Below are 103,704 nucleotides of genomic sequence, written 5' to 3' on the forward strand. Positions count from 1 at the left end.
AATACCAATTCTGGCTGGGGTGGCTCCTTCAGAAAAGGCCGAAACAAAGATTAATTTAGTCTCTCTGAATGTTCATTTTGTTCCTTGATGATCTAACAACCCAACTAACTGGTACAAGCTTCCTGTTTCTAAAATCCCTGAAAAAGATTTTGCTGTGAATGTTCCCCTCCTCAAAGGCCAGATTCTTTTCAAAATCTCTTTTAACCTTCTTTAGCAATGCTTTCCATCTAACTGCTGATGCTTATTCTGCTTCCTGGGATTTTTTTTCCATTGGCTCCTTTTCCTCTTTCACCTCACCTTTTAACTATAATGGCTGTTGTATGGCTTTTCTCCTACCTTTTTTGACATGTTGAATAAATGTGGTCTGGGCTTCTAAGATAGTATCTTTAAACAATGTCCCTGCCAGATTTTTTTGAAGGGGGAGGGTAATTATGAGATGTATTAAAGTTGGGATTTTACTGTACCTTAATTTACCATGGGAGTGTCCACCCTGCAATATCGCAGTGCACAAAGTTTCTGGCTCCTGTGTTCTCTGTTTATGAAGATGCAGCATGAGACTCTGCTCAGCAACATTCATATCAGTTGACCACTTTCCTCCTCTAAGCACAAACTCCCTACTGAGGACCCCCCAATTAAAGGCCTTTGATATAATCCTCATCAACCTGAAGAGTCCCTCAAGTCCTAATATTAGAGCCATCAACTTGTGTTCCAAAGAAGATCCAGATATTTTAAAAGAAGAAGTCATAGCAGCAATTAAAGCTTTTTTGAAAAATAAGTCACTTGGTTATCAATGGTATTCCAGTTGAATTAATCAAAGGCTCAGAAGGTGCTAGCTATTATGGCCCTCGCTCGACTGTGTTAACAGATTTGGAAGGAAAAAACATGGCAAACCAATTGGAGATCGCTGTTCTTACCTATACTGAAGAAACGTGACTCTAAGGCCTGTAACAACTACAGAATGACTGCATTAATTCCACATGTCAGCAAATATTGCTGAAACTAATACAACAAAGGCTACAATCATAGTGGAAAATATAGTTCAAGTTGGTTTCAGAAAATGTTGAGGAACAAGAGACATTACTGCCAATGTTAGATGGATATTGAAGAAGAGCAAAGAATACCAAAAGCCCCTATATTTCATTGATCACGGCAAAGCTTTGATTGTGGGGATCATGATAAACTATGGAGAACTCTGGCGCAAATGCGAATACCCAAACCCATAACTTGGCTGATAAAGTCTAGTATACCCTCTGGAATTTTCCCACTCCACTGGAAGACCTCCTCTTCCACCAAAGGCACTCTGTGTGTGCCTGTCAAAGTCCTTTGTCCCTAAAGGGGTTGGTAGGAGTGATCCTATGCTGCTCCTGTCCTTGCCAATGCCAGTATTCCCTAATGATAATCTTGAGGTACTTCTTTTAGGGGTCAGGTTTTCATATACTATTTTTCAATACTTGAAAGCTTATTACCATTTACACTTCCACCTCCGTATTCGTGGTGGTTAGGGGTAGAACGGCCCGCGAATATGAAAAAACCATGAATAATATTCGGGCCGATTCTGCTCCTAACCCCTGCTTCCCCCGGCTGTTTTAAGTTTTCAGGCATGAGCGATCTTCCCACGCTCCTGCCTCGTACAGATCGCTCACAGGAAATGGATGCCTTGAGCTCCCGTAGTCTCTCGAGCCATTTCCTGTGAACGATCTGCACGGAGCAGGAGCGTGGGAAGATTGCTCCTGCCCTGAAAACCCGCCAGACCACAAGGTAAGGCTTAAGGGGGGGGGGGACCTTCAGGGCTTAAATTAGCCCGAAAAAAAGAAAAAGGAATTTTAGGCTTAAAATTGCGAATAAGTGAATCTGTAGATACAGAAACTGCAAATATGGAGGGGGAAGTGTACTTCATGTTGAGTTCTGTAACACTTAAATTATTCTAGCACTGACCTATTCCTCCCAAACTGGGGTGAAAGTCAAGCAAAAGTGGAGCAGTAGGTTATTCCACATTTTGAAAGTTATCATCCCAGTGCATGAAGCAACAACAACAACAAAAAAATGTTGAAAGCAAGCCTGCTGAATAATTAAAGTTATGCATCTTGCCTGAATTATCCACTGAAACTACTGAGCCAAATTACAGGTTCTCCTCCCATTATTAAATAATCTTTCACCATGTATTGTGTAAGACAAAGAGTTTCTCAACTTCTTCAAGCCAAGAACCCCCTAAATCTAACAAATATCAAACTGAGAACCCTGCCCAAAGCTCTGCCCCAGACCCCACCCCCATAATAAAAGTACTAATTGTAATGCAATCTCTTCCATTCATTTTTCATATACACACAATATAAGAACATAAGAATTGCTGCTGCTGGGTCAGACCAGTGGTCCATCATGCCCAGCAGTCTGCTCACACGGCGGCCCTTAGGTCAAAGACCAGTGCTCTAAATGAGTCCAGCCTCACCTGTTTACGTTCCGGTTCAGCAGAACTTGTCTAACTTTGTCTTGAATCCCTGGAGGGTATTTTCCCCTACAACAGACTCCGGAAGAGCATTCCAGTTTTCCACCACTCTCTGAGTGAAGAAGAACTTCCTTACGTTTGTACAGAATATATCCCCTTTTAACTTTAGAGAGTGCCCTCTCGTTCTCCCTATCTTGGAGAGGGTGAACAACCTGTCTTTATCTATTAAGTGTATTCCCTTTAGTATCTTGAACCCTCTCAGTCTCCTCTTTTCAAGGGAGAAGAGGCCGTTTCTCTAATATCTCACTGTACGGCAACTCCTCCAGCCCCTTAACCATTTTAGTCGCTTCTCTCTGGACCCTTTCGAGTAGTACCGTGTCCTCCTTCATGTATGGTGACCAGTTCTGGATGCAGTACTCCAGTAGAGAGTTGCGCAGGGACAGAAATCCCCTCCGTCCCCATAAACTTCAGAAATAGTTATTTCATTTAATTATGCTACTGAATTAATGGCTCTGATAGAAACCCATATACAAATAAGCAAGGAGACTTTATTAATTTGGAAATATTAATTGGGAAGAATACATACTTTGTAACTGGGTTTCTACCAGAGCCTCTAATGTTTATAAATTTTTATCAACACAAATAATATACTACTTTATGCTGAAACAAAAAAAAGATATATAATTTTTTTCCTGCCTTTGTTGCCTGGTTTCTGCTTTCCTCATGTTCTCATTCAATTCCTTCCATCCACTATCTCTCTTCTCTCTGTGTCTTCTATTTGCTCTGTTACTGTGCCTCTCCCCCCTTCCAAATTGGTCTGGCACCCATCTTCCCTCCGCCCTCCGCTCCCCCATAGTCTGACATCTCTATCTTCTTCCCTGCCAGCGTCTTTGTCCCACTCTCTCTTCCCCATTTCCCTTCAGCATCTTCTCCCAACTCTCTTCCCCATTTCCTTTCAACGTCCTTCTCCCCCCATCTTCCCCATGTCCTGTCAGCGTCCTTCTCCTCCCTCTGTCTTCCCCATGTGCTTTCAGTATCCTTCTCCCCCCTCTGTCTTATTTATTTATTTATTTATTTATTTATTTATTTATTTAGATTTATATCCCGTTCTCCCAGTAGCTCAGAACGGTCTACAAGTAAACATACACAGTAGAAGTAGTTAGGCAAATAAATGTGCAATAGGTTTAGATGCTTGGACATACAAGATTGAGCAGTATTTATCAGGCTACAGACAATTTTTCAGAGTATAGACAATTTATCAGAGTACAGACTAAGAGAGGACTATACTGAAATTTAGGAGAAGTTAAATAGGGGAGAGAAGAGAGAGGTGGGGTTTAAGGGGGGGTGTAGACTGAGGGAGACCTTTAGTTGAAGAGGAGGGTCTTTACCATTTTACGGAATGTCAATAAAGAGTTCTGTTGCCTGAGTTGGGGGGGGAGTTTATTCCAGAGATGTGGGATGAAGTGGCTGTAGGATCGTTTGCGGGCAGTTTCTGAGAGGAGGGACCTTCCAGGGGGAATGCATAGGCGTATTTCCGATTTTGAGCGGAGGGTCTTCCCCATGTCCTTTCAGTGTCCTTCTCCCCCTCTGTCTTCCCCATGTCTTTCAGTGACCTTCTCTCCCCCCGTCTTCCCCATGTCCTTTCAGCATCCTTCTCCCCCATGTCCTTTCAGCGTCCTTCTCCACCCCTTTGTCTTCCCCATGTGCTTTCAGGCTGATGCATTATTGCAGGCGTATGTCAGCGAAATCCACAAGCCAGTTTTAATTTAAAAAAAACTTCTACCTACGTGGGTGTAGTCTACAGACCTCCGACTCAATCGCAGCAAATTGATAAGGATCTGATTGTGGATATCCAAAAGTTTGGAAGGAAAGAGGAGGTTCTGCTGTTGGGAGATTTCAACCTGCCGGATGCGGACTGGAATGTTCCGTCTGCGGAATCGGAAAGAAGTAGGGAGATTGTGGATGCCTTTCAAGAGGCTCTGCTCAGACAAATGGTGACGGAACCCACAAGGGAAAAAGCGATATTGGATCTGGTCCTCACAAATGGAGAGAGTATCTCTAATGTTCGAGTGGGTGCTCACCTGGGTAGTAGCGATCATCAAACGGTTTGGTTTGATATAATGGCTAAAGTGGAGAGCGGCCGCACGATACTTAAAGTCCTAGATTTCAAACGTACGGACTTTAATGCAATGGGAAAGTACCTGAAGAAAGAGCTGTTAGGATGGGAGGACATAAGAGAAGTGGAAAGACAGTGGTCTAAGCTGAAAGGAGCGATAAAAATGGCTACGGACCTTTATGTGAAGAAAATCAATAAAAACAAAAGAAAAAGGAAGCCGATATGGTTCTCCAACCTAGTGGCTGAGAAAATAAAGGCGAAAGAGTTGGCGTTCATGAAATATAAAAAAACCCAAGAAGAGGAGAGCAGAAAGGACTACAGGGTGAAACTGAAAGAAGCCAAGAGAGAGATACGTTTGGCGAAGGCACAGGCGGAAGAACAAATGGCTAAAAATGTAAAAAAGGGAGATAAAAATTTTTTCAGATATATTAGTGAAAGGAGGAAGATAAAAAATGGAATTGCTAGGCTAAAAGATGCTGGGAACAAATATGTGGAGAGTGATGAGGAGAAAGCAAATGTGCTAAACAAATACTTCTGTTCTGTGTTCACAGAAGAAAATCCTGGAGAAGGACCGAGATTGTCCGGCAAAGTTACACGAGAAAATGGAGTAGATTCTGCGCCGTTCACGGAGGAGGGTGTTTATGAGCAACTTGAAAAACTGAAGGTGGACAAAGCGATGGGACCAGACGGGATCCATCCCAGGATACTAAGGGAACTCAGAGAGGTTCTGGCGAGTCCTATTAAAGACTTGTTCAACAAATCTCTGGAGACGGGAGTGATTCCTGGGGATTGGAGGAGAGCGGATGTGGTCCCTATTCATAAAAGTGGTCACAGGGATGAAGCAGGAAACTACAGGCCGGTGAGCCTCACTTCAGTTGTTGGAAAAATAATGGAAGTGTTGCTGAAAGAAAGGATAGTGTATTTCCTTGAATCTAATGGGTTACAGGATCCGAGGCAACATGGCTTTACAAAAGGTAAATCGTGCCAAACGAACCTGATTGAATTTTTTGATTGGGTGACCAGAGAGCTGGATCGAGGACATATGCTAGATGTAATTTACTTGGATTTCAGCAAAGCCTTTGATACAGTTCCTCATAGGAGGCTGTTGAACAAACTTGAAGGGCTGAAGTTAGGACCCAAAGTGGTGAACTGGGTCAGAAACTGGCTGTCGGACAGACGCCAGAGGGTGGTGGTTAATGGAAGTCGCTCGAAGGAAGGAAAGGTGACTAGTGGAGTCCCTCAGGGTTCGGTGCTGGGGCCAATCCTGTTCAATATGTATGTAAGTGACATTGCTGAAGGGTTAGAAGGAAAAGTGTGCCTTTTTGCAGATGATACCAAGATTTGTAACAGAGTAGACACCGAAGAGGGAGTGGAAAATATGAAAAAGGATCTGCAAAAGTTAGAGGAATGGTCTAATGCCTGGCAACTAAAATTCAATGCAAAGAAATGCAGAGTAATGCATTTGGGGATTAATAATAGGAAGGAACCGTATATGCTGGGAGGAGAGAAGCTGATATGCACGGACGGGGAGAGGGACCTTGGGGTGATAGTGTCCGAAGATCTAAAGGCGAAAAAACAATGCGACAAAGCAGTGGCTGCTGCCAGAAGGATGCTGGGCTGTATAAAGAGAGGCGTAGTCAGTAGAAGAAAGAAGGTGTTGATGCCCCTGTACAGGTCATTGGTGAGGCCCCACTTGGAGTATTGTGTTCAGTTTTGGAGACCATATCTGGCGAAAGACGTAAGAAGACTTGAGGCGGTCCAGAGGAGGGCGACGAAAATGATAGGAGGCTTGCGCCAGAAGACGTATGAGGAGAGACTGGAAGCCCTGAATATGTATACCCTAGAGGAAAGGAGAGGCAGGGGAGATATGATTCAGACGTTCAAATACTTAAAGGGTATTAACGTAGAACAAAATCTTTTCCAGAGAAAGGAAAATGGTAAAACCAGAGGACATAATTTGAGGTTGAGGGGTGATAGATTCAGGGGCAATGTTAGGAAATTCTACTTTACGGATGCCTGGAATGCGCTCCCGAGAGAGGTGGTGGAGAGTAAAACTGTGACTGAGTTCAAAGAAGCGTGGGATGAACACAGAAGATTTAGAATCAGAAAATAATATTAAAGATTGAACTAGGCCAATTACTGGGCAGACTTGTACAGTCTGTGTCTGTGTATGGCCGTTTGGAGGAGGATGGGCAGGGAAGGGCTTCAATGGCTGGGAGGGTGTAGATGGGCTGGAGTAAGTCTTAACAGAGATTTCGGCAGTTGGAACCCAAGCACAGTACCGGGTAAAGCTTTGGATTCTCGCCCAGAAATAGCTAAGAAGAAGAAAAAAAAAAAAAAAAAAAAATTTAAATTGAATCAGGTTGGGCAGACTGGATGGACCATTCGGGTCTTTATCTGCCGTCATCTACTATGTTACTATGTAAAAGAAAAAAAATCAAATCGAAAGAGAAAGCATTTCCTAATTACCTGCGTTCTGCACCGTCCCGGGGTCGCAGGGTACCTCCACAACACTGCATCCCCACCCTCCTACCCCCTGCAATTCCCTGGCTACAAGTACAGCACAAGACAAGAAGAATCCAGATGTGTTTTCAGCCAGACTCGGCTGCTGCTCCCTAGAAAACAAAAAGCCATGCCAAGCAGCCCTGCAAGAAAAGGAAGAACTGGAGGTGTCCACTTACGCCCGAGCTTTAGGGAACCCCATAGATAACAGAATGTCCAGTGACGATCCATGTTTGACTGTCCCAGCCTTGTGCTGTCTGTGCCTTCTTGGGTTGACTTTGCTGTATAGGTCTTCTCTGGTGGCCATGGTTAGTGTGCAAGTCACTGTGCCATCGTGACAGTGTTCTCAGCCATCAGACACACACGCACGCATACACCACATACAAAAACCTCCCCGAGCTGATAAAAGGAAAGCAGCTGGTGTGTGTGTGTGTTATTTTACAGCAGCTCAGCATGTACGAGGCAGCTTCCTGGTGCAACACCAGCAGCTACTTATAAAGTCATCCTCGGGCTAGGAAGTGACTTTTCAAAATCTGCACCATTGCACTGAACTTGCTCCCGAGATTCGGGCTTTGCCACCCTTCTTTATCCCTGGCAGCGTGGGTGCCACACAAGCCAGGCCATAGCAACTTCCTCTGCTTTAAGTTTCAGCGTCCTTCTCCCCCCTCTGTTTTACCCATTTCCCTTAAGCGTCTTTTCCTCTCCACTCCACCTTTCCTCCCTTTCTCCCTCCCTGCCCCTTACCTTCGTGGCGCTTCCCTGCCTGCCCGACAACAGAACAGGCTCGGTCCGACAAACCTCCCTGCCCCGAATCCAGCTGCTGTAAGAAGGTAATTTAGATTCGTGGCTACAGGGCAGGGAGGTTTGTCAGACCGGGCCTGTTGTCGGTCAGTCGGGGGGAAGCGCCACGAAGGTAAGGGGATCTGGCCGGCTCTGCACCCCACCTAAGGCTTCCCCGGGGCGGACCGCTAACTTGAATTTTCCTTACATGCCCTGCCGCAGCACACAGCTGACCGGAAGTCTTCCCGATGTCAGCGCTGACGTCGGAGGGAGGGAGGGCTTTGCTTAAGCCCTCCCTCCGACGTCAGCACTGACATCATGGAAGACTTCTGGGTCGGCTGTGTGCTGCGGCAGGACAGGTAGGGAAAAGAAGACGAGCCACGTGGCTCGAGTGCATCCAACCCCGCAGGAACCCCGTGACCCTAGGGGCATCCCCATGGGATCCCCGCGACCCTAGGGGGTGTCCCCATGGGATCCCTGCAACCCTAGGGGGCGTCCAAGACCAGAGGAGGGCGGTCCAGAGGAGGGCGACGAAAATGATAGGAGGCTTGCGCCAGAAGACGTATGAGGAGAGACTGGAAGCCCTGAATATGTATACCCTGGAGGAAAGGAGAGACAGGGGCGATATGATTCAGATGTTCAAATACTTGAAGGGTATTAACGTAGAACAAAATATTTTCCAGAGAAAGGAAAATGGTAAAACCAGAGGGCATAATTTGAGGTTGAGGGGTGGTAGATTCAGGGGCAATGTTAGGAAATTTTACTTTACGGAGAGGGTGGTGGATGCCTGGAATGCGCTCCCGAGAGAGGTGGTGGAGAGTAAAACTGTGACTGAGTTCAAAGAAGCGTGGGATGAACACAGAGGATTAAGAATCAGAAAATAATATTAAATATTGAACTAAGGCCAGTACTGGGCAGACTTGCACGGTCTGTGTCTGTATATGGCCGTTTGGTGGAGGGTGGGCTGGGGAGGGCTTCAATGGCTGGGAGGGTGTAGATGGGCTGGAGTAAGTCTTAACAGAGATTTCGGCAGTAGGAACCCAAGCACAGTATCGGGTAAAGCTTTGGATTCTTGCCCAGAAATAGCTAAGAAGAAAAAATTTAAAAAATTTAAATTGAATCAGGTTGGGCAGACTGGATGGACCATTCGGGTCTTTATCTGCCGTCATCTACTATGTTACTATGTCCCCACGGGATCCCCGTGACCCGAAGCGGGAACCTCCGGGATCCCGCGGGATTCCCATCGTCCCCGTTCCCATTCCGCTCTCTATACTCCAGGTGAGGGGGCACCATGGCCCGGTACAGTGGCATGATAACCTTCTCCGATCTGTTCATGATCCCCTTCTTAATCATTCCTAGCATTCTGTTCACCCTTTTTGCTGCCGCCGGCTTCAACTTGTTGATCAGAACTCCCAAGTCTCTTTCCTGGGAGGTCTCTCCAAGTACCGCCACAGACATCCTGTATTCGTACGAGATTTTTGTTACCGACATGCATCACTTTACACTTATCCACGTTAAACCGCATTTACCATGTCGATGCTGATTTATCGAGCTTGATTATGTCACGTTGCAGATCTTTGCAATCCCCCTGTGTCTTCACTACTCTGAATAACTTCGTATCGTCCACAAATTTAATCACCTCGCTCGTCGTACCAATTTCCAGATCGTTTATAAAGATGTTGAAGAACACGTGTCTAAGCACCGAGCCCTGTGGTACCCCACTGGTGACGGTCTACCAGTTTGAGTATTGTCCATTTACCCCCACTCTCTGTTTCCTATCTGCCAGCCAGTTTTTAATCCATGTGAGTATTTCACCTGCGATTCTATGGCTCGCAATTTTCCAAAGTAGTTGTTCATATGGAACCTTATGGAACGCCTTCTAAAAATCCAGACATACAATGTCGACTAGGTTACCCTTGTCTATCCGCCTGTTTACTCTCTCGAAGAAGTACAGCAAGTTCGTGAAGCAATATCTTCCTTTGCTGAAGCCGTGCTGGCTGGTCCTCATCAGATTGTATCCGTCAAGGTGATCAATGATGTGGTCCTTTATCAATGCCTTTACCATCTTTCCCGATACCGAGGTCAGAGTCGCCAGGCTATAGTTTCCTGGATCTCCCCTCGAACCTTTTTTGAAGATCGGCGTAACATTCTCCACCTTCAAGTCTTCCGGAATCTTTCCTGATTTGATTGACAGATTATTAGTAGAAGCAGTTCAGCTATAGTCCCTTTCACTGTACGCATTTATATATATATTTTTTTTGGTGGGGGGGTCACAGAGGTCAAGGCAAATGACTTTAAAATATGCAATGTCACCTTACTAACAACTGTAGAAAAATAGACAAATATAGTGCAAAATATAGACAGCAGATATAAATTCTCAAAACTGATACATTTCAATCACGAAATTTAAAATAAAGTCATTTTTCCTACCTCTGTGTCTGGTGATTTCATGAGTGTCTGGTTGCATTTCCATCTGACTGTGCAACCAAAATTTATTTATTTCTGCCTCCTGCAAGCTTCCTCTCCACTGGACCTCGTTCCCTTCCCCAACCAACATCTCTCTCTGCCTGTCCATGAGTCCAATTTTTCTTCCTCTCTCCTCCAGCTCTTTTGGCAACATGTCTCCTTATCTTTCTCTCTCACTGTCCTCCTCTCATTCCCTCCCTTGCTGCAAAGGGAGTGGGGAGAGAAATTCAGGGTGCATCTCTCGCACTCCCTCTACTGCCACATCCAACATTTCTCCCTCTCTCATCCCCCGTGTGCAGCATTTTTCACCACTGCCCACTAGCCCTGTGCCTATTTCTCCTATCACCCCCCCCCTTCAGCACAATGCCATATCTCTCCCTCCAACATTATGTCCAACATTCATCCCCTTTGCATCCCCTTCAATCTGTCCCTCTGTTCTTTCTCCACCACCATATCCAACATTTCCCCCTCTCATCCTTCTATTCCCTATGCATCTCTACCTCAATGCTCTCTCTGCCCAATTTCCTCGTTCTTCCTTTCCCCACGTGCACAATCTTTCCCTCTCACTCACACACTCATGCCCAATAATTCTCCCTTTCTATTCCCTCCCTCCTGCCTATGCCACTGTCCTCCCTCCCTTGTGTCCCAAGTTCATGCCCCCTTCCTTCCTCCTGTGTCCCGAGTTCATGCTCCCTTTCTGCCTTTGTCCCAAATTTGTGCCCCTCCCATGTCCTAATGCCCTCCTTTCTCCCACTCTCATGTACCCTTACTTGCTCGCTCCAGGGCCATCCAGCTGGTCTGCTTCCTCCAGCCTTCAGCCGCATGCAGGCAGCGGCTCTTACATGCTGCACGTGGCTGACCCACAAGTGTTCTCTCTGACAGCAGTAGCTTCTGGGTCAGCCATGTACAGCAAGAGCTGCTGCCCGTGTGCGGCTGAAGGCTGGAAGAAGCCTTCATAAATGATCTAGAAACAGGGACGAAGTGTGAGATAATAAAATTTGCAGACGACACCAAACTATTTAGTGGAGCTCGGACAAAGGAGGACTGCGAAGAATTGCAAAGGGACTTGGACAAACTAGGGGAATGGGCAGAGAGATGGCAGATGAAATTCAATGTTGAGAAGTGTAAAGTATTGCATGTGGGAAGCAAAAACCCGAGGTATAATTATGCGATGGGAGGGATGTTTTTGAATGAGAGTACCCAAGAAAGGGACTTGGGGGTGATGGTGGACATGACAATGAAGCCGACAGCACAGTGCGCAGCTGCCGCTAAGAGAGCGAATAGAATGCTAGGTATAATCAAGAAAGGTATTACAACCAGAACGAAAGAAGTTATCCTGCCGCTGTATCGGGCAATGGTGCATCCACATCTTGAGTACTGCGTCCAGTATTGGTCACCGTACCTTAAGAAGGATATGGCATTACTCGAGAGAGTTCAGAGGAGAGCGACACGACTGATTAAGGGGATGGAAAGCCTTTCATACGCTGAGAGATTGGAAAAACTGGGACTCTTTTCCCTGGAAAAGAGAAGATTAAGAGGGGATATGATAGAGACTTACAAGATCATGAAGGGCATAGAGAGAGTAGAGGACAGATTCTTCAAACTTTCAGAAAATAAAAAAACAAGAGGGCATTCGGAAAAGTTGAAAGGGGGCAAATTCAAAACAAATGCTAGGAAGTTCTTCTTTACACAACGTGTGGTGGACACCTGGAATACAATTCCAGAGGACGTTATAGGGCAGAGTACGGTACTGGGGTTCAAGAAAGGATTAGACAAATTCCTGCTGGAAAAGGGGATAGAGGGGTATAGATAGAAATTTACTGCACAGGTCCTGGACCTGTTGGGCCGCCGCGTGAGCGGACTGCTGGGCGCGATGGACCTCAGGTCTGACCCAGCAGAGGCATTTCTTATGTTCTTATGGACAGCCCTGAAGGAGGTACCCCGCTGCCATGGAAGGCTTCCTTCTGACGTCAGATCTGACATTGGCGGGAAGCCTTCTGGGTCAGCTTGAGAGGGGAATGCTGGCAGGGGGCATGGGATCCCCTGTAGTGGTGGCAATGGCTCTTATACGCTGCATGTGGCTGACCCACAAGTCTACCCTCTGACATCAGCTGCTTCCAGGTTAGCCATGTGTAGCATGTAAGAGATGCTGCCAGTGTGCGGCTGAAGGCTGGATGGGGAAGCCCAGCTGGATGGTTCTGAAGGAGGTAACTGGGATGCCCAGCTGCCTTGGAAAGCTTCCCTCTGATGTCATTGGAGGGAAGCCTTCTGGTGTTCCGCAGGGGTCGGTGCTTGGACCGCTGCTATTCAATATATTTATAAATGATATAGAAACAGGGATAAAGTGTGAAATAATAAAATTTGCACACGATACCAAACTATTTAGTGCTGCTCGGATTAAAGAGGACTGCGAGGAATTACAAAGGGACCTGAATAAGCTGGGGGAGTGGGCGACGAGATGGCAGATGAAGTTCAATGTAGAGAAATGTAAAGTATTGCATGTAGGAAGCAGAAATCCGAGGTACAACTATACGATGGGCTGAAAAGTACCCAAGAAAGGGACTTGGGGGTAATAGTGGACAAGACAATGAAGCCGTCGACACAATGCGCAGCGGCCGCTAAGAAAGCGAATAGGATGCTAGGAATAATCAAGAAGGGTATTACAATCAGAACGAAATTATCCTGCCGTTGTATTGGGCGATGGTGCGCCCACATCTGGAGTACTGCGTTCAATATTGGTCGCCATACCTTAAGAAGGATATGGCGATACTCGAGAAGGTTCAAAGGAGAGCGACGCGTTTGATAAAAGGTATGGAAAACCTTTCATACACAGAGAGATTGGAGAAACTGGGGCTCTTTTCCCTGGAGAAGAGGAGGATTAGAAGGGATATGATAGAGACCTACAAGATCATGAAAGCCATAGAGAAAGTGGAGAGGGACAGATTCTTCAAATTTTCGAAAACTACAAAAACGAGAGGGCATTTGGAAAAGTTGAAAGGGGACAGATTCAAAACCCAATGCTAGGAAGTTTTTCTTTATCCAGCGGGTGGTGGACACCTAGAATGCGCTTCCAGAGGGCGTGATAGGACAGAGTACGGTATTAGGGTTTAAGAAGGAATTGGATAATTTTATGAAGGAAAAGGGGATATAGATAGAGGACTACTACACAGGTCCTGGACCTGTTGGGTCGCTGCGTGAGTGTACTGCTGGGCACGATGGACCTCTGGTCTGACCCAGCAGAGGCACTTCTTATGTTCTTATGGGTCAGCTTCTGCTGGACGCGGCCATTAAGGGGAGGGGGGGAAGGAGGACCCGTGAGGGGTGTTGAGAAACTTTGGTGTAAGACTGGTACATTTTGACCCCTGTCATTACAGTCACTCCAATCTTTACAGCAGGGCTGAATTTACAGATCAAAAGTGGAGCTGAGAAAGGTTTGGGTTGTCCACAAAGAGGATGCTAGGAACTGTTCTTTGCTTTGCTCCAGGGAAGGGTGAGAGCAGAATCTCCTTGTTGCGTTGGAATTGCGTTCCATTGGTGGGGGGGGGGGGGTTTCTTCTTATTAGTATTTCATTTCCCTTTATAAATGTTTAAACTTTTGCAAGCAAAGAGGAGGCTGAAGTGGCAGCCCTGGGCCTCAGCGCGCCCTCGACGCAATTTCCGGATCCCACTTGTGTGGGGGCGGGGTGACGTGTCCTCGGTCAGACTGACGTCCCTTTGGGCCGCTCCTGAAGCGACTTTCGCGGGAGACACAAGGAAGAGCCCGCACGCGGGTTGACCCCCCGCTACGCCCCCTGAGCCCCCTTGCGCCAACCCCAAACGACGCCCGCACGCGCTCTGGCGTCGCTTCCGGGAGTTGGGGGCGGAAGCGGAAGCGGCGCGTGAGCGCCGCCTAAGCTCACAGATGCTGCGCTCCGTGAGCCTGGCGCGAGGCCTTCTGCGGCCACAGGTCAGCTCCCGCCCTTTCCTTTCTCGCCCTAGCGAAGAGGCTCTTCGCGCCTTTCCTGAAGAGAACGGCTGAGCGCGCGCAAGAGCCAAGCCAAAGTGGCGCGCGGGGGTCCGAGCGGGAGCCTCAGCACCCTCACGTTGTGGCTTCCTCAACTCGGTCCAGCTTTTCCACGTCTCTGCAATGAAAAGACATTTGCATAGCATGCAGATTTATGCAAATTGAATGGATATGCTGAAAACCTGAGTCCAAGAGCGAGCCCCCCCCCCCCCCAGGACACACAGCACCTGCAGTGGCAGATAAATGCTAACCCTAAAACAGGGGTTGGGAACTCCGGGCTCGAGAGCCGTATTCTCAGGATTTCCCCACTGAATATGCATTGAAAGCAGTGCATGCAAATAGATCTCATGCATATTCAGTAGGGAAATCCTGAAAACCCGACTGGAATAGGGCTCTCGAGGACTGGAGTTCCCTACCCCTGCCCTAAAAGCTTCTCTGGACACAGAGCGTTGCTGAGCCACTTCTGCTGCTTCTGGATTAGGGATCTCAAAGTCCCTCCTTGAGGGCCGCAATCCAGTCTGGTTTTCAGGATTTCCCCAATGAATATGCATTGAAAACAGTGCATGCACATAGATCTCATGCATATTCATTGGGGAAATCCTGAAAACCCGACTGGATTGCGGCCCTCAAGGAGGGACTTTGAGACCCCCTGTAATCTAGACTATCTCTGCCCCTCCCCCCTTCCTTTGTTGGTTTATGGAGCTGCATGGATTACTTAATTTGCTTGTCTAGAAAGGGAAGGCCATAGGGAGTGGGGCATAGATGGCTGGGTTGTTCCAGGGGTGATAATAATAACAGTTTATGTACCGCAGGACTGTGAAGTTCTATGCGGTTTACAATGATTAAAAATGTTACAGATTGAGTAATACTAACAGAGTTGAAGTTTAGCGATCAGTTATTGTGGGGAGAGATTGTGCAGTGTCCGGGTTATTTGATGACTTGATGTGTTTTTGTGGATTGTGTTTCGCAAGGCAGGAGGAAAGTTTTAAACTATGGCCAGGAGGCGGCTGAGCGTTTCTAATCATACCTAGACAGGCTCAAGGCGACTTACAAAGAAAAGGGAGAGAAAGGGGGAATATTTGGGTAGGGGGTGGAGATCTGAGAAGTTCAAGTGTCAAAGAGGTTGACTTCACTTTTAGTTATTGAGATTTATTTTTTATTGAAGTGTTTGAAATACTATGATAATAACAAAACCCCCCAGTAACAAATGAAAATGCAAAAGGTGAAGAAACTAATATTTTGTAATATTCCACTGGACAGCATGGTATATAACCCAGGTACTGAAAAAACTCAAAAATTAAATTGCGGATCTTCTATTGGTAATCTTTAACCTCTCATCTATGGTTCCTGCCCAACATAATGCCAGTTTAAAAAAAAAAAAAGTTCTGGGATGATATAAGTCTGATGGTCCCAAAAAATGCCACAATGGTTCTAGCAAATTTTCAGCGGCAGTATGTAGTTAAATTCCACTGAAAATCTGAAGATGTGGTCTGCTCCACCATAAATGAGCAATACAGGAGACTCCTGCCCCGTTAAATCCTTCTTTTCATTGTTCAATATTATGCAAATATTGACCAGAAAAGAAAGTACAGTAAACTCCCTCAAATTCGCACATCGCGGACTCAGTAATTTGCGGTATTTTCCAACCACCACTTCCTTATACTAAAGTCATGGTTACACCAATCAGGAGCTGCTTTGACATTCTATCTGGCATGTCAAAGCAGCTCCTGATTGGTGTAGCCTATCTTTAGTAACAGGAAGAGGCGGTCAGAGCATACCGCAAGTGATTTTCTGTACCCACCGGCACCCTTTTGACAGGTGCAAAACGGAACCCCCGTGAATTTCGTGGGAGTACTGTACTGCTTAATTAGAGTTGAAGGATAAATAATTTAGCTTTTTTCCCTTTCCTATTGCATTGAATTTTCTTTACTTCCTTTAATACTGTTGCCACTTTGTCATTTGTAGCTGGCTATCTTGTAGCTGCGAATAGCTGTATGATGTGGTCAGGTTGAAGGATGCTCAAAATCAAATCCAGTGCACAGTGGATAATGGTAATCCATGAAATGATATCTAAGCATTATTTTTTTTACAACACTTTCTATAAAGTGGTATGGTTGCTGTCAGTCCTACAAAGTGACTTGGCCACAATTTTGAATGAATATCTGATTTTCATGTTCTGAAGGGTGAGGGCATCTAGGACTCTGATTCTAGAAGGCTTTGTTTTGACTTTCTAGAATCAGGAGGTCAAAATTTCACATATCATTGACGTTCTTTGGTGATATTGGTAATGGCCAAGTCACTTTGTAGGACTAATACAGCGGAGCCACTACTTTTTGTAAAGAAAGTAGAAATACTGCAGTTGTGAAGCACTACTGCCTACATCAGATTTCATGATCACCAGTCAAAAGCAACATTGGTTTTGGATTGAGTTACTTCTGTGTGCAGAATTATTGGGTTGGTTGTCGGGTAGAACATGTCTTGGATAATTTATTGTCTTAGCATATATAGTTATAGGCCTGTTAGATATTAAAATATAGATGAGTCCTTTCCTCGCAGTGTCTTCTGGTGGGGTAAGAAGGAAAGCTGGAACTCCATTCAAGCCTAAGATGTGAATTAGCGACACAAGCTTAACCAGAAAAATGCAGGGAGGTAGTTTTTTAAGTGCTGTAAAATGGTTGAGGACTAGCGCATATACAGTCATGTGGAAAAATTAGGACACCCCATGAAATATTCAGTTCTTTCTTAAGAAATTTTGACATATTAATGTCAAATCTTTTTCTTTTTTAATCTTTGGAAAAGAAAGTGATGTAATTGCAGGTAAACAACAAAACGTTTCCTTGATTTACTCATGAAACAAAAGATATCCACAAAAATTGGTATTCAAACTGAGGGATAAATGAAAACAACCCCACATATCCTCCCACTTAAAGTGGCTCAAATCACACACAGGTGTATCATATCAGATGCACACGATTAGAACATCGTTACTTAGCATTTTGAAGGCGGTTTGCCCTACTTAAACCTCAGACATTTAGTTTGGTGTGCGCTGCGGTGAGAGTGAATACCATGGTAAGATCAAAAGAGCTGTCTGAGGCCTTCAGAAAGAAGATTATAGCGGCTTATAAGTCTCGAAAGGGATTTAAAAAGATCTCGAAATAATTTGATATTAGCTATTCCATGGTCTGGAAAATAGTGTACAAATGGAGGACTTTCCAAACAACTGCCAACATGCCCAGGTCCCGTCCAAGCAAGTTGATCACAGAGCAGACTGCAAGATGCTAAAAGAATTCTCCAAAATCCCTAAAATGTCATCACGGGACCTACAGCAGGGTCTTGCTACTGTTGATGTGAAAGTGCATGCCTCTACAATCAGAGACTGCACAAATTTAACTTACTTGCATGGGAGGTGTGCAAGGAGGGAACCTCAAGGTCAGACTGAAGTTTGCCAGAGAGAACATATAGATGCACCAGGACTTCTGGAATAGTGTTTTATGGACAGGAGTCTAAAATTTAATTATTTGGACACCAGAAAAAAGGTCATGTTTGGCGTACACCAAATACAGCATTCCAGGAAAAGAACCTCATACCAACTGAAGCATGGAGGTGGAAGTGTTGTGGTTTGGGAGTGCTTTGCTGCAGCAGGACCTGGCCAGCTCACCATCATAGAATCCACCATGTGAGACCATCTGTAAGAAAATTAAAGCAGAAACGAAACTGGACCCTGCAACACAATAATGACCCAAAACATACCAGTAAATCCATCAAGGACTAGCTGAAAACTAAGAAATGGAGAGTCATGGAGTGGCCGAGTCAAAGCCTCGATTTTAATCCCATTGAGATGATATGGGGTGATTTGAACGGGCTGTAGATGCCAGAAACCCCTCAAACATCTCAAAGCTGAAAGAATTCTGCATTGAGGAGTGGGCCAAACTTTCCTCAGACTGATGTCAGAGACAGGTAGATGGCTACAAGAAGTGACTCACTGCAGTTATTTTAGCCAAAGGGGGTAACACTAGCTATTAGAGTATAGGGTGTCCTAAATTATTCCTTAGTTAGAATGCATATTTTTGTGGATATCCTTTTTTTTTCATGAGTAAATCAAGGAAAGTGTGTGTTGTTTACCTACAATTACATTCCTTTCTTTTCCAGAGAAATAAAAAAAAAAAGGATTTGGCATCGATATGTGAACATTTCTTAAGAACTGAATATTTCATGGGGTGTTCAAATTTTTTCACATGATTGTATTTACAAGATGCAGACTAAGGGCTACTTTTAGAAAGCTGCAGTAGTGATTCCCTGGCAGAGTTCCTATGAGTATCTGGAGCAGCGTGGGCATTCAGCGCGGCTCTCTGTACTAAAAACTGCTAGCACAGTTTAATAGAAGAGGGGGTAAAATTATTTCCATATGTTGCTGTCCGTTGAGCCTCTATCTGGCCCAAATTTTAGCTGTGTTTTTTGACCACACTCCTTGTGAAATATCTTGTCAGGGCAGTTGCTGTCTGCAGTGTCTTGGATGTGTCCTATGGAACAGAGTATGGGGAAGAGAGCTTGTGCTGTCCCCAAGGACGTCCTGTGGAGCAGTGTGTGAGGGAGAGAGCATTTGCTCTCCATGTATGTGTGTGTGTATGTGGAGTAGTACTGTCCGATTTGCCCTGGTGTAGACGAGGGAAGGGGGGACCAAAGACACATGCATATGCTGGACTGGGGGGAGAGAGAGGGTGGGAAGAAATAATGGGTCTATAAATAGAGAAGAGAGAGATGGGGAACAATGGGATTTAGGGAGGGAAGGAACAGAAAGAGAGAGAAGTTGGACACAAGGGATGGTTGGGGAGGCACAGAGATACTGGATAGGAGGATAGTTGGGAAGAGAAAGGGAAAGCTGGTGGCCCCTGGGGTGGTAGGGAAGGAGGACGAGATGCTAGATGAAAGGTTGATGAGATTGAGAGATGGGTGGATCTGGGGATTGTGGGGTCCTTCGCTGCAGCTGTGGGAATGGAGATGAAAAAAAGGAAAGATGCCAGACCTCTGGGGGGGAGGGAAGGGAAATGGAAGGGGAGGAAAGAGATGGAAGATGGGTGGTTAGCATGGAGAAAGAAGAAAACGACATAGAACATAGAAAACATAGAAAGATGACGGCAGAAAAGGGCTACAGCCCACCAAGTCTGCCCACTCTACTGACCCACCCCATTAAGTCTGAGTGCTAATGACCCAGCTCCTTAACTCGACCCTCGCAGGGATCCCACGTGGATGTCCCATTTATTCTTAAAGTCGAGCACGCTGGTGGCTCTGATCACCTGCTCCGGAAGTTTGTTCCACTGATCCACCACCCTCTCTGAAGAAATACTTCCTGGTGTCACCACTAAATTTCCCTCCTCTGAGTTTGAGCGGGTGCCCCCTTGTGACCGAGGGTCCCTTGGGAAAGAATATGTCATTTTCCACCTCGACACGACCTGTGACGTACTTAAATGTCTCTATCATGTCACCCCTTTCCCTGCGCTCTTCTAGAGTATAGAGCTGCAATTTGCCCAGTCTTTCTTCGTATGAGAGACCCTTGAGTCCGGAGACCATCCTAGTGGCCATCCGCTGGACTGACTCAGCTCGAAGCACATCTTTACGGTAATGTGGCCTCCAGAATTGCACACAGTATTCCAGATGAGGTCTCACCATGGTTCTGTAAAGTGGTATTATGACTTCAGGTTTGCGGCTAACGAAGCTTCTATTGATACATCCCATCATTTGCCTTGCCTTGGATGAGGCCTTTTCTACCTGTTTGGCAGCCTTCATGTCTGCACTGATGATTACTCCCAAGTCCCGTTCTTCTGAAGTCCTAGCTAGTGTTTCTCCATTCAAGGTGTATGTTCTGCATGGATTTCTGCTGCCGAGATGCATGACCTTACACTTCTTAGCATTGAAGCCCAGCTGCCATATCGAGGACCAGTTTTCCAACGTGATCAGATCATGCGTCATGCTATCCTTGAGATTGCTTTCGCTTACTGTATTACACAGTTTGGCATCGTCGGCAAACAGTGCTACTTTACCCTGAAGCCCTCGGGTCAAGTCCCTTATGAATATGTTGAAAAGGGATGGTCCCAGGACTGAGCCCTGCGGCACTCCGCTGGTCACCTCCGAAGTCTCAGAGAGGGTGCCGTTGACCATCACCCTCTGAAGTCTTCCACTCAGCCAATCATTGACCCATGCAGTTAGTTTCTCACCTAACCCCATCGATTTCATCTTGTTTAATAGTCTACGGTGTGGGACACTGTCAAAAGCTTTACTGAAATCCAAGTACACTACGTCCAGACAACTCGCTTGCCAAGGTCTCCTGCCCGTTTATCTGATGATGTCTCTGGGACCAACATGATTTGAATAATGACCAGACAAAAGGTAGAAAAAAAAATTTATTTCTGTTTTGTGATTACAATATATAAGATTTGAAATGTGTATCCTGCCAGAGCTGGTGTTAAACAAACAAAAAAGACTTTTCCTCTCTCTGTTAAATCCTAGCTCACGTTTGAGGTCTATTTTGTTTACACCACAGCGCCAGTGTGGGTAGGAGGGGGTGAAGAGGCTATAAAATAAACCCACCAGGATGTTTGAAAAAAAACAAACCAAAAAAACCCACCCAATTGGGTAGGAAAATCTAATTGAAAAATCGATTCAATAGGCTGAATAGAATCAAAATTTTTTTCCCCGAATTGGGCAAAATTAGTGGGGATGGAGGGAGGAATTCTATGCAGGCAGAGATTGCATGTGTCTGTAGAGCACAGCATGAGGAAGCATGAATTTTGTTCCAGGGTGTGAGGGTGCATGTTGTTTTCTGAGATGTGATGGATAATGTGGTTCTTCTGGGTATATGCTAAATAATGTGAGAGAGAGAGAGTGCATTTCTTGTCCTGGCGTATGACAGGTGTTTCCTTTTAGTTCCCAGCGGTGTGAGGGACTGTGATAGAGGATTCTCTTGTTTTTACACTCTCTTCTTCCTTCCTAGAGTTGCAGACGTCGCTTGCCAGTGCAGTGGATGACCGCAGCCCAGCAGCGATGCTTGTCCAGCTTGCCTATGAACACCATAGTGCTCTTTGTGCCCCAGCAGGAGGCCTGGGTAGTGGAGCGAATGGGCAGGTTTCATAGGATACTGGAACCGGTAAAGCACACCTTTAACACTTTGCATAATCATTTACAGGCTTCTTTTTTGGGGAGAGTGGTTTACCTTGGAGTTGCTCAGCTTTTGAGCAGAGTGGTTGGAGAAGAGTTGTAAAAACCTTGGTGAGGGAGAGGAGAGAGAGAAACTCTAGCTTTCGAATGGGAAGTTAGGGGACAAGAACACATACGAGGAGATGGTAAAAAGTTCTCAGCCTAACCAACTTTCTATTTTGCCACTGTAGCTGAAAAGAGTGTTATTTTATTTTGCAAAGTGCCAATTTACAGAATCATAAGAACATAAGAAGTTGCCTCCACTGGGTCAGACCAGAGGTCCATCTCGCCCAGCGGTCCGCTCCCGCGGCGGCCCATCAGGTCCATGACCTGTGAAGTGGTTTCTGACCCCTTCTATGACCTACCTCTAGTTCTATCTGTACCCCTCAATCCCCTTATGCTCCAGGAACCTATCCAAACCTTCCTTGAACTCCTGTAAAGTGCTCTGGCCTATCACATCGTAATGCTGTTTTGACATTGTTTCAGATCATGGATTGAACCATGTCAACTAAAAGTGTGGAATTATCAAGTGTGGAGCTCCGAGCCATCATGACATTCCTATTCCTGCAGAAGAAAAGTCCAAAGAAACCCCCATGAATGTATGATGCAAACACTGAGTGACAAATGCCCACAGTGAAGAAGTGGTGTGCAAATTTTCAGCATGGGGATATTGAGACCGAAGATGCAGCAAGGTCTGGGAGATCTCAAAACAGGGTCAACTGAAATTGTTGTCCATGTCCATTACTTGATTTTGGCAGATCGGTGAATATTGGCTAAAACAATTGCTGAGACACTACGGATATCCAGGGAACGTGTTGGGTGTTTAATCCACGAGCAGCTGGGTATGCAGAAACTGTCAGCCAAGTGGGTGCCCAAATCAAATTTCAGGTTTATTAAAAAATGTATTATACCGCCTAATCAGGCTTCTAGGCGGTGTACATCAATCAATAAAAACAGTCAAGTTAATAAAATAGACATAGTTGGGGGGAACAATTAACCAAACGGACAGATTTGAACAAAAGGAAAAGGGGTAGAACTACAAAATTATAAAGGAAAGAACAAGAGGTGGGGAAAAAGCCCAAGAGAAGGGATGTCGAAAGGAGAAATTAGGTTCTTACCTGCTAATTTACTTTCTTTTAGCTTCTCCAGACCAGTAGAGGTTAACTTTACGAATGAGTATATATCTAATCATGACCAGCAGGTGGAGACTGAAAACAAAACTTTGGGACAGTATATACTATCCTCCCTTCTCTATTTCCCTCAGTCTGCCGAATAGCCAAGCAGAACCAAGAACTGGAAAACAGGAAGAAAACAATACTCCGAACAGGAGTAACAAATAACATACCCAAATGCTGTTGGAAAATGCAGAGGAGAAATACCCGAAGGAAAATGTCCCCACAGCTCGCCAGCTAAGCCAGCCGAGCCACAGCCGCTGTTCTTTAATTCTCCCCGGCCCTAGAAAAATACTAGAACCCGCAGCAAAAAACAAAAACTGCCCGCGAAAACAGCCCCAACAACAACAACAGACAGGGTGGGGACCTCTACTGGTCTGGAGAAGCTAAAAGAAAGTAAATTAGCAGGTAAGAACCTAATTTCTCCTTCTTTAGCACTCTCCAGACCAGTAGAGGTTAACTTTACGAATGGGACGTACCAAAGCAGTCCCTCTCACGGGCGGGACCCCCGAAGGGCCGATACCAGAACACGCTCACCGAACACCGCGTCCCGACGCGCCTGAACATCTACCCGATAATGTCTAACAAAAGAATACAAGGAGGACCAAACCGCAGCCTTACAAATATCCACCGGAGGCACGAGCGACGACTCAGCCCAAGAAGCCGCCTGACCCCGAGTGGAATGAGCCTTGAGAAACTCCGGAACAGGCTGCTGTTTCAGAAGATAAGCGGAAGCAATCGTCTCCTTGATCCAGCGCGCAATAGTAGCCTTAGAAGCGCCAGCTCCCCGACGAGGACCAGCCAGGAGGACAAAGAGATGATCGGACTTCCGGAATTCCTGGGTCCGCTGCACATCAGAGCGAAGGACCCGACCGACATCCAACTTGCGCAGCTGCCGTTGCTCAGAAGAGCCCTCCCGACCACCCAAGACCGGGAGAACCACCGATTGATTGACATGAAAAGGAGAAACAACCTTCGGCAGAAAGGAAGGAACAGGCCGCAAGACGACCCGCTCCCTAGACAACTCCAAGAAGGGAGCCCTACAAGAGAAAGCCTGCAGCTCAGAAATACGCCTAGCAGAAGTAATGGCCACCAAAAAGACCGCCTTCAAAGTAAGGTCCTTCAAAGAACAGTCGTCCAAGGGCTCGAAAGGCGGGCGCACCAAAACAGAGAGAACCAGATTAAGATCCCAAGAGGGAACCGAGGGCCGTAGGGGAGGCCTAAGCAACTTGGCCGCCCGCAGAAACCGAATCACATCAGGAAGAGCCGATAAACGCTGACCTGACACCAACCCTCGAAAGGTCGACAGGGCCGCAAGATGAACCCGGAGAGAAGACCAAGCCAGGCCTCAATCCAGGCCATCCTGCAAGAACTCTAGAATGTTAGGCAGAGAAGCGCGAAAAGAGGTCACTCCCCGCGCCCGACACCATTCCTCAAAGAGACGCCAAACCCGCACATAAGCCCGAGAGGTAGAAAGCCTCCGGGACCCCAACAGTGTAGCGATCACCTTGTCTGAATATCCCTTCTTGCTAAGGCGACCCCTTTCAAGAGCCACGCCGTAAGACAGAAGAGAGACGGGTCGAACAAGGGAATGGGACCCTGCATCAGAAGGTCGTCCGAGAGAGGCAGAGGAAGAGGAACCGCCACCAGGTGCCTCACCAGATCCACATACCACGGACGTCGAGGCCAATCCGGAGCCACCAGCACCACCAAACCCGGATGGTGAACAATGCGAAGAAGCACTCTGCCCACCAGCGGCCAAGGAGGGAACACATACAACAGCCCCTCCGTTGGCCACGGCTGGACCAGAGCATCCAGACCCTCGGCCAGCCCTTCCCTGCGACGACTGAAGAAGCGGGGCACTGTGGCGTTGCCACTCGTGGCCATCAGGTCCATCAGGGGCTGCCCCCAATCTTGCACTATCAACCGAAACGCTCCGGCGCCGAGAAACCACTCTCCTGGATCCAGGAAGTGACGACTGAGGAAGTCTGCCTGAACATTTTCTACCCCGGCTATATGAGAAGCCGAGAGGTCCAGAAGATGGGACTCCGCCCAAACCATGAGCCGAGCCGCCTCCTGCGCCACAGGAGTGCTCTTGGTGCCCCCCTGACGATTGACATAAGCCACCGCCGTGGCATTGTCCGACAGGACTCTGACCGACTTGCCCAGCAAAAGGGAGTGGAAAGCTAACAGCGCCAGCCTGACCGCTCTGGTCTCCAACCCGTTGATCGACCAGGAGGCCTCCTCCGCGGACCAGGTGCCCCGAGCTGAGTGGCCCATAAACTGAGCCCCCCAACCGAGGAGACTCGCATCCGTAAGGAGCACCGTCCACTGCGGGAGATCCAGACCCACCCCCTGAACCAGGTGAGGGGTCCGGAGCCACCAGCGCAGACTGCAGCGCGCCAAGCCTCGCAGGGGAACCGGAACATCCAAATCTTGCCTCCGGGGAGACCACCTCCGGAGCAGAGCATACTGAAGAGGACGCATGTGGGCCCGCGCCCACCTCACCACGTCCAGGGACGCCGCCATTGACCCCAGGACTTGGAGGAAATCTCGCGCCCGAGGACCCCGGGACGCCAAAAGCAGGCGAATCTGAGATTGCAATTTGCTCACCCGGGCCTCTGGAAGGAAGACCTTCCCCAAGGAGATGTCGAACATAACCCCAAGGCACTCCAGACGCTGAGCCGGGACCAACCGACTCTTGGAAAGGTTGACCACCCAGCCCAGCGACCGGAGAAACTCCACCACCCGAGCCGTAACCCGGGAGCTCTCCTGCAACGACTTTGCCCGAATCAACCAGTCGTCCAGGTAGGGGTGAACCAGGATGCCCACCGACCGCAAGGCTGCCGCGACGACCACCATTACCGTGGTGAACGTCCGAGGAGCCGTGGCCAGACCAAAGGGAAGCGCACAGAACTGAAAGTGCCGCCCCAAGATCGCAAAGCGAAGGAAGTGCTGATGAGAGGCCCGAATTGGAACCTGCAAGTAGGCCTCCGTCAGATCGAGAGACGAAAGAAACTCCCCCGGCTGAACCGCCAGAATGACCGACCGCAGCGTTTCCATGCGGAAAGACGGAATCTTGAGAGCTCTGTTGACCCCTTTCAAATCCAGGATGGGCCGAAAGGTCCCCTCCTTTATGGCCACCACAAAGTAAATGGAGTACCTGCCGGTGCCCCACTCCGTAGGGGACACCGGCACCACTGCCTCGAGATCTAGCAAACGCTGAAGGGTCTGACGAAAAGCCTGCGTCTTCCATGGAGTCTGACATGGAGAAGCGAGGAAAAGGTCCGGCAGAGAGCGGGTAAACTCCAGAGCGTAACCGTCCCGCCCCACCTCAAGGACCCACTGATCGGACGCGATCTCGGCCCATTTGGGGAAAAATTTGCGCAGCCGGGCCCCCACCGGAACCAAAGGGGGCGCCGGCAAGGAGTCATTGCGCAGGACGGGAAGCGGGGGAACCGGCGGAGGGATTCCCTGCCCCCCGACGGGCCCCCCGAAAGGGCTGCATGCGCTGGAAGAACCGACCCCGGGAAAAACCCTGAGCCGGGAAAGAAGCAGCCCCACGCCCCGGGCGATACTTGCGAAATTCCCGCAAACGCCCCCGGGCAGCCCCACACCTAGACGCAGGGCGGGCACGGTCCTCAGGCAGACGGGGCACCTTCGAGTCCGTCAGAGTCTGAATCAACTCATCTAATTCCTCTCCAAACAAAAAGACCCCCTAAAGGGAACTTTAGTAAACTTAGCTTTGGACGCAGAATCCGCCGCCCAAGCGCGCAGCCACAAAATACGCCGCGCGGCCATGCCATAGACTTAGCCGAAATCCGCACCAAGTCATAAAGAGCATCTGAGAGGAACGAGGCAGCCATCGCAATCTTCGCTACCTCCTGATCCACTAGAGACCAGTCATCAGACTCCCGATCCAGGACACGCTCAGCCCACCGAAACACGGCGCGAGCGACTAGCTCCCCACAAACAGCCGCCTGGACCCCAAAGGCAGAGACATCAAAATCATACTTAAGAAGAGTCTCTAACGCACGCGTCTCCGAGACCCTAAGAGCAGAACCGTCCATAACAGGCACGGTATGCCGCTTAGGAAGTGCCGAGACCACCGCGTTCCCCATTGGCGAAATTAAGGTAGCCCTACCTCCCTCCGGGACGGGATACCCAAGAGCCAAGGCGCACACCAAACGAAACTGCGCCCATAGGCCACTGCGCCAACACAAAATCCCGCAAATCCTGACGCACAGGAAAAGAGCGGGAACCAGGACAGACCCCTTGAAGCAGAGGGGCCCCCATACGCGGGGTCTCCGGCGGCGCCACTGCAAAAATGCAGCACCAAGGAGACCTGCTACACAGGTCTAAAAGCTCATCCCTCTGAATAAAAAAGCGCACCACGGACGCATCTGCTCTGGAAGACGGGAAACCCGCCGCCCCGCTGCCAACAGGCGTCCCCTCTAGAGGATCCTGGAAGCCCGCCAAAGCAGCCAGGTCCTCAACCAGGCCAACACGCTCCTCCGCCCACCAATTCGCAATCCAAGCCCCCCCGCGGGCGCTTGGATGAGGGAGGAGGAAGAGGGGACGCCAAACGAAAAGAGGGAGGCAAAGCCATAGGGGGCGCGGAGGGAAACCCCCCCCCGAAACCCCCCAGGCGCACGTGGGACCCCCAAAAGTCCGCACAAAGAAAGAAAATAAATTGGGGGCAAAAAACCCCTGGGGGTCCCCAGGGACTCCCTGCCCCAGCAGGGGTCCATGCTGAAACCTGCCCCTGTGTTCGCCATACAGGGGGAAGGTCACCTGAGGTTGCAGACAAAATGGAGGGGCCAGACAAAGAAAATGGCGAAGTTCCCGCCAAAAATGCTCCCTCCATAGCCTGAAGCGGCTGAGAAACCTGAATAGTCTCAGCCGCTAAAGCAGGCAAGCCGGCATCAGCTGTCAAAAAATCAGCTGAGAGGGAACCCTTCGGGGAATCCCTCCGTGGGCGGTTGTGGAAGACCGGGCTTCCCCACTGCTCCAAGCCGACTCGCGAGGCACCATCGGCGGGGAGCTCTGGGCGCCTGCAGCCGCTGCCGACGGAGCTCCACCACCTCACCGACCCAAACCGCCGAGTTCAGGCCGGCCGCGAGTGCCTCGCGGCTGGACTAAAATTGTGGCCTACTCCCCCGGAGAAGGGCACAATTGCTCCATACGCGACCTAGCTATAAAAAAGTGCTGGTTACATGAAAAAATACAGTAAAATACAGTTTTCTTAAAGGGAAACAACCCTTCAGACCAGCACTACCTCAGGATTTTTTTTTTTTTTTTTTTTACAGAACAGACTCCACAGGCTCTCGAAGCAATATGCCTTGCTTGACTTAGGGGGCAAGGCTTACTGCTGAGGCTCCTCTAAAAAAATGTGGGGAGGTGGAGGAAGTGGGGGGAGGGACCCCGCTCGTGACCCGCCGGGTTTGACACCCCCGAGGTCGGACGGACCCCCAAACAGGGCCCGACCAAGCTCCGTCCGGCCAAAAACAGGGACAATAAACCCCTAAACAAATTCCAACAGCCCTACCAAGAGAGATGGGTACAGATCACTCAACACCTGCTGGAGACTGAAAGAAGACTGAGGGAAATAGAGAAGGGAGGATAGTATATACTGTCCCAAAGTTTTGTTTTCAGTCTCCACCTGCTGGTCATGATTAGATATATACTCATTCGTAAAGTTAACCTCTACTGGTCTGGAGAGTGCTAAAGAATGTCCTATTTAACAGCATCTTTAAGAGAGCAATTGCTAATCAAAGGCGTCTTTAAACAAAAAGGTTTTTAATTTTGATTTTTAATGGTTTAAATTTGTTTCTTCTCTCATATAATTGGGTATAGAGTTCCAGAAGGAAGGTGCAATAACCGAAAAAATATTTAAGCGCATGGTATTAATATTTTTAAAAGAGGGGATATTGAGAAGATGTTGTGTAGCGGAACGGAGTGATCTGAGGGGGCCTTAGGGTATGAGAAGTCTATTGATGAATTCTGGTTGATTACTAGTTCTAGTTTTACATGTAAGTAGAAGGATTTTATAAGTAATTCTATGTTCGATGGGGAGCCAATGTGCTTTGATTGAATTTCCTTGCCTGGAAGATAACTTTAACAGAAGTATTTTGAATGATCTGCAGACGTCGGATTTCTTTCTGGGTGATCCCTTTGTATAAGGCATTACAATAGTCAATATAGGAGATTGCCAAAGAGTGAATTAAAGTGTTGATGGATGAAGGTTCGAGTATTTTGGAGAGAGAGAGCGGATCATTTGCAAGCAGTAAGAACATTTTTTCATCACAGCACTGATTTGATCATGGTTTGAATGCTGTCGAGAAACGTCGTCGAATGGACACTTCCAAGTTGATTTTGCAGTATTTTTAGCAAGTTGGTGCCAATATTTTGTAATGACTAGTTACTGTTGAAACATGGTTAAACCACTATGATCCTGAGACAAAATAACAGTCGGCACTCAGGTTCTCCAAGGCCAAGGAAATTCAAGACCCAAAATTCAGCAGGAAAGGTCATGGCCACAGTGCTTTGGGATCAGGGAGGTGTTGTAATGACAGTGACTATCTTCGAAGGGGCCAAACATTTAATGCAGAATACTGTAACTTGCTGTGCCAATTAAAGGAGGCATTGAAAGAAAAAAGGAGAGGGAAGGAGTTCTCTTTTTTTCAAGACAATGTACCTGCTCCCAAGACTGGCAAAACGATGGATGTTTTGCCACAGTTGGGGTTTCAGTGCATAGACCATCTGCCCTACTTACCAGATCTTGCGCCATTTGACTATTTTCTGTTTCCAAACCTTAAAAAGAGTTTGAAAGGGTGGCAATTTTCAAGTGATTTTCGGAGGTGATTGGAGTAGTATTTCAGTGACTGGACATCAGAGTATTTTGGGGGTTACAGAAACTTCAGACATGATGTGCCAAATGTGTTGAACTTAGAGGTGATTATGTTGAATAACTTATAAGTTTCATGGCTTCACATCATTCCCTTCTTGGTTGGGCTGAGGTCTTTTCAGCACCCCCTCGTAAACTTGTTGGCTCCCCTCTTGGAGGGGAGAATAACATGCCATTGATGGTGCTTGAGTTTGGAGAAAGTAGTGGCCATCTGGTGTCGAGGCAGGTAGGACATAAAAATATCCTTAATGAGTCAGACCAATGGTCCATCTAGCCCAATATACCATCTTCACACACAGTGGGGGCAGTCAGTGCTGGTGGGTAGGAACAATGCTTGCTTTAGAGAGAGAGGAGAGTACTGCATACGTGGCGAGGCTTCTAGCTCAGGAGAGAGTACTTTTGTCACTTTTAGAATGAGGATATTGTGTCCCTCCATTTCTGAGTTAATAAATCAGAAACAGCCTCTGGGTGTTTGTGTTTTTTGGAAGGAGAAAGTCTAATACTGTGTCTTCTCTCACTACACCGCTGTCCAGGCTGTTTAATTTCTACGAATGTTAGATACAGGCTATGAGGCATTGGGTCTTCGGTCTGCTTCTAATCCATGACGTTCTTCCTGGTCACTTTTTCTTTCTAGGGTTTAAACATCCTGATCCCTTTCTTGGATCGGATCAGATATGTACAAAGCCTGAAGGAGATTGTGATCAACGTTCCTGAGCAGTCTGCTGTCTCATTGGGTATGAACATGTTTCTTCTGTCTTAATCCGTCTCTGGATTCCAGTTCTGCAAGCCCTTGCTTGGGTCTAGCATGCCACATCACTTTCTTGCTTTCTCTTTGGGGTGCCACACACTGGTAAAAGGGGGGTTGGCTTTCATGCCGTTTCATTGTCTTATCATCCAGCTAGACCAAGGGGTATGTTGATATTCCTCTCATCAACAGATTGAGGCAGACTTGAAAATTATGTATAACAGGTGCTGCAGCCAGGAACATTCACTGCCTCCAACAGGGGGTGCAGTAGGATACTTTTTCTGAGTAGGTTTGTCTCCCCAGGGTGCAATCCATGGCTTTAAGTCCTTGAGGTTGAGCCTTGATCTAGGTGTAATTCCCAGGGGCTGGTCCATGGACTGACCTTCCAGCCAAGTTTGTAGGTGTCTGTCCCTCTGAAAATGTGCTAATGGTTCAGAGCAGTGACCCTTTGAGCTCTGAAGATCTCTTTTACCCCTTTCCCATGGCTAAAGGTACACGTTGTTGATCCTTGTGCATACTTTTACCCATGTATAGGGTTAACAGTTTTTCAGAAGCCGAATATTCAGGTATATGGCTTCTGGAAACTGCTCTTCTCAATGATAAACCTGGAGGCCTAGGTACCTTCTCCATAGGGCTTAATTTTCAGACAAAATGAAAGTGGAACTAAGGAAGGGCCAGGAGACATAGGAAAGAGGGGCTGGATAAGGCTCTGTTCTAGGCTCCTTTCACTCCTTGCTGGCTTCCTGGATGGGAGGGGCTGGGGCAGAGCATGCCTGATACTCTGGAGTAGGATTAGCAGTCCATTAAAAAGAGGACTTGTGGGGTTTTCCCAGACGTATGATAACCTTACCCACTTTCTCTTATATTACTTAATAGCTTTGTACATTCATTGGGGCAGTTGCTGGAAAAAGTGAATTTTTTTTTTCCTTTTATATTTGCTGATATAAAAGTTCTGGTCCTTCACCTCTTTGGAGGCAGCTAAGACTAGGGACTCCTTTTACTAAGGTGCGCTAGCGTTTTTAGCGCACGCAGGATATTATCGCACGCTACGCGGCTAGAACAAACGCCAGCTCAGTGCTGGCGTTAAGGTCTAGCGCGCGCTATTCTATGCCCTAACGCAGCTTAGTAAAAGGAGCCCTAGAATTACTTATTGTATAGATTTGATTGAAGAGTAGATGATTCAATATTAGCTAAAACTGAATAAAGAAAGAAAAAATAATTGTAGTTAGTGGGTGGTCAGTAGGATACCAGATTAAATCAGACTAACTCTGTTAAGAACATGAAATATAAACCTGTATTTACTGTTGAACCCTGGGTATAATGTTTAAGAATAAGCTTTCTCTTGATCCTTCCTTATTAAGAAATATTTTCATATAATGCAAAAATTGAGACAAATTCATAAATTCTTTATTAAAGAATATAATTATCAGCTTTTGATTTGAGCTTTAATGTCACAAATTATTACAGTGATACCATTTATTTGGAATGCCCTAAGGCAGAGGCATCCAACCTCGCCAGATCAGGTTTCCAAGATTTCCCCAATGAATATGCATGAAATCGATTTGTGTAAATGGAAGCAGTGCATGCAAATAGATCTCATGCCGATTCATTGGGGAAATCCGGAAAACCTGACTGGATTGCAGCCCTCGAGGACCGATGTTGGGCAACCCTGCCCTAAGGCAATGTTTATTAAAAAAAAAAAAAAAAAGCTGCAAACCATTCAAAATACAGCTTATACGCTTAATCTTCTTTTTAGTTAAGCCAGAAAGAATTACTCCTTATTTGATTTGCCTTCATTGATTAGCAGTTGATTCAAATTTTATTGTGTCTTCCTGTAAGATTGTACCTGGTGTTGCAATGCAGTATATCCTCCATATTTTCAGAGGCAAACCTTGTTGTCAAGGATAGTATTTGTCTGTTTCCCCCCTCTCCCCTCCTCCTATCTAGTCCATGGGACTAGAAGGAAACGTTACCCTACAACTAAACCATGTTACTTCAGTGGAGAAATGTTGCTCCTAGCCTGCTTCTGAGTGGTCAAAGACGCTGGTGTCCAATTGGTTTTTCTGTGCTTTAGGCATGGACTAGATTCTCGCAAGCATCCAGTCTTTCTCTAGTGGACCTGGGCTTGCTTAAGCTCTTTATCAGTTCTCTTATTTGCTGGGCTCTTCACTCATGGTAATTCAAGCTGAAGTCCAGCGCTTCTGTTTCTATTTTTCGGATTCTTACGCTCAGGAATATCCACCAGGTACTAGACGTCTGCATAAACATTATTTGTGACTATCTGCTGCTCTTGTATAACCAGATCTCAAATGTTAAGATTACAGTTTTTAGCAGAAGCTTAACCCCCCCCCCCATGCAGATAATCCTCATAACTTCTGAGATTATGCTTTATCTCAGAGAATAGATGGATAGATCCCCTCTGGGTCCAGCTTCCTTATTCCAGTATGATTTATTTATTTTTATTTTTTTCAAGTTTATTTAAAAATTTGATTTGTTCGCAATATCATAATCCAATGCGATTTACAAATCAGGGTAAGAAAAGAAAAACAAACAAAAATCACACATCTGTTAAAAATTAAGACATTACAGGACACAATAGGAGGGTGAGTTTAAATACGATTCAAAAACAAAAATGAACAAGGGGTTAAAACTATAGGTTGGGAAAGAGTTACCCACTTAATTTTCCTTTAAAGGAGTTTTAGTCCGCTATAGGATGTTTGAGTTATAAAGAATTCAAGTAGCTCACTAAAAAGCATCCTTAAAATGCCAGATTTGTCTTCCCTTAAATAAATTGGAAGTGAGTTCCAAGTTTGAGGTGCCGTAGAGAAGATCGTGTCTCCTTGAGTAAATGAATCTTAGTGAGGGGACGATGTATCCTCAGATCTTAAAGACCTTGTTGGAACGTAAGGGATTAGAAGCCTTTCTAAGAATGCAGGAGCTTTATTCATTAACGTTTTGTGTGTAAGTAACGCTATTTTGTATGTAATTCTATAATTTACGGATAACCAATGTTTTTCCTTTAATAGGGGAGTTACATGATCAATTTTTTCCTTTCTGTAATTATTTTTATTGCAGTATTTTGTAGGATTTGTAATCTACGTAATTATTTTAAGGTTATTCCTTTGTACAAGGCGTTACAGTAGTCTATTTTTGATATGATTAACGAGTGTATTAAGATATTCAGTGATGATTCGTCAAGGAATGAGGATAATGATCTAATCATCCGTAGCCTATAAAAACAGCTTCTAACCAGAGAGTTTATTTGCTTGTGATAATTCAATTTCTGGTCCAAAATGACCCCTAATATCTTAACCTTTAGAACTTCCTTTATGTTTATGTAGGATCCTAATGTAAGTCCTTCCCTATATGACGTAGAAGTAGTGAGGTTTGGAGAGCAGGGGGGGAAGGGGAGAGGCAAAGGCAGATACTGAAAGATTCGGGTGCCAGAGAGGATAGCAGGGTGAAAACAAATGGTCCTCAAACCAAAGAGGGACAGCAGTGAGGCCAGAAAGCATGTGGCCAGGAGTGTCTTCCAGCAGAGCTACAGCATGACTGCCACCAGAATAAAAGGTCTGTTGGGAACCCACCCAGGTAAGGGGAGGTGGTGCAAGAGAGAGGCCAAGGATGCACCTTGAATTACCTTATCAGGCAGAGGTCAGAAATGGACAGGAAGTGAGAAGAGGCAAAAGAATCAAGCTTAGCCGAGAGAGAGAGGAGAAGTCTTGCAGAATAGAAATATAGTTTATACAGTCTCTCGGACTACATTGCCCATAATGCTTATCTCGCATGTCCTAGCAAGAAATGACTATAGCAGTAAGCAAAACTGAATTACGTAAGGCATATCTCACAACTCTGTTACAACCAGGGCTTAACAGTCTGTATCTTGGAATTATATCCTGATTCAGTGGGGGAGGAAAGCAAAGACAAAAAAGGCAAGTCCTCTATTCGGTAGTCATTGCCAGTCTCTCCTCTTAACTCCTCTCAGTAGCAAGGCTATTCATGTCCTATGAATTGACAGTTGATCTGTGAGGTTTGGCTGCTGACCGTTCTCTTGGCAGCAAGTCAGATCTGCATGGTCCTTCTCTCAGCTACTGTGTGTCCCTATGGCCTGCTTAGTTATCAAGCAGAAACTGGTTTGCATGTTCTACCTCTCCTTGCCAATGAAACAAATTGCAGAAGGTGCTGTTTTTGGACTACTTCAAGCCTTTTGCGGAAGATGTAACATCCACTCCCCAGCTATCCCAGGTACTCCTCTTAACACCTCTCCTCCACTCCATCCAGCAAGCCAGCTCTAGTCACCTCTAATTTCTTAGGCTTCAGCTAGCTATCCTTTGCCCTCATCATGCTCTATGTTACTGTGGCTTCTGTCAGTGTTACCCCCTGGGCATCTCTGCTATTCTAGTGCTGAGACAGTGACTTGACTGAGTCAGAACTGGAACCTGGTCTCCAAACCCTAAACATTGAGCAGTTATTCCAGTTTTATACCCGGAGCAGTGGAGGGTTAAGTGACTTGCCCAGAGTCACAAGTTGCTGCAGTGGGAGTTGAACTCAGAACCTCAGGGTGCTGAGGCAGCTGCTTTAACCGTTAGGCTACTCCTCCATCCAGACAACTAGAGGATTCGTTGTTGGTATGTTTTTCTGCATACCCTGTTTCCCCGAAGATAAGCCCACTGGAATAACATATCCATCACCTACAAAGCTGCCATCCTAGAAGCAAAAAAGACCTACTACTCTCACCTCCTACAACTTGCCCCGTCTAGATCCAAACAATTGTTCACCCTCACAAACCAACTCTTCACCAGCGCCCAAAGAAAAAGTCACAACAACCAAACAGAACTTGATAGCGAGACTCTCTCGGACTTCTTCCAGTCCAAAGTACAAACCATCCGAGATAATCTTGACACCAACACCAAACCCACTCCTATTCAGCCCCAACTGATTCCAAATACCCCACCCTCCGCCGCTCTCTCCCAATTTCATATGGCCACTCATGCCGAGGTTCTCGAAACCCTGAGAGAACTCAAACCCTCCAACACCATCCTCGATCCCTGCCCATCCAGCCTCCTACTGTCCACAGAAGACGCCATGGCAGAATCCATCCTCCCCATCATTAACACCTCTCTAACCACTGGGATTGTGCCCCTCAGCTGGAAGTCAGCTATTATCAAGCCCACTCTCAAAAAACCCACCCTTGATCCTAACAAACCCGGCAACTATCGCCCAGTCTCCAACCTCCCATTTGTCTCCAAACTCCTTGAACGAATTGTGCTCCACCGACTTCACCCCTTCATTGAAGAACAAGCTGCTCTATCCCCTGTCCAGTCCGGCTTCCGAAAAGGCCACAGCACAGAGTCAGTACTCCTTGACATCATTGATGACAGCTGGGCAATACTCGACAAAGGCAGTGATGCCCTACTAGTCCTACTTGACCTCAGCGCTGCCTTTGACACAGTTGACCACCACCTCCTCACATCCAGACTCTATGACCTCGGAATCAAGGACACAGCCCTCCAATGGATCACCTCCTTCCTCCATCAAAGGACCCAGACTGTCCTACTAGGAACACACAAATCTCACCCCAAGCCTATCAAATATGGTGTTCCTCAAGGCGCCCTTCTATCCCCCCTCCTATTCAACCTCTACATCAGACCTGTCATTGATATAGCGCAAAAATATAGCATTAAAATCCACTCTTATGCAGATGACATCCAGCTGCTCCTCCCACTAGGCGAGAACCGATCGTCCCAAATTACTAACCTCCAACATTGCCTCTCTGATATGAAAACTTGGATGTCAAACAACAAACTTCAACTAAACGCCACTAAAACAGAACTCTTATGGATCAGGAAAAAAAGCACCAAATTCACACGTCCTACCCTAGCATGGGACTCCACTCTACTAACGGCAACAGATCAGGTACGCAGCCTAGGAGTAACTTTAGATGGACACTTATCCCTATCTGCCCACATATCCCAAGTAATCTCCACCTCCTTCTACTACCTCCGCCAACTGAAAAGGATCAAACCCTACATCTCCACACCTGACCTCGCCCAACTCCTCTACGCATATGTCCTCTCCAGAATGGATTACTGTAACTCCCTATTTAATGGACTAACCAAAAATAATCTCAAACGCCTCCAACGTGTCCAAAATGCAGCTATCCGCCTCCTACACAACCTCAACTACCATGATCCCGTCTCCCCAGCACTCCGCGCTGAACACTGGCTCCCAATTAGCCAGCGCTGTGCTTTCAAGGCCCTAGCAGTAGCCCACAAGAGAATTTATGCCACCACCCCCTCCTACATAAAATCTAAGCTTCCCATCTACACCCCCACTCGCTCCCTCCGCTCAAAATCAGAAATACGCCTATGCATTCCCCCTGGAAGGTCCCTCCTCTCAGAAACTGCCCGCAAACGATCCTACAGCCACTTCATCCCACATCTCTGGAATAAACTCCCCCCCCAACTCAGGCAACAGAACTCTTTATTGACATTCCGTAAAATGGTAAAGACCCTCCTCTTCAACTAAAGATCTCCCTCAGTCTACACCCCCCCTTAAACCCCACCTCTCTCTTCTCTCCCCTTTAACTTCTCCTAAATTTCAGTATAGTCCTCTCTTAGTCTGTACTCTGATAAATTGTCTGTACTCTGAAAAATTGTTTGTACCCTGATAAATATTGCACAATTTTGTATGTCCAAGCACCTAAACCTATTGTACATCTTATTTGCCTAATTACTTCTACTGTGTATGTTTACTTGTAGACCGTTCTGAGCTACTGGGAGAACGGGATATAAATCTAAATAAAATAAATAAATAAAAAAAAATTTTTAAAGATGCACCTAATATAAGCCCTACCCCGAAAATAAACCCTAGTTAAGATTGACCCCCAAAGACCCCCCCCCCACGAATGTCCCCAACACTCCCTGACTCCATTCTTGACACTAGTGCTGCTTGATTTGTTGAAAAAAATTGGATTTGTCAATTTAGCAACCCCCACCCCTGCTGCTTTAGGAGGCCTTGGAGCAGAGGTATGTCAGTCTCACGGGGTTCTGCTGCACAGGGGGATGAGAAGGAGGGAGGGATAGAAAGATGCTGCACAAAGGGATGGGGGGAGGGGAGAAAGGAAAGAGGAAGAATTGGGAAGGAGGAGAGGAAGGGAGAGATGATTGTTGTACATGAAAAAAAATAAGACATCCCCGAAAGTACATAAGCACATAAGCATTGCCTCTGCAAGGTCAGACCAGGGGTCCATCGTGCCCAGCAGTCCGCTCCCGCGGCGGCCCCTCAGGTCCCACTAGACCTGCAAGTGATCGTTCACCCAAATCGTTTATTCCCTATTCATTTACTATCCTGTATAGTTACCCTCTGTCTGTACCCTTCAATCCCTTTCTCCTTCAGGAAGTCATCCAATCCCTTTTTGAAACCCAATATTGTACTCTGTCCTATCATCTCCTCTGGGAGCGCATTCCAGATGTCCACCACCCTCTGAGTAAAGAAGAACTAGCATTCGTTTTGAATCTGTCTCCTTTCAATTTTTCTGAATGCCCTCTTGTTTTTGTAGTCCCCACTAGTCTGAAGAATCTGTTTTTTGGACCCAAAATGAATATGAGACTAGAAAGCCATGTAGCATTATCATGATACAATTCTGTTCGGTATGTCAATGAGAACAAGAAGTCAAATTTCATCTAGCAATAATAAACTTTTACTGATTATGACAGGAGTCGCCATACAACATATCACCAGTAATTGGAAAAATTACAGTAGGCTTAATTATACTTTCTGGTGGAATTCGTTATGCCACATTTACAAAATGGAAAGAACAATTGTCATACAAAAAGGGAATTATAATAATTTTCATAAGATTTGGGGACCATTGACAAATTATTGTAATGATTAGACATCATCTTACACTGAAAGTAATATTTATACATGGGGAGGGGGGATGGTATAAAGTTTTATTTAAAGATTTAATCAATAGATAAGAATATAATATTTATAAGATATTTTTGATTAAAATATTTGTGGGTAAGGTGGGTGGGGAGGGAATTAATTTATGTATTTAAGATGATAAAGAAATTCAAGTAATTTGTACAAGTTTTTAATGATGTAATATTGTGTACTTGATGTAAGATGGAAAAATGAATAAAGAATTTGAAAAAAAAAACCTATGAGACTGTTATTTTTGGGGAAACACTGTAGTACAGCCATAGAAAGCATTGTGAGACTTACTTTATGCTGCTGCAGCCAGAGACCTAGCCAGGGGTTTTAACATGCAAGAACTCTTAGCTCTAATATTGTCTAATAAAATGATATTTCCAAATTTCCTCTTCATGTTTTGCAGATAATGTTACGTTACAGATTGATGGCGTGCTCTACCTTCGGATCCTGGACCCCTACAAGGTACCTAAGCCTATGGGACACTCCTGCCACCACCTTGGTTGCAGCATATTTAGGCATTCTTGACTCCTCAGTGTAGTACAGAGACAGTTTTAGCCTCAATCCTTGACCACCTTCATGGTCTTTTCAGTGCCTTGATTCTGCAATTGGATTTCAGTAGCGCTTTTGGTAGATCATGAAATATTGTTGAGATGCTTGGATACGATAGGGATTTCTGGAAGAGTTAGGAACTAGTTTTATGGTGTATTTCGTAAAGAAATTAAGTCAGCACTGTTTGACAAATTTATTTCTTAAATGTGAGTACTATTGTTAGCAAAACTCTACTTTCAGTATATTTAAGTAACTGTTGTATTTTTAACTATTTGTATTTCGCTGATTGTCTAGCCTTTTCTGTGTAAACCACCTAGAAATTGTTTGGTTATGGCGGTATCGAAGAATAAAGTTTTGTTATGTTATGTAGTATGTCAAAAGCTGCCCAAGCTTGACAACGAATGGGGAGCAGGAGCTGCCTTATACTGAATGGGAAGAAGGCCCTTTCTCTATGAATAAGGATCCTGGTGTCCCCTCCAGGTGGGGGAGAGGCCCTGTTCATTGGTTGGAAGGTTTTAATAGTTTTCAGGCATAATGATTTGAGTATAATCATTTTCTTATAGCACCTTACATCCAACCGAGTCACAAGATTACTAACATTTTCAGCTCACGGAGCAAGCAAAGAACATTTTGAACTGCACAGTGTATGATGGGGTGAGCCTTTCCAGATTCATCTTGAGTTTAGCCATGTCTGAACACATTGTACATGTTCAATCATTTCTCTTCTGGCAGAGGGGAATGTCAGCTCTGTTTAAAAATCTTCAAGGTAGTGCCACAATCTGTGTTAAGAGGAATACACTGTACCCTTGGCCTGATTTCTTCAATGTATGAAAATACCAGGAGACACTGGTTCCTGGTTAGACCGTAGGTAAGATTTCTAATGAACTTGGGCTGTACAAATTATCCTTCTCTGGACAATAGTGAAGGAGCTCGCTCAGTATGCACTGCACCTAAGAGCTGGCATCTATGCATTGGCATTTTGGTGGGAGGGGGGGGGACACCAGTACTGGGCAAAAGGCTGAGTTGGTTGTCAGGCAGGTGGAGGCTATGTAGATCTGTGCCAAAATTGAATAATCTGTCAGCTTCCGCTAAGAAGACGTTCTCTTTCTGGCATCAAGAGGGTATAGTGTGTTAAAGCACTGTGAAGGTTTTCACTGATATTTCAGAAAGAAAACATATGCATTTATTCTTTCTGGGTTTCGGGGCGCACCTCTATTTATTCATCCTTTGTAATGGAACTTTTTATGCTGGAACCCCAATCGGAGAGTCTCGATTTGCTCCTTCTTCATCTTTCCCTCAGGCAAGTTATGGTGTAGAGGATCCTGAATATGCAGTCACACAGTTGGCACAGACCACTATGAGATCCGAATTGGGGAAACTCACGCTGGACAAGGTCTTTCGGGTAAGTCTCTTTGCAGCGTCTGCTTTCTTTGCTGCTCTCATTTCTGCCATGTTTCAAATTCTTGTGCAGTAATCTGGATATCTGAGCTCTAGATCTGACACGAGCGCCTTCCTTCTCCCGTGCTTTTAGATTACAGGTGCAGCACCCTGCCACCGCCCTGTTTCCCCAAACCATTTCCTTTTCAGCCTTTGTTACAAGTTCTGCTGGCATGTCCCTTCTTTGGAGTTTGTTTGTTATGAGATTGTTATAGGCTTCGTTAGTATAATTTAAAAAAAAAAAAATCAAAATCAAAAACGTGTTTGGTTCAAAGTAATGGATTTCACTGCTTTTAGATGATGGGACCTTCACAATTAAAACCTGGTAAAATCATATAATGTTTTGAAACACTGAAAAGTTTAAGGGAAATCTCTCAGAGGGTGAACATTTAGAAAAACTATGGGGGACATTGCAGAAAGTACCCCGGCCCATATTGGTTATATACCAATATCTGAAGGGTCGTGTGGTACCATAGTGTGTTTTTCGCAGACATTGGGAAAAGGACTTGTACTGTATCTTTACCACCAAAGAGTGGGATACTATTTGTGAGGAGATGGGACAGGCAGCCAAATGTGCTTTGATTCAGGAAAATGGTCATTGGTATTATACCCCTGAGAGACTCCACAAGATGTATCCACAGTCCTCCGATCAGTGTTGGCACTGCCATAGGGTCATTTCTCCATATCTGGTGGGAGTGTGTGGACTTGGTCCCCTTTTGTACTCATGTGATTCAAACTTTGTCCCACATGTTGGGGGTTGCTGTCCCTCTTGCTCCTCAAAGTTGTTTATTGGGGTTGACCAACATTTGTGTGACCAAATGGCAGACCAAATTATTGAGGTTGGGTTTGGCAGCAGTCAAATGTCTTATTGCGGCTCATTGGAAACAGATACTGGTGCCTTCTGTGAATGACTGGAGAGTGAAATTATCCCTGATGGGGAAAATGGAATTGTTTGAGGCCAAGCGCAGAGGTTATTATATGTCTTCGTTGAATACCTGGACTGTTCTTTCCCAGAAACTGGATCTTTAATGAGAGGGAGCAGGGGGTACCGGAATTCTGTGACTTGTTTTCTGCATTGTGGGTGGAGAGGTAGTTATATTGTTGTCTGGGGGAGCAGCAGAGCTTGGTGGGTGGCGGGAGCTATTGATGTATATGGCAGATGGAGGGAGCCGTCTGAGTGCGAAGGCCCCTGGCACTCGGGAGCACGGCTGGATGGGTCTTTCTATCAGCTGGTTATGGGCTTCATTGGTATTCTTTGTCATTTTGCCTTTGCTGGAGTATTATGTAGTGTTGTACCCATTTCTGACTTGTTCTATGACGTGTTCTGAGCTGTTTATTTGTTTCAAAACTCAATAAAAATTTAAAAAAAGAAAAGTTTAAGGGAAGGTGTTTACATTACTTTACATTGGTGTCTTCTTTCCCACCAATACCTTTCAGTTCTAGACGGTTTACAACAAGAGTTGGCCTGGGCATTTCCAGGGAGGATACATGGTTAATAGATGTAGTATGCTTCGGGGGTCTGTGGAGGGTCGATCAGGTTTAGTTAGATCATTTGACAAATTTCTTGAATAGAAAGGTTTTAAGTTCTTTCCTGAATGTTTTATAGTTGGGCATCATAGTCAGCAGATTGGAGAGGTGGCAGTCTAGTTTTGCTGCTCTGGTGGCTAATAGTCCGTTGTATATTTTTTTGCTTTGATTGGGGGGTGGGTAATAGTCCATCGTATACCTTTGATTGGGGGGTGGGTAAAGTGTGCATGAGTTGGGTTTAGGATGGGAAAGAACTGCTTACATGCTTTTTCTTGGCTTCTTTTATAGAGGAAGCTCTTAGGCGGTTTCATTTCATACCAGGTGTTCCTTAGTTCATTGTTTCCTAATCATCCCCTGAAGGCACACCTAGCCAGTTAGGTTTTCAAGGCTGATACAATCGGCATTCATGGGCTGAATGTGTGCTAATTTCTCATGTATACTCATTGTGGCAGTCTTGAAACCCCAACTGTCTAGATGTACTTCAAGTTTCAAGTTTATTTAAAATTTTTATATACCGCCCAATTGGCCTTCTAGGCGGTGAACATTGTCTTAAAAACATATATGGAATAACAATGCATCCTTTAAAACAATAACCATTATTAAAAACATTTAAAAACAATACTTCCATGGGAGGGCTGGGTAACGCAGCCCTCCCATGGAAGGCTAGTTGGTTAAGTTGAAGATCAAAGAGAAGAGAGAGGGAAGGAGAGAGGATGATTGAGAGCGTGGGGTGAGTGAAGAGGGAAAAGGATTGTGACAGTGGATGGGGGAGTCTGGATGGTTGGAAAAAGCCAGACTTTTTGAGTCCCCATAGAAAGAACTTAAGAATAGCCTTACTGGGTCAAACCAATGGTCCATCAAGCCTAGTAGCCCATTCTCACGGTGACCGATCCAGGTCAAAACCCTAAGAGTAGCAACATTCCATGCTATCGATCCAGGGCAAGCAGTGGCTTCCCCCATGTCTTTCTCAGTAACAGATTATGGACTTTTCCTCCAGGAAATTGTCCAAACTTTTCTAAAAACCAGCTACACTAGCCGCTCTTACCAGTATTGTGATTTATTATAGAAATGAAGTTCCACATAATGCTCATTGTTTTGGATTTCAGCATAACCTGATTCAAGCATATTTCTGGAAGAATGGGAAGTGATAATTGCATTCCCTAATTGATATTTAATTACCGTCTGGTAAATGTGGCAATGCTACAGCTACATGTTACAGGATTCTTCTATCCCTTTCCTCTGCGCTTTTCCCCTTTAGGAGCGAGAATCTCTGAACGCCAACATCGTGGATGCCATCAATCAGGCCTCTGATTTTTGGGGGATCCGCTGCCTGCGCTATGAGATCAAAGATATCCATGTGCCCCCACGAGTGAAGGAATCCATGCAGATGCAGGTATGCACAGCTTTTTTGCAGGGAAGGATCCTGGAACACAAGCCTTGTGCTGGCAGATGAAATGAAGATCCGGTTAATGGGGAGGTGAATCGGCAGTGTTCTCATGCTCTCCATAGAACCAGTAAAGTCCAGCCTGCCACACACACACACATGGGTCTGATGAGGATTCCTTTTCCTCTTCCTGAGATAATGAAACTTTTTCTACCCCTGATGTAGGGAATGTCATGACAGCAGAGAAATGGTTGAGGACTCTTTAGCCGTCTAGTGCCTGTCCCTTGGGAGCGAGGCTACAGCGAGAGCCACCAGTCCAGACCAAATTGGCTCTTTAATATGGCCTCATGAGAGATCAGCATACCGGTTTTACGTTTCCCTTTTGTCTTCATCTAAACATAAATAACCATGTACTGTATCACACAGTTCCTGTGTGTACAATAATACTGTAAAGTTTTGAACATAAGAATTGCTGCTGCTGGATCACACCAGTGGTCCATCGTGCCCAGCAGTCTGCTCCCGCGGCAGCCCTAGGTCAAAGACCAGTGCCCTAACAGACTAGCTTTACCTGCTTACGTTCCAGTTTAGCAGGAACTTGTCCAACTTTGTCTTGAATCCCTGGAGGGTGTTTTCCCCTACGACAGACTCCGGAAGAGCGTTCCAGTTTTCTACCACTCTCTGGGTGAAGAAGAACTTCCTTACGTTTGTACGGAATCTACCCCTTTTAACTTTAGAGAGTGCCCTCTCATCCTCCCTACCTTGGAGAGGGTGAACAACCCATATCCCAAATGGCCCTCAAGGCCCCCAACTACCTCGGCTTTAGAAAACTACTCAAAATCCGCCTCTTCCAAGACCAGGATCCCAACGCCCCTTCTATCTAAACAACCCCTCTCCCCTCTACTTCCTTCCCTCACCCCCCCTGGCAACTTTGATCAATTTGATATTGAACCGCTTGTAACCCCGCTCAATTGATGTAAACCACTTGTAACCTTGTTTAATTGATGTGAACTGCCTAGAACTCTTCCGGGTATGGCGGTATACAAAAATAAAGTTATTATTATTATTTATCTACTAAGTCTATTCCCTTCAGTATTTTGAGCGTTTCGATCAAGTCCCCTCTTAATCTCCTTTTTTCAAGGGAGAAGAAGTCCAGTTTCTCCAATTGCTCATTGTATGGCAACTCCTCCAGCCCCTTAACCATTTTAGTTGCTCTTCTCTGGACCCTTTCGAGTATTACCTTGTCCGTCTTTATGTTGGTGAACACAGAAACCTCTCTGCGGTCCAGGGCCCTGATTCTGCTTTAAGGCAATTTCTGTGCCTTGCTACTGGCAGTGCTGCCAAGCTTACAGAAACGCAGCATCTGGAGATGCAGGTTCAAATCCCACCAAGTTTATTTAAAAATTTGATTAAACGCCTATCAAATACTAAGCGTTTTACAACAATAAAAAAGGGTAAAATTAATCAAAGCATGTTAATTATCACACAGAATAATGTTAATAACAAGAACGTATACCTGGACACATAACAATGATACTTATATGAAACAAAAGGAGAGTGGGTAGAACTACAATTAATTACAGAAAAGAAAACATAAATGGAAAAACAATGGGATTAGGGGAGAGTTTAGAAGAACTCGCTGAAAATGAAAGAGGAGAATGTAATAGTCAAATATACCTTTACTGTGTAAATAGATCAGCTCACATTGCCAGCTCTTCTTTGACCTCAGGAATAACACTGGAAATGGAAAGAGTACATCCAAGCCACTATAGGAAAGAGGATGTGGGAGAGGTTGAGAGATTCAATTTATTATTAGATTCTGGCTGTCAGCTCCCGGCTTTGGGCTAATGAAGCCAACAGTTTATCAGAAAGTGGACATGTAGCATGACGGGGCCAGCAGTTCATTGTCAGTGTTGTTTCACAGGTGGAGGCTGAACGGAAGAAAAGAGCCATGGTCCTGGAGTCAGAGGGTACGAGGGAGTCTGCCATTAATGTGGCTGAGGGAAATAAGCAGGCTCAGATCTTGGCATCTGAGGCCGAGAAAGCTGAACAGATCAACAAAGCTGCAGGTAGGCCTTCTGGGGCGCCAATCTTAACCTTACTATCATCTGTTTACTTATGGTTAGATTTGGCAGAGGATGTGAAAGGCACTGGATTAGGGCTGCTTTGAAGTAAAATCTTCTCTTCTCCATTACCCTATCCCAGCGCAATGGGAGCAGAGATCTAGGCAAGTGGGTAGTCGCCCTGAAACCGCTGCCAATTGTTTTCTTGCACAGCTCTGCCTCTTCTCCCAGAGGGCAGTGCTGCAGCCCCCTCAGTTTTCACTTCTGCAAGCGAGTTGAGAAGTTGTCTTTTGATCTGCTCTGATTTATTGCTTTATTTTCTGGTACTTTCTTCCCAAATTAGGCTTTTGTGCTGCAGAGGTTTCCAATGTTCTGGAACAGCTCTGACTGCGAGAAGACAGACTCTCTCAGTGAAGAAGTCTAAGAGTAACTAACTACCTAGCCTGCCTGCTTTACTAGTTAAGAAGGCTCGGGGACTGTTCCCCTGGGAGCGTGGCTGCCCTTTGTGCACAGGCTGTGTGAGCCCCAGGTTGGTCCAGAGGGCTGGAGTAGGGTTGGCTGCATTTCTTTCTCCCTCCCTCTGGTTAAGCAAGTAGATCAGTGGGGATTGAGGTCTCTGCCCACCTTCTTAAGGTTCAGCTGGCAGCCCGAAGAATCTTTGCTTGCCTAAGGAAGAAAGTCTTCATGGCTGAAAAAGCAGTTCCCAGCACAGCAGACACCTAAGTATTGGCTATTGCAGCCTAAGGAGAAACTTGGTTTTGGGGGTTCCAGAGAATTGCATTTTTGAGGATTCCTGTAGCCAGATAGCACAGTTACTTACCGTAACAGGTGTTATCCAGGGACAGCAGGCAGATATTCTTAACGTATGGGTGACGTCACCGACGGAGCCCCGGTACGGACCTTTTTAACTAGAAAGTTCTAGTTGGCCGCACCGCGCATGCGCTGGTGCCTTCCCGCCCGACGGAGGAGTGCGTGGTCTCCAGTTAAGATAAGCCAGCTAAGAAGCCAACCCGGGGAGGTGGGTGGGTCGTAAGAATATCTGCCTGCTGTCCCTGGATAACACCTGTTACGGTAAGTAACTGTGCTTTATCCCAGGACAAGCAGGCAGCATATTCTTAACGTATGGGTGACCTCCAAGCTAACAGAGAGGGAGGGGGGATGGTTGGCCATTAGGAAAATAAATTTTGTAACACAGATTGGCCGAAGTGTCCATCCCGCCTGGAGAAGGCATCCAGGCAGTAGTGAGTAGTGAATGTGTGAACTGAAGACCAAGTGGCCGCCTTGCAGATTTCCTCAATAGGCGTAGAGCGGAGGAAAGCCACAGAAGCAGCCATAGCTCGGACCCTGTGGGCCGTGACAGCTCCTTCCAGCGACAGGCCAGCTCGAGCATAACAGAACGCAATACAGGCAGCAAGCCAATTGGACAGCGTCCGTTTAGATACAGGGTGACCCAGACGGTTAGGATCGAAGGTCAGAAAGAGTTGAGGAGAGGAGCGGTGAGCCCTGGTACGGTCAAGGTAGTACGCCAGGGCACGCTTACAATCCAGCGTGTGAAGAGCCTGTTCCCCAGGATGAGAATGGGGTTTAGGGAAGAAGACAGGCAGTACGATGGACTGGTTGAGGTGAAAGGCTGAAACCACCTTAGGAAGGAATTTAGGATGGGTACGCAGAACCACCTTGTCATGGTGAAAAACAGTGAACGGTGGATCGGCGACCAGTGCATGTAGCTCACTAACCCTCCTGGCAGAGGTGATGGCAATGAGGAAAAGCACCTTCCATGTGAGAAGTTTGAGCGAGGTAGTAGCAAGAGGCTCAAAAGGAGGTTTCATGAGGGCTGACAAAACCACATTGAGGTCCCAGACGACGGGGGGAGGCTGAAGAGGTGGTTTGATATTGAAGAGGCCTCTCATGAACCGGGAAACCAGAGGATGAGCCGTGAGGGGTTTTCCAAGAATAGGCTCATGAAACGCAGTGATGGCACAGAGGTGCACTCTGATTGAGGTCGACTTGAGGCCAGCGTCGGAGAGAGAGAGCAAATAGTCCAGTACAGTTTCCACCGCCAGGGAGGTGGGATTGTGATGATGAAGGAGACACCAAGCGGAGAACCGGGTCCACTTCTGATGGTAACATTGGAGTGTGGAGGGTTTCCTGGAGGCATCCAAAATGCGACGGACCGGCTGAGACAGGTTTGCTGGAGAGGTCAGCCCGAGAGAAACCAAGCTGTCAGGTGGAGGGAAGACAGATTGGGATGTAGCAGAGACTGATGTTGCTGCGTAAGCAGAGAAGGAAATACAGGAAGAGGAATGGGCTCCCTGGCGCTGAGTTGAAGCAGGAGGGAGAACCAGTGTTGTCTGGGCCACCGAGGAGCGATGAGAATCATGGTGGCCCTGTCCTTGCGGAGCTTGAACAGGGTCCGCAACATCAGAGGAAGTGGAGGGAAGGCATAGAGGAACCGATCCGTCCAGTCGAGTAGGAAAGCATCCGGGGCCAGACGATGTGGAGAGAAGAGTCTGGAGCAGAACTGGGGCAGCTGATGGTTGTGAGGAGCTGCAAAGAGGTCCACCTGTGGAGTGCCCCATCGAGCAAAGATGGAGTGGAGAGTGGGAGGATCCAGGGTCCACTCGTGAGGTTGAAGGATGCGGCTGAGCCGGTCGGCCAGGGAGTTCTGTTCGCCCTGGATATAGACGGCTTTGAGATACAGATTGTGGGCTGTGGCCCAGGTCCAAATTCGGAGGGCCTCCTGACAAAGGAGACGAGATCCGGTGCCTCCTTGCTTGTTGATGTAGTACATGGCGACTTGGTTGTCCGTGCATAGGAGAAGAACTTGAGGATAGAGAAGGTGCTGGAAGGCCTTGAGAGCATAAAACATGGCTCTGAGTTCCAGGAAATTGATGTGATGTTGACGCTCCTGAGGGGTCCAGAGTCCCTGGGTGCGTAGATCCCCCATGTGAGCTCCCCATGCATAGGGGGAGGCATCTGTGGTGATGATCATGGAATGAGGGGGCGGATGAAGAAGGAGGCCCCTGGAAAGATTTGAGGAGTTCAACCACCATTGAAGAGATTGCTGAAGAGACGATGTTACAGAGATGGGATGAGAAAGAGGATCCCTGGTCTGTGACCATTGGTTGGCGAGGGTCCAATGTGGTATTCTCAGATGGAGTCGCGCCAGAGGAACCACATGGACTGTCGAGGCCATGTGACCCAGAAGAATCATCATCTTGCGAGCAGGGATGGATGGTTGGAGGAGTACCTGTCGACAGAGGTGAAGCAGTGTCCGGTGCCGGTCGGCAGGAAGGAACGCTCTCATGGAGTTGGTATCGAGAAGAGCTCCGATGAACTGAAGGCGCTGCGTGGGAAGCAGATGCGACTTGGGATAATTGATCTCGAACCCCAGGAGATGGAGGAAAGAGATGGTGTGGTGAGTGGATTGCAGCACAAGTGGAGCGGTTGTTGCTTTCACCAACCAATCGTCCAAGTAGGGGAACACTTGTAGGTTGTGGGACCTGAGAAAGGCCGCTACCACAATCAGGCATTTGGTGAACACCCTGGGCGATGATGCGAGACCAAAGGGCAGCACCTTGTATTGATAGTGGTGATTCTGAACCTGGAATCGGAGGTAGCGACGTGAAGCCTGATGGATTGGAATGTGGGTGTAGGCCTCCTTGAGGTCCAGGGAACATAGCCAGTCGTGTTGAGAGAGAAGAGGATAAAGTGTGGCAAGGGAGAGCATTCTGAACTTCTCCTTGACCAAACACTTGTTGAGGTTCCTGAGGTCGAGGATAGGACGAAGATCTCCCGTTTTCTTGGGTACCAGGAAGTAGCGGGAGTAAAAACCTTGACCCCTCTGGTCTTGCGGAACTTCTTCGATGGCATTGAGGAGGAGAAGGGATTGGACCTCCCGAAGGAGGAGAGGAATTTGGGAGGAGTGAGAAGCAGACTCTACGGGAGGATGATCTATGGGTAGAGTTTGGAACCTTAGTGAGTATCCGTGACGGATGATGTTGAGAACCCACAGGTCTGACGTGATGGCCTCCCAGCGGTGGAGGAAGATGGTGAGGCGGCCTCCGATAGGCTGAGGAAGAGGCATGGAAGGTTGGAGACTGGCTATGCCCTGGAGAAAGGAGTCAAAAGGGCTGAGGGTTTTTAGTCGAAGGGAGAGGCTTGGTCGCCTGGTGGGACTGAGAACGAGCCTGAGTGTGTTGCTGTTGTTGGTGGCGAGGCCGGCGGGATTGTTGCTGAGGAGGATTCAGCGGCCTGGCAGAGAATCGACGTTGATAAGAGGACTGAGGCCTGTATGGTCGTGCCGGTGGAGTCTTCTTCTTCGGCTTAATGAGGGTGTCCCATCTGGTCTCATGAGCCGAAAGTTTTTGTGTTGTGGTATCAAGAGATTCCCCAAAAAGTTCATCACCAAGGCAGGGCGCGTTGGCGAGACGGTCCTGGTGGTTCACATCAAGGTCAGACACCCTCAACCAGGCTAGGCGTCGCATGGCTACAGCTAGTGCAGAGGCTCGTGAAGTAAGCTCGAAGGAGTCGTAAATCGAGCGCACCATAAATTTTCTGAGCTGAAGGAGGCTGGAAATCTGCTGTTGGAAAAGTGGGATTTTACGCTCGGGTACATACTTTTCCAAAGCAGAAAGTTGTTGGACCAGGTGTTTCATATAAAATGAAAAATGAAACGAGTAATTGTTGGCTCTGTTAGCCAGCATGGCATTCTGGTACAGGCGCTTTCCAAATTTGTCCATAGTTTTTCCCTCTCTGCCAGGAGGGGTGGAGGCATACACACTAGATCCCTGAGATTTCTTTAGAGTGGACTCTACGAGGAGGCTCTCATGGGGCAATTGGGTTTTATCAAATCCCGGGATCGGGATGACCCGGTATAAACTGTCCAGTTTTTTAGGGGCACCTGGGACAGTCAGTGGGGTTTCCAAATTTTTATAAAATGTTTCCCGTAGGATATCATGTACGGGGAGTTTAAGAAATTCCTTGGGAGGTTGGTCGAAGTCCAAGGCTTCTAAAAATGCCTGGGACTTCTTGGAGTCGGACTCAAGTGGGATGGAGAGAGCCGCAGACATCTCCCGAAGGAATTTCGTGAATGAGGATTGCTCGGGCTTGGAAGTGGTTTCAGCCATAGAGGGTTCCTCATCGGTAGAAGAGGCATCCTCTTCGGTACCGAGTGGGGATTGCTCCCACAGGTCTGGGTCCCTGACAGCCGGTTCAGTATGGCGTGTTTTAGAAAGGGACTTGCCAGATCGCATGGATACGGTGCCGGGGGATGAAGACCGGCGTCGATCCCTGTCCCTGGAGGAATGGTGCCCATCCCGGTCCCGAGATGACCGGCGTCGATCTGGGGCCTGGGTCGGGTCCTCTGCCGAGCAAGTCTGAAGTACAGGCTGAGCAGATAAGACCGGCATGGATGTGTTCAGCGGTACCGAAGGGGTGGATACCGGTGGGGCGGTACCAGGCTCGGTCTGGACTGGTACCGGAAGGAGCGGTGCCAGTATGGTTGGAAGGAGCTGTTGGAGTTGCTTCTGTAGCTGCTCCTGAAGTTTGTCCTGGAGGATGGCCGAGATCCGGTCCTCCAATGGGGGCACCGGTACCGCTTTAGATTTCTTCGGTACCATAGGTGCTGCTCGACGCTCCGGCGATGAGGAGGCCGATGACGAGGCACTCACCGTGATCGGAGCGGAGCGTTTACGGGATCGGCGGGACGTCGGAAGAACCGGTGTCACCGCTGTAACAGGAGGTCGCTCAAGGGAAGTGGAAGGCTTCTTAGCCGGCTTACCTGGCGCTATCGACCCCGAAGGAGGATCAGGCGGTGTCGATGTGGCCGGTGCCGATTTAGGCGGTGCCGTCGACGTCGGGGCCTGCTCCATGGTAGAACCGGCACCGAAAAGAATATTTTGCTGTATTTGCCGGTTCTTAAGTGTGCGTTTCTTGAGAGTTGCACAGCGGGTGCAGGTGTCAGCCCGATGCTCTGGACCCAAACACTGAAGGCACCAGTTGTGTGGGTCAGTCAGAGATCGGGCGTGCACACCGCTGGCACTTCTTGAAGCCCGGTTGCGGGGGCATGAAGGGAAACACGGCCTCCGCGAAATCAAACCCGGAGGCTTGTATGATTACAACAGGCCCCGCCGGGGCCGGCTGCAAAAAAGCAAAGAAAAGACACGAGTTTTTTTTTTTTTTTTTTTTTGAAAAGGAAAGTAAAGTCAAAAGACAAAATATAGAACAAAAAGGATCAAAAAATCGCGAGCGGGAAGGCAAAATAGAGTTTTCAACGGCTGTTGAAAGCACATGCGTCTTCTTCGCTCCGCGGAAACGAAGAAACTGGAGACCACGCACTCCTCCGTCGGGCGGGAAGGCACCAGCGCATGCGCGGTGCGGCCAACTAGAACTTTCTAGTTAAAAAGGTCCGTACCGGGGCTCCGTCGGTGACGTCACCCATACGTTAAGAATATGCTGCCTGCTTGTCCTGGGATAATAGGGGTATCCTACCTCTAGAACCCCCTTCCCTGAATTTTGGGAGGTTTTTTGTGCTCCCATGGGCTGTTTTTAGTGCCAAAATCTCTCTTTCTGCAGGATTTCTAGATTTGTTTTAAAAAGCTTCTATCTGCCTTAATATCCCATGAATTTTCAATAATTCGCAACAGATGGACTCCTCAGGTTCTGATACAATGGATTCATGCCAGATTGGCACTAGATGGCCAGCCAAGGAGCTTCCAGGTTCCACATGAGGGAGTGGCGGGGGCCTCAGGCTCAGCCTCCTCAGATTCCTTGAGAGACCTAGGACTACAGATAGGCCGCTCTGGAGTGTCTAGATCTCTTCCTGAAGCGGCAAAGGCCAAATCTGCTTCTGCAGCAAAATGGCACCACAGAGAGGACGCTGGATCCTTAAGGCGAAAAGTGAGCACACAAAGGACTCATCTGGCCCTTCTGTTCTGATTTTGTAAGCAAACTATAAAAGTCAGTCCACCAGTTATCCCAGGACAAGCAGGCATGATATTCTCACATGTGGGGTGACGTCATCTACGGAGCCCCGATGCGGAAGCATTTTCAAGCAAACTTGATTGAAGATTTAAGTTTGCTCTGCTGCTCCACGCATGCGTGCCTTCCTGCTCCACTAGGGGGTGCATCCCCTCGTGGTCTCCAGTTCAAAATTTTCCGTGAGCCTAGAAGTCGTGTTTTTCAGGCTCTGCCCCAACTGCCTTCTAGCACCGCGATTTTTTTCTTGTTTTTTCACGATTAAGTCGCTGTGCGCGAATTCTTTACCTTTTAACTTGATTCCTGCTTCGTTTTTGACGACCCGGAGGCTTCCGGGTCCCCGTGGCCAATCGAGCCGCGGCTACTTTCAATTTAATGTCCCGGCCTTTGACCGGCTTTAAAAAGTGCACCCGGTGTGAGCGGCTTCTTTCACTCACAGATCCGCATCGCCGGTGCATCCTCTGCCTGGGGGCGACTCATCCAACCGACTCCTGCCCCCAGTGCGCTACTTTTCAGAACCGGGCCCTCCGTCGAAGAAAAGCCCGCATGGCGGACCTCTTCACCCCGGACCAACCCTCCACCTCGGCCTCGAGGTCGGCCCCGGCTTCGGCCCCAGCCTTGACCTCGGCCCCGGATATCTCGGCATCGCCTCGAGACTCAACTCCGAAGTCCTTGGGACAACAGAAAGCCTCGGCCCAGGGTAAGTCCCCTCTTCCCTCTTCAGGTTCCGTAACATCGAAGAAGCCAGCCTCGGGGACAACGTCGACGCATGGCGGAAACCCCATGCTTACAGCCCCGATTAAGCCCTCCAAGCCTTCGGGCCGTGCCTCCACCACACGGGAATACTCTGATACGAGGTCGCCCCCGGTGGAGTGCACCGAGGCAGTGGACATGCCTTCGATGCTGTCCGTGCCCGTCTTCCAGGACCTACCCCGAGCGATGATCACGTCGGAGCTGTCCGCTGCAATGGCCCAGTTTCAATCGGCCTCGACCTCGACCCCGAATGTGCCAGACCAGCCTGAGCCTCACATCGAGCAACCTCGAGGAGATGTGCGCAATCCTCGCCGCATCCCATCCTCCTCGGACTCCTCGCCGAGTCGCCCGAGACGTTCCCCCTCCGCAAACCGCCGAGGGGCAAAACGTCGGGCTAAAACGATAGAAACCTTGAACCGCCGTACCTCCAAGAAGGCCCGAGGTTCACCTACTCTACGAGGCCGTTCTCCCACACCTCGTACGGGACCACTAAGGGTGGCTGAGTTATCACTCTCCAACCCGCGCATCCTCCGAACCCCCCCTCGGACCGGGACCCCCACCCGAGGTCGTAGGTATTCTCCGAGGGAGTCCGGATCGAGGTCACCGATTCGACATCGATCGGTACCCCGAACCCCGGCATCGTCTCCAAGGGGCTCCTCGAGACGCCGAAGATCGACAACCCCGGAACATTCTCGCAGCGCTTCCCCGGCCTCGGAGCATGGATCGGAGCAGGAACCTCGATACTCGAGGGAAGCCTCCCCATCCTTCTCCACCCGACGAAGGTCTCGTTCACCGACCCCGCACGGGGCCCCAGGAACATCTCACCCATCCTTCACTCGCTTTGTCCAGGACATGGGCCATGCCTTGGACTTAGACCTCCAGTCCGACTCCAGATACTCTAAGGAGTACCTGGCGGAGCTGGATATGCCATCACTGCCCAGAGAGTCCCTTCGCTTACCACCTAACCCGGTACTCCAACAGGCCTTCTTCAGGAACCTGGAGACCCCCTACATGGTCACAGCCGTACCCTCCAAAATGGAGGCCAAGTACCGCACAGTACCCTACCCGGGATTCGAGCAACCACAGCTCTCCCACCAATCGTTGCTAGTAGAATCCTCCTTGAAAAAGGCCCACCCATCCCGGACCTCAGCAGCGGTCCCCCCAGGCCGAGAAGGCCGAACCCTGGACAAGTTCGGCAGGAGACTATATCAAAACGCAATGATGGCCTCTAGGGTGCAAAGCTACACTTTCACCTTCACATCCTATCTCAAACACCTCATTGGACTATTGAGAACCTTTGAGACTGACCTACCGGCCTCCCGGCAAGGAACGTTCGGCCTGCTTTTAGAGTCCCTCTCCAACCTGCGCCTTCATCTATTCCACGCTTCCTACGATGGTTTCGAACTCTCCTCCAGAGAGGCAGCCTTTGCTATCGCCATGCGCCGACTAGCTTGGCTGCGCCTGGTCGACATGGACCCTAACTTACAGGACCGGTTGGCTAACCTCCCCTGCGTGGGAAAAGAACTGTTCGATGACACTATCGAGGCGGCTACAAAACGCCTCTCCGAACACGAACGCTCGTTTGCCTCCCTGGTCCGACAAAAGCCCAAAACGCCCACGTCCAGGCCATATAGGGCCCCCCCGCGCCGCTACCCACAAAAGTCCACCCCTGTCTTCTCGTGGCCCCCACCCAGGCGTCCACAAGCCCACCACCGGGCCATGCCCAAGTCCTTTTGACGGGACACGCGGAAGGGGACGGGCCCCCTCCGCCATAATCCCAGGCCTCCTCCCCATCGGGGGTCGGCTCAAAGCCTTTTACCCTCGCTGGGAACAAGTCACGTCGGACGCATGGGTCCTTGGCGTGATCTCATCAGGATACTCTCTCAACTTTCGAGCAATTCCTCCGGACAACCCCCAAGGAATTGCCCTCCCAACCGGACTCAGCTATCCCTACTCCTCTCCGAAGCTCGAGACCTGCTCCGCCTGAGAGCAGTGGAGGAGGTTCCCCTCAACCAACGGGGGAAGGGCTTCTACTCCCGTTACTTCCTGGTACCGAAAAAAACGGGAGACCTACGCCCAATACTAGACTTGAGACGCCTCAACAAATTTTTGGTACGGGAAAAATTCCGGATGCTCTCCCTACCGACACTCTACCCCCTGATTGACGAGGGCGACTGGCTCTGCTCCCTCGATCTCAAGGAGGCATACACACATGTCCCACCCCGCCCCACCGCAAGTTCTTGCGTTTTCAGGTGGGGGACTGGCACCTACAATACCGATTCCTCCCCTTCGGCCTTGCATCATCACCTCGGGTCTTCACCAAGTGCCTCGTGGTGGTCGCAGCAACCTTACGCTCCCAGGGCCTCCAGGTATTCCCCTACCTGGACAACTGGCTAATCAAAGCCCCGTCCAGGGAAGGGGTTATCTCAGCGACCCAACAGACTATTACCTACCTACAAAGTCTGGGGTTCGAAATAAACTTCCCAAAATCCCAACTACGCCCCTCGAAGTCCCTACAGTTCATCGGGGCCAAGCTGGACACGGTTCGCCTCTGTTCCTTCCTCCCCCCTCCGCGCCTAGAGGCGTTAGTAAGTCTGAGTTGAAGGATCTCCCTGCTGACCTCGGTATCAGCTCGACAGATGATAACTCTCCTGGGCCACATGGCCTCCACCATCCATGTCACACCCTTCGCCCGCCTCCATTTGAGAATCCCTCAATGGACCCTGGCGTCTCAATGGCGTCAAGACCGGGACCCGATCGACCATCCCGTGACAGTGACTCCTTCATTGCAACGATCGCTCCGCTGGTGGGCCGACTCTTCAAATCTTTCCAAAGGTTTGCTCTTCCGCACCCCACCCCACAGCAAGGTACTCACCACGGACTCGTCGGAGTACGCTTGGGGAGCCCATCTGGACAGCCTACGCACCCAAGGGTTGTGGTCAGCACAAGACCGTCGCTGCCACATCAACGTGCTAGAGCTTCGGGCCATCTATCTCGCAGCTGTAGCCTTCCAACATCTGCTCCACGACCGAGTGGTTCTCATCAGAACCGACAACCAGGTAGCGATGTACTACGTAAACAAACAGGGGGGGACAGGGTCTTGGTCCCTTTGTCGGGAAGCCCTGCGCCTCTGGAAATGGGCAATCTCCAACAACACCTTCCTTCGAGCGGTGTACATACAAGGAGAACAAAACTGTCTGGCGGACAGACTCAGCCGCCTCCTCTAGCCACACGAGTGGTCACTACACTCGCAGACCCTACGAAGGGTGTTCGAACAGTGGGGGACGCCTCAAATAGATCTGTTCGCATCCCCTCACAACCACAAGCTACCTCTCTTCTGCTCCCGGATATACTCCCGGGACCGGCTCGAGGCCGACGCCTTCCTCCTCGACTGGGAGGGAAGGTTCCTGTACGCGTTCCCGCCGTTTCCTCTGATACTGCGGACGCTTGTCCACCTGAAAACAGTACAAGCCACCCTGATCCTGATTGCCCCTCGCTGGCCACGCCAGCCGTGGTTTTCCCTGCTACTTCAACTCAGTGTCAGAGATCCACTGCCTCTGCCTCTGTTTCCCTCTCTACTGTCACAGGGTCAGGGTTCACTGTTACATCCCAATCTTCAGTCTCTTCATCTGAATGCTTGGTTTCTCTCCCCCTGACTGCTCTCCCCGTGTCTCAATCAGTCAAGGAGATATTGGAGGCCTCCAGAAAAACCTCGACGAGAACCTGCTACTCCCAAAAGTGGACCAGATTCTCAACCTGGTGCTCCTCCCACAGCCAGGACCCGGTGTCGGTCCCCGTCCCTCTGGTCCTTGACTATTTACTTCAATTATCTCATTCCGGCCTAAAGACCAACTCCATTCGAGTACACCTCAGTGCGATTGCGGCCTTTCATCAGCCCCTGGAAGGGAAAGCCCTCTCGCTCCATCCCTTAGTCTCTCGCTTCATGAAGGGTCTGCTGAACGTCCATCCCCCTCTCAATCCTCCCCCGGTGGTTTGGGACCTTAACGTGGTTCTGGCTCAACTAATGAAACCTCCATTTGAGCCCCTAGACAAATGCCATCCAAAATTCCTCACTTGGAAGGTAATTTTCCTACTCGCGCTCACGTCCGCCCGGCGGGTTAGTGAGCTACAAGCTCTGGTAGCGGACCCACCCTTCACGGTATTCCATCACGACAAGGTGGTACTCCGCACCCATCCAAAGTTCTTACCTAAAGTAGTGTCTGATTTCCATCTCAATCAGTCCATTGTCTTACCTGTGTTTTTTCCCAAGCCCCACTCTCACCCCGGAGAAGTGGCGCTCCACACTCTTGACTGCAAGAGAGCGTTGGCCTTTTACCTCCAACGCACTCAGTCACACCGGAAAGTCCCACAACTGTTTTTGTCCTTCGACCCAAACCGGTTAGGTCACCCAGTTTCCAAACGCACCTTGTCCAACTGGTTGGCCGATTGCATCTCCTTTTGCTACGCTCAGGCTGGTCTCGCGCTGCATGGTCGAGTAACGGGACACAAAGTCCGAGCGATGGCAGCCTCCATAGCGTTCCTCAGGTCCACACCTATTGAGGAAATCTGCAAGGCTGCCACGTGGTCTTCGGTTCATACCTTCACCTCCCACTACTGTCTGGACTCACTGTCCAGAAGCGATGGCCGGTTCGGCCAATCGGTACTGCGAAATCTATTTGCTTAAATTGCCAACTTCCCTCCATCCCTTTTCAGTTAGCTTGGAGGTCACCCACATGTGAGAATATCATGCCTGCTTGTCCTGGGATAAAGCACAGTTACTTACCGTAACAGGTGTTATCCAGGGACAGCAGGCATATATTCTCACAACCCGCCCACCTCCCCGAGGTTGGCTTCTTGGCTAGTTAAGTGAACTGGAGACCACGAGGGGATGCACCCCCTAGTGGAGCAGGAAGGCACGCATGCGTGGAGCAGCAGAGCAAACTTAAATCTTCAATCAAGTTTGCTTGAAAATGCTTCCGCATCGGGGCTCCGTAGATGACGTCACCCCACATGTGAGAATATATGCCTGCTGTCCCTGGATAACACCTGTTACGGTAAGTAACTGTGCTTTCTGTGCTGCCTTCAACGGTAACGCAGGGGGGAGGAACGTCCCTCAGGAGCACAGGGTCTGCTAAGCAGATGTCAGCCAAAAAACGGGGGAAAAAGTCCAACAACAACGTAGAAGAGGGAATGCACCAAAAACCAAATATACTTCCCTCAAACATGTACTTAAATATAGAAAGATTTCAACAGATTTAAAACTTTTTATGTGTATTTAAGTACATGTTTGAGGGAAGTATATTTGGGTTTGAAGCAGATGTTAGACCTGGAAAGTGACTCAGAAAAGGACTGGGATCTTGGGATGCAGTGGGAGGGGTTGAAGGCCCTGATTGGCTCAAAATCGCCATTTACTATGTCTGTTATTATATTGTGAACTGCTTAGCTGTAAGCAGGGTATAAATTCTATAAATAAATAATTATTACCAATTCTGTATATTCAGTGGTGCTAATCTTTTTCAGTACTGGAACCACCACTTAGCTTTATGCATGGGCCCAAATGGCTAAGAGAGGGTTATTCCAGTGGCAATGCCTGACTCTGCAATGACTGCCTGCAAGTATGAACACACTGTCAGCTTCTCATCGGTCCTGAACTAGTTAGCACTCGGCAACAGCTGCTAAACCTCTATTAGAGAATGACACGGTGACAAAATTCATCACCGTTCCCATCCCCGCGGATAACCGCGGGAAACCATCTTCATGACATTCTTTAAGGACAGAGGGAAGAATCAGAGTATGAATGGCCACAACCACTGACCCGCAAGCTTTGCTTTGAAGAATGCTGGTGTAGAAGGACTGAGGTTGAGATAGACACTAGAAAATGACATGGGATTATTTCCCACGGTTATCCGCGGGGACGGGAACGGTGATGAATTTTGTCACCGTGTCATTCTCTAACCTCTATCCCCAGCCTAGATGGGAAATGTTGTGGCTGACTGCAAAGCAATTCCCAGCACCTTGCTCTACTTCTGAACTGCAAGTTTGGCCTACTACCAGGCAGAGTCCTTGTTGTGCTGTCTCTGCTGTCGCCCCTGTGATTTCTCTAACCCTTCCTCAGACCCCATGTATCTTCTTGCAGGTGAAGCCAACGCCATCTTAGCCAAAGCCAAGGCAAGAGGAGAGGCCCTTCGAGTCCTTTCTGAGGCACTAATGGAGCAGGTAAGTGGGAGCCTGACCTTTTCACCACTAAGGAAAGCAAATATTAACGTGGGTTGCTGAGGCCCCACCTGGAGTACTGTTGTGTGACCATATAGCAGAGCCCTGCAACTAAGGCCTTGATACCTGAAGAGATGAACTTTGATACTTTCCTAGTAGTGAACAAATGGGTTCAGGATTAGAGGAAGAGGTGAAAAGAAAGATCAGAAATCTAGAAACATGATGGCAGATAAAAGCCAAATGGCCCATCTAGTCTGCCCATCCACAGTAACCATTATCTCTTTCTCCGAGAGATCCCACGTACCTATCCCAGGCCCTTTAGAATTCAGACACAGTCTCTGTCTCCACCACCTCCTCTGGGAGACTGTTCCACGCATCTACCACCCTTTCCATAAAAAATATTTCCTTAGATTACTTCGGACCATATCACCTCTTAACTTCATCCTATGCCCTCTCATTCCAGAGTTTCCTTTCAAATGAAAGAGACTCAAGTGCATTTACATTACATAGGTATTTAAACGTCTCTATCATATCTCCCCTCTCCCACCTTTCCTCCAAAGTATACAGATTGAGATCTTTTAGTCTGTCCCCATATGCCTTAGGATGAAGACCACACACCATTTTAGTAGCCTTCCTCTGGACCAACTCCATCTTTTTTATATCTTTTTTTGTGGCCTCCAGAATTGTACACAATATTCTAAATGAGGTCTCACCAGAGTCTTATACAGGGGCATCAATACCTCCTTTTTCCTACTGGCCATACCTCTCCCTATGCAACTTAGCATCCTTCTAGCTTTCGCTGCCTTTTCAACCTATTTGGCCACATTAAGATCATCACATACAATCACACCCAAGTCCCGCTCTTCTGTCGTGCACATAAGTTCTTCACCCCCTAAACTGTACCGGTCCCTGTACCGGTACAGACCTTCATTATCAACGGACACCTACAGAACAAGTGTGAGACTCTGTGTTATATGGATGGGGCCGGATTAAAGCATTGGCAAACTAGGCACCTGCCGAGGTCCAAATATTTAGGTGGACCATGCTATATGTGCTCAGGGCTCAGGAATGCCCTCCCGAGGAAAATGGTGATAGAATTCAAAAAAGCGTGGGATAAACGTAGAGGATCTCTAATTAGAAAATGAAGGATGTAAATTAAAGAGCTAAGGCCGGTATTGGAGAGACCTGCATGGTGATTCGGTGTAGGATGGGCTTCAATGTGAACTCCAGTAATATGGAACATGAGGATGTTGCTGGCAAGACTTTACGGTAGATGAACTGCAAACAACGGGATGGATGGATAGGCTGGAGTGAGCTTGGACGGCAACTTTACAATCTATGGCCCAAAAATATCAAGGAAGAGACAAGTTAATGTATTTTTAAATGGTATAACTTATGGACAGACTGGATGGACCGTTCGGGTCTTTATCTGCCATCATTTACTATGTTACCTGGCAGAAACCCAAAGACTAGCAACATTCCAGAGCTGAGATTGTGATGTCATAATGCCTAATTCCACCAATGCCTAAGAGCCAACCTCAGCAGTGATGTCACAATGGCTTGATTAGATGGAACTTCAGCATTTGGAACCCAGGACAATCCCAAGTGGACTTTACAGTCTATGACCCAGAAATATCAAGGAAGAGACAAGTTAATTTAATCATGATTTTTTAATGGATATAACTAATGGGCAGACTGGATGGACCATTCAGGTCTTTATCTGCCGTCATTTACTATGTTACTATGTTGCCAATTAACTGGCCTTTAGGACTATATTGCGTTTTACATATGTCCAGAAACCAGAAGGATGGTAAAAATCAGGATATTTTTCTGAGCTCAGGCATCTGCCTATTTAGTTCAGAAGGCTTTTCCATGGCTGTGTTTATCATCCTTTGGTACCTGAACTTGAGTACCCTGGTAGATTTTCATTTAATTGCTTTATAGCCTTATAATGTAAATGGTTTGTTTCGCATTGCCTTTTTACCGTATTTCTTTTGCAAGTCTGTGATCTGCTGTGAACTTTGGAATGTGCAAAATGGAACTATTTCAACTAAGTAAATGGGATCTAGCCAAGGCACTGGGGACGGGGGAGCACAGTAAGACAGATCCAGTCACAGGAAGAAAGGGACTGAGGCAAGTGTGTGGGGCAAATGAGGTGAGATGGGGTGCACATACCATACCATAACAGAGTCCCCAGATAGTTTAATGTTTGTTCCTACTACTGAAAGAAGATCAGACCAACGCTCAGTTCAAAAAATGTTTTATCCCAGGACAAGCAGGCATGATATTCTCACATGTGGGTGACGTCATCTACGGAGCCCCAGCGCGGACAGCTTTTCAAGCAAACTTGCTAGAAGTTTCAAGTTTGCACACTGCACCACGCATGTGTCTGCTTCCTCGCCCACTAGAGGGCGCGTTCCACCTCGTGGTCCTCAGTTCATTTTTTTCCGCGGAGCCAGTAAGCCCTGTGGATTGTGAGCTCCTAATCTTTTTTGTGTCGCTGCTTCCTGACACCGCGTCTGATTATTTCGGTCGCTGTGCTTTTCGATTTTCTGTGTCGTTTTTATTCTGTTCTTTTCTTTTCAAAAAAAAAAAAAAAAAATTTTTTTCTTCTCGTTGGGCTCCGGGGGCTCCCGGCAGCCGTGGCCGCGGGACGTCGATCGTTCCCGGCCAGTTTCGTCGTTGATGTCCCGTCCTGTAACGGGTTTCAAAAAGTGCAGCCGGTGCGAGAGGCTGCTCTCTATTACAGACCCCCACCGGTGGTGCATCATTTGTCTGGGCCCGGAACACCCTACCACCTCGTGCGATCGCTGTTCCACCTTTCAGCCCAGGGCTCTCCGTCGCAGGAGGGCCAGAATGGCAGAGTTGTTTACGGCGGACCCCGTGGTGAAGGCCTCGACGTCGGCCTCGGCTTCGGCCCCGGCCTCGACCTCGGCCTCGACAACCTCGGGGCCCTCGGCCTCTCCTCGCCCTTCGACTTCCAAGTCGACCTCGGGAACGAAGACTACCTCGGGTAAGTCCTCCTTTCCATCCCCTACAGGGTCTGCAAAGAAGCCGTCCTCTGCTTCGACCAAGGCGGGTGGGTCGTCCTCGGCCCCGCCTCGGGCCCCGCCCGTGCAAGCCCCGAGGGAACACTCGAGACCGAGGTCGCCCTCCAGGGAGCATGCCCCGGATTCGGACCTCCCGACTTTCGTCGGGATCCCGGCTTTCCAGGAGCTCCTCAGAGCGCTCATATCAACGGAGCTGTCGGGGGCCCTGGAACAGCTGCAACGGGCTTCGACCCCGGCGGCTGTTGCCTCGGTGGCCTCGGCCTCGGCGACCTCGGCCTCGGGTGCCGGGGCTCCCTCGACCTCGGAGACCGGGGCTCCTCCGACCTCGGTCTCGGCTGTCGAGGCTCCGCCCGCCTCGGCCTCGGCTTCGGTCTTACCATCGACCGCGGGGGATCAGCCGGAGCGTAGCGTGCGGCCCCGGGACAAGATGCGTCGGGTCCGCCGCATTTCCTCGTCGTCGTCCTCGAGGTCCTCCCGGGGGTCTTCGCCCTCGCCTCGGACTCGGTCGAGGCGCCGGCCGAGGAAGCCGAAGCGCTCACGGGGTTCGCCTCGAGGGCGCGGTCGGTCTTCCCCGATCGGGGGCGAGGCGTTGCGGGTGTCGGAGTTGCGCATTGACAATCCGAAGCTTCTCCGCTCCCCGGCGCGTCGGGTGTCCCGTTCTTCCTCGCCGAGGAAACGGGAGGGGGCTCTCGTCCCCCGGACCCCGGGGTCCTCGCCCCGGGCCTCGTCGAGGCGGACTCATTCTCCTACCCCCTCGAGGCCTGTGGAGAGGACATCGTGGGGCTCGGGGTCAGGGAGAGATCCCTTGTATTATTCGCACGAGGCCTCTCCGGTTTCCTCGGCGAGAAAGTCGAGATCTCCTTCCCCGCCTGCTAAACCGTCCTCATTTTCGGTTTTTGTGCAGGACATGGCCAAGGCCCTCGGGTTGGACCTCTCGGTCGGATCCCAATATTCTAAGGAGTTCCTTGAGGAGCAGGACCTTCCAACTCCACCTAGGGAGGCTCCTCGGCTCCCATACAATAAGGTCCTCCTGCAGACTTGGTTAAAAAATTTGTCAAACCCTCTTACAGTCACGTCAGTCCCGTCCAAGATGGAGGGCAAATACAGGACGGTGCCGGCTAAGGGGTTCGACAAGGCGCAGCTCTCCCACCAGTCTTTGCTGGTGGAATCTGCCCTTAAGAAGTCTCAGCCTTCCCGGGTTTCTGCGGCGGTTCCACCTGGTAGGGAGGGCTGAACCCTGGACAAGTTTGGCCGTCGCCTTTATTCCAATTCCCTGATGGCCACCAGGGTGCTAAATTATGCCTTCACTTTTTCCTCCTATCTTCGGGGTATGGTGAAGGACCTCCCTCAGTTTCGTGACTCCCTACCGGACTCCCAGAAGGCAGGTTTTGATACATTCATGTCCAACCTGTCTCAACTGCGGTTGTACCTGTTTCACGCCTTGTACGACGCTTTTGAGCTGGTTTCGAGGGTGTCGGCCTTCGCGGTGGCCATGCGCCGTCTGGCCTGGCTTCGCACCCTCGACATGGACCCAAACCTGCAGGATCGCCTTGCAGATTTGCCTTGTGTGGGGTCCGAACTGTTTGACGAGTCATTAGAGGCGGCGACCAAGCGGTTGTCTGAGCAGGAGCGCTCGTTGGCCTCCTTGGTCCGGCCCAAGCCTAGACCCCCGCAGCAGAAACCCTTCCGCCCTCCCCCGAGGCGGTACCCCCAAAAATCTACTCCCGCCTTTTCCAGACCGCCACCTAGACGCCAGGCTCAGAGGGGCAGAGGGGGACAAACGCAAGCCCCGGCGCAGGGCCCTTCCAAGCCCGCGCCTTCTTTTTGACGGGCTGAGCGGATGGGGCAGGTTCCCCTCCGCGACCGCTCAGAAATCCCTGCCTATAGGGGGGCGTCTTCGGTCCTTTTATCCAGCCTGGACCGAAATTACATCAGACGCCTGGGTGCTCCGGACCGTCTCCGAGGGCTACTCTCTCAATTTCTTGTCTGTGCCACCGGATATGCCTCCGGGACCTTCCACTTTCAATCGGAGCCAGCTTCCCATCCTGCTGGCCGAGGCCCGGGCCCTATTGAAGCTTCGGGCGGTCGAACCGGTTCCCGCAGATCAGCGGGGGACCGGGTTTTACTCCCGCTACTTTCTGGTCCCGAAAAAGACCGGGGACCTACGCCCTATATTGGACCTCAGGAAGCTCAACAAATTCCTGGTCCGGGAGAAGTTTCGAATGCTGTCTCTCCCGGTTCTATACCCTCTCTTGGAGGAAGGGGACTGGATGTGCTCCCTCGATCTGAAGGAGGCATATACTCATGTTCCGGTGCATCCTGCCTTCCGGAAGTTCTTGAGGTTCCAGGTGGGGGACTTGCACCTTCAGTACAGGGTCCTGCCTTTTGGCCTAGCTTCGTCCCCTCGAGTCTTCACGAAGTGCATGGTCGTGGTCGCGGCGGCCCTGAGAAATCGGGGCCTTCAGGTTTTCCCCTACCTGGACGATTGGCTGATCAAAAGCACGACCAGGGAGGGGGTTATCTCAGCGACCCGACAGTCTATCGCCTTCCTTCAACGACTGGGGTTCGAGGTGAATTTCCCCAAGTCGCAGTTACAGCCGGCCCGGTCCCTTCAATTTATAGGCGCAGTGCTGGACACTGTGCGCCGACGTGCGTACCTCCCGCAGCCTCGCTTGGCGGCCTTGGTTCGGCTGGGGCGGTGGGTCTCGCAGCTGCAGGTGGTATCGGCCCAGCGCATGATGATGCTTCTGGGCCACATGGCATCGACGGTCCACGTCACCCCATTTGCCAGACTGCACCTGAGAATCTCTCAGTGGACCCTGGCCTCCCAGTGGCGTCAGGATTGCGATCCGGTGTCCCGTCTCATTACGGTCACTCCTTCTTTGAAACGGTCGCTCCGTTGGTGGACCGACTGTTCCAATCTTTCCGGGGGGTTGCTGTTTCTGGCCCCTCCCTTTCGCAAGGTCCTGACCACGGACTCTTCGGAGTATGCGTGGGGGGCCCATCTAGACGGGCTGCGGACCCAGGGTCTGTGGTCGTCGGAGGACCGTCGATGTCACATCAATGTGCTGGAACTTCGAGCCATTTACATGGCGGTTCGGGCGTTCGACCACCTTCTTCGCGATCAGGTAGTCCTAGTTCGCACGGACAACCAGGTAGCGATGTACTATGTCAACAAGCAAGGTGGGACGGGCTCTTGGCCCCTCTGCAGGGAGGCGCTTCGCCTTTGGGAGTGGGCAATCTCCCGAAACATCTTCCTACAGGCGGTCTATATTCAGGGAGACCAAAACTGCTTGGCAGACAAGCTCAGTCGGCTTCTTCAGCCGCACGAGTGGTCTCTCCACTCCAGAGTCCTGCGCGAGGTCTTCGACCGCTGGGGGACTCCGCAAGTGGACCTGTTTGCCTCCTCGGAGACTCGCAAACTGCCCCTATATTGTTCGAGGATGTACTCCCCGGACCGTCTGGAGGCGGATGCCTTCCTTCTGGACTGGGAGGGGAGGTTCCTGTATGCGTTTCCTCCTTTTCCCTTGATCATGAGAACGTTGGTACGTCTCAAGTCATCCACGGCCACGATGATTCTCATTGCGCCTCGGTGGCCTCGTCAGCATTGGTTCTCCCTGCTTCTTCAACTAAGTGTCAGGGAACCTCTGCTTCTGCCTGTGTTTCCCTCTCTGCTATCTCAGAGTCAGGGTTCGCTGTTGCATCCCAATCTTCAGTCCTTGCACCTGACTGCTTGGTTCCTTTCCCCTTCACTTCAATCCAGGTTTCTCAGTCAGTGAGGGAGGTTTTGGAAGCCTCACGCAAGGTCTCGACCAGGCTTTGTTATTCACAGAAGTGGACCAGATTTTCATCTTGGTGTTCCTCGCGTCATCTGAATCCTGATTCTGTCCCGGTGGCTTCGGTTTTAGACTACTTGTTACATTTGTCTAAATCAGGCCTGAAGACGACATCTGTCCGGGTACATCTCAGTGCCATTTCAGCTTTTCACCGGCACTTAGATGGTCGTGCTCTTTCGCTTCACCCTATGGTGCAACGGTTCATGAAGGGGCTAATCAATGTTTGTCCCCCTCTGAAGCCTCCTCCTGTTGTTTGGGATTTGAATGTTGTCCTGGCTCAACTGATGAAACCTCCCTTTGAGCCTATGGACGTATCCCTTCTCAAATTCCTTACTTGGAAGGTGGTTTTTCTGATTGCTCTCACATCGGCTCGAAGAGTTAGTGAGTTGCAAGCTTTGGTTGCGGATCCACCTTTCACGGTGTTCCATCATGACAAGGTGGTTTTGCGCACACATCCGAAATTTTTGCCAAAGATTGTATCGGATTTCCACTTGAATCAGTCCGTTGTCCTTCCTGTGTTTTTTCCTAAGCCCCACTCCCATCCTGGCGAGACGGCGCTCCATTCTCTTGACTGTAAGAGGGCGTTGGCATTTTATCTCCAACGTACCAAGTCTCATCGGAAGGTTCCTCAATTGTTTTTGTCCTTTGATCCTAATCGTCTAGGACATCCGGTTTCCAAGCGCACCTTGTCCAACTGGTTGGCTGCTTGCATTTCTTTTTGCTACGCTCAGGCTGGTCTCCCGCTCTCGGGGCATGTCACGGGGCATAAGGTCCGAGCGATGGCAGCTTCGGTTGCTTTCCTCCGATCTACTCCCATGGAGGACATTTGTAAAGCTGCCACTTGGTCTTCGGTTCATACGTTCACCTCCCACTATTGCCTGGACACTTTGTCCAGAAGCGATGGCCGGTTTGGCCAGTCGGTGTTACGTAATCTGTTTTCATAAATTGCCATCCTCCCACCTGCCCTTTTTTGGTTGGCTTGGAGGTCACCCACATGTGAGAATATCATGCCTGCTTGTCCTGGGATAAAGCACAGTTACTTACCGTAACAGGTGTTATCCAGGGACAGCAGGCATATATTCTCACAACCCACCCGCCTCCCCGGGGATGGCTTCTTTGCTAGTGATGGAACTGAGGACCACGAGGTGGAACGCGCCCTCTAGTGGGCGAGGAAGCAGACACATGCGTGGTGCAGTGTGCAAACTTGAAACTTCTAGCAAGTTTGCTTGAAAAGCTGTCCGCGCTGGGGCTCCGTAGATGACGTCACCCACATGTGAGAATATATGCCTGCTGTCCCTGGATAACACCTGTTACGGTAAGTAACTGTGCTTTTTCACTCTATGGTAACTTCGTACCATTAAACATTATTTCAATATCTTCTCCTTTCGACTGCTGGTTCAATCTTTGATCTTAAGTACCTTAGACCACAGTTCTTCAACCGCCGGTCCGTGGACCGGTGTCGGTCCGCAGAAAATTTCTGCCGGTCCGCGCAGGGCCGGCGAGATCAAGACGGCAGTTAAATTTCCTGCTGACTGCGGTTTCTCCCGACTAATGTTCCTCCCAGCCTCAGGCGATCAAGATAGGCTGCCAACGTCGGGGCCTTCCCTCTATGAGTCTCGCCTGTTCGGAAACAGGAAGTTGAAACAAAATAGGCGGGACTCAGAGAGTGAAGGTCCCGACGTCGGCAGCGTGTCTTGATCGCCACCCCTGCCTAGTTGCTGAAGAGGGCCGCGGGGAAGTTGCGATTAGACCGGAGAGAGCTGCAGATTCAGGTGCAGGTGGAGGGAGATGGTCAGCGTGTGCGAACAAGATCCTGGAGAGCCTTCACAGTGGCTGTCTCCCCTCCCACCAGCTCTCCAATTTGCCAGGGAAGTGATTTACCGGCAACTTCCTGCAGGCAAGTACCGAGAGCTGCTGGAAGGGGAGGAAGCCACTGTAGGAGGCTGGGAAGGTCTGGAAAAGGGAGAGCTGTTACTGGACTTGAAGGGAGTTAGAAGGAGAGATGCTGCTGGGAGGGGAGGAGGGAAAGGTATGGGAAGAGAGTTAATGTTGGATAGAGGGAAGGGAGAAGAAGGAGAGATGCTGGGAGGGGAGGAGTGAAAGAGATGGGAAGAGAGTTACTGTTGGATAGAGGGAGGAGGGAAGGGAGAAGGAAAAAAAGGAAGGAAACAGCTGGCAGGGAGATTACAGGAGGGGAAGGGGGTCAGGGTGGAATGGAGAGATCAGATGAGAGAAAGGGGAGAGGAATGAGAAAGTAGAGAGACATTGATGCTGGAAAGGGGGTCAGCAGAGAAATGAGAGAGGGATAAAGATGCTAGATCTGGTGTAGGAGAGATAAAAATGAAGAAGGCAGTGAAGCTGGAATGAATGATGTAAAAAGGAGAGAGGAGGATGGACAAGGAAAAGGGGCATAGAAAGAAGTCAGATACATATGGAAGGGGGAGAGGGCAGACATTGGATGGAACGGGCAGATGCTGGAAGGAAAAGAGTGAAAAGAAGATGAAAGCAGAAACCAGAGACAACAAAAGGTAGAAAAAAATAATTTTATTTCTATTTTGTCATTAGAATATATCAGATTTGAATTATATATCCTGCTAGAGACATAACTGGGGACTGCAGTATTCTGTTAGCATGATATTTCTATGTAGCATTCTATAATAACTTGGCTTGTTCAGTTTTCTTGATAGTAGAGGGGATATATGTGAAGGGGAGGGGAGATAGGGGTTTTGTTGGTCCGTGCTCTGTATATTTGTATTTATAAAATCACAATTGTTCAGAATATTGTTTCTTTTTATACTTTAATAAAATATGTTCAATATAAAATCATAATTGCGGCTTGTGCAGATGGAATCAGATGGTTTGCGGGGACCGAGCTCGCGGAGATGGGGCGTAAACGGGGTTTTAAAATTTTAGTCCTAGTAGTTTGCCGGTCCACAAAATAATTCTTTTATTTCTGCCGGTCCACGGGTGTAAAAAGGTTGAAGAACACTGCCTTAGACTATTGCAATATCATATACTTGGGATCTTTTAAGAAAACCATCAAACAACTGAGAATCGTCCAGAACGCCACAGTCTGTCTCATTTTTGGCCTCAAGAAATCGGATCATGTAAGCTCATATTACAAAAGACTACACTGGCTGCCTGCTCTGAATACTTTTCATGCATATTCGGCACGCTCCCCCTTACTCATTCCTCGCACATGAACTGCTCCTCACCGGTCTCAGGTCTTCCTCTGTGTTGTTCTGGAGGAAGCATTCAGCTTGACAGGCTATGCATCTGCTTCCATTCACATGCTCCTGCACATCCCTTCAAGGAGTAAATTAGACATAACAATCAGCTGTTATGTCCCCTGCCAGCTGCCTCAAGGAAAGGATGTCCCCCTATCTCCTTCCTGCAAAGAGGTAGGGTCTGTGCATTTCCATGCAGAAAGTTCCCGGTTCAGTTCATGGGTTAAAGCAGTGTTTCTCGACTCAGTCCTGGAGTGCCCCTTTGCCAGTCAGGTTTTTGGGATATCCACGATGAATGTGCATGAAAGAAATTTGCATATAATGGAAGCAATGTATGCAAATCAAGTTTATGTTCATTGTGGATATCCTGGAGGCCTGGCTGGCGGGCGGTGTTCTCCTGGACCGAGTTGAGAAACATTGGGTTAGAGCTTCTGGTTCCATGGGTCAGCCTTGACGGGATATAGTGAGTGCAATGTTGGAGGATGGAGGGGGGAGGTAGGTAGGTGTGCCCATTACATAGAATGACACTTGAATGGTAGATCAGGGGCTAATGGCAGAAATTTTTTTTACTCAGAGAATAGTTGGGCTCTGGAACGCATTGCCAGAAGATGTGGTAAGAGCAGATAGAGTAAGAAAAGTTTGGACAAGTTCCTGGAGGAAAAGTCCATAGTCTGTTATTGAGAAAGACATTTGGGAAGCCACTGCTTGCCCTGGATCGGTAGCATGGAATATTGCTACTCCTTGAGTTTTGGCCAGGTGCTGGTGACCTGGATTGGCCACCGTGAGAACGGACTACTGGGCTTGATGGACCATTGGTCTGACCAAGTAAGACTATTCTTTTATGTCATGTTCAAGTTTGCCTGCCTTTGCTTCAAAACCATGACAGGTTCATCATCCCCAATCTATCTGTCTCACCATTTCGAATTTCCAGGCACAACTTGTACACGCAGTGCTTACTTGTTCGCCTTTCCATCCTTGAAGGGCTGCATCTACAAGAGAATCCTTGATAGAACATTATCATTCCAAGCAGGCAAATGGAATAAATGTTTAACCAACTTTATTTCAAATGCACTTTCTTATCAAACTTTCAGGAAATCAATCAAAACGTATCTCTTTGACAAATTTCTCTGACTCCACTTCTGCCTTGATGCATTCCTAAAACAATCCCAGTTAGCATGCTGATGTAATTTTGAAAGGTTTTTTTGTATTATTGCTGTCTGTATACAGTCTCTTCCTCTCTAAACCGCTCTGAGCTATTTGTGGTATTGCGGTATATAAAAATAGTTATCCCAGGACAAGCAGGCAGCATATTCTCAACAGTGGGTGACGTCACCGACGAAGCCCCGCAGTGGACAGCCTCGAAAGCAGACTTGCTTGAAGATCTTTATAAGAGCTTCCAAATGCTGCACTGCGCAAGCGCGAGTGCCTTCCTGCCCGAGTTAGGGCGTGCGTCTCCTGTGAGGATCCTCAGTTCAACGTATTCCGCGAAGCCGAAAAGTCCTCTTTCAGCTCTGCAGCCTTCGTTGCCTTCTCTCACTGCGGCTTTTGTTATTTTATTAGTCGCTGTGCTCGCGTTTCATTATTACTTTCTTTCTTCTACAATATTTTTTTTTAAAAACACAAAAAACTTTTATTTTTTATTTTTCTTCCGGCAGCGGCATTATGGTCTAGGCCTGGCTGCTTACCTCATTCGGTATGTTGGGCTTCGTTTTTTCTATGTCTCAGCCTCTAACCGGGTTCAAAAAGTGTAGCCAGTGCAACAAGATCCTTTCAGTCACCGATCCTCATAGTCGGTGTATTGTTTGTCTGGGTCCTGAACATTGTCCCGACGCTTGTTCGCGCTGTGCTACCCTCCAACCTCGGGTCCTTTGTCGGCGCCATGCCAAGCTCCTTCAACTTTTTGGCATGATGGACCAGCCGAATGACAAGGTCTCCACCTCGACTTATGGGACGGCCTCAACCACTAAGTCCTTGACCTCAACTCCAGCTGCCTCAACCAAGGCCTCGACCTCGACTCCTTTGGCCTCGAAGGCCTCGGCGGCAGCTCCTCTGAAGACCTCGACGGGTAAGTCTCTTGTCTCTCCTTCAGGTACTACTCCTAAGAAGCCTCCAGAGTCACAGGCATCCTAGGCCATATCTGCCAGCCTATTTGCATCGACTAGACCTCCAGCTAAGCGTTCCTCCAAGCATCGGGAATACTCAATCTCGAGGTCACCCTCCTTGGAGCGCACTGCTGCAGCTTCGAGACCTGATCCTTTTGTCTCGGTGCCCATGTTCGAGGACATGTTAAAAGCCATTCTGACCACGCAGATTTCATCGGTCATGGCTCAACTCCTCCCGTCCTCAACCCAGCTTTCTGTGAGCCAGCCTGAGCAGCAGTCTGAGACCCCGGTGGAAGCACCTAGAGGCAAGCCTCGGAAGTCTCGCCGATTCTCATCCAGTGACTCTTCACCTACTCCTCGGACACAGTCTCCTCCACCTCGACCGAAGCATCGCTCGAGGCATTCGAGGCATCTCGCTTCCAAGCTTCCTCAGGAGACATCTCTACAACAGAAACCTTTGCCTTCTTTGGATACTGAGACTTCTATGCCTCATTTATCCAAGGCTACTGAGACTTCTTCCAAATCTAAACATAAGTCTCGCAAAGCTATTACACCGGCTGCTTCTCCTCGAAGTCCATCGAGGTCGAGGACTCCTCCATCGAGACTGCCTCTGAGGGAGCCTTTTCCTCCTGCCTCGACCCAGTTTGTTCCTCGAACCCCGGGAACTTCACCATCGAGGGTTTTGAAGCGCAAACACTACTGACTCCTCCTCATGCAGGTAGTGTAGCTTCTTCAATCACTATGCGCCTGGACTCTGAGCCTCTGTCTCAGTATTCCAGAGAGGCTTCTCCCTCCTACTCAGTAGTTCCTCGGTCTCGCACTCCTCCTCCGGAAGATGCCTCTCGAAGTCTGCCTCTTTTGCCAGGTTCGTCTTCAACATGGGAAAAGCTCTTCAACTGGATCTCCACTCTGATTCCAAGTATACACCTGAATACTTGGCCGACATGGAGTTGCCTCATCCACCCAAGGAGATCTTGAGGCTTCCTATGACTCGAGTATTGAAGCAAACTTTCTTAAGGAATATGGAAACTCCTTATTCCATCACAGCCATTCCATCTAAGCTGGAATCTTGGTATCGCACAGTACCCTACAAAGGCTTCGAGAAATCTCAATTATCCCATCAGTCTTTGGTGGTGGAATCTTCCTTAAAGAAAGCTCATCCATCTAAGCTTTACGCTGCGGTCCCTCCACGCAGGGAGGGCCATACCATGGACAAGTTTGGCCACAGATTATACCAGAATTCCATGATGGCTAACAGAATTCTCAATTTATAATTACATTTTCACTGCTTATTTCAACCATTTCCTCAAATTGCTGCCTAAATTTTACCTGGCTCTTGAGGAACAAAGTCTTCCAGAATTCAAACAGATCATCAGAACTCTGTCTCAACTTCGCCTCTTCATGTTGCAAGCCACATACGATGCTTTTGAGCTCTCTTCTAGAGTTTCGTCCTTTGCAGTAGCCATGTGCCGTCTTGCCTGGCTCCGCATTGTGGACATAATATATTTGGACTTCCAGAAAGCATTTGACAAAGTTGCACATGAAAGATTTCTCAGGAAACTACAAAGCCATGGAATAGAGGGAGATATACAAAGGTGGATAGGCAAATGGCTGGAAAACAGAAAGCAGAGAGTGGGCATAAATGGGAAGTTCTCAGACTGGGAGAAAGTGACTAGTGATGTGCCCCAGGGCTCGGTACTTGGGCCGATCCTATTTAATATTTATATCAATGACCTGGAAGACGGAATATCCAGTGAGATCATTAAGTTTGCAGATGACACAAAGCTATGCCGGGCAATCAGATCGCAGGAGGATAGCGAGGAACTCCAGAGCGACTTGTATCAGTTAGAGAAATGGGCAGAGCAATGGCAGATGAAGTTCAATGTGTAGAAATGCAAAGTAATGCATTTAGGTAGTAAGAATAAGGAACACGAGTATAGAATGTCAGGCGCAACTCTGGGTAAGAGCGAACAAGAAAAGGACCTGGGTGTACTGATAGATAGGACCCTGAAGCCATCGGCACAATGCGCGGCAGCGGCAAAGAAAGCAAACAGAATGTTAGGCATGATAAAGAAAGGAATCACGAGTAGATCGAAGAAAGTCATAATGCCGCTTTATAGAGCAATGGTCAGACCACACTTGGAATACTGTGTCCAACATTGGTCTCCCAACCTAAAGAAGGATATAAAACTGCTGGAGAGGGTGCAGAGACGAGCAACGAAGCTAATAAGAGGTATGGAGAACTTGGAATATGAGGAACGACTCAAGAAACTGGGACTGTTCTCCCTTGAGAAGAGGAGGCTGCGAGGGGACATGATCAAGACGTTCAAAATACTGAAAGACATCGATAAAATAGAGCAGGAAAACAAATTATTTACATTGTCCAACGTGACACGGACAAGAGGACATGGTTTGAAGCTAAGGGGGGACAAGTCCAGGACAAATGTCAGGAAGTTCTGTTTCACGCAGCGAGTGGTGGACGCCTGGAATGCTCTTCCAAAGGAGGTTATTAAGGAATCCACTGTGCTAGGATTCAAAGGCAAATTAGATGCACATCTCCTTACGAGAGGCATAGAGGGATATGGGTGACTAAAAATACATCAGGTGTATACCTGACTGGGCCTCCGCGTGTGCAGATCGCCGGACTCGATGGACCATGGGTCTGATCCGGAGATGGCAGTTCTTATGTTCTTATATGGATCCCAATCTGCAGGACCATCTAGCCAACTTGCCTTGCCAGGGGAATGAACTGCTACAAAGCGCCTCTCTGAACATGAGTGCTCTTTTGCTTCTTTGATTTGGCCGAAGCCTAAGACTCCTCCTGCTCAGCCATACAAACAACCACCACGTCATTATCCCCAAAAAACGACACCAGCTTTCTCCAGGCCTCCGCTAAGAAGGCCTCCACAACAACAACGACAGCAGAAGGCTCAGACTCCTGCTGCGACTAAACCAGCTCAGTCTTTTTGACATCCCCAGTCTGAGCATGCCAACCTCCCTGCATAAAAATTCTCTTCTGCCCATAGGAGGTCGTCTTTACCATTTTTATCACCAGTGGGAGATGATCACCTCAGATCTCTGGGTTCTCACCATCCTTCGGGAGGGATACTCACTTCACCTTCTTCAGGTGCCTCCAGATTGCCCTCCAAGAGAGTGTCTTTCCAATTCGTCGCAACTTCCCCTTCTTCAGGAAGCTCAAGCTCTTCTTCGCCTTCGAGCTGTCGAGGAGGTTCCTTTAAACCAAAGGGACATGGGCTTTTATTCCCATTATTTTCTAGTCCCAAAGAAGACGGGGAATTTGCGACCCATTCTGTACCTCAGAGCCCTCAACAAATTTATAGTCAAAGAGAAGTTTCGGATGCTATCTTTATATTCCCTGATGGATCAGGGAGATTGGCTAAGCTCTCTGGATCTCAAAGAGGCTTACACTCATATCCCGATTCATCCAGCCTCTCGCAAATATCTTCAATTCAGGTTGGGGAATCTTCATCTACAATACAGAGTTCTTCCTTTCGGACTCACCTTATCCCCCAGAGTCTTCACGAAATGTCTGGTGGTGGTGGCTGCAGCCCTCCGTGCCCAGGGTCTTCAAGTTTTTCCATACCTGGATGACTGGCTTATCAAAGCCCCCTCTCAACAAGGGGTTATTGCAGCGACCCAACAGACTATTATGTTCCTCCAAAGTCTAGGGTTCGAAGTCAACTTTCCAAAATCCCAGCTGACCTCATCTCAGTCTGTCTAATTCATTGGGGCCACTCTAGACACTGTCCAGCTCAGAGCGTTTCTACCTCTACCACATCGGGATACCCTCATTCGCCTTTGCCATCAAGTGTCTCATCTCACATCAATTTCAGCAAGACAAATGATGGTTCTGCTCGGTCACATGGCTTCTACAGTTCACGTGACTCCTTTTGCCAGACTTCACCTTCGCATACCTCAGTGGACCCTGGCATCTCAGTGGCAACAAGTTACCGACCCGCTTTCTCAACAAATTACAGTAACTCATTCGTTGAAGCAGACTCTCCACTGGTGGATGCTATCTTCCAATCTTTCCAGAGGTTTACTGTTCCACAATCTCCCTCATCAGAAGGTTCTCACAACAGACACGTCAACCTACGCATGGGGAGCCCATCTCGACGGACTCCGTACCCAAGGTCATTGGACTCCTGCGGACCGTCTATGTCACATCAATATGTTGGAACCCAGAGCGATTTTCAGTGCTCTCAAAGCTTTTCAACACCTTCTTCACGACAACGTAGTTCTTGTCCGGACGAACAACCAAGTCGCTATGTACTATATCAACAAACAGGGAGGTACGGGATCTCACTCCCTTTGTCAAGAAGCTCTGAAGCTGTGGGATTGGGCAATCCATCAGAACATCTTTCTCAGAGCTGCATATATTCAAGGTCAGCACAACTGTCTGGCGGACAAATTGAGTCGTCTTCTGCAACCTCACTAATGGACACTCAATTCCTCACCTCTACATCAGGTGTTTGCTCAATGGGGAACTCCTCAGATAGACCTCTTTGCGTCTCCCCTCAACAACAAGCTGTCTCAGTTCTGCTTTCAAATATACTCTAACCAGCATCTCGAGGCAAATGCTTTTCTCCTGGATTGGATGGATCACTTTCTCTATGCCTTCCCTCCATTCCCTCTGATTCTCAAGACTCTTGTCAAACTCAGGACAGAACATGCCACCATGATTCTTATAGCTCCTCGGTGGCTCAGACAACCGTGGTACTCCCTTCTACTTCAACTCAGCACCAGGGAGCCTCTGCTTCTGCCAGTTTTTCCCTCTGCTTATTCAGAGTCAAGGATCCTTGCTACATCCCAACCTACAATCTCTACACTTAACAGCTTGGTACCGTTCAACCTGACTGATTCTTTACAGTTCTCTCGTCTGTCCAGGATATTGATAGCTTCCAGAAAGCCGTCCACTAGGCAGTGTTAAGGCCAGAAATGGACTAGATTTTCTGTTTGGTGTTCCACTCGCCATATGGAGCCAATGTCTACCTCCTTGGCTTCTGTTTTGGATTATTTACTTCACTTATCACAATCTGGACTTCAGTCTACATCTATCCGAGTCCATCTCAGTGCGATTGCTGCTTTTCATCAGCCTCTTGATGGGAAACCTCTGTCTGCACATCCTATGGTTTCCCGCTTTATGAAAGGACTTTTTAATGTTCATCAACCACTTAAACCACCCACAGTGGTCTGGGATCTCAATGTTGTCCTGGCTCAATTGATGAAGCCTCCATTTGAACCAATTGATAAGGCTCATCTCAAGTACCTTCTTACCTAAAGTTGTTTCTGAATTTCATATCAATCAATCAATCAATGTATTGTTCTGCTAGTATTATTTCCAAAGCCTCATTCTCATCCTGGGGAAGCGGCACTTCACACTTTGGACTGCAAACGTGCCTTGGCGTTCTACCTCCAACGCACTCATCCTCACAGAACATCTCCTCAACTTTTCATCTCCTTTGATCTGAATAAGTTGGGACGTCCTATCTCGAAGCGTACCATCTCCAACTGGATGGCTGCTTGCATCTCTTTTTGCTATGCTCAGGCTGGTCTTCCTCTGCAGGGTTGGGTGACGGGCCACAAAGTTCGAGCTATGGCGGTGTCTGTAGCTTTCCTCAGATCAACTCCTATTGAAGAAATCTGCAAGGCTGCCACTTGGTCCTCGGTTCATACATTCACCTCTCATTACTCTCTGGATACTTTCTCCAGAAGGGATGGCCATTTTGGCCAATCTGTTTTGCAAAATCTTTTTTCCTAACTTGCCAACTCTCCATCCATCCCATTATGCTTAGCTTGGAGGTCACCCACTGTTGAGAATATGCTGCCTGCTTGTCCTGGGATAAAGCACAGTTACTTACCATAACAGTTGTTTTCCAGGGACAGCAGGCAGATATTCTCACAACCCACCCTCCTCCCCTGGTTGGCTTCTTAGCTCGGTATCTGAAATGAGGTTCCTCACAGGAGACGCGCGCCCTGACTCGGGCAGGAAGGCACTCGCGCATGCACAGTGCAGCACTCAGAAGCTCTTACAAAGATCTTCAAGCAAGTCTGCTTTCGAGGCTGTCCACTGCGGGGCTCCGTCGGTGACGTCACCACTGTTGAGAATATCTGCCTGCTGTCCCTGAAATACTTAGGAGACCAACCCATTCAATCTTAGTCCTTAACAACCGAGCGCAAGAATCACCTGTCGCTAAATCTGTACTTTGTTTGTTCATTCAATCTGTTACTTTTGTTTATTCACTCAATCTGTAACATTTCTAAGCATTGTAAACCGCATAGAACTTCATGGTCCTGCGGTATATAAACTGTTATTATTATTATTACTTCCTACTTGCAGTGTTGTTGTTTTGTGATAAAGTGCTGAATTTAGATTTTGACAGAGCTGATACAGTTAGCAGTGTGATGGGTTTTTTTTTTTAATGACCCTTGATTTAGAACGCTAAAATATGGGCTATGTCGGGTCCTCAGTTTAAAATGTGCTTCCTCTACCCCTTCTTGTAGCCAACTACACTTTGGCACAGTGTCTTTTAAACATGTTTTTAGTTCCGGCCCACTAAACGGAGCAAAAGTTTTTCATGGCACAATATAATTGAAATTATAAAATTGCAAAAGCAACAAAAAATTTAATTTGAGAATTATTTAAGGTTCTTTAAACTATGTATGAATAATTGTAACAACAGTGAAACTAAAGTAGATAGAATTGCTAATAAGTGCAATGAATGTGCTTATTTTTGAGTGCAAATTAACTCGGAACAGCTCAATAGTCAACAAGCAAACATGCATTTCATCAACTACCATCTGCAGTCGTTCTCTTTTTTGTTTCTGTCAGAGCTGAAAATCCAAGTTTCCAAAGATAGGATCCAAATGGTAACAAAGTCTCTTGATTGCTTTGTTGCTCAAGTTCGGATAACTATGGCATCAAAAAATAAAAATCGCGCTGTTAGTTTTCAAGGACCAGTCGCTTCAAAGAATGATACTTGTCTGAGTGGTTGTATCCTTATGCACACATGCGACATACATGTCATCTATTTCAGTGTATACTTAGGAAAGGTTCCTGGTTTATATTTGGGCCAGCGCCTCCCCTCCAGAATTATTGCAGGCCGCCGCCAGGCTCTGCACCCTGTCCCCCTCCCTGCCCTGTCCTCCTACCTCCTCTGCCGATCTGTGTTGGTCCAGAGGTGCAGCGGGCAGGAGCGAACTTTCCGCGTTCCTGCCCCACCGCTAATCCAGTCGGTCTGTGGCTGCCGCGAGATTGGGTTTCTTCAGCTGAGCAGCTTCTGACTGGCTTACCACGCTAATTTTGGTGAAGGCCATGAATATCTTAGGGGCGAGGTGGAGAAGAGTGAATGTGACTGGGGAGGAAGGGGTGTCCTATGAATCTTTACCTAGGGCTCAACATAAAGCTAATCGGACTCCACTACTATTTATTGTTTCTATAGCACTATCAGTCACACGCAGCGCTTAGGATATGAATGAAGCAGGCCCTGGGCTATGACTGCTGCTGCAGTCTGTGCATTATAACATGGATAGCTGAAGAACAAGTGCTGGGGTCTGAGTGTTACCACCCAGATAGAAAGAGAGAGTTTAGTTCCTGCAAAATGGCTGTTCCTATATTTTCCTATGCATATGTGATGGTGATAAGATTATTTAATTAGCCCTTCCTGGTCACATGACAGTGTTGTTTCTCTGCTTTACAGAACGGCAATGCTGCAGCATCCCTGACCATAGCAGAACAGTACGTGTCTGCTTTCTCTAAGCTTGCTCAGGAGTCCAACACCATCCTTCTACCTTCCAACACTGGAAATATCACCAGCATGGTCACACAGGTGAGCATACGGGTCATTCTGTAAGTGAGCCCCTCCCTTTAGGTGTCCTGATGCTTTTTTATAGATTCTGTTATAGAATATTAGGGTAACCTGGTATTGGCAAACCTAAAATCTGGGCACCCTAAGTTAAAGGAGCCCTAGAACTGGTGTAACTTGAGTGCTGAGATGTGGAAAGGACTTGTGAGGCAGGGTAGTCCAAAGTCTGTTCTCGAGGGCCTCAATCCAGCTGGGTTTTCAGGATTTCCCCAATGAATTTGCATGCAATTCATTTGGGGAATCTTGGAAACCCGGCCTGGCGAGGGCCGAGGTTGGACACCCCCGTTATAATGCAGTATTCTGCAAGATTTGTTCATCAGTAGCAGCCCCTGTCCATTCTCTGCCTGTTTATGCCCCCGTTACAGAAATGGCATTTAGAGGGAATATTGAATTTGGCATAGGCACACATGCATCAGCATCACTATTCTGTACTTTAGACACATGGGGTTAATTTCTGCATATGGTCCCCTCGCCCCACCCCTCAAAAAAAAAAAAAAGTGCTGAGTGTTATTCTATAAATGGGCCCAAGAGGATTTCTACCAACTGAAACCTGATGTAAATCCTCACAACTAAATTAGGCGCATATCTGCCTAATTCTGTAACACCGCGTGCAAATTGCAGAACTCCCCTCCCCCCCCTCCCCCCCGACACACCTGGGTCCCTTTTTGGATTCTATGCACACATTTCTATAGAATAGCGCCCTGAAATGCATATGTAAATTCAAATTATTGCCAATTAGCACTGATATCTGTTAATGCTAATTGGATGCACGCCCAAATTTGCGCGCGTTTCTTAGCGCATATATAGAATTGGAGATAATGTGTGCACATGTGTACACTAGTCTTGGCATTTAGGCGCATAATGTCTGTATAAATGTAATTGCCTCTCCAATATCAGGTCATTGATGTGCTTTCTAGTGCCCACGATTTCCCTTCTGAGGAAGTCGCATTTCACCCCCTCCCTTTACAAGGTCTGATTTGCTCCCAGATGAGCAGGTGTTCTGGAGTTCTCGGTCCAAAAGGTAAAATAACTTTGCTGTGGGCAGGGTATCCTCAGTGAACTTTCCTTTCCTTTCCTCTTTATAACAAGGCCTTGAGCATTTATGGGACACTGACCAAGCCTTCTCCTCAGAAGAGCCATAGCCCCGCCTTGTCTGACAGCGACAGAATTCAGCCTTTAGATCCAGAAGATCCAGACTCTACCTACGGTCGGGCCCGAAGCTTGGGAGAATGAGCAGATGCATTGTGAAGCAATTACACCATCTCTCCTTTACTGTCTGAACTTTGCGGCTTTGCGTCCTTTCTTTTTTTTTTTTATTTGAACTTTAATTATGTAATAAAATATGAAGATATGTTTGATATCCATTTGTAAATTCCTTGTTGCATTCAGAAATAATTTGTTTGATACTAGATCACAATAAGGAGCTGCTACTGGCTATTACCTTCTCACCTGCTAATTCTTTTTTTTTTCAAAGAGTGACCAAGATAATAAAGGGGATAGAACTCCTCTCATATGAGAAACGACTAAAAAGGTTAGACCCCTGGGGAACCCCACTATTTACCCTTCTCCATTGAGAATACTGACCATTTAAACCCACTTACTGTTTTCTTTCAACCAGTTCTGAATCCATAAAAAGACATTACCTGGAGTACTGCATTCAGTTCTGGTCTCCTTATCTCAAGAAAGATATAGTGGCGCTAGAAAAGGTTCAAAGAGCGACCAAGATGATAAAGGGGATGGATCTCCTCTCATATGAGGAAAGACTAAAATGGTTAGGGCTCTTCAGCTTGGAAAAGAGACGACTGAGGGGAGATATGACTGAAGTCTATAAAATCCTGAGTGAAGTAGAACAGGTGCAAGTGGATCAATTTTTCACTCCATTAAAAATTACAAAGACTAGGGGGCACTCGATGAAGTTACAGGGAAATACTTTTAAAACCAATAAGAGGAAATTTTTTTTCACCTCAGAGAATAGTTAACATAGTAACATAGTAGATGACGGCAGATAAAGACCCGAATGGTCCATCCAGTCTGCCCAACCTGATTCAATTTAATTTTTTTTTTTTTTTTTTTAATTTTTTCTTCTTAGCTATTTCTGGCAAGAATCCAAAGCTTTACCCAGTACTGTGCTTGGGTTCCAACTGCCAAAATCTCTGTCAAGACTTACTCCAGCCCATCTACACCCTCCCAGCCATTGAAGCCCTCCCCTGCCCATCCTCCACCAAACGGCCATACACAGACACAGACCGTGCAAGTCTGCCCAGTACCAGCCTTAGTTCAATATTTAATATTATTTTCTGATTCTAGATCCTCTGTGTTCATCCCACGCTTCTTTGAACTCAGTCACAGTTTTACTCTCCACCACCTCTCTCGGGAGCTCATTCCAGGCATCCACTACCCTCTCCGTAAAGTAGAATTTCCTAACATTGCCTTTGAATCTACCACCCCTCAACCTCAAATTACCATTTACCATTTTCCTTTCTCTGGAAAAGATTATGTTCTACGTTAATACCCTTCAAGTATTTGAACGTCTGAATCATATCTCCCCTGTCTCTCCATTCCTCTAGGGTATACATATTCAGGGCTTCCATTCTCTCCTCATACGTCTTCTGGCGCAAGCCTCCTATCATTTTCGTCGCCCTCCTCTGGACCGCCTCAAGTCTTCTTATGTCTTTCGCCAGATACGGTCTCCAAAATTGAACACAATACTCCAAGTGGGGCCTCACCAATGACCTGTACAGGGGCATCAACACTTTCTTCCTTCTACTGACTACGCCTCTCTTTATACAGCCCAGCATCCTTCTGGCAGCAGCCACTGCTTTGTCGCACTGTTTTTTCGCCTTTAGATCTTCGGACACTATCACCCCAAGGTCCCTCTCCCCGTCCGTGCATATCAGCTTCTCTCCTCCCAGCATATACGGTTCCTTCCTATTATTAATCCCCAAATACATTACTCTGCATTTCTTTGCATTGAATTTTAGTTGCCAGGCATTAGACCATTCCTCTAACTTTTGCAGATCCTTTTTCATGTTTTCCACTCCCTCTTCGGTGTCTACTCTGTTACAAATCTTGGTATCATCTGCAAAAAGGCACACTTTTCCTTCTAACCCTTCAGCAATGTCACTCACATACATATTGAACAGGATTAGCCCCAGCACCGAACCCTGAGGGACTCCACTAGTCACCTTTCCTTCCTTCGAGCGACTTCCATTAACCACCACCCTCTGGCGTCTGTCCGACAGCCAGTTTCTGACCCAGTTCACCACTTTGGGTCCTAACTTCAGCCCTTCAAGTTTGTTCAACAGCCTCCTATGAGGAACTGTATCAAAGGCTTTGCTGAAATCCAAGTAAATTACATCTAGCATATGTCCTCGATCCAGCTCTCTGGTCACCCAATCAAAAAATTCAATCAGGTTCGTTTGGCACAATTTACCTTTTGTAAAGCCATGTTGCCTCAGATCCTGTAACCCATTAGAATTTTCCAACAACTGAAGTGAGGCTCACCGGCCTGTAGTTTCCTGCTTCATCCCTGTGACCACTTTTATGAATAGGGACCACATCCGCTCTCCTCCAATCCCCAGGAATCACTCCCGTCTCCAGAGATTTGTTGAACAAGTCTTTAATAGGACTCGCCAGAACCTCTCTGAGCTCCCTTAGTATCCTGGGATGGATCCCGTCTGGTCCCATCGCTTTGTCCACCTTCAGTTTTTCAAGTTGCTCATAAACACCCTCCTCCGTGAACGGCGCAGAATCTACTCCATTTTCTCGTGTAACTTTGACAGACAATCTCGGTCCTTCTCCAGGATTTTCTTCTGTGAACACAGAACAGAAGTATTTGTTTAGCACATTTGCTTTCTCCTCATCACTCTCCACATATTTGTTCCCAGCATCTTTTAGCCTAGCAATTCCATTTTTTATCTTCCTCCTTTCACTAATATATCTGAAAAAATTTTTATCTCCCTTTTTAACATTTTTAGCCATTTGTTCTTCCGCCTGTGCCTTCGCCAAACGTATCTCTCTCTTGGCTTCTTTCAGTTTCACCCTGTAGTCCTTTCTGCTCTCCTCTTCTTGGGTTTTTTTATATTTCATGAACGCCAACTCTTTCGCCTTTATTTTCTCAGCCACTAGGTTGGAGAACCATATCGGCTTCTTTTTTCTCTTGTTTTTATTGATTTTCTTCACATAAAGGTCCGTAGCCATTTTTATCGCTCCTTTCAGCTTAGACCACTGTCTTTCCACTTCTCTTATGTCCTCCCATCCTAACAGCTCTTTCTTCAGGTACTTTCCCATTGCATTAAAGTCCGTACGTTTGAAATCTAGGACTTTAAGTATCGTGCAGCCGCTCTCCACTTTAGCCGTTATATCAAACCAAACCGTTTGATGATCGCTACTACCCAGGTGAGCACCCACTCGAACATTAGAGATACTCTCTCCATTTGTGAGGACCAGATCCAATATCGCTTTTTCCCTTGTGGGTTCCATCACCATTTGTCTGAGCAGAGCCTCTTGAAAGGCATCCACAATCTCCCTACTTCTTTCCAATTCCGCAGACAGAACATTCCAGTCCGCATCCGGCAGGTTGAAATCTCCCAACAGCAGAACCTCCTCTTTCCTTCCAAACTTTTGGATATCCACAATCAGATCCTTATTAATTTGCTGCGATTGAGTCAGAGGTCTGTAGACTACACCCACGTAGATAGAAGTTCCATCTTCTCTTTTCAGAGCAATCCATATCGCTTCTTCCTCTCCCCAGGTCCCTTGCATTTCGGTCGCTTGGATATTGATCTTTACATAGAGAGCTACTCCACCTTTATGACCATCTCTGTCCTTCCTAAAAAGATTATATCCCGGTATGTTTGTATCCCATCCATGTGATTCACTGAACCATGTCTCTGTGATAGCAACAATATCTAGATCTGCCTCTAATATCAGGGCTTGCAGATCATGAACTTTGTTGCTTAGACTGCGAGCATTTGTGGTCATCGCTTTCCAGCTATTTTTCAGCGATAATCTCCTTTTTCGTATGGATTTTTGTGTCGTTTCACTTTCCGTTGCAATACTAAGAAATGAGTTGCTGATATTGCTTATGTTGCAGCCTTTACTACTATCACATCTTTTCTTTTGCAGGGGGTGGTCTCTATAATTGTCCTTCATACATACACCACCCCCACCTTCTAGTTTAAATGCCTAGAAAAATATTGTCTAAATTTCTCTGCAAGGTTTCTTTTTCCTGCTGTAGCCCATCAGTGCAATATAGCTTCTTGTCCTTCCATGTATTTCCCCATCCTCCTATATACCTGAAGCCTTCTTGATGACACCAGGCTCTGAGCTATCTATTGAAGTCCTCTGTGTTTTTCACTCTTTGCTCTCCCTTTCCATATGCAGGCAGTATTTCAGAAAAAGCTAAAGTATTTACAAAAGGTTTCACGCCCTCACCAAGCTCCCGAAAAGCTTTCTGTGCTGCAAGTGTGGAGTTGTTGGCCAGGTCATTTGTTCCCAGATGGATAACAACATCAGTGTTAAAATCCTTAGTTTCTTCCTTAATTATAGTCAGTATTTGCCTTGAACTCCTGGTAGCTGAGGATCCTGGAAGACATTTCACTATTTTGGTCTCCTCGCCCTGTGTTCCAAGGTTAATGCCTCTGATGATGGAATCCCCCAACAGTAATAGTTTTCTGTTTTTGGCTTTTTTATTTGTACTTGGGGTGCGCTTGTTCTCTTGAGTTACCTTCATTGGTTCCAGTCCCATCTCCCTTCTGTTTTCCTGAGTTTCGCAGTGCACTAGTGGAGCGAAGGAATTCTGTAGAGGTAATATTAGTGAAGGTGGATGTTTCTGTGTTACATGTCGCAGTCTTCCTGAGCCTACTGTGACCCATTTATTCCTGGGCTGTTTTATTCTTTGAGGTAGAGGTGGTAAGTTGGTATGATTTTGTGGAGTGATGGAAGCTGCTTTAATTGTATTCAATTCCTGTTTAAGTTTGCCGAGCTCCTCCTTAATACTGGCAAGTTGAAGACAGATGGGGCAAGCCTTAAGCCTCCAAATAGTATGTCTTGGAATTAAAGCACCACAGTGATTGCATAGAATAAAGGTCATCTTGATTGGTTGTGAAGTCCTGATTATATGGGTCTCTATATATGAATAGTGGTCCCTGGGGTTGGTGGGACTATAAGTAACATAGTAGATGACGGCAGATAAAGACCCGAATGGTCCATCCAGTCTGCCCAACCTGATTCAATTTAAATTTTTTTATTTTTATTTTTTCTTCTTAGCTATTTCTGGGCGAGAATCCAAAGCTTTACCCGGTACTGTGCTTGAGTTCCAACTGCCAAAATCTCTGTTAAGACTTACTCCAGCCCATCTACACCCTCCCAGCCATTGAAGCCCTCCCCAGCCCATCCTCCACCAAACGGCCATATACAGACACAGACCATGCAAGTCTGCCCAGTAACTGGCCTAGTTCAATATTTAATATTATTTTCTGATTCTAAATCTTCTGTGTTCATCCCACGCTTCTTTGAACTCAGTCACAGTTTTACTCTCCACCACCTCTCTCGGGAGCGCATTCCAGGCATCCACCACCCTCTCCGTAAAGTAGAATTTCCTAACATTGCCCCTGAATCTACCACCCCTCAACCTCAAATTATGTCCTCTGAAGGGAAAGGGAAAGTGAAAGAGGAAATAAGATTTAACAGAGGAAAGAGAAGGATTTATTTTTTTGTGTTTTTTTATATTTTTTTTTAGTAAGAAACAGGGAGGAGAAGAGAAATTAAGCAGATATAATGCTGAAAACCAGTTAAAAGAGCAGAATATGAAATGCTGAGTAACTTAGCTTTTAGAAGTTCACAGGGCAGCCTTGTTTCAGCAATGTCCCAAAGATAATGCAATTAACCTTAGAAGTAAAACAGAGCCCCTCCCTTCTCCACCTAATCAGACACAATGGCTAAAAACTAGTGAGTCAGAAATATAGGCTCTATACCACCTAAAACACAGTATTTTAAACAAAAATGCAGGTTCTATCAGTGCTACCCTAAAACACAGGATTTTCCCTTCTTTAGTCACCCTGAGCCACAGGCACCAGGATTTAATTAGAGTTAACAAAGTCTTACCCTTTTTCCTATGAAGAGGAAATAAGATTTAACAGAGGAAAGAGAAGGGTTTATTTTTTTGTGTTTTTTATATTTTTTTTAGTAAGAAACAGGGAGGAGAAGAGAAATTAAGCAGATATAATGCTGAAAACCAGTTAAAAGAGCAGAATATGAAATGCTGAGTAACTTAGCTTTTAGAAGTTCACAGGGCAGCCTTGTTTCAGCAATGCTCTGGAACACATTGCCACAAGCTGGAACACAAGCTCTGGAACACATTGCCAGAGGTTGTGTTAAGAGCGGATAGCGTCACTGGTTTCAAGAAAGGGTTGGACAAGTTCCTGGAGAAAAAGTCTATAATCTGTTATTGAGAGAGACATGGGGGAAGCCACTGCTTGCCCTGGATCGGTAGCATGGAATGTTGCTACATCTTGGGTTTTGGCAAGGTACTAGTGACCTGGATTGGCCACCATGAGAACAGGCTACTGGGCTTGATGGACCATTGGTCTGACTCAGTAAGGCTATTCTTATGTTCCTGTATGTTATCATCCAATAATCGTACACCAGCGTTCCTTCTGAAGCCTGAAGCCATGACTTTCAAATCCAACCAGTAGGAGTCACTGTTGTGTAATAGTTTCTCTTTCCTAACTTCCCAGGCTAGTGGTGAAAACTGTTGCAGCATTCTCAGGCCTGATAAACCCACAAAATAAAACCCCTAGAATTTCAGGAGAGATTATAAGAGTCCAAACCATGTCTGAATTCAAATGCACATGAACAAAACATGGATAGAGATAGATTTAATAATAGGCAGAGTACATAGTTGCTTATGGACAGACCCCTTGCTCTGAGTAACTTGTTCACATTATTGGCTGCTGTCATGTGGTATTGTGGAAACAGGGATCTCAATAACTAGGTTTATTGTTCAAAATTAAAAGTCTTCACAAGTAAAGTCAATGCAAAAACTTGATACATCCAATGGGTGCCCAGTAAAAATTCTGTGGCATGGACCCAACACGGTCCGTGTTTCGGTATTTGAAAACATTGATTACTTTCCTTTGAAAATTAAGGACAAGTAGCTGTACAAAGTAGCTGTGCACTTTAACACAAAAATTGAAGCATGTACAAAGGATGTTCAATAATTCATCTACCTCAGTAGGAAAGAAAAGATTTCAAAAATGTTTTGTTTTATTTTTCACCATAGTCCCTGATAGCTCCTTACACTTATCCACTTTTCCTGCAATGAATTTAACCCCTTTGGAACATAATTTTTCTGTTTGATCTTCATACCAGCCTCCTTGACATCTTTATCACATGAAAACTCCTGTCCACGTAGATTTTTTCAAAACTCGAAACAGAAAATAATCCGAGAGAGCCAGGTCAGGACTATAGGGTGGATGGTTTAGCTGTTGAAACCCACGTTCTCGGATAGCTGCCTGTGACATGCGCACTGGCGCATTGTGAAGAAGTAGCATGCCTGTGAATTTTTCCTTGTCTTTTCTCCTTCATTGACTCCCGCAAAGTGTTCATTGTGTTGGTGTAACTCTCCCTGATCATGCATATCTTGTGTGGCATAAATTCCAGAAGCAAAAGTACATCATCCAAGAAGACAGTTGCCATGACTTTGCCTGCAGATTTTTCTGCCTTGAACTTTTTTGGGTGGGGGATGACTTGTGCTTCTACTGCATTGACTCCATTTTGGACTCATGATCTCTGTGATTAGATCCAAGACTCATCTCCAGTCACCAAATGAAGAAAATTCACTTGGTCTTCACAGAGTATCTCCAACTCGTTCTGATAACACTAGAGCCTTGTGGCTTTCTGACATGGTGTCAGCATTCTTGGAACTCATCTTACACTAACCTTGGGCATGCCCAACTTTTCATGACTTATTTTCCAAACTGTACCTGCCGAGATGCCCATTTTTTTAAAGCTATTCTGGAAACTTTAATTCATCTGACAAAATTAAATCCTCAACTTTCTTGCACATTTCTGAGGAAGTTGCTTTCACAGGCTGTCCCATGTGAGGGTCATTTTCAATGGACTCTCTACCCCACTTAAATTGCTTGCTCCAAAATTTTACTTTGTAGGATGATGGAGCAGACTCACCATAGTCATGTGCTCATGGATCTCCTTTGGCTTTTTCCCTTCTTTTGTGAGAAATTTTATTACTGAACGGTGTTCCAAATCTAGCAGTTTCTTACTTGAGTCATAGAAACATGACTGCAGATAAAGGCCAAATGGGCCATCTAGTCTGCCCATCCACTGTAACCATTATCTCTTTTTCTCTCCAAGAGATCCCATGTGACTATCCCGGGCCCACTTGAATTCACAGAAGGATTCTCCTTACATCATGTCTCTTGGAATGTTGGACTCGCACTGAGCCATAATTGTGCATGAGTAACCTTGAGACATGTCACAAAACACACAGATTTGTTTTAACACACTTGCTGGGAAGAGGCAGGCCCCTCATTTCGATGGTAGAAAGACCCGTCCTGTCTAACTTTTAAGGTTAGTGGGGGGAGGGATACGTATGGGGGGATCTTTGCATATGGGAGGTCTTCATGGGGAAGGAGGTTGGACCTTCCAGGGTGGGGGCCTTCCGGCAGGAGCGGTTGGGTACCCTCCTGCCGGCGACTTCTGGGGCAATCTACACCCACAGCCTGCCTTAGGGAACCTAGGCGGCCATGTGGGCCTCCCTAAGCTCCCGGAGGCACCTCCAATGTAGGCGGCTTGCCTAGGGTGAATTTATTTAGAAAACATGCATCCTCCTTGGGCCCAAAAATTGTCCTCCACCAGATAAACTGTATTCTTTTACAAAAACAAAAACATTTGTTTTCATTGCTGTTTTAAAAGCAGGAAATGGAATCGCTGCTCTGAGTATGGCAGGTTATTCCACAATCTAGGGCACAGAGAAAAATGCTGAGTTTCTTGTTGGTTCAAAGTAAGCTTTGGAGGGTGGGGAAGAATTAACATGTGTGTGGCTATAGAAAAGTGACTGATAGATATGAAAGGACTCCTCAATGGAGAGCTTTATGGGTAAGACAGAGGAGCTTGAACTGAATGGGATAGGAAAGTGAGAGCCAATTGTTTGATTTAAGAAGTGGGGTACAATATAACGACCTGCTCACCACAGAAATCTGGCAGCTGTCTTATGCAATCTTTGGAGATGTTTTAATTGCACTAATCACAAAATTTGGTATGAACACTACTGTTCTGCCATTTTCTGAAGTAGTAATAGTGTCACTGTGGAACAACTTATTGATGTGTATGCACAATTTGCAGCCTGTGCTGATACAAGGGGCTTGTGTAGGAAAGAGAAAGCCCTTGTGTTTAGCTAGTGGCCTTAATGGAGACAGCACAGTTACTTACCATAACAGTTGTTATCCAGGGACAGCAGGCAGATATTCTCAACAGTGGGTGGGTAGGTGGGTGACGTCACCGACGGAGCCCCGCAGCGGACAGCCTCGAAAGCAGACTTGCTTGAAGATCTTTATAAGAGCTTCCGAGTGCTGCACTGCGCATGTGCCTTCCCACCCGAGTTAGGGCGCGCGTCTCCTGTGAGGATCCTCAGTTCAGATACCTAGCTAAGAAGCCAACCAGGGGAGGAGGGTAGGTTGTGAGAATATCTGCCTGCTGTCCCTGGATAACAACTGTTACGGTAAGTAACTGTGCTTTATCCCAGGACAAGCAGGCAGCATATTCTCAACAGTGGGTGACCTCCAAGCTAAGCATAATGGAATAGAGGGAATTCTGGAGAAAGTATCCAGACAGTAATGAGAGGTGAAAGTATGAACCGAGGACCAAGTGGCAGCCTTGCAGATTTCCTCAATAGAAGTTGATCTGAGGAAAGCTACAGACGCTGCCTTTGCTCGAACTCTGTGGCCCATGACTCGATCCTGCAGAGGGAGACTAGCCTGAGCATAGCAGAAAGAGATGCAAGCAGCCATCCAGTTGGAGATGGTTTGCTTCGAGACAGGATGCCCCAACTTATTTGGATTGAAGGAGATGAAAAGCTGAGGCGCTGTTCTGTGAGGTTGGGTGCGTTGCAAGTAGAAAGCCAAGGCACGCTTGCAGTCCAAAGTATGGAGAGCTACTTCTCCAAGATGAGAATGAAGCTTTGGAAAAAATACTGGAAGAATAGCTTGCTTGATGTGAAATTCTGACACAACTTTAGGCAAGAATTTGAGATGAGTACGGAGTACCACTTTGTCATGGTTGAAAACTGTGAAAGGTGGATCTGCAACCAAAGTTTGTAATTCACTGATTCTTCGAGCAGACGTGAGGGCAAATAGGAAAACTACTTTCCAAGTAAGGTACTTGAGATGAGCCTTATCAGTTGGTTCAAATGGAGGCTTCATCAATTGAGCCAGGACAACATTGAGATCCCAGTCCACTGGAGGTGGTTTGAGCGATGGATGAACATTAAAAAGTCCTTTCATAAAGCGGGAAACTACAGGGTGTGCAGACAGGTTTCCCATCAAGAGGCTGATGAAAAGCAGCAATCGCACTGAGATGGACTCGGATAGATGTAGACTGAAGTCCAGATTGTGATAAGTGAAGTAAATAATCCAAAACAGAAGCCAAGGAGGTAGACATTGACTCCATATGGTGAGTGAAACACCAAGCAGAAAATCTAGTCCATTTCTGGCCATAACACTGCCTCATGGACGGCTTTCTGGAAGCTATCAATATCCTGGACAGACTGAGAGAACTGTAAAGAGTCAGTCAGGTTGAAAGATACCAAGCTGTTAAGTGTAGAGACTGCAGGTTGGGATGTAGCAAGGACCCTTGACTCTAAGTAAGCAGAGAAGGAAAAACTGGTAGAAGCAGAGGCTCTCTGGTGCTGAGTTGAAGTAGAAGGGAGTACCATGGTTGTCTGGGCCACCGAGGAGCTAACAGAATCATGGTGGCATGTTCTGTCTTGAGTTTGATAAGAGTCTTGAGAATCAGAGGGAATGGAGGGAAAGCATAGAGAAACTGACCCAATCCAGAAGGAAAGCATCTGCCTTGAGACGCTGAGGAGAGTATATTCGGGAGCAGAATTGAGGCAGCTTGTTGAGGGGGGAGGCAAAGAGGTCTATTTGAGGAGTCCCCCAACGAAGAAACATGTGACGTAGAGGCAAGTAATTGAGTGTCTGTTCGTGTGGTTGCAGAAGACAACTCAATTTGTCTGCCAGACAGTTGTGCTGACCTTGAATATATGCTGCTCTGAGAAAGATGTTCTGATGGATTGCCCAATCCCACAGCTTCAGAGCCTCTTGACAAAGGGAGTGAGATCCTGTACCTCCCTGTTTGTTGACGTAATACAAGGCGATTTGGTTGTCCATCCGGACAAGGACTACTTTGTCATGAAGAAGGTGTTGAAAAGTTTTGAGAGAATTGAAGATCTCTTTGAGTTCCAATAGATTGATGTGACAAAGACGGTCTGCAGGAGACCAATGGCCTTGAGTGCAGAGACTGTCTAGATGGGCTCCCCATGCGTAGGTTGACAAGTCTGTTGTGAGGACCTTCTGATGAGGGAGAGTGTGGAACAGCAAACCTCTGGAAAGATTGGAAGAGAGCGTCCACCAGTGGAGAGATTGTTTCAACAAAGGAATGATCGTAAGTTGTTGAGAAATCGGGTCGGTAGCTTGTTGCCACTGGGATGCCAGGGTCCACTGAGGTATACGAAGGTGAAGTTTGGCAAAAGGAGTCACGTGAACTGTAGAAGCCATGTGACCTAGTAAAATCATCATTTGTCTCGCATAATGAGACTCTGTGCCTGATCCCTCTCGGTACAGATGAAACTAAACAAATCTAAAACAAAACTACTCTGGCTCGGCCCAAAATTCGAACACCTGCCCACACTTTTCACACTACCCACAGGCGATACACTACAGCTCGAGTTCTCATGTAAGGTCCTTGGCATCACTATCGATTCCTCTCTCCCTCAATGACTACCTCAACTCCTTGGCAAAATCATGCTTTTTCAGCCTTCACATGCTGAGGAAAGCTAGATCCTACTTCAGCCAACAACACTTTGCCATCCTTGTCCAATCCATCATCCTCTCCAAACTAGATTACTGCAACGCCATCTACTTAAATCTATCAAAAAAAAGTATTCTAAGACTCCAGCTAATCCAGAATACTGCAGCCAAACTGATCTTCTCAAAACGCAAGTCTGACCATGCCTCCCCACTCCTTGCCAAACTTCATTGGCTCCCAATAATCTCCAGAATCCATTTCAAATGTTCCTGCCTGGCTTTCAAGATCATTCACGGAATCCTGACTCCTCTTATCCCACTGTCTTTCAACTCCTCCAGTCCCAACTCCTCCAGAACTGCCCAAAGGCTTAAACTAGCCTTCCCCTCTCCACGCGGCATCCACTATTCAGGCAAACTGGGAAAATCCCTTCTCTTCAAAATCACAGGTCTTTGGAATGACCTCACCACCCCGCTGCGGAACCTGAGCTCCCTTCTGTTATTCCGCAAACAACTGAAAACCTGGCTTTTCAGCAAATTGTAGCTCTATCCTTCCCCCCTTTCTCTCCCCCCTTCTACACATAAGTTCATGTAATCCTTTTTCTTCTTCTCTACCCACTATTTTAAGTTCTTGTAAACCGTGTCGAGCTCCATTCTCATGGAGATGATGCGGTATATAAACTTAAGGTTTAGATTAGATTAGATTAGATTAGAGATGATACACCTGATGGCAAAGGCGAATTAGGGCGGCCTGACGAGGTTGAGGCAGGAATGCTCTGAGCTGTACTGTGTCCAGAATGGCCCCGATGAATTAGAGAGACTGAGACAGGTTCAGCTGGGATTTTGGAAAGTTGACTTTGAACCCCAGACTTTGGAGGAACATAACAGTCTGTTGGGTCACTGCAATAACCCCTTGATGAGAGGGGGCTTTTATAAGCCAGTCGTCCAGGTATGGAAAAACTTGAAGATACTGGGTACAGAGGGCGGCAGCCACCACCACCAGACACTTCGTGAAGACTCTGAGGGATGAGGCGAGTCCAAAAGGAAGAACTCTGTACTGCAGATGAAGGTTCCCCACCCTGAACCTGAGGAATTTGCGAGAGGCTGGATGAATGGGGATATGAGTGTAAGCCTCTTTGAGATCCAGAGAGCATAGCCAATCTCCCTGATTCATCAGGGAGTAAAAAGTTGGTAAAGAAAGCATCCGAAACTTCTCTTTGACTAGAAATTTGTTGAGGGCTCTGAGGTCTAGAATGGGTCGCAAATCCACTGTCTTCTTGGGAACTAGAAAATAACGGGAATAAAAACCCTTTTCCCGTTCATGTAAAGGGACTTCTTCGACAGCTCGAAGGTGAAGAGCCTGAGCTTCCTGAAGAAGAAGGGGAAGTTGCGATGAATTTGAAGGACACTCTCTTGGAGGACGATCTGGAGGTACCTGAAGAAAGTAGAGAGTATCCTTCCCTAAGGATGGTAAGAACCCAGAGATCTGAGGTGATCAGTTGCCACTGGGGATAAAAATGGTGAAGATGACCTCCGATGGGCAGAAGAGAATTCTGATATAGGGAGATTAGCATGCTCAGACTGGCAACGTCAAAAAGACTGAGCTCGTTTAGTTGCAGCAGGTGGTTGAGCTTTCTGCTGCTGTTGTTGCTGTGGTGGCCTTCTAGGCGGAGGCCTGGAGAAAGCTGGCGTCGTTTTTTGAGGATAACGATCAAGAGGAGTCTTAGTCTTAGGCTTCGGCCAAATCAACGAAGCAAATGAGCGCTCATGTTCAGAGAGGCGCTTCAGCAAATGAGCGCTCATGTTCAGAGAGGCGCTTCATAGCAGCTTCAATGGATTCATCAAACAGTTCATTTCCCTGGCAAGGCAAGTTTGCTAGGCGGTCCTGCAAATTGGAGTCCATATCAACAATGTGGAGCCAGGTTAGGCGACGCATGGCTACTGCAAAGGCAGAGACCCTGGAAGAGAGCTCAAAGACATCGTATGTGGCTTGTAGCATAAAGAGGCGAAGTTGAGACAGAGTATAATCTGCTTGAATTCCGGAAGACATTGCTCCTCAAGAGCCGGGTAGAATTTAGGCATCAATTTGAGGAAGTAGTTGAAATAAGTAGTGAAAGTGTAGTTATAATTCAGAATTCGGTTAGCCATCATGGAATTTTGATACAACCTACGGCCAAACTTGTCCATGGTACGGCCCTACCTGCCTGGAGGGACTGCTGCATAGATTTTTGAAGGATGAGATTTCTTTAAAGAGGATTCCACAACTAAAGACTGGTGGGATAATTGAGATTTTTCAAAGCCTTTGCAAGGTACTGTGCGATATCTGGATTCCAGCTTGGATGGCATCTTCTGGAGAAGGAGTGTGAGACCGAGGCACTGCAGAGTAGGAGGGAGAAGCCTCTCTGGAATACTGAGATAGAGGCTCCGAGTCCAGGCGCATAGTGATTGAGGAAGCTGCACTACCTGCGTGAGGAGGAGTCAGTGAGCGTTTGCGCTTCAAAACTCTCGATGGTGAAGTTCCTGGGGTTCGTGGAACAGATTGGGTTGAGGCAGGAGAAGAATCCCTCGGAGGCGGTCTCGATGGAGGAGTCCTCGATCTTGATAGACTTCGAGGAGATGCAGCCGGTGTAATGGCTTTTCGAGACTTATGTTTAGATTTGGAAGAAGTCTCAGGAGTCCTAGATAAACGAGGCATAGAAGTCTCAGTATCCAAAGAAGGCGAAGGTTTCTGTGGCAGAGATGTCTCTTTAAGAAGCTTTGAAGCTAGATGCCTCAAATGTCTTGAGCAATGCTTTGGTCGAGGCTGAGGAGACATTATCTGAGGAGTAGATGAAGAGTCACTAGATGAGAACCGGCGAGGCTTCCAAGGCTTGCCTCGAAGTGCTTCGACAGGAGTCCCAGACTGCTGCTCAGGCTGGCTCGAAGGAAGCAGGGTTGAGGACGGAAGGAATTGAGCCACGACTGAGGAAATCTGCATGGTCAGAATGGCTTTCAACATGTCCTTGAATATAGGCACCGAGACAAAAGGATCAGGTCTCAAAGGTGCAGCAGTGCGCTCCAAGGAGGGCAACCTTGAGGATGAGTATTCCCGATGCTTGGAGGCACGCTTAGCTGGAGGTCTAGTCGAGGCAGGTAGATACGGCCTGGGATGCCTGAGACTCTGGGGGCTTCTTAGCAATGGTACCTGAAGGAGAGACAGGAGACTTACCCATCGAGGTCTTCAGAGGAGGTGCCTTCGAGGACGAAGGAGTCGAGGTCGAGGCCTTGGTGGAGGCAGAGGCTGGAGTCGAGGTCGAGGCCGTTCCCAAAGCCAAGGCCTTCTCAGGCGGTTGGTCCATAGTGCCAAAAAGTTGAAGAAAATTGGCACAGCGTCGACAAAAGGCCCGAGGTTGAAGGGTAGTACAGCGCAGACAAGCGTCGGGGCAATGTGCAGGACCCAAATAGACCATACACCGACTATGGGGATCGGTGATGGAAATTGTCTTGTTGCACTGCCTACACCTTTTGAACCCGGTAAGAGGCCGGGACATAGAAAAAATAAAGTCCGATGTACCGAACGAGGTGAGCGGCTGGGCCTAGGCCCAAAGGCTGCTGACCTGACTGAAAAGAAGAAAAAAGTCAAACGCTTTTTTTTTTTTTTAAAAGGTAAGAATGATAAAATGCAAGCACAGCGACTTAAACATAAAATAAAAAAAACGAGGTGAGAGATGGCAACGAAGGCTGCAGAGATGAAAAGAAGAGGACTTCTTGGCTCCGCGGAAAATGTTGAACTGAGGTTCCTCACAGGAGACGCACGCCCTAACTCGGGTGGGAAGGCACTCGCACATGCGCTGTGCAGCACTCGGAAGCTCTTAAAGATCTTCAAGCAAGTCTGCTTTCGAGGCTGTCCGTTGCGGGGCTCCGTCGGTGACGTCACCCACTGTTGGGAATATGCTGCCTGCTTGTCCTGGGATAATGCCGTTTACCTCCCACACACTGTGACATCCTTAGAGAATGACACGGTGAAAATTCATAACCATGGGAATCAACCCCATGTCATTCTTTTGTGTATATCTCAACCTCAGTCCTTCTATACCAGCATTCTTCAGTGCAGGGCTTGAGGGTCAGTGGTTGTGCCCATTTATTCTCTGATTCTTCCCTCTCCTTAAAGAATGACATAGAGATGGTTTCCTGCGGGGACGGGAACAGTGATGAATTTTGTCACTGTGTCATTCTCTTGGGACCAAGGAAATTTACATTGCATGAAGCCCAAGTATAAACACTGTTTTCTGAATTGCATTAACAGAGGCTAAGAATTAAAAGACTTTCTCAAGGAGTTCAGTCTTAAGGATGCCATTTAGGAACCTGCCAATGCCTGGAAAAATGTAACTAGATCAGCTTTAAAAAATGCTTGGCATAAACATTGGCAAAAATTACCCCAATCTAAGCAAAAAGCTTTCTTCCAAAGCTACAAGATGATGCTTGAAGGGACACAGAGTGGGAGCAAGAGCAATTCAAATACAAACTGAAATAAATATTTCATTTGAATGCGGGGTCCTCAGTGTGAGGAAGTAAGCTTCAAAGAGCAGATTATAGGGCATCTGCTTGGCTGCTTATAGCCAAAGGAAGTAACCCCCAGTTGTCCCCTCATAGAGCACAATCTGTGACACTACTCTATTTTGCTTTTTTTTTTTTTGTTTTATAAATCTTTATTCATTTTCTTATGTTACAACAAGTGTTTTAAATAAATTCATTATAAACTTGAATAATCACACTTGATTAACTTACATATTAATATCAAATTTAAAATTTCTTTAGAAAATCAATATTTTATAAAGTTATAATATTATGTAAGAAATCTAAATTAATATAATTATTATTGAATATAATAATCTCCCCTCCCTCTCTCCCTCCCTATCAATACTGAATGAGAAATCTTTATTCATTTTCATATGTTACATCAACAATATAAATTCATACTAATATTTCAGAAAACTAAATTTATATAATTCTTAGTTAATATAATAATATCCCATCCCCTCCCCCCTCCCTTCTATTCAGTAATACATGAATAAAATTTTTAAATGCTATTCTTTCCATATTTCATATTATAAATCAAGTATTAATATATTATATAATATTTAGAGATATGATCCCTTTTTCTTCTAATCAAATTCTATACATGGGAAAATTAATCATTCTTTACAATATTCAGTTAATGGTCTCCATATTTTTTGAAATTTATCTATATGTCCTTTTTGTGTTGCTATAGTGAGCTCCATTTTGTATATATGACATACAGAATTCCACCAGAATGTATAATTTAATCTGTCATGTTTTTTCCAATTGAATGTGATTTGTTGTATTGCTATTCCAGTTAAAATAAAAAGAAGTTTGTTATTACTTGATGATATTTGACTTTTTGCTCTCATAGTTGTTCCAAATAATATGGTATCATATGTCAAGGCTACCGGATTTTCTAACATCCTATTTATTTGGGGCCAGATTGATTTCCAGAATGTTAAGATGAATGGACAATAGAATAAAAGATGGTCTAATGTCCCAATTTCAACATGACAATGCCAGCATCTATTTGACCTAGAGCTATCTATTTTTTGTAATCGAACAGGGGTCCAGAAAGCTCTATGTAAAAGAAAAAACCAAGTTTGTCTCATAGATGCTGATACCGTACATTTTAGCCTCCAAGACCAAAGTCGTGGCCATTGAGATGCACTAATTTGGTGCTTTATCTCAATGCTCCAAATGTCTCTAAGACCATTTTTTGGTTTTTTATTTATATAACCGGATATTAATTTATACCACTGTGCAGCTTCATGACCTGTTGAATTAATCTGGAAACACAGGAATTCCAAACTGTGATAATTAGTAAGATTTTTCCATTCAGGGAACCCTACCTGAATGGATTGCTTCAATTGCAACCATTTAAAATATTGTGTTTTTTTAAGATCAAATTTATGTTGCAATTGTGAAAACTCCAGCAACTTTCCATTTTTTATTATATCATCTAAAATACGAATACCTGCTGTCATCCAGTTTTTCCAGATTATTTTGAAACCGCCTATTTTGATCTTGGGGTTTAACCAAATCGTTTGAGTTGTTGATTTACTAATTGGAATAGGAGTTAGATTACTTATATTATATATACTTATATACTCTATTTTGCTATGCATTGAGTACTGTGAAGAACAAACTACTGCCATTACTAAATACAGTCTTACCTAAGTTTTTTTTAAACAGCACCAGCACATTTACTTTTGGTATCAAGACAATAATAATGAAATATGTTGGAAAAAAACAAAATCGATGCATCGTTTGAGTCTATGCTACCACAACGGTAGTCAGCATTCCCAAAATCACACCCCCGTGTGGACCTGCCTTGTTCATTTTCTTGATTAATGTATATATTCAAATATAAACTGAGGTAACTTTATTTTTCTCCTCCCCAAAAAGGGGGGGGAAAAGGTTGACTCACATATAAACCGAGGGTTTATACAAGTATAGGTATTGGTGAGCTAGCACAGGAGCAGTCCCTGTTCCCATGAGCTTGTGAGGTTGCAGTAGGAGCTCATAGCAGCCACTTCCTTTAGCAGTTCTGCACAGGGCAGGAGTGTAGGTTCACCATTGGACCACCAGAGCATGCTAAGTAGGCTTTTTCAGGTGCAGGAGGGAGGGAGGTGGGGTGGGGTGGAGAGAGCCAGGACAGGACACAGGAGTAGCCATTCCTGGCCCAGCTCACCACTGAAGCACCAGGCCCAGGGGAGGACTGCAATGGGTCCAGGAGGGAGACAGGCAGTGCACATCTGGGAATGACAAATATAAACTGAGACCCCCAGTTTTGGACCATTTTTTGGCCCCAAAATCTGAGTTTATATTAGAGTATATTAGGTACTTATTAGAAAGCAATTCATCATTCCTTACCCTGAGAACAGGTACAGTTGTTGAAGGAAAGAGGACTGCAGACAGAAGCCACAGCTAACTTATGGTAGCAGGTTTTATTTGTGTTCTAAACAGTTTGACGTAGTCAAGTTTTATTTAAAATTTGATTAATCGCCTATCCAAAATTCTAGGTGAAATACAATGATAAAAAGGGAGTATAAAAATTAAAACATGTAGACTCAACATACAGTTAAACGAGAGGGATGAACTACAAAAAATATATAGAGCATTAAAGGGGGAAACAATTGGAACAAAGGGGAAAATCAGTGTTCGAAGGTGTCTTTCAATGCCCTTTTAAATTTATCTAGATTTTTCTCTTCTCTAATATATGTTGGTAGTAAATTCCAGATCATGGGGACAGTTACTGAGAATGTTGCCCGGCGAGTACTAATAATCAGGTACTCAAAGCCAAGATTATGCTAAGACAAATTTTAAGCTACAACTCTGCTTCCCTTCTGCTGCTCTTGATAAGTGGAGGAGCCTTGATTAGCAGTAGGGGTTGGGATATAAAATCAAGATTGCAGTGCGAGTGTTTGAAAGAGTTGCCTTACCTGGATTTAGCCTCGTTTTCTTCTATTTTGTCTCCTAAGTGTAAAGGGAAGATGAAGGCCGCCTCATCTTCTACACTCGTTAATGTCCACTAAGAAATTAACTCTTTTGTCTCTGCCTACCTGAATTTCAGCAACTGCAGAGAGGATGAACCCTGTTGCCAACCAGGCTGAAGGAAAACCTCCTGCTCTCCCCTCTGCCACCAAGCCCAATGCTTGGACTTGATGTGGAACAGCCACTAATGATGTCAGCTCAAAGGTGAACTACATTTCAGAGTCTGACTTCACCCAATTACATTCCTCCCTCTGTGTTCGAGGTTTCAAATATTTGTGGGGGGTTTTGGCCCAGGCCCTCCCCCCCTAGTGAATCGCTTGGAAGCAGCCCCCATCAACCAGTACTGGCCTCGCTGGGGCCTTCTGTGTACTGATGACATCATCAGTACACAGACGGCCCCAGCAAGAAGGCTGCTAGCCCGATGCTCCTCTGCAGCAAGGTATTTATGGTCGCGGTCGGCAGGGATCGGTTGGGAGGGCAGGATGGAGGGTCATTGGCGGTTCAGCTGCACGGTGGGTGCTCAAGGGTTCTGCTGCACGAGGGATGGGAGGGAAGAATGGAAGCTGGGCAAGGGTTCTGCTGCACCAGGGGATGGGAAAGATGGAGGGACAGAAAGATGCTGAAGAGGGAAGGCACAAGGGGATGAGTGAGAGGGGAGGAAAGCAAAGAGGAAGAACTGGGGTGAAGGAGAGGAAAGGAGAGATGATCATGTGCATGAAAAAAATAAGCCCTACCCGAAAATAAGACCTAGTGCCTTTTTTGGGCCCCAAATGAATAAAAGACACTGTCTTATTTTCAGGGAAACACAATAGTAGGTGTCAAGTTAGGATAAAATCTTGTAATGTAATTATGGCAAATCGAGTGCAAATTGTAACCTGTATATTATGTATGTTTAACTTGTAATCTGTTCTGAGCTCTTTGGGGTAAACGGGATAGAAAATGAATTAAGGGGTCTTTTGACTAAGGTGAACTAACTGATTTAGCGTGTGCTAAATGCTAAGGCGTCCATAGAATATAATGGATGCCTTAGCATTTAGTATGCGCTAAATCGGTTAGCGCACCTTAATAAAAAAATTTTGCTGAAAAGTAGCAGGGTCAGAGGAGAAGCTTGTGCCGCAAGCTCTGCCTTCTGGGTTCCAGCTGAGCAATGGGAATGTTGGCAGGCCCAGACTTGCTTACCACAGTAGCCTCTAGGAGCACTTTGGGGTAAAGTGGATAATGCCGTTCTACTTTCTAAGGTGGGCGTGAAAAGAGTCTTATTCTAAAGTCCAGGAGGAAGTCCAGAACGTGAATGCTGCTTTTATTCAAGAGAAAATGTACTCTGTCATAAACTTCAGCAGATTGAAAATCAATACAAGCATTTTTGAGATTCCCAGAACTGTTCAAAGCTTTCCCTAGGAGATGTTTTAACAGGAGATCTGGCTTCCACTTTACTAAAAGATATCTTCCTGGTACAAGATCAACTACTGCAGAAGATGGAAAGGAGAGGTGAAAGCTACATTGTACTGTAGTTTTGTTTGGCTCTGAACATGCATCTATCTAGTTTTTAAAAAAAAACCTGTTTCTTTCTATACAGTCAAACTTCGGTTTGCGAGTAATCCGGTTTGCGAGTGTTTTGCAAGAGCAAAACATTCTTTCAAACCGAGTGTTGACTCGATTTGCAAGCACCCCCCACCCCCCGAAAACCATCATCATTCCCCCCCCCGGCCCGGCACTGGCACGCAGCCCACAGGACGTGCCAGTGCCGCTTGAAGAACTTCCTGCCTCTGCCGGGCCTTGAGCATGCATCTCGGCGAAAGGGAGAATTAGAAGGTCTTGAGCATGCGCAGATGCATGCTCAAGGCCCGGCAGAGGCAAGAAGTTCTTCAAGCGGCACATCCTGTGGGCTGCATGCCAGTGCCAGACGGGAGGTAAGTTTCATGTTGTTTGGACAGGGGGTGCCAGTTTATGTGTGGGGGGGGGAGCAGCGCCACTGGCCTTGGGGGTGGGGGGAACGTATCAAGCGAGTTTCCATTATTTCCTATGGGGAAACTTGCTTTGATATACGAGTATTATCCCAGGACAAGCAGGCAGCATATTCTTGACTGATGGGTGACGGCACCGACGGAGCCCCGGTACGGACAATTTTAGAGTGATTGCACTCTAAAAACTTGGAAAGTTCTAGCAGGCCGCACCGCGCACGCGCGAGTGCCTTCCCGCCCGACGGAGGCGCGCGGTCCCCAGTTTCTTAGTTTCCGCGGAGCTAAGAAGACGTGTTCTTTTCAACGGCCGTTGAAAAGATCTTTTTTCGCCTTCCCTCTTGCGAAAATTTTGTGAGGAAGAGTATCTTCCTTCTTTTCTTATTTTTTTCTAAGTTTTTCTTTAGTTAAAAAAAAAAAAAACAACTTTATTTTTTTCTCTCGGGTTCGCCCCGGCTGGGCCTGTTGCCATCATCGAAGCCTCGGCTTTCGATTTGGCAGAGGCCGTCTTTACTTTCATGCCCCCTCAACCAGGGTTCAAGAAGTGCCAGTGGTGTGCACGGCCCATTTCTCTGACTGACCCGCACAACTGGTGCTTACAGTGCCTGGGTCCGGATCATAGGGCTTCCACCTGCACCCGTTGTGCAACTTTAAAGAAAAGAACGTTGAAAAATAGACAAATTCAACAGAAGTTACTTTTTGGTGCCGACATGGCTGATTCTGCGGCATCGACACCGGCGTCGGCTCCTTCGCAATCGGCACCCACTTCTTCGACGCCACGCAACACCGCGCCGGCGTCGCACCAGTCAGGTAAGCCGGCTAAGAAGCCTTCCCCGCTGGAGCGCCCTCCGGTCGCTGTGGCAGCGAGTCCAGTCCTGCCGACCACGAGGCGCCCGCGCAAACGCTCCGCCCCCATAGAGGTGAGTGCCTCGTCCTCGGGCTCCTCATCCTCTGGGCGTCGAGCGGCACCACAGGTACCGCAGAAAAAGAAAGCAGTACCGGTGCCTTCGCTGGACGAGTGAATTGCAGTCGTCCTCCAAGTGCAACTTAAAGAGCAGTTGCAGCAGCTCCTTCCTGCTCTATTGGCACCGAACCTTCCAGTCCCGGTCCGGTCTGAGCCATCGGTACCGACGGTGGGGCAGCCTCTATTGTCCGCTTCCACTCTATCGGTACCAGTCCATTCAGCTTCCTCGGCTTCCATGCCGATCCTGGCACCGGAACCGAGAGCACATCAGGCTGTCCAAACCTCGGCACCCTTACAGCCTTTAACTTCTCCCGGTACCACTTCTTTGAGGTCAGGAAAGTCGGTACGTAAATCCCGACACCTTGAACCCTCGACACCGGATTCTCGGGATCGAAGTTTTCAAATCAGAGATCCTGATCTGTGGGGCGATTCTGAAGAGCCTCTTCTCTCTGAGGGTGAATGTTCATCTGGTAAAGAGGATCCTTCTGTTCAAGATCCATCCTCTAAACCGGACACTGCCTCCTTCACATCTTTCCTGAAGGAGATGTGCGAGTCTCTTTCTATTCCCTTGGAGGCTGAGTCCAAGAAATCCAAAGCATTTCTTGATGCACTGGACTTCGACCAGCCTCCAAGGGAATTTCTGAAATTACCCCTCCATGATATTCTGAGGGAGACTTTTTATAAAAATCTTGAGACTCCCTTAACTATTCCAGGAGCTCCTCGAAAACTGGACTCCTTATACAAAGTCATCCCCATCCCTGGATTTGATAAACCCCAGCTTCCACACGAGTCTCTATTGGTGGAATCTACTCTAAAAAAGTCTGCGTGAGCTAGTGTGTACGCCTCAGTCCCTCCTCGCAGAGAAGGGAAGGCCATGGACAAATTTGGTAAGAGGTTATACCAAAATGCTATGTTGGCTAACCGGTCCGGTAATT

At 47.2% G+C, this 103,704-nt stretch overlaps 1 protein-coding gene across 2 annotated transcripts; it reads left to right on the forward strand.

Moving 5' to 3' along the window:
* Nucleotides 1-14,003: 14,003 nt before the first annotated feature.
* Nucleotides 14,004-80,590, forward strand: STOML2 (stomatin like 2). Of its 2 annotated transcripts, XM_033936220.1 has the most exons (11): nucleotides 14,238-14,253; nucleotides 16,276-16,361; nucleotides 21,299-21,451; nucleotides 30,215-30,314; nucleotides 38,667-38,725; nucleotides 40,113-40,214; nucleotides 43,035-43,169; nucleotides 45,082-45,226; nucleotides 59,088-59,167; nucleotides 79,101-79,229; nucleotides 80,355-80,590. In XM_033936220.1, exons 2-11 carry the CDS (start codon nucleotides 16,326-16,328, stop codon nucleotides 80,496-80,498), a joined length of 1,083 nt encoding a protein of 360 aa, XP_033792111.1. In that variant the 5' UTR covers nucleotides 14,238-14,253; nucleotides 16,276-16,325; the 3' UTR covers nucleotides 80,499-80,590. The 2 variants fall into 2 exon arrangements, with proteins under 2 accessions (XP_033792106.1, XP_033792111.1); XM_033936215.1 differs by lacking the exon at nucleotides 16,276-16,361 and having other exon boundaries at nucleotides 14,004-14,253.
* Nucleotides 80,591-103,704: the final 23,114 nt, after the last annotated feature.

Source organism: Geotrypetes seraphini, chromosome 1 (genome assembly GCF_902459505.1).
Source record: "Geotrypetes seraphini chromosome 1, aGeoSer1.1, whole genome shotgun sequence".
Taxonomy (NCBI): domain Eukaryota; kingdom Metazoa; phylum Chordata; class Amphibia; order Gymnophiona; family Dermophiidae; genus Geotrypetes; species Geotrypetes seraphini.

Coding starts and splice junctions, on each gene's coding strand:
- STOML2 (XM_033936215.1), top strand. CDS start 14,209: ATGCTGCGCTCCGTGAGCCTGGCGCGAGGCCTTCTGCGGCCACAG. Junction 38,726..40,112: donor GGATCCTGGACCCCTACAAG/GTACCTAAGCCT, acceptor TCTTTCCCTCAG/GCAAGTTATGGTGTAGAGGA. Junction 79,230..80,354: donor TCACCAGCATGGTCACACAG/GTGAGCATACGG, acceptor CTTTATAACAAG/GCCTTGAGCATTTATGGGAC.